Source organism: Loxodonta africana, chromosome 11, assembly GCF_030014295.1.
Source record: "Loxodonta africana isolate mLoxAfr1 chromosome 11, mLoxAfr1.hap2, whole genome shotgun sequence".
Classification (NCBI taxonomy): Eukaryota; Metazoa; Chordata; class Mammalia; order Proboscidea; family Elephantidae; genus Loxodonta; species Loxodonta africana.
This window is the reverse complement of record NC_087352.1, coordinates 23,564,959-23,681,687: the sequence shown is the minus strand read 5'-3', so window position 1 is coordinate 23,681,687 and position 116,729 is coordinate 23,564,959. Positions and strand designations below refer to the sequence as shown.

At 47.4% G+C, this 116,729-nt stretch overlaps 5 protein-coding genes and 2 pseudogenes across 7 annotated transcripts; 3 read left to right on the top strand and 4 right to left on the bottom strand.

The window, feature by feature from the left end:
• The first annotated feature begins 22,688 nt into the window (after window positions 1-22,688).
• Window positions 22,689-31,451, top strand: CDC42EP5 (CDC42 effector protein 5). Of its 2 annotated transcripts, none has more exons than XM_064293378.1 (3): window positions 22,689-22,897; window positions 23,378-23,514; window positions 30,929-31,451. In XM_064293378.1, the coding sequence occupies exon 3, from the start codon at window positions 30,929-30,931 to the stop codon at window positions 31,382-31,384; it is 456 nt and encodes a 151-aa protein (XP_064149448.1). In that variant the 5' UTR covers window positions 22,689-22,897; window positions 23,378-23,514; the 3' UTR covers window positions 31,385-31,451. The 2 variants fall into 2 exon arrangements, with proteins under 2 accessions (XP_064149448.1, XP_023399341.2); XM_023543573.2 differs by having other exon boundaries at window positions 23,374-23,514.
• Window positions 31,452-31,885: 434 nt separating this feature from the next.
• On the top strand, window positions 31,886-43,299 carry LENG9 (leukocyte receptor cluster member 9). Its single transcript, XM_064293316.1, has one exon. The coding sequence runs from the start codon at window positions 32,700-32,702 to the stop codon at window positions 34,272-34,274; it is 1,575 nt and encodes a 524-aa protein (XP_064149386.1). The 5' UTR covers window positions 31,886-32,699; the 3' UTR covers window positions 34,275-43,299.
• Window positions 35,521-48,589, bottom strand: LENG8 (leukocyte receptor cluster member 8). Of its 2 annotated transcripts, XM_064293287.1 has the most exons (16): window positions 48,454-48,589; window positions 45,437-45,530; window positions 44,392-44,566; window positions 43,944-44,042; window positions 42,962-43,072; window positions 41,734-41,983; window positions 41,305-41,446; window positions 40,817-41,020; window positions 40,091-40,369; window positions 39,868-40,008; window positions 39,319-39,604; window positions 38,734-38,835; window positions 38,562-38,630; window positions 38,315-38,444; window positions 38,019-38,226; window positions 35,521-35,683 (listed from the first exon to the last, which is right to left on the bottom strand). In XM_064293287.1, the coding sequence occupies exons 2-16, from the start codon at window positions 45,472-45,474 to the stop codon at window positions 35,521-35,523; spliced, it is 2,397 nt and encodes a 798-aa protein (XP_064149357.1). In that variant the 5' UTR covers window positions 45,475-45,530; window positions 48,454-48,589. The 2 variants fall into 2 exon arrangements, with proteins under 2 accessions (XP_064149357.1, XP_064149359.1); XM_064293289.1 differs by lacking the exon at window positions 45,437-45,530 and having other exon boundaries at window positions 48,454-48,566.
• Window positions 48,590-62,412: 13,823 nt separating this feature from the next.
• On the bottom strand, window positions 62,413-63,012 carry LOC135232708 (serum amyloid A-1 protein-like; annotated as a pseudogene).
• A 4,233-nt stretch (window positions 63,013-67,245) lies between these two features.
• On the bottom strand, window positions 67,246-86,139 carry TTYH1 (tweety family member 1). The gene is made up of 14 exons (XM_064293385.1): window positions 85,955-86,139; window positions 82,471-82,649; window positions 79,916-80,027; window positions 78,848-79,068; window positions 76,150-76,245; window positions 74,035-74,107; window positions 73,495-73,570; window positions 72,968-73,023; window positions 72,671-72,763; window positions 71,788-71,880; window positions 68,493-68,635; window positions 68,312-68,357; window positions 67,907-67,987; window positions 67,246-67,626 (listed from the first exon to the last, which is right to left on the bottom strand). Exons 1-13 carry the CDS (start codon window positions 86,078-86,080, stop codon window positions 67,949-67,951), a joined length of 1,353 nt encoding a protein of 450 aa, XP_064149455.1. The 5' UTR covers window positions 86,081-86,139; the 3' UTR covers window positions 67,246-67,626; window positions 67,907-67,948.
• Window positions 86,079-88,892, top strand: LOC135232685 (prostatic spermine-binding protein-like). The gene is made up of 3 exons (XM_064293183.1): window positions 86,079-86,160; window positions 86,334-86,391; window positions 88,616-88,892. Exons 1-3 carry the CDS (start codon window positions 86,079-86,081, stop codon window positions 88,890-88,892), a joined length of 417 nt encoding a protein of 138 aa, XP_064149253.1.
• Window positions 88,893-98,155: 9,263 nt separating this feature from the next.
• Window positions 98,156-113,016, bottom strand: LOC100665579 (large ribosomal subunit protein uL1-like; annotated as a pseudogene).
• Between the last annotated feature and the right edge of the window lie 3,713 nt (window positions 113,017-116,729).

Genomic DNA, 116,729 nt, shown 5'->3' with positions numbered 1-116,729 from the left:
GCTCTGGAGGAAGGTGCTTGTCATCAATCTTCCCCAGTCAAGGAACTTCTCAGCACAGGGACCCCAGGTCCAAAGGACACACTATTCTCCTGGGTCTTGTTTCTTGATGGTATGAGGTCCCCCTGTCTCTCTGCTCGCTTCTCTCTTTTAAAGAGATTGGCTTAAGACACAACCTAATCTTGTAGATTGAGTCCTGCCTCATTAACATAACTGCCTCTAATCCTGCCTCATTAGCGTCTTAGAGGTAGGATTTACAACATATAGAATACTCATATCAGATGACAAAATGGTGGACAAGCACACAACACTGGGAATCATGGAGTAGTCAATCGACAGATACTTGGGGGGAGCACAATTCAATCTATAATAGATAGATAGGTAGATAGATGATAGATTAGATAGACAGAGATGATAATAGATGATGATCATGGTGATAAAGATAAATGGATAGCCAGACAAGGACAGACAGGCAGGCAGGCAGATAGGCAAATAGGTAGATAGATTAAAAAAAGAAAAGAAATACAAGATGAGAAATGATAGATAGATAGGAGGATAGACGGGTACATGGATACAAAGACAGATGGACAAGTGGATAGAGGGATAGTGTCATGGATTGAACTGTGTCCCCCAAAGTATGTGTCAACTTGTTTAGGCCATGATTCCCAGTATTGTGTGGTTGTCTTCCATTTTGTGATTGATATAATTTTCCTATGTGTTGTAAATCATATCTGCCTGTGGTTAAAGAGGATTAGGGTGGGATGTAACACCCTTGCTCAGGTCACAGCCCTGATCCAATGTAAAGGGAGTTTCCCTGGGGTGTGGCCTGCACCATCTTTATCTTACAAGAGATAAAACGAATGGGAAGCAAGCAAAGAGTAGGAGACCTCAAACCACCACGAAAGGAGTACCAGGAGCAGAGTGCTTCCTTTGGACCCAAGGTTCCTGCAAGGAGAAGCTCCTAGTCTGGGGGAACGCTGATGACAAAGACCTTTCTCCAGAGTTGACAGAGAAAGCCTTCCCCTGGAGCTGACACCCTCAATTTGGACTTGTAGCCTGCTAAACTGTGAAAGAATAAATTTCTCTTTGTTAAAGCCATCTGCTTGTAGTATTTCTGTTATAACAGCACTAGATAACCAAGATGGATGGATAGATGGATGAAAAATAGATAGATGATAGATACAAAATGAGAGAGAAATGATAGACAGAGAGTTGGATAGGTGGGTGGATGGATGGATGGATGGACGGACGGACGGACAGATGGATGGATGGATGCATGGATGGATGATAAGTAGATAGGTGGGTAGGTAGATAAGAACATAGGCTGGGAGAAAACTTAACATCTTGATTCTGGTCCTAATAGGCTAACTGTCCTCAAGAAAATCTGACATGGAAGAAAGGATCTGAGACTTTTTAGGGTGATAGCCTGAGGGAATGGCTAGCTGAGGCCACAGACATCTTGCCTGGCTCAAAAACAGGAGTTAGACTCCTGCATTAGGAGTTCCCCATGTATTCTTGGGGTCAGCCGGGTCTGATCTAATAGAGACAGAAGAAGGGTCGGCAGTGTCTGCTGTTTGTCCTTTTGGGTCATGCTGGGGTTTAGTCTCTCTAAGGGCACAGACCTTGGCTTTCCCCAGACCTTGGCTTTCCCCAGACCTCACTCTCAAGCCTGGGGGAGACCTAGTCCAGTGGTCACTTATTCTTCAAAAAGAAAAGAATCAAGGTCTTGGGGTCTGCGAGCCCTCCATGACTCAAGGCTCATGTACTCCAGGATTCTTGGCCTCAATTCCCACATCTTCTCAGATCTCCATGCTCGCCCTGCCCAGCTTACCCAGGACCTCGAAGAAACGGAAGGTTCCGACCCATGACCTCTGCCCTGAGACAGAACAGGAGATAGCCCTGCTGATTCGAAGGGTGCTACGGCTGCAGCTGAGGGATCTCTCGCATGCTGCAAAGTATCTTTTATCTGTGGTCAAAATGTCTTTCCCCTCACCAAAAGCACTTCTCTTTTTATTTGAGAACAACCGCCCTCAATTCCCAAAGAAAGAGGAAGAAAAGGCCAGTGGTAGAATATTTGTCGAAACTCACCCATATGCAAAGAAAATCAAACACAGCAAATAAAATACTATTTATTAACTGCCTATCAAGTAGTCAAACATATTTCAATGATGTTAGTCCATGTAGGAAATGATGGTGGAGAGAGCGACTAGGGGCTGTGCTAAGTAGAATATGCTAAAAGAAAAAAAAACATTGTTGTCATCAAGCCAGTTCTGGCTCGTGGCAACTCCATGTGTGTCAGAGCACAGAAACGTGCTCCATAGAGTTTTCAATGGCTATGCTTTTTTGGAAGCAGATCACCAGGCCTTTCTTCCGAGGCACCTCTGGGTGAACTCAAGCTGCTAATTTTTTGATTAGTAGTCAAGTGCTTAACCATTTGTGCCAAACGGGAAGGGCAGAGCCAAGATAGACAGACTAGCCAAGACAGTTGGGGCACTAAACCATCCTGTCACAACAAAGACCCAAAAAACCAAGTAAAACAGATACCGACATCAATCCTGGAACCCCAAACCTTAAATGAAGGAATAAAGTATTAGATCGGAAGCCACTGAGAAGAATAAACTGATAGAAATTGAGGAAGGAATAGAGATATGGAGTGGAGGTTCCAGGCCAAACAACATGACTCAGTGTGGCCACCTTGGAATAAAACCAACAACCCTGCATGCAGAAAGGCACCTCCATGGAATTCCCAATAGGAGATAGAGGTATGGCATGAACACACACAGAACTATATAAGACCACATTTCCCAGATGCAACTCAAAGAGGAGCCCAGACTCTCTTACCCAGTACCCACTGGAGCACACTCCTATAACCCCCTCCCTTATGGTGATCAGTGGCTATAACCTCCCCATTCCAGCAGTCCTGACTGCCGGGAACCACAATACCAACACATTCTATTGCCCTTCTCCATCTGGCCCCTTCTGCCCCTGCCTTCGTCCCTGCCCCCAGCCTCTGTCCTCCACCCTGCTGGCCAAGGCCCCAAAGGGGGCCAGTTCAGACCCCAAGCTCTACCTACCAGCTCTGGGCCCCTCCTGCTGCTGGCCACAGCCCCAGGGAGATCCAGCCTCGACCTCAGGTCCCTCCCTGACAGCTCTGGATCCCCCACTGCCTTCCACGGCCTTGGGGGGACCTGGACCAAACCCAACTCCCCTCCCCACAGGCTGCAGACCTCTCTGCCACTTGACATGGACCCAGGGGACCCAGCCTGGCTCACAGTCCCCTCCCTGCTGGCTCAAGAACACCCCCCTACCAACCACCAGAGCCCCACTCCAGCCCCTGACCCAGTTCACACTGCAGACAAATGACCCATCTCTGACCCTTCCCCCACGCTGGACCTAACCTCCTGCACTGTAGCTGAGCAACTGACCCTGCATACCCAGACAAGGTGGTGAGAACTATCGTGCCCAGAGATAAGTAAGCAACAAAGCACAACTCGCCCACCCAGCCAGATGTAACCAAACCAAACAAAAAAGCAGGACAGAAGAAACAAACTTACAATCAATAAAGAAAATAATACGTGAGTGTCTCAGAGACAACAGACAATATCAAAACGTATTAAAAAAAAAAAAAAAAAGGACAAGAAGGTTCCAGTAAACAACCAGAATAAAGCACCAGTTGATCTTCCAGCAGAAGAAAAGTCACTGGAACTACCTGGTAGGGAATTCAAAAGTCTAATATTCAGTGCTCTCCAAGAGATTAGGAAAGAGATCAAGGAAAATGCAGACAAAATTATGGAAAACACAGATAAAACCAACTAAAGCACACCAGACTGAGTCCAGCACAACTAGATGGTGCCTGGCTACCATCACCAACTGATTGACAGGTATCACAATAGAGGGTCCCCAACAGAGCTGGAGAAAAATGTAGAACAAAATTCTACCTCACAGAAAGAGACCAAACTTACTGGTCTGACACAGACTGGAGAAATCCCAAGAATGTGGCTCCCGGGCACCCTTTTAACCCAGAACTGATGTCACTCCTGAGCTTCACCCTTCAGCCAAAGATCAGACAGGCCCATAAAACAAAAGGGGACTAAATGAGCACACCAGCCCAGGGGCAAGAGCTAGAAGGTAGGAGGGGACAGGAAAGCTGGTAATGGGGAATCTAAGGTTGAGAGGGGGAGCGTTGACTTGTCTTGGGTTTGGCAACCAATGTCACAAAATAATACGCATATTAATTATTTAATGAGAAATTAATTTGCTCTGTAAACCTTCATCTAAAGCACAATTAAAAAAAAAAAAAAAAGCCAAAACCAAAGAAATCCCAGACAAAGCAACAGAAGGATTCAGAAAAATACGAGGACAAAATGTAAAAACAAATAAACAATTAGAAGTCATACAAAAACAACAATTAGAAATCCAAAAGGTCCACAAAAAAGTTTCAGAAATGGACAAAGCTATAGAAGGTTTTAGCAGCAAATTTGAAACAATAGAAGACAGAATCAGTGAATTGAATACAAACCCATGGATGCCACTTTGAGGAAAAAATCAGAGAAAAGAGTGAAGAAAACCTAAGAACTATGTGAGATGCAATCAAGAGAAAAAATCTGCACATGATCTGAGTTCCAGAACAGGGGGAGAAAACGGAAAACACAGAGATGAACATTGAAGGTTTGCTGACAGAAATCTTCCCTAATATCATGAAAGATGAAAAGCTGGCCATCCAAGAAGCTCAATGAACCCCATATAGGCTAGACCCCCCCAAAAAAGTCACCAAAGAATATCATAATCACGCTCACCAAAACGAAAGACAAAGAAAGAATCCTGAGAGCAGCTCAAGAAAATCGGAAAGTCACATACAAACGGGAAACAATAAGACTGAGCTCTGATTAAAAAAAATTTTTTTTTACTCGGCAGAAACCATGCAGGCAAGAAGGAATTGGGATGATATATACAAAACCTTGAAAGAAAAAAATTGCCAACCAAGAATAATATATCCTGCAAAACACTTTCAAATATGATGGCAAAATTAGGACATTTCCAGATAAACAGAAATTAAGGGAATTTATAAAAACCAAACAAAACTTACAAGAATTATTAAAGGAAGTCCTTCAGTTAGAGAACTAATAACATCAGACAATAACCTGAATCTAGGACACAGATCAGTATCAGCCAAATACTGACCTAGATAATGAATTCTCAAGTCTTTGCCCCTCAACTGGTGTGCCCCTTTAGTCAGGGATAAAACAAAACTAAAAGATTCAAAACAGGGAACTAGAGATGTCAATCTATAAATGACAACCATGTCAGAACAATAAGAAGGGGAATATACGATGTAGATATAAAACTAAAAAAAATGGAGAGGAAGTCAAGGTGATATCAAATTATAAAAGACTGGTTCAAACTTAGGAAGACAAGGGTAAATTTCAAGGTACCACAAACAAAGTTAACAAACCTACTCCTCAAAATAAAGAAGAGAAACAAAGTCCCAGTAAACACAAAATCTAGAATAACAAAAGAAACTAAGAAATTTCACAAACAAAAAGAACTCAGCACAGGAAAGTAAGAGGGGAAAAAAAAGTCAGCTCCACAAAAAAAAAAAAAAAAAAGCACTACAAAATGACAAACTTACACCTATTGATAATCACACTGAATATAAATGGCTTAAATGCACCTGTAAAGAGACAGAGAGTGACAAAATGGATAATAAAAAACATGACCCACCAATATACTGTCTACAAGAGACACACCTTAGACACAAAGACATAAATATATTAAAAATCAAATGATGGAAAAAAATATATCAAGCAAACAGCAACCAAAAAAGAGTATTTATGTCAACAGTGACTCTAGGACATGCCAAAAACCTACAAATTCATGTTGCAGAAAGTATAGCTTGTCAAAAGGTGGAAACAAACCCAAAGAGGAATTGGTGGAGAGAAAACCAAAAACCAAACTCATTGCTGTTGAGTAATTCTGACTCATAGTGATCTTATACGGTTTCCAAGGCTGCAATTTTTTTTTTACAAATTTGCCTTAGTTTACCTTATTCTTTTTTTTTTTTTTTGTATTGAACTTTAGATGAAGGTTTACAGAACAAAATTGTTGTTGTTAGGTGCCGTCGAGTCGGTTCCGACTCATAGCGACCCTATGCACAACAGAACGAAACACTGCCCGGTCCTGAGCCATCCTTACAATCATTGTTATGCTTGAGGTCATTGTTGCAGCCACTGTGTCAAGCCACCTCGTTGAGGGTCTTCTTCTTTTCCACTGACCCTGTACTCTGCCAAGCATGACGTCCTTCTCCAGGGACTGATCCCTCCTGATAACATGTCCAAAGTATGTAAGACGTGGTCTTGCCATCCTTGCTTCTAAGGAGCATTCTGGTTGTACTTCTTCTAAGACAGGTTTGTTCGTTTTTTTGGCAGTCCATGGTATATTCAATATTCTTCGCCAACACCACAATTCAAAGGCTTCAACTCTTCTTCGGTCTTCCTTACTCATCGTCCGGCTTTCACATGCAACAGAACAAACTAGTTTCTCATTAAACAGTACACGTATTGTTTTATGACATTGGTTAACAACCCCACAACATATCAACACTCTCCCTTCTTGACCTTGAGTCCCCTATTACCAGTTTTCCTGTCCCCTCTTGCCTTCTAGTCTTTGCCCCTCAGCTGGTGTGCCCCTTTAGTCTTGTTTTGCTTTATGGGCCTGTTTAATCTCTGGCTGAAGGGTGAACCTCAGGAGTGATGTCATTACTGAGATAAAAAGGTGTCTGGGGGCCATACTCTCGGTGTTTCTCCAGCCTCTGTCAGGTCAGTAAGTCTGGTCTTTTCTTGTGAGTTAGAATTTTCTTCTACATTTTTCTGCAGCTCTGTCTGTTACCTTCTATTGTGATTCTTGTCAGAGCAGTCAATGGTGGTAGCCGGGTACCATCTAGTTGTACTGGGCTCAGTCTGGTGGAGGCTGTGGTAGTTGTGGTCCATTAATCCTTTGGACTAATCTTTCCCTTGTGTCTTTATCTTTCTTCATTCTCCCTTGCTCCTGAAGGGGTGAGGCCAGTGGAGTATCCTCGATGGCCACTCACTGGTTTTAAGACCCCAGACACTACTCAACAAAGTAGAATGTAGAACATTTTCTTTATAAACTATGTTATGCCAATTGAGCTAGATGTTTCCCAAGACCATGGTCCCTACAGCCCTCCACCCAGTAACTTGGTCCCTCAGGGAATTTGGATGTGTCCGTGGAGTTTCCATGACCTTGTCCAAGGCTGTAAATCTTTAAGGAAGCAGACTGCCACATCTTTCTCTCATGGAGTGCCTGGTGGGTTTGAACTGACAACACTTTGATTAGCAGCCGAGCATTTAACCGCTACACATACAAGGAGCATTTAAGGCTCCTTGGTGGGGAGACAGAGCCAGAATTTCAAGGTAGACTCTGCCTCTGCCTGGCCACCACACCACCATGTGTAATTAAGCTTGGTTGGCCCTCTAGGTGATGCTTGGCAGTCAAGGGGCACAAGAGGACATAATCTCCAGAGGGGAATGTTTCTAGACCCCATTCCCCTAGAATCTTGGCCCCTATTTTGGGCAAGTTGGAGCATCAAAAAGAACTAGTTCATAGTGTCTGTTTTCCAGTCCTTTTCTCTGTCTTCCTTTTTATTTCCATCAATCTCCCAAGACAGGGACAATTTTTTGTTAATGTTGTTACTATTTTTCATTTCCCCTAGTCCATGCCTGTCTTGTCTCCCTACTCCAACCTCGCTGCCTGGACTTTACTGGCAGAAGTAGAGTGTTCTCCAGGTTTACTGGCCTGAGAGAGACTGGAGAAACTCTGAGAGTATGGCCCCTGGGCACCCTTTTAGGTGCCCTCACTCAGCCAAAGATCAGACAGGCCCATAAAACAAAATGAGACTAAAGGGGCACACCAGCCCAGGAGCAAGGGCTAGAAGGCAGGAGCGGACAGGAAAACTGGTAATAGGGAACCCAAGGTTGAGAAGGGAAAGTGTTGACATGTCATGGAGTTGTTAACCAATGTCATAAAACAATTAGTGTACCAACTGTTTAATGAGAAACTAGTTTGTTCTGTAAATCTGCATCTAAAGAACAATAAAAAATAAAAAGAAGTAGAGACTTTTTTTCACTGGGGCAGACACTATGACCTGGCCAGCCAATGCTCTTGAGGATGGCAAAATAATTTACAAAAACTTCTCTACAAATGCTGGGCTTTCAACTCTAGTGTTTTGATAAAGAGTCCATGTACTCACTCCCTTCTTCTCTGGGTCAAACTCAAATCAGCAAGATTTAAGGGAAAACGCACACATCTAGTAGTTGAAAAATAATATTGTGTATGTGCCCAACACAGAGAGAGAGAGTATGTCCCACTTGAAACACAAAGGAATTGAGTGCAGGATGTAACAGAGGAAACAAAACTATGGGGTTGTGAAGCAGGTCTCTGGAGGAAATTAAACCTGAGTACAAATTAAAACGGTGGAGAGAGGCCCAGGCCTCACCCTCTTTACATCAGGACAGAAACGTCCCAGCCAAGTGGAAGGCAGCCTTTCTTGGGTTGAGATGGAAGTCTGGTGCCCCACAGCTCTATACAGTACTTACTGTTTCAGTCCCAGTTTCTCAAAGTACAAATGGGGGTAAGAATAAAACATACTGTGGGGGGTTTTTATGGGGATTGAATGTGTTAATATTTGCATAGAACCAAAATGGTAATTTTTTTTTTTTTAACAGCTATCTGAGTTTTTGTTTAATTGTTTTGATTTGCTTGTTATGTAAAACAACAGTTTAATACTGGACCTAGGACAGGCATGCAGGTTTCTTTTCAGTTTCGTTTGTTCATTCATTTATTTTTGTTGTCAGGTTGTGTTGTTGCTAGGTACTGTCGAGTCAGTTCTGACTCATAGTGACCCGATGTACACAGAATAAAACAGCCCGGTCCTGTGCCATCCTCACAATATGTTGCTATGTTTGAGCCCATTCTTGCAGCCATGGTGTCAATCCATTTCGTTGAGGGTCTTCCTCTTTTTCGCTGGTCCTCTACATTACCGAACATGATGTCCTTCTCCAAGGACTGGTCCCTCCTGATAACATGTCCAAAGTATGTGAGACGAAGTCTCACCATCCTCGCTTCTAAGGAGCACTCTGGCAGTACTTCTTCCAAGACAGATTCGTTTGTTCTTCTGGCAGTCCGTGGTATATTCAATATTCTTTGGCAACACCCTAATTCACAGGCATTGATTCTTCTTCGGTCTTGCTTATTCATTGTCCAGCTTTCACATGTGTATGAGGTGATTGAAAATACCATGGCTTGGGTCAGACACACCTTAGTCCTCAAAGTGCCATCTTTGATTTTTAACACTCTAAAGACGTCTTTTGCAGCAGACTTGCCCAATTTTTAGACAGGAAAAAATAATAATAATCAATAGAGATGATCTTGCCCCCTACTGGTTGGCCAAGTAATTTTCTGTTTTAATCTGAGTGAGGAGTTCTTGGTGGCACAATCCATTAAGCACTCAACTACTACCTGAAAGGCTGACCCTTTGAACCCACTCAGAGGCAGGTCGGAAGATAGGCCTGGTGATCTGCTTCCAAAAAGTCACAGTCTTGAAAATCCTGTGGAGCTCAGTTCTGTTCTATAACACATGGGTTCACCATGAGTAGGAATTGACTCTATAGGCAACTGTTTTTTTGTGTTTTGTTTTACTCTGAGTGAGGAATGCAGTCCTGACCCTATAAACAGAGCAGAGACAACTGACACACCCCATGCCAACGGCGCACTTGGGCACTCCTAGCATGAGTTTCCTATCACTCCCACATTCTCTGGTTCCATTCCTGGTAAGTGGTTGTTCAGAATCCCAATTGTTGTTGTGAAGACAACTTGTGCTGTAGTATTGTTTTCAAATGCTATTAGCAATCACAATCAATGTTAAGTAACTAAGTGGGAAATTATGGAAGGTTTTAAATCTGCTGTTAGCATACGTTAAGAAAGTAGGATTGAAGATGGGAAGAGGAAGAAGAGATTCATTCAAGAAACAGGTTTATGAAAGAGCTGTGGGGACCATACTTAACTGGGATAACACAGTTTATAAAGAAAATGTTCTACTTTCTACTTTGGTGAGTGGAGCCTGGGGTCTTAAAATCTGTGAGTGGCCATCTAAGATACTCCGTTGTTCTCACCCCTTTGGGAGCAAGGGAGAATGAAGAAAACTAAAGACACAAGGGAATGATTAGTCCAAAGGACTAATGGACCACAACTACCACAGCCTTCACCTGGCTACTACCAATGACTGCTCTGACAGGGTCCCGGACAGAGCTGCAGAAAAATGTAGAACAAAATTCTAGCTCACAAAAAAAGACCAGGCTTACTGGCCTGACAAAGACTGGAAAAACCCCAAGAGTGTGGCCCCCAGACACCCTTTTAGCTCAGTAATTGAGTCACTCCTGAGGTTCACCCTTCAGCCGAAGATTAGACAGGCCCATAAAACAAAACAAGACTAAAGGGGCATGCCAATCTAGGGGCAAGGACTAGAAGGCAGGAGAGGACAGGAAAGCTGGTAATAGGGAACCTGATGTTGCCATCAGCAAGTAATGTGCAAACAAGAGGCAGAGCAAGTTTAAAAGAATTTGGACACTAGGAGATAAGGAACTCTGGGGCAAGAGTCACCAAATCAGCCACACCCTTACCTGGCCAAGGTCCACCTCCATCTTGCTGTCAGAATGTGTATTGGTTAACTAGGCCACCAGTTGAGGTTGAGGTGATTTCGACTCCTGGCGACCCTATGTGTCTCAGAGTAGAACTGTACTCCATAGGGTTTTCAATGGGTGTGATCTTTCAGAGGTAGACTGCCAGCTCTTTCTCCCAAGGTGCCTCTGTGTGGGTTTGAACAGCCAACCTTTTGGCTAGTAGTTGAGAGCTTAACCGTTTGCACCACCCAGGGACTCCGTTTGTTAGTTACGGGGCTCTGACTATTACGGCCAATAGACTCCAAAGTGTGTAATTACTCACATGGATTAGAAGCTAATTTCTCATCCATGTAAACAGGTCAAGGTGATTCCAAGTAAGTAGGAGGAAGATGATCAAGTAGGAAGATGAACAGAGGACATGAGGTGTCCAGAATGCAAATACCCAAATCCTCTTGAATCTGCTGTTCAGCTTGTGTTACGTGCTACAAGTAACCTGGGGGCCACCTACCACTTTGGGCACCCAGAGTTCATCAGGAGGGCAGTTTCCAACCTCTCCATTTCCTGCTTGATCTCCTCTTATGAGGTTGTAGGGATGCAAAAATTAGACTTTCTTTCAAATATCAAGGATTTCACAGACTAGTGAGAGAAGAAAACATTCATGGAGCAAGATAGTAAGAATTCAGAATGAAGCGTTCAGTCTCTGAGGAAGCCCAGGAATGAAGGTGGCACTGAGAAGGCACACCCACTCTGGTAGACAGAACAATGGCCTCCCGAAGTTGACTACTTCCTACTCCTCAGAACCTGTGAATATGTTAGTTACAAAGCAAAAGGTGCTTTGCAGTGTGATTAAATTAGGAATCTTGAGATGGGGAGATTATCCTGGATTATCTGCGTAGACTCAAGGTCATTACAAGGGGCCTTATAAGAGAGAAGCAGGAGACTCAAAGGCAGAGGGCAAGAAATGTGATGACAGAAACAGAGTTCAGAGAGTCAGAGAGGGATTCGAAGATGATATACTGCTGCTTGAAGATGGAGGAAGGGGCCATGAGTCGAGGAATGTAGATGGCCTCTAGAAATTGGCAAGGCAAGAAGAGAACAGGCAAGAAACAGATAAAAAGGCAAAAAATTAAAAAAAAAAAAAAAAGATTCTCCCCTAGAACCTCTGGAAGGAACCAGTCTGCTGACAGCTTGACTTTAACCTAGTGAAACTGTCCTCCAGAACTGTAAGATAATAAATGTGTGTGGTTTTAAGCCACTAAATTTGTGGTAATTTGTTATAGTGGCAATAACAAACTAATATCCCACTTTCCACACCCATCTGTCAGTTTGTTGTACTGGGGTGGCTTTCATGTTGCTATGATGCTGGAAGCCATGCCATTGGTATTTGAAATACCAGTAAGGTTACTCATGGTGGACAGGTTCCAGCAGAGCTTCCAACCAAAGATGGACTAGGAAGAAAGGACTGACAATCTACTTCTGAAAATTAGCCAACGAAAGCCTTATGGACAGCAACAGAACACTGTTTGGCTCTCTTGCTTTGGATACATCAGCAGAAGGGATCAATTACTAGCGGAGGGAGATGAGGAATAGAACTTCATTATGTTTGATGAAGTTAAGGGCTAGCAACGGTGAGGGAGACCGCTGGTGAGATGGATTGGCATAGTAGCCACAAAGATGGACTCAAACATGCTGGTGATTATGAGGATGACACAGGACCAAGCAACATTTTGTTCTGTTGTAATTAGGGTTACCATGAGTTGGAGTCAATTCAATGGCAGCGATCTATCTATCTGTCTTTAAAAAGAGACTTTAATAATACATTAAAACATAGAAAAGGAAGAAAAGATAAAAATGGATGTCAGAAGAGATTCTGAAACTTGCTCTTGAACATCGAGTAGCTAAAGTGAATTGAAGAAATGATGAAGTAAAACAGCTTAACAGAAGATTTCAAAGGGCAGCTTGAGAAGACAAAGTGAAGTATTAAAATGACATGTGCAAAGACCTGGAGTTTGAAAAACAAAAGGGTAGAACATTCTCAGCATTTCTCTAGCTGAAAGAACTGAAGAAAAAATTCAAGCCTTGAGTTGCAATAGTGAAGGATTCTATGGACAAAATACTGAGTTTCACAGGAAGCGTCAAAAGAAGATGGAAGGAATACACTGTACCAACAAGAATTGGTCAAAGTTCAACGATTTCATGAAGTAGCATATGATCAAGAACCGATGGTACTGAAGGAAGAAGTTCAAGCTGCACTGAAGGCACTGGCAAAGAACAAGGCTCCAGGAACTGATGGAATACCATCTGAGATGTTTCAACAAATAGATACAGCACTCACTTGCCTATGCCAAGAAATTTGGAAGAGAGCTGCCCTGCCAACCAGCTGGAAGAGATCCATATTTATGCCTGTTCCAAAGAAAGGTAATCCAACCGAATGTGGAAATTATCAAACAATATCATTAATATCACAGACAAGTAAAATTTTGCTGAAGATCATTCAAAAGCTGTTGCAGCTGTACATTGGCAGGAAGCTACCAGAAATTCAAGCCCGGTTCAGAAGAAGACATGGAACCAGGGATATCATTGCTAATATCAGATGGATACTGGCTGAAAGCAGAGAATACCAGAAAGATGCTTACCTGTGCTTTATTGACTATGCAAAGGCATCTGACTGCATGGATCATAACAAATTATGGATAACATTGCAAAGAATGGGAATTCCAGGACACTTAATTGTGCTCATGAGGAGCATGTACATAGATCAAGAGGCAGTCATTCGAACACAGCAAGGGGATACTACATGGTTTAATGTTGGGAAAGGTGTGCATCAGGGTTGTATTCTTTCACCATATTTATTCAATCTGTATCCTGAGCAAATAATCCAAGAAGCTGGACTATATGAAGAAGAACGGGGCATTAGGATTGGAGGAAGACTCATTAACAACCCGCGATATGCAGATGACACAATTTTGCTCGAGAGTGCAAAGGACTTGAAGCACTTACAGATGGAAATCAAAGACCACAGCCTTTGGTATGGATTACACTGTAACATAAAGAAAACAAAAATCATCACAACTGGACCAACAAGTAACATCATGATAAATGGGGAACATATTGAAGGACTTCATTTTACTAGAATCCACAAGCAACACCTGTGGAAGCAGCAGTCGAGAAATCAAAGGATGAATTGCACTGGGCAAATCTGCTCCAAGAGACCTCTTTAAAGTGTTAAAAAGCAAAGATGTCACCCTGAAGACTAAGGTGGGCCTGATCCAAGCCATGGTGTTTTTAATCACCTCATATGGATACGAACTCTGGGTAATGAATAAGGAAGGCTGAAGAAGAATTGGTGCCTTTGAATTATGGTGTTGGCAAAGAATATTGAATATATCATGGACTGCCAAAAGAATGAACAAATCTGTCTTGGAAGAAGTACAGCCAGAATGCTCCTTAGAAGTGAGGATAGTTAGACGGTCTCACACACTTTGGACATGTTATTAGCAGGGATCAGCCCCTGGAGATGGACATCATGCTTGGTAAAGTAGAGGGTCAGCGAAAAAGAGGAAGACTCTTAATGAGATGGATTGACCTGGTGGCCGCAACAATGGACTCAAGCGTAACAATGATTGTGAGGATGGTACAGGACCAGGAAATGTTTCGTTCCGTCGTGCATAGGGTCACTATGAGTCAGAATGGACTGGCCAGCACCTAACAACAATTTATCTATCTACCTACCTACCTACTTACTATGTATGTGTCTGCTGCATTAGTAGTGCTAGTTAAGTATCTTCAGTGGCTTATCTCACAAAGAATCCTAGGCATTTGGTATTATTATACCCTCCCCCTCCCCCCATTTTACAGATGAGCTAAGCGAAGGTAAGAGATGAAAAGCAACTGTCTGGGGTCACACAGCCAAGAATTGGTGGAGCTGGGACTCAAAGCCAAGTTTATTTGACAGCAAAGTATGGATTCTTGTCATGGTCCCACCCTGCCCACATTTAAAGTCAAAGTAGATGGAAAACGGAGGCTCAGAGGGAAGATAGTACCCTGGCCAGGTCTTTGCAGTGATTATTTCTTAATCTTTCCTTTCTTCTCAGCTTTTCTAATCACTCTCAAGATACCACTTTTCTTCACAGAACCTGTAAAGGACTCAAGGAATCTTTCCCAGTGGGATTGGAGGTGGGGGTGGAGGTTGCACACGGTCCAAGCTGCAGCCAGAGGAAGCACCAGGAAACATCTCAGCTGGCAGGAGGAAGCAGCCAAAACTCAGAACAGGGAGCCAGAGCCCCGCCTGGCAGCTCCCGAAACAGAGCCAGGCCTGTCCTCAGAGTGGCACAGGCTGCAGCCTACCCTTGGGGCATGACTGCTTCTCCTGTGACTTCCTCTGTCCAAACTGCCCTTTCTCCCGCTCTTCTGCCTCCCTCCGCATCTCTGTCTCTATCTCTCTGTGTTTTGTTCTCTGTCTCTCTATGTTTCACTCTCTCTGTCTGTCTTTCTAGGTCTATCTTCTCTTTTCTCTGACTCCATCTCAGTCTCTTTCTCTCTCTCTTCCTCTCTCCCCTCTCTCTGACTCACTCTTTCTCTTCCTCCCTCCCTCTCTCCTTCCCTCCCGCTCTCTTTGACACATTCTCTCTCCCTCCTTCCCTCACTCATCTCCATGTTGCTGTGTCTCTGTCTTTTTCCCTGGGTCTCCCCTCCATGTTTCTCTTTCTTTGCATGTTTAGGGTTTCATCCCTCTGTCTGGCATTATGCTACTCTGTGTTTTTCCCTATCTCTGTCTCTGAGTTCTGTCCATCTCATCATTATGGGTCTGAGTCTCTATCTCTGTCCACCTCTGAGCCTCTTGTTCTCTCTCGGGTGTTATGTTTTGGGTACTGCGTGTGTGTTTCTGTGCCCCCACCCCAGCCTCTATGTTGCTCTTTTTTTCATCTGTCTGGGTCTCTGTACCATGCGTATGTCTTTGTATGTCTTTCAGTGTCTCTTCCTCTTTCTCTCTGTCTGTTTTTGTCTGTATTAGTTTCCTACAGCTGCTGTGACAAAGTACCACAGCTGAGTAGCATAAAACAACAGAAATTTATTGTCTCACAGTTCTGGAGACTGGAAGTCTGAAATCAAGGTGTCGACCATGTTGATTCCTTCTGAGGGCTCTGAGGGAGAATCTGTTCCATGCCTGTCTCCTCACTTCTGGTGACAGCGGTGATCCTTAGTGTGCCTTGGCTTGCAGTTGCATCACTCCAATTTCTGCCCCCATCTTCACATGGCTGTGTTCCCTCTATGTGTCTCTGTGTCTATTTTCTTCTTATAAGGACATCAGTCATATAAGATATGACCTCGTGTTAACTGATAACATCTTCAAAGAGCCTAGTTCCAAACAAGGTCACACTCACAGGCACCAGGGGTCAGGACTTCAATATATCTTTTGGGGGGAATAATTCATAATACTTTCTGACTCAGTCTGCTCATCTGTTCAGTGGAAATAATGATAGTACCTCTCTCCTAGGTTGTTGTGAAGATTAAATGAGATAATATGTGAGAAGTGCTTAGAACAGGACCTAGCATACAGCAAGTGCTCAACACATATTGTCCTCCGGGGCTAGGTTCCTAGACAGCTTCCCCTTCCTTCCAGCTCCTGCTAATCTAACGTATCACCCTTTCCCCACCCCATGTCTCAGCAGGGACTCCAGCCTCCTACTCACTGAGAAATGCTAGGCCAGTGAGTAAGAGCCTCTGCAAGCTCCTACCTCACCTACAAACTGGCCCAGGCTACAGGTACCCCCTCCTCCTTTCCTGCTGCTCAATCCAAGAGGCAGCCTCCCCTTGCCCTGGGCTGAACCCTCCTCAAGTAACCTATATCTGTGCCATCCAATATGGTGGCCACTGGCCACATGCGACTATCTAAGCTTAAATCAATTAAAATTAAGTAAAATTGAAGCTTCAATTCCTCGGTTGCACTAGCCATATTTCAAGTGCTTAATAGCCACTTGTGGCCAGTGGCTAATGTATTGGACAACACAGATAACAGGACATTTAAATCATCTCAGGAAGTTATGGGAAAATCCCCTTCTTCCTTGCTCCTGGGAGGGACCTCTCCACATAGATCTCAGCCTCTCTTGTATCTTCCATCTCTCCTGCTCTGACTGAGTTCAAATACCATCTGCACAACTTACTAGCTACTTTAGCTAAATTGCCTAACCACTCTGTGCCTCAGTTTGCCCATCTGTAAAATGGAAATAATAATATCTGCCCTCACAGAATTGCTGCAAGGATTAAATGAGGTCACGTAAGGAAAATGTTTAGAGCAGCTCCTCACAGATTTTAAGCACTCAGTAAATGTTAACTGCTATTATTAGTAGTATTAGTACTTACCGTCTTCATAGCACTGATACAAGGCAGTGGTGGTTCAGCGTTAGAGTTCACCTCCCATGTGGGGAACTCAGGTTTGATTCCCAGACAATGAAACTGAAGTCCAGCCAGCATTCACCCGCCAGTGGAGGCTTGTGTGTTACTACGATGCTGAACAGGTTTCAGCGGAGCTTCCAGACTAAAATAGGCCAGGAAGAAAGGCCTGGTGATCTCCTTCCAAAAATCAGCCAGTGAAAGTCCAATGGATTACACCAGTCTAATAGTCTTGTGCATGAGGTAGCCATGAGTTGGGGGTTGGCTCAACGGCAGCTAACAACAACAGCAAGATTTTAACGCCTGTCTATGCCAACAACGAACAATTCCCAAAATACATTGTTAAGTAGAAAATAAAAGTGATAGCCCAAAAACCAACCAGTAGAATTCCATTTGTGTATTTAAATTGTGCTGTTTTCTTTGGGCACCATCTATATCAGTGGTTTTCAATCAGGGGTTACTCCTCCTCCTGCCCGGGGGGATACTTGGCAATGTCTGGAGAGATTGTTGGTTGTCAAAATGGGGCTGGGGGTTGCTACTGGCATCTAATGGGTAGAAGCCAGAGATGCTGCTCAATATCCTACAATGTACAGGATGGTCCCCCACAAGAATGATCCAGTCCCACATAATACAGTTCATAAAGTTACGTTCTATATCCTTGTTTGGTGAGTAGTGTCTGTGGTCTTAAAAGCTTGCGAGTGGCCATCTAAGATACAATTATTGGTCTCCACTCATCCAGAGCAAAAGAGGAAGAAGGACAGCAAAGACTCAAAGAAGAAACTAGTCTACAGGACTAATAGTCTTCATGAGCCACAGCCTCATCTACCTTGAGACCAGAAGAACTAGATGGTGACTATTCTGATCAAGGCCACAGTAGAAGGACCCTGATAGAATGGGAGAATAACGTGGAACAGAGCTTCAAATTCTTAAAAACAAAAAACAGACTTACTGGACCAATTGAGACTGGAGGAAGCTAATCCCTGATGTCACCTTTTAGATAAATGACAGATGGCTTACAAAATAAAGAATATCACCTGTGAGTACTGTGCCCCTTTAAAAAATCATCTATATGGTCAACAATTACTTTAAAACAAAGATGATAATATTAAGAGGCAGTGAAACTAGATTAATGGAAACAGAACAACCAGAATGAAAATAATGAGAATGTTCACGCATTGTGAAGAAGTAACCAATGTGACCAAACAATTTGTGTAGAAATTGTTGAATGGGAACCTAAACTGCTGTGTAAACCTTCACTGAAAACACAATACTATTAAAAAAAAAAAGGAATGCTCAGCCCCAAATAGCAATTGTGTTGAGGCTGAGAAACTTAAATCAGTGTGTCTAAGCCCATACTGTCTAGCCCAGCTCAACAAGTATTCACCCCAAACTAATGACAGGGGTGAGCTGGAGATTGAATTGGTTGAGATCATCAGAACCTGATTAGTCATGTCTTAGTTTTCCCAGCAGAATGTGTTCATGTATCATTTGTATAATTACAAATTAGTTTGTAAAAAAGAAATAAAGTAGTAGCAAGATTATCAAAATAAAGGAACCAAACAAAAACTGTTGACCCCAGCTATCCTTCCAGATACTATATCTCTCTCTTCTTCCTCTCTCAGTGGACTCTCTGAGTTATCTGATGACTTCTCTGTCCAACCTCACTTCTTCACTCTCTCTCTTCTCCCCCCTCAGCAATCTGGCTTCTGCTGTCCTAGCTCCCTTGGGTCAGCTCTCACTCAGGTCACCAGGGGCCTCTGGGTTGTTACTAAATCCAGTGGACGTCTTTATCATACTTGACCTGCTTTTGAGATGGCAGAGGAGACTGTGCCTCTTCTCTTCCCCTGGCTTCTGGAACACACGTCTCTCCTCCTTCTTTCTCTCTGGCTATGGCCAGGACCTTATTCAACTTCCTTTCCTTCTTATCTCTCAAATGTTGCCTTTCTCCAATGCTTTGGCCTGGGCACTCTGCTCTTCCCGCATTTCAAACCAGGGCTGGCTAGACAATTTGTGAAAACTATGCAGAATGAAGATGGGGTACCCCTTGTTCAAAATGATTAAGAATTCAAGATAGCAGCAGCAGAGCCTTAAACCAAACATGAGGCCCTTTTGAGCCAGGAGCCCCGTGTGACTGCACAGGTTGTATACCTATAAGGCCAGGCCTGCTTCAGTATCTCCAGGCCACCACCTCCAGCTTCTCTCTCAGGCTCACTTTCCTTCCCAGGTTGTCCATTTTGGTGTGACACCACCATGCCCCAGGACTAGACCTTTGAAGGTCATTGTGGTAGGCAGGATGGTCCTCCCAAGATGTCCATACCTGTTTTAGTTACCTAGGGCTGCTATAACAGAAATACAAGTGGGTGGCTATAAAGAAGAGAAATTTATTTTCTCACAGTTCAGGAGGCTATAAGTCCAAATTCAGGGCACCGGCTCCTCAAGAAGGCTCTCTGCCAGCTCTGGGAGAAAATCCTTGTCTCTAGCTTTTGTAGCCCCAGCATTGATCTCCACGTGGCATCTATCTTTCCCCCATTTGTGCTTGCTTGTCTTTATCTCTATGCTGCCCTTTATACTGCTCAGAAGTGATTAGGTTTTGGACCCACCCTACACTGATATGACCTCATTAACATAACCAAGAAAACCCAATCCTGACTCACAGGGACCCTATACAACAAAGTAGAACTGCCCCATAGGGTTTCCAAGGAGCAGCTGGTGGATTCGAGCGACCAGACTGTTAACCACTATGCCACCAGAGTTTCCACCCACAGGTATAGGGGTGAGGATTCCAATACATATTTTGGGGGGACACAATTCAATCCATAACAAATCCCTAATCCCTGGAAACTGTAAATATGTTTCCAGGGATTAGGGATTAAAAAGGGACTTTGCAGATGTAATTAAGGTTATGGGTTTAAGATAGGAGTTATCCAGATGAGCCTAATCTAATCACCAAAAAACAAAAAACCAGTTGTCATCGAGTCATTTCCAACTCATGGGGACCCAAGTGCGTCAAAGTAGAACTGCCACCATAGGATTTTCAATGGCTGCGATCTTCCAGTATTATATCACCAGGCCGTTCTTCTGAGGCACTTCTGGGTGGATTTGAACTACCAACCTTTTGGTTAGTAGACAAGTGCTTAATTGCTTGCACCACCCAGGTACTCACATGAGCCCTTAAAAGCACAGAACCTTCTGGTTCTGGAGTCAGAGAGATGAGGCAGAAGGAGAAGTCAGAGAGATTTGAAGTGTGAGAGCAACTTGGCCCGGTTGTTGCTGGAGGGGTCACATGGAATGCCAGATATAGCCTCTACAAGCCCCTAGCTAACTGCCAGTGAGGAAATGGGGGCCTCAGTCCTACAGCCACAAGGAACTGAACTGAGCCAACAACCCAGATGAGCTTAGAAGTGGATTCTTCTCCAGAGCTTCCAGTAAGGAACGCAGTCTTGTTGACACCTTGATTTCAGCCTTGTGAGACCCTAAGAAGACCTCACTGAGCTCATTCAGCTTTCTGACCTACAGAAACTGAGATAATAGTTGTGTATTGTTTTAAACTGATAGGTAGGTAGATAAATAATCCATTGCTGTTGAGTCGATTCCGACTTATAGTCACCCTATAGGACAGAGTAGAACTGTCCCCATAGGGTTTCCAAGGCCGTAAATGTTTACAGAAGCAGACTGCTGCACCTTTCTCCCCTGAAGCAGCTGGTACGTTCAAACTGCTGATCTTTTGGTTAGCAGCCTACTGCTTAACCACTGGGTCACCAGAGCTCCTTGATAGATAGATTAGATAGATAGCTAGATAGACAGACAGATAGATGATAGATAGATAGATAGATGATAGATAGATAGATAGATAGATAGATAGATAGATAGATAGATAGATAGATAGATAGATAATCTGCCTTCAGTTTGACTCCAACTCATGGAGACCTTATGTACAACAGCATGAAACGTTGCCAGGTCCTGTGTCATCCTCACAATCACTGGCATGTTGTTAGTTGCTGTACAGTCTGTTCCAACTCATGGTGACCCCATGCGTGCAGAGCTGAACTGCTCAAAAGGGTTTTCCAGGCTGTGATCTTTTGGAAGCAGATCACCAGATCTATCTTCCAAGGTGCCTCTGGATGGGTTGGAACCACCAAACTTTCGGCTAGTAGCCAAGCGCTTAACTCTTTGTGCCATCCAGGGACTCTTTTGAAAACATTATGATAAGCGAAAGAAGCTAGTCACAGAAAGACCAGGTATTATGTGATTCCATTTAAATGAAACGTACAGAATAGACAAATCCACAGACAGAAAGCAGATTAGTGGTTGTCAGGGGCTGGGGGCGAAGGGGAGAACAGGGAGTGACTGCTTCATGGGTACGGGGTTTCCTTTGGGGGTGATGAAAACGTTCTAGAACTAGACAGGGGTGATGGTTGCACAAGATTGTGGATGTCCTAAATGCCACTGAATTATTCACTTCAAAATAGTTAATTTTATGTTATGTGTATTTCACCTCAATAAAAAATATTTGATAAACATCTATAATTAAAAAAAAGCCCTGGTGGCGCAATGATTAAACGCTCAGCTACTAACCAACAGATTGGGCGTTCAGCTGCTCTGCAAGAAAAAGATGTGGCAGTTGGCATCTGTGAAGATTACAGCCTTGGAAACCCTATGGAGCAGTTCTGTTCTGTCCTATAGGGTCGCTGTGAGTAGGAATTGACTTGATGGCAACCGGTACTAAGTTTTTGGTGATCCCCTTCCTCTTAAATTTTGCTCTGGGTGTTAGTCCCAGCCCTGCCAACGTCCACACGGATCCCAGAGGGAACTTTCTAGGCCCTAGGTCTGACCTGTCCTGCCTCTGTTCAGCACCCTGCCTTGATTCCCCAAGGACAAAGTCTAAGCTCCGTATGACATTCAAGCCTCTAGTGACCTGCATTTATCTGATCTCTGCAAGCAAACCAAACTCTGCCCCATGCCCCAGTGCCCTCTGCTGTACCTGGCCTTGGTGATTCCCATACAATTCCCACTCACTCTTCAAGATCCAGTGCAAGTAGCACTTCCTGGTTGTCTCTTAAATTGACTGTCAGGTTTCTATGTCCACAGCCCCAGCTCAAGGTGGAGCCACTGCGCCAGCCTCCTCCCTGGGCCTCTGCCTCCCTCTCCCACACTTCGGGCCATCCATGGCTGGAATTAGCCCAAGAGGGGCCTTCCTATCACCCACATCTGACTCTTTTTGCTCTGCTAAAGACAGGCATCCAGGGTGATGTAATGTCCTTTGTATAGAGGGGTGGCTTCAAGCAGGGACATTAATACAGGGGACTCCCCCAAAACAGGGCAGGGCTGTACCTCTCAGGTCCCTTCCATCCTCTCCCTGGACTCTGCCTCTCTATCTCTCTTTTTCATTTTTTCTCTCTCCCAATCTCCTCCTACCCACCACAACCACGAACAGCAGCAATCTGGAAGAAATTACTCTTCCAAACAGCCAGACTTCCCCAGTTTCAGGAAATTCCAGGCTGGGCAGGGGGAGGGGCCGGGATGGGGGGCGCGTCCTGTCCCTCCCCCACACCCGCGGTGTGTCCTCCCTGCACACCCCGCCCCAGGCTTCTCCCGCCCCCACAATCAGCCCTTAGGGGCCCCTGCTTGTCCACCAGTGCTCTCTTGTCCTTTAAATCCTAGAGGCAAACTTTTGGGGGATCAGGAAGGCTGGGAGGGGCCTGAGCCTTAACCCTCCCTGCCCCGGGCTGAGCCAGACTGGGAGGTGATTCCGCACCGGCTTGGGCTCCCACCATGGCCCCCGAGAGGGGCTGACACTTCAGCTCCTGGTGCAGGTAGAGAAGGGCCGGGACTCCTGGGCCTGAGGAACGAGGATCTGGGGACCTGGACTCCTGGGAGAAGAGGGGGCCTGGAGGCCTGGACTCTTGGGTCTTGGGAGAGAAGGCGGCTGGTTACAGGACTCCTGGGTCTGAGGGATGAAGGGGCTGGAGGCTGGGACTCTTGGTCTGAGAGAGGAGGGGGCTAGGGGTCCGGATCCCTGGGCTTGAGAGAGGAGGGGCTGAAGACCTGGACTCCTGGGTCTGAAGGGAGGGGGTGGTGGTGGAGACTGAGACTCCTGGGTCTGAAGGAGTTTAGAGGCTGGACGCCCAGATCTGAGGGAGAAGGGGGCTGGAAGCCAGGGCTCCTGGAAGCTAAGAGAGGGGAGGGATGAGAACCTGGATCCTTGGGGCCTGGGCACTCTGGCATTGTGGGCCCGGGTGCCTGGGTCCTGGATCTCCCTCCTGGTTCTGCATGGCACTTCCTTTGCCAGGTAGATCCCGCCCGGAGGAAGAAGGAAGAAGGCGCGAGCCCGGGACCAGGGGGCGGTGGCCGACTTGGAGGCTGGGAGAGGGGTTCCCAGCTTGAGCCGGAGCCTGCGAGAGCCCTTGCCCCGCTCAGCGAGGGCTACAAGGTGAGGGGCAGTGGTGGGCTAGGGACCCGGTCCAGTCCAGAGAAAAGAGGGACAGCCAGCCAAAGACAGAGCTGTCGCTGAAGTCCCAACCGCAGCCACGTGGCCTCAGGAAGCACGCGTACTGCAGTCCGAAGGGGGTCTGGGGTCTCCCAATCCGGTGTCACCGGGCCCTGCCTCAGCCCGACCGGCTCCCCCTGTCTCTCACGGGGCTGAGAACCAGTCCGACCGGATCTGGAGCGGGTTGTTATTTCCGTGCTGGTGGGGCTGGGACTGAGGAAGGACAGGGGCAAGCCAGAGCCAGCTGTGGCCCCCCCACCACTCCTGCAGCTGGATCCGCAGAGCTGCCTGGGCAGGAAAGACCGGAGATGGGTGGGTGGAGGCAGAGGACCACTGTGCTGAGCGCATGAAGTCAGGGTTCCCGGGGTCCAGCCCCTGCACTTTCTGCCTGTTTCACATTTGTGACAAACAACAGCCCCTCTGTACTCAGCCTCCACCGTGTGACGGGCTTTTTCCAAGCATGACCTCACTGTATCAAACACACCAACTCTGCTAGAGGAGACTGTTGTTGTTAGTCGCCCTCTATTTGATTCCAACTCATGGCAATCCCATGCGTGCAGAGTAGAACTGCTCCACAGGGCTTTCAAGGCTGTCACCTTTCAGAAACAGACCTCCAGGCCTTTTTTCCCAGGAGCCTCTGAACGGACTCCAACCGCCAACCTTTTAGCTAGTAGTCAGCACCACCCAGAGACTCCTACAGGGAGACTTGAGCTTTCCATCTAAGGGGAAACCAAGGCTTTGAGAAGGGTAGTGACTTGCCCAAGGTCTTTGAGCTATGGAAGAGAAGTGGCATTCAAAATCTATTTCTAAGTTGTTGTTCTCCTCTGGAATGGAAAAGAAAAACAAAGACAGTCAAGAGTGTAAGGAAATCCCTGGCCTTTGTATTCAAATCAAAACATCTTTCCCTCCATGGGTTGCACGCCTACCCTATCTATTGCTGTGCTCATTGTTGCTAGTTGCCGTCAAGTCGATTCAGATTCATGGCAACCTTGTGTATAATAGAACAAAACATTGTGGGTCCTATGCCATCTTCATGATCCCTGCTATGTTTGAGTCCATTGTTGTGAAATTGTGTAGCGCCTTCCAACCTAGGGGGTCATCTTCTAGCACTATATGACAGTAGTCTGTTGTGTTCCGTAGGGTTTTCATTGGCTAATTTTTGGGAGCAGATCACCAGGTCTTTCTTCCTAGTCTGCCTTAGTCTGGAAGCTCCACTGAAACCTGTCCACCGTGGGTGACCCTGCTGGTATTTGAAATACTGTTGGCATAGCTGCCAAGTATCACAATACCACCAACCCACCGTAGTACAACAAACTGACTGACAGGGGTAGATCCTATCATAGGGATGCTGTTAGCAAGACAACATTATCTTTAGATTCTGCAGTTCATCTGCCTGGCTTCAAAATCTTGCCTCCCGCATTGGCTACTGTCTGACTTAGGACCAGTTGCTTAATCTCTGTGTCTCAGTCTCCACACCTGTAAAACCAAACCAAAACCAACCCTTTGCTGTTGAGTTGATTCCAACTGGAGAGGCTGGTGGATTTGAGCTGTTGACCTCTTGATTAGCAGCCAAGTTCTTAACCACTGTGACACCAGGGCTCCATCTGTAAAACAGACAGTGTAATAGTAGTCTCCCTGTCATTGGGTTTTTATGAGGACTGAATGAGTTAGTTCACCCATGCCAAGCAGCTAGGCCAGTGCCTGGCCCAGATTAAGTACTTGAGAAATAGAATGTTAGCATCATGAGTATACTTCATAACCACCAGTAAACCAGTTGCTGTCAAGTCAATCCCAACTCATGGCAACCCCACGTATGTTAGCGTAGAACTGTGCTCCATAGGGTTTTCAATAGTTGTGATCTTTTGGAAGTAGACTGCCAAGTCTTTCTTCGAGGCACTTGAACCTCCAACCTTCTGATTAGCAACCAACTGTGTTCACCATTTGCACCACCCAGACTCCTATACTTTCCAGCAACTCTTGGTGTTAGGTGCCATCGAATTGATTCCGACGCATAGTGACCCCGTGTGATAAAGGAGAACTGACAAAGAGAGTTTTCTAGGCTGTAATCTTTATGGGAGCTGATTGCCAGGTCTTTCTCCCATGGAGCTGCTGGAGGGGGTGGTATTCCAACCATCAACCTTTCAGTTAGCAGCTGAGAGTTTAAGTGTTGTGCCACCAGGGCTTCTTACAACATCTTCTAGCAAACAGGAATTCTGATTCCCTTTTCGAAGGAGAAAACTGAAGCATAGATTGAGGAAGTCATTTCAGGGTCACACCAAAAGAAAATGATGACATTCAAGACCGTATGTATGTGATGTCCAAAACCAAGATCTTAACTTGTTGCTGGAAAGTTTTGGAGGCACCTACCTGCCTAGGAGGGCAATGGAAGGACCAAGTGAGGGGCATTTCCAGGGCCAAACTAGGGGCTGGGCAGGGAGAAGAGACATTAGCTGAGAGCTGTCATAGGGAGAGGAGTTCCTGGTAGTGCAAATGGTTAACCCCTTGGCTGCTAACTGAAAGGTTGGAGATTCGAGTCTGTGCAGTGGTGCCTCAGAAGGAAGGCCTGTCAATCCACTTACGAAAAATCAGTCATTGAGAACCCTATGGAATGGGAGAAAAAGGTGGAACAGAACCTCAAATACCTAAAAAATAATAATAATAGATAAAATAGACCTACCGGACTGGTTGAGACTAGAGGACTCCTGGAGATGATTGCCCTGAGGTACTTTTCAAACCTTGAACTGAAACTAACCTCTGAGGTCACCTTGTAGCAGTGCTTCAAACCAGTTCATTCCAGTTTGACCCCTAGCCAAGAATTTGCCTTTCCACTCCAGATGTACTGAATCAGAATCTACAGCTTAACAAGATTCCCAAGTGATTCTTATGTGCAATAATTTTTGAGCACTTCTACCACTGTCTTGTAGCTAAATAAATTGGCTCAAAAAAATAATATCACTTGTGAGTACTGTGCTCCTTTAAAAAAAATCACCTCTATAAGACCAAACAGTCAACAAGTACTTTAAAACAAAGATGAGAATATAAGGGTGCAGAGAAACTAGATTAATGGAAACAGAACAACCAGAATGGAAATAACGAGAATGTTCAAGCATTGTGAAGAATGTAACCAATGTCACTGAACAACCTGTGTAGAAATTGTTAAATGGGAACCTAAATTGCAGTGTAAACTTTCATTGAAAATGCAGTATTATCTTTTAAAGAAAGAAAGGAAAACTCTATGGAGAACATTTCTACTCTGACATACATAGGGTCACCATGAGTCAGAATAGATTTGATGGCATCTGGTTTACTGGTTGTGGGGCAGTCAGTTCAAGAGGCAGCTGTCAATGGAAGGCACTTGGGCTGAAGAGTCAGACAGAGCTGACCTTGACTCCTGGCTCTGGCTGTGTGACCTTGGGCAAATCACATACCCTCTCTGAGTATCTGTTTCCTTCTCCACAACGTGGAGAAAGTGAACCAAGCTGGGACTTCTCTGAGCACGTATTGAACATTTACTGTATGCTGCCTACTATGCTAAGGCTTTCATACGTAATCTCACCAATTCTTGCAAAAAAGACTATGAAGTAGGAAATGAGGTCAGAAAGGTTAAGTAACTTGCCCAAAGCCCCACAGCAATTGGCAGAGGCAGATTCAACACTGGGCAGGCAGCTCTGGGAGTTCTGCACTTTTTAGCACTAACTCGTGGCAGAGGAAGTAGTGGGCACGGCTAGCAATGAGAGATGATTTTTGTTTAAAGTTGCAGATGGAGAGTCATGCGTGAGTTGAGGTCAACATTTTTTAAAAACTAAAATAGATGAGAATTGAAAGTATCAAAGTGCCTAGCGTGATGCCAGAGTATGCCTTTGTTTCATAACTTTTTGTTTGTGTGTGTGTGTGTGTGTGAAGACTCCCTGGGTGGCACAAATGGTTTACGCTCAACTACTAACCCTGGTGGCGTAGTGGTTAAATGCTACGGCTGCTAACCAAAAGGTTAGCAGTTCGAATCCACCAGGTGCTCCTTGGAAACCCTGTGGGGCAGTTCCACTCTGCCCTGTTAGGGTCACTATGAGTCAGAATTGACTGGACGGCAATGGGTTTGTTTGTTTGTTTGTTTTTTAGTAACAAAGGTTGGCGGTTCAAATCCACCCAATAGCTCCACAAAGAGGGGCCTGGCGATCTGCTTCTGTAAGATTACGGCCATTGAAAACCCTGTGGAGCAGTTTTGCTCTGTAACACATGGGGTCGCTGTCTTAGTTATCCAGTGCTGCTATAACAAATACCAGAAGTGGATGGCTTTCTAACAAATAGATATTAATTTTTTCACAGTTTCGGAGGCTAGAAGTCTGAATTCAGGGCAATGGCTCACAGGGAAACCTTTCTCCTTCTGCCGGCTTTGGGGAAAGGCCCTTGTCTTTTCAGCTTCTGTTTCCTGGTTCCTTGGAGATCTCTATGTGGCTTGGCATCTATGTTCCCCCGTCTCTGCTTGCTCAATCTGCACCTTTTATATGTTATAAGAGATTGACTTAAAGCACACCTTATACTAATCCTGGAAACCCTGGTGGCGTAGCCAGACGCTTCTTGGAAACTCTATGGGGCAGTTATACTCTGTCCCATAGGGTCGCTATGAGTAGGAATCAACTCGAGGGCACTGGGTTTGGTTTTTGGTTTTTTTATACTAATCCTGCCTCATTAACATAACAGAGACAACCTATTCCCAAAAGAGATTTTAACCACAGGCATAGAAAGAGGTTAAGATTTACAACACATTATTTTGGGGGAACACATTTCAATCCATTCAGTTGCCATGAGTAGGAATTGGCACGATGGCAGCAGAGTTTTTGTTTTTTTTTTTAATGTGGGAGTGGGGATTGTGTGCTGAGTTACAATAAAAAAATATTCATTTGGGGGCATTCAGAGAAGTTCGAGGAACACTACAGAGATGGAGGAGAGAGAAGGGAGTCATCTGGGAGCTCAGGGCCTCTTCTTAACAACATCACACAAATTCCCCTCCTTGCCCCCAGCTTCATTATTCATCTGCAAAATGAAAAACTAGTTGCTGTCCAGTTGATTACAACTCATGGCGACCCCATGTATGCAGAGTGGAACTGTTTTCATGGCTGTGACCTTTCGGAAGCAGACCGCCAGGCCTTTCTTCTGAGGTGCCTCTGGGTTAATAATCGAGCACTTAACTGTTTGAGCCACCCAGGGACTCCTATCTGTAAAATGTTGTTAGGTACTATGGAGTTGATTCTGACACATGGCAACTCCATGTGTTATAGAGTACAACTGCTCCAGAGGGTTTTCTGGGTGGTAATCTTTACAGAGGAGCCCTGGTGGTGCAACAGTTAAGCACTCAGTTGCTAACCAAAAGACTGGTGGTCTGAACCCACAAGCAGCTTTGCAGGTGAAAAGACTTGGCAATCCGCTCCTATAAAGATTATAGGTAAGAAAACCCTGTGGGGCAGTTCTACTCTGTCACAAGGGGTCTCTGTGAGTCGGAAACAACTTGATGACACACAACTACCTCTATGGGAGCAGACCACCAGGACTTCCTCTCCAAGTGCCTCTGGTTGGGTTTGAACCACCAACATTTAGGTTAGCAAACCCATTGCTGTCGAGTTGAATTCTGACTCGTAGCGACCTTATATAGGGACACTATAGGACAGAATAGAAGTGCCCCTTAAGGTTTCCAAGACTGTAAATCTTTACGGAAGCAGATTGCCACATCTTTCTCCTGCAGAGTGGCTGGTGAGTTCAAACCACTGATCTTTAGGTTAGCAGCTGAGTGCTTAACCACTGTGCCACCAGGGCTCTTAGGTTAGTAGGGAGGGTAACTGTTTGCAACACCCAAGGAGACCCTGCAAGGCAGGTAGTGTTGTTTTATCCATTTTACAGAAAGGAAGAGAGATTAAGTAACTTATCTATGGTCATACAGCTGTCAAAAGGTGGAGCTGTCAAAAAGTTTTTGTTACCATAACGGAGACTGTTAAAACAAAAGCATGATGGTCATCAAATTCCCTCCCAGAAGTTCCATAAAAAGTGGCCAAGTTTCAGGGTCTGGGAAGAGGGTGGAGGGTATTTCTATTCATTCTTCGAATCCTGTACAGCCACTGGTATAAAGACAAATACAGTCCAGGCTGCATTATATTCATTTTTTCTTCTGATCTTAAAAGAAATAAAACATTTTCATAGGTCTCTCCAAGTATCATGGGCCCTGGGCTGTGCTTACTCACAATGGACAGGTCAGCCCTGCCTTCAGAGGAGGGAGGGGCCTAAGAATATCCATCTTTGAGAGGCTGGAGTTTTCTATCAGTCAAGTTTGGGAATCAGTCCCCAGGGGCTTGTGAAGCACATTTCTCATTACCTGGCCTATACGAGTAGCCAGCTAGTGAATTCTGACTCATGGTGTCCCAAAGTGTGCCAATGTAGAACTGTGCTCCATAGGGTTTTCAATGGCTGACTTTTTGGAAGTAGATCTCCAGGCCTTTCTTCTGAGGTGCCCCTGGGTGGGCTGGAACCTCCAACCTTTGGGTTAGCAACTGAGTGCAAAAACAGTTTTTGCCACCCAGGGACTCCTGCCTGACCTAAACCAAAACAAACAAAAAATAGAAATCAAACCCCTTGGTCTCAGAGTTGGTTTCGACACACAGTGACCCTGTAAGACAGAGGAGAACTGCCCCATAAGGTTTCCAAGGCTATAATCTTTTTTTTTTTTTCAAGGCTCTAATCTTTACAGAAGCAACTAACTACCACATCTTTTTCTGAGTTTCAACAAACGACTTCTATGTTAGCAGTTGATGTCTTTAACCACTTCACCACCAGGGGCCCTGGCCTAGCCTATAAAGCAAAAAAACCCAAACCCGTTGCAGTCAATTGATTCCAACTCATAAGCCAAATCAAACCCATTGCCATCGAGTGGATTCCGACTCATAGCGACCCTATAGGACAGAATAGAACTGCCCCATAGTTTCCAAGGAGCGCCTGGTGGATTTGAACTGCTGACCTTTTGGTTAGCAGCTGTAGTTCTTAACCACTATGCCACCAGGGTTTCCAATTCTGACCTTTGAGCCTTCCATCTAGGGTCACTATGAATCGGTGACCCTAGATGGAAGGCTCAAAAGTTCTTAACGAGAATCAGCCTAGCGTGGTGACCACGACCATTTTGAAGTCAGGCAGTCCTAGATTTGGGTCAGGGATTTGAGTAAGCAGTTCTGACCTTGAGCCCCTTGCAGCCTCAGTTTATCCATCTGTAAAATGGGATTAATCATATCACCATCGCCCTTTGAAATAGCACGGGCTGGGGACACTGAATTGGGAGTTGTGGGATGCAGGCAGCGCTGAACCGCTCGTGTTCCCCCAGATGCCGGTGCTGAAGCAGCTGGGCTCCGCGCAGCCGAAGAAGCGGCCAGAGCGCGGCGCCCTGTCCATCTCGGCGCCGCTTGGCGACTTCCGGCATACGCTGCATGTGGGGCGCGGCGGTGACGCCTTCGGGGACACCTCGTTCCTGAGCCGCCACGGCGGCGGACCGCCCCCCGAGCCCCGGGCGCCGCCTGTGGTGGCCCCGCGCTGCACGCCGCCGCCCACGGTCCCACAGCCCCCGGCGCCCGCGCTCCGCGCACCCGCCGACCCGCTGCTGTCCTTCCACCTGGATCTGGGCCCCTCCATGCTGGACGCGGTGCTGGGTGTCATGGACGCGGGGCGCCCGGGGGCGGCGGCCGCCAAGCCCGACCTGGACCCCGGCTCGGGCGCCCAGCACCCCCGGGCCCACTGCCGCCCCAGCGCGGACCTCGAGCTGGACGACGTTATCGGCCTGTAGCCCCCGCGCCCTGCTTTCTTCCGCGCTGCACCCCACATCTTTATACATAAACGGCAATGGTCTCGGTCCCAGGCTCTGTCTGCTCACTTTGCACTGAGGAAGGGGGGAGGCCCGGAGGGAGGAGCGATGGAGCCCCGGAGGAGGGATAATGGGTTCCTGGAGAAGGGGAGATAGGAGACGAGGTAGGGGTAATGGGGCCCAAGGAAGGGGTGATGGAAGATGGGATAGGGGTAACGGGTTCCCAGAGGAGGGGTGATGGGAGACGAGGAAGGGGTGATTGAAGATGGGGGGGTGATGGGGTCCTAACGCCTTTAAGAACTTTGGCAGAGACAGAGCCAGGTCTATCACCCGGAGTTCTGGTCGCCACGGGGGCTGGACCAGCCAGGTTCAGGTTGGAGACCTCCCTGGTGGGCTGAGGTGAGGTTCCTTTAAGAGAGGCCGGGGCAGTGTCATGACGTGGCCGCTCCAACAACCTCATTCATTCATCAAATATTTACGGAGCTCCGCTGCCCGCCAGACCGGCATTCCGGCCGGGAGACCCGCGGGGTACGTGGCGGGCCTCTGCCGGCCCTGCGTATCTCAGGTGGACGCTGACCAGGTGGACCAGGTGGAGCCGCCCTTTATTCCGGGAGCGGCTGCAACAGGAAAAGGCAGGAACACTTTTAGAGAGCTTCAAGGGCCAAGGTCCTGGGGGCAGGGCACCTTGCCCGTAAACTGTGTCGCGGAATGCCATGGTAGCAGCCCAAGTCTGAGTTTCACTCTGAGGCCGCAAGGTCGGGTTCGCCCGGGCGCCAGCGGAGAACGCTACCAGGTTCTCCCAGGGCCCGGAGAGGCGGAGCCACACATGTAAATAAAGCTGCCTGGGGGCGGGGCCAGGCTCCCTAGAACTTGCAGGGACCGCAACGGGCTCTAGAAGGCGGAGCTTGGCTTCCTAAACGCTGGGAGCCGTTCTCAGAGGGGCGGGGCCACACAAATTTTTGGCCAGGGGGCGGGGCCAGGTTCCCAAGAGCCTAAGTGGACCACGACTGTCTCTTCGGGGCGGGACTTGGTTTCCAGGCAACGGCTGATCGCGCAGCCGGAGTAGTCCTGGAGGGGCGAGGCCACACGTTGAATCCCATGGACCCTGAGTAGGCCTGATCAGGTTCCCCGACGACAACTGCGGTCTCAGGAGGGGTGGGGCAGAGTCTTCGCGCGCGCTGGGTGGTGTTTCACCGGGGGCGCGGCTCCCGGGGCGGGGCTGGCAGAGCCGCTCTTGACGCCACAGCAGGTCCCCCAGGCGCTGGTCAGACCCGACAGGATCGCTGCTCCGGGCGCTATGGCGGCGGCCGGGGAGCCGGAGCCGTCCGCAGGGGACCCCGCGGCCGCGCCGGCCTGCCGCTTCTTCCTGGAGGGCCGCTGCCGCTTCGGCGCGCGCTGCCGCCAGCAGCACCCGGGGGCGCCGGCGCCCGCGCGGCCCAGCGGCGCGGTCCCGGCTGAGGCCGGGACCAAGAAGCCGCCGCTGCGCACGGCCGCCGCGGTCATCCAGCGCATCCGCTGGGACCCGCGCCTAGACCCGGCCGACTTCTCGGTGGGTTACGCCGACCGCTTCCTGGGCGTGCGCGAAGAGCCCTTCGCTGCCTTCTGTTGGGACGCGCCATTAGCGGCGCTCGGGCCCGGCGTCCTGGCGATCCCACAGCACCGCGTGCGCTACTTCCGCTTCCGCGGCCGCATCGTCTGGGACCGCGCCTCGCGCACCGACCATGTCTTCGGCTCCGGCCAGGCCGGCCGCGGGCCCACTATCCTAGAGGCGCTCAATGGGGACGCGCTCGACGGGAACGAGGCCGGGGCCCTGGACGCTGAGAAGCAGGAGTCGGGGCCCAGAGGGCGTGGAGAGCAGGCCTTGGCAGAGCTCGGGGCAGCCGACGCCCAGGGCATCGGAGGCCCCGATGCCATGAGCCTGGTGCTGGCAGAGTCGGGCCTGGAGGAGGCATCTGCCACGAACCGAGAGCGAGGGAAGGCCAAGAAGACAGAGTTGGGCCGGGCCAGCAGCAAGGAATCACCGTGGAGAGCGACTGAGGCCGAGGACCAAGTCGCCCCCGAGTCAGACTCAGGGAAAGACACGACACGGCGCCTCACCTCCGGAGTGAAAGAAAGGGAACTAACAGAAGCAGCCAGGACCATGGCGCTCACGGGCGGCGACATACACGCCTTGGCAGCCCCAGAGTCGTTCCCGGAAGCGGATGTCCTCCATCTGAAGAAAGCAAGCCCAGCCGAGGAAACAGAGGTGGAGTGGGGTCCTGGGGCCCAGTATACTGAGGACAGGAGGGTCGTGGCCAGGGCTGTGGCCTCTCGCCAACCCCGCCCCACACATTTTGTGGCCCTCGCAGTGACAGAACCTGGGCTGCTGGCTGAGGTGACCCGGGCCCAGGCCCACCTGGCAGAAGTGGCTCCATCCTGTGCTGCTTTCATGGTGCCCTCACAGGCCCTGCACCTGACACTGGCCCTGCTGCGCCTGGCAGGCCCTGGAGAGGAGGCAGCAGCAGCCCGAGCTCTGAGCCAGGCCCTCTCCCACCCAGGGCTTCGAGCACCCCCAGAGGTGAGGTTCAGGGACCTAGTGCTCCTCGGACATCATGCACTTTGTGCCCCACCTTCCCCCTCACTGGAGAGTATGGCCCAGGTGCTGAGCCAGAGGCTAGAGGCTGAAGGGCTGCGAGTGCTACAGCCCCCAGAAGGGCTGTGTCCCCACCTCACCCTAGCCAAGGTGTCCCATGGCTCCACAGTCCACCTCCCAGAACCAGGGTTCAGCCTTAGGCAGGAGCTGGGGAGCCAGCCAGTGGAGAGACTCTGGCTGTGCCGCATGGGGAGGGCAGGGAATACCTACCAAACCCTGGCAGAGGTCCCCTTGAGGTGACATTCCCAGACCCACTGCGAGGGTGAGACAAATTGGATCTCAGTCCCCAAACCAACCAGGGACTAATACCTAAACAACTCAAGGATGGATACGATCCAAGCAGGAATAAAAACGGCTCTCTCTCTCTCTCCTTTTTAATTTTGGTTTCTCAAGAAGTTTCCAAATGGTGCTCAGTGCTCCAAAGAAAGAATGGAGGAAGGAAAGGGGAGGGGAGAGATGGGAAGGGAAAAGCAAAGAGGAAGAACATCTGGAAAAAAAGCAGCCTGACAGTCCAGCTGTTTGCAAACTCCTTGCACATCATCCAGTTACATGGCAGAAGACGGAAGGAGGGGCCGAAAGAAAAGGGGGAGAAAAAAAAAAACTTAAATAAACACACACAAAAAAAAAAAAAAAAAAGAAGAAGGGAAAATGACGTGAGCTGGTGATCCATGGAGGCAGGGAGGGGAGGGTAAGGGGTAACTGCTTTACCTGTGCTGAACCAAGGGAAGGAGGAGAGAAGGAAGAGGAGGGAAGGAAAGGAGTAAAAAAAAACCAGAAGAAACATTGGGTGCAGAGGGAGAAGGGGAACACGAAGACAACTTAATACAACTTGAGACGAGGCAAGCCCGGCTGGCGAGGTCCCGCGGTGGCCTCTGGAGTTCCTCAGTGCAGTGTGGTGGCGGTGGGGTCTGCTGGTGGCAGTGGCAGCGGCGTTTCTGGGGAGGGGGCCAAGGACACAGTCTCTACACGGCTCCCCTCACCCCAAACACTGAGGCCCCGAAGGGCTGGACAACAAGAGTCTGTGATGAGGCAGATGAAGTGGCAAGTGGGTTTGTGGAGCGCCCCACCGCCATTAGGCGGGCACAGCTGGACGGCTTGTCTTCCTTCTGCTGGCCCCCCTGGCATGGGAAAGGCCAGGTGGAATACCGGAGTACAAGCTCGAAAGAGAGAGAGAAAAAACACTGAGAGAGCATTAGTGGAGGTGAAAGGTGGACACGGGTGACCCCACAGACCACGCCCACAGCCACCCCACCACCCCACCCTATTCTCCCCCCAACCCATCCCTCTGAGACAAAAATAAAAATGTAAAAAAATCTCTGTACAGACTCCCCGGTGGGAAAACGGGGGCAGGGATGGTGGCTCTGCCTGGAGCCCACTCCCCAACAATTAATTTACAACCCAAGTCCATGGCTCAAAAACAAAATCCGCAGAGGTGGCACTGGAGGGGCCACAGCCCCTGCCCCCCACCCCCATCCTCGCTGTGTGCTCAGAAGGCTGACAGCTGCGCCAGGCTGAGGCGGCAGTCGATGCTGGCGTTGTCCGGGCCCGTGTAGGCCAGACCCAGGGACTCTAGGAAGGCCCGGCAGGCAGCCTCGCCCTCGAAGGCCAGCTCGGCCTGCAGGTAGGAGACAGGCAGCACAGGGCGGAAGCTACGGAGACAAGAGGAGAGAGTGATGAGGCGGGCAGCGGGTAGGGGAGGGCCCCACGGCAGGCAGTGGATGCCCCCTGTTCGGGCACCCCACGGGCCTCCTCAGCACATAACTTGCAAACTCCCCCAACCCCCTGCCAGCCTCCCACCTCAGGGGCTTGGGGGGGCCCGGGGTGGGGCTGATGGCCCCAATCCCCAGTTGTGCCCCCCCTCACCCCTACTTACCTGTGCAGGGGGACCAGGAAGGAGGGGACAGGAGGGGAGGACCCAGCTGGCTCTTCTGATGGCCTGAACAGCCTCTCAGAAGAGGGCCGCTTTGGCTGAGGGGCAGGGCCAGTCGGAGGGAGCCACAGCCACGCTTAGGAACATACAGTTGAGAGCAGTACCCCAGGGGACCCCAGCCCTCTCACTGCCTTCGGGAAAGCCCCAGGCACGTGAGTAAAGAGTACACCTTCTTCTAGCAATCGTGTTTGCTTGCTAATGGCCCTGTCAGAGACGCTGCTCTTTGAGCACTTGCCTCGTGCCAGCAAAGAGCCACTCTGAGTTCTCTCACAGGAAGTCACTGGATCCTCCCCTACAGGTAAGTCACCCTGCCTGTTTTAAAGGTAGAGCCAATTGGCCAGGGTCCCCTAGGAAGGCAGTGGCAGCCCCCATCCTGGCCTTGGATGTCGTAGGGACAGAAACCCCAGAGCAAGCTGTAGAAGGGCAGGAGGCCTGGCCTGCATGGCTGAGCAGTCTGAGGGATCTGGGAGGGCAGGTCTGCCTAGGGGAATGGCAGGCCACGCCCTGTACCGCAGGGACACTCCCAGCCGGGCTGTCCACAAAAGCCCATCACATAAACCCATGAGGAAACTACCATTAACCCAGCCACATGCCCTGAAAAAGGCTACCAGGGGGTGAACTCTGAAAAGGCCAGAGGACGCTGGGACAGCCCTAGGCATCCCCTAAGGCACAAGTCTCCAGGCCAGATGGCTAGGGAGCCTAGTGGCCTCTTCTTCTTCCTTACTCCTCAGGGCCAGGAGCCATCATGCCATGTCCACTGTGCCTCCTGTCTGTGAGCCACAGCCTCCTCTCTCCCATCCTCAGCCTCTCTTGCCTGGCATAACCTCTCTCTCGACTCCACACTACCAGAATGAGCTTCCCAGCCTTCAAGTATGACTGCCCCTCCCTAACTCAACACCATCCTATGGCCGGCTCCCTAGTACCTTCACTGCGAAGGCCAAGCTGACTGGCCCAGCATTCAAGGCCCCCTAGACCCACCAACCTCAAGGTCTCTTAACCTCGGCATGAATGACATTTGAGGCCAGACAACTCTCTGTGGTACAACTGCCTTGTGCATTGCAGGGGGCTGAGCAGCATCTCTGGCCTCTGCCCAGTAGATAAGAATAAACCGAAAACCAAACCCACTGCGACTGAGTCAATTCCAATTCGCAGTGACCCTATAGGACGGGAGAACTGCCCCATAAGGTTTCCAAGGCTGTAAATCTTTATGGAAGCAGACTACCACATCTTTCTCCCATGGAGCAGCTAGTGGTTTTGAACCACCAACCTTTCAGTTAGCAGCTGAGCACTTTAGCCACTGTGCCACCAAAATTCCTAGATGCCAGGAGCACCTTCCCAACTGAACAACCAAAACTGTTCCAGACACTGCCCAATGTTCCTGAGGGCATATCTTAATCCCATTGAGAACTGATGGTCTACCTGAATCTGGCACCTCTGCCCTGACACACCATGGGTGACACTCAACCTGTACGGTGGGCCTGGCCTTGCAGATGGCCTCGAAGCCCTCTCCCCATCCCCAGTCTGACCTGCCCCCACCATCACACTTTTCTCTAACCACATTTGGTAAGTCAAAGGGGTTGATGGGGGAAATGGGACCTTGTCTCATTAGATCAGAGCTGCCAAGAGCAGAAACCACCTTTCTGATGTTGTCTTGATGGCATGGGGACCAGTGACAGACAAAGGTGGATGGCACTCCGAGGGAGCCAAAAGCCCAAAGAAAGGAAAGAATGGATTGGGGGTCAAGGCTGACATAAGCAGGATGACGAAATGAGCACAGATGATGGTGGAAAAGGGAATCCAAAGTCAGTGAAGAGAGAAAATGGAGGGGAAAGCAGGTGGTCTGACACAGAGGAGGGACAGAACACAGAAAATGGACTGGATAGAGAGAGCACAAGGGCATGGAGAGGGAAGGGCCAAAATATTGAGAGCAGAAATGAAAAAGTGGAAGAGGGCAAGAGGATAAGAGGAGCCCAGAGGCTTAGAAACTTAGAGAAGAAAGGGCAGCATGGCCAGAAAAGTGAGGAGCAGCAGCAAGTGCGCTCGGCTTCACATACGTTTTGATCATTGCTTTGAGGGCCGCCTTGCGCTCCCGGTCTGCAAACTTGTCCACGAGATAGCCAGACATACATGGTGCACGGCAGTAGAGCCGGAAGAAGCGGTGGTAGTTGCCCAGAGCCCAAGCTGCCCTCAGTGCCAAGGCATGGGCCACACAAGGGTCTGCCTTCAACTCCCGTGTCAGGTACGCCAGCTCCGTGGTGATGTCTGGGGGCCCAGAAGGGAGGAGGTGGTGAGAAGAAGGGCTGCAGCCTGGGGGCGGTGGCACCTACCAACCCGGTAGCCGGCCCCTCACCTCCTGAGTTCTTGGTGAAGATATAGTAGAGAATCCGATATGCAGTAAACTCGCCCACATTGCCCGGCAGGTTCTCAGCATACAGCGACTTGAGCTGTGTCTGGCACTGGTTGAACTCTTCATGGTCCCCCTGGAGGGCAGAGACAGGGAGGAACAGAGCACGGTGAGGCCGTGGAGGGCACAGACTCTCAGGGGTATCAGGAGGGACCTGGGGAGGTGCCAGGAAGGTTCCCATCAGTCTGCTCACCTTCTCCAGGGCGATGCGGGCATGCGTCTCATACACCTCCACCGTGAACTCTGTGCGGATGCCCTGGACCTGGGGTAGGGACAGAAGAGTCAGGCCAGAGCAGGGGTGGGGCCACCTGGAAGGGCGGTGGGACTGCAGCTCAGGCCAGAGTGCCCTCCCAGCACCGCCTCACCGTCAGATCCTGCCGGATTGACTTCATCTGCTCACAGGCAAATGCGTAGTCCTGCTTCTCCTTCCAGTGTGACTTGACCATGGCCAGCGACTTCTTCAACACCTAGCCAGAGTCAGATTTCGGCTCAGTATGTGACTTAGACAGAGCCAGGACACGGGGGGCACCGGTCACACACCTGCTAAGCTGGGATTGTTAAAACGAGGGTGGCTACACCAGACACATACTGGTGACTTACTAATCACATTAAGAATAGACCAACTAATAGGAAAAGTAACCGCTCCATGTAACAGCCACGTGTACGTTCTGAAACAGAACACGTTATCTACATTTCCACCACTGGCGGCAGGCAAGGCCTCAGGCCTGCCTGGGAAGAGGCTTTGTTCTATGTCACGAGTGAGGAAATGAGACTCAGTGAGGCCAAGTCACTCCCCAAACAAGGCCACCCTTCCTGGTCTGCAGGGCCTCACTGTGACCCCACAGGATGGGTCTCCCTTCATGTGGTGTCCCTGCCACGCTCCCTGTCACCTCCCAATGGGTACCCAGCACAGGCCCAGTGAGGACCCACTGCCCTCTCAGGGCACTTACAGAGACGGGGCGCACAGTGGAGGGGTCAGGGGCACAGGTGAGGCGCAGGTAGTGCTTGGTGATGTCAGGGCAGGTGCCTACGATCTGCAGCTCCTGCCAGTCAGGGTCAGCCCCACCACTCTCCAGACTGCCCATCTGCAGCACCAGCGGCTCCAGGCGCAGGCGGCGTGCATGGCCGTGCTGGAAGCGGGCTGCTCGTTTCTGCTTCTTCAACTCGCGCTCGGGGTCCTCGCACTCCAGGACCGCCATCTTCTTGCGGCTACGCTTGGTGGGAGCAAGGTCGTGCCTAAGAGGGGGGCAAGGGAGCAGTGACTGGCCTAGGTTTCCATCTGCCTTCCAGCCTAGGTCCCTTGGGAAGCCATCTGTCCATCCCTCCAGTCCCTCCCTGAGGACACAGCCCTCCTCCCTGGAGCCAGGAGCCCCTCCTCTCATAGGACCCAGGACCCCGGACCCTGCACCCCTCTTCTCCCTGGAGTCTCAAGATTCCAGTCCTCTCCTCTCTCATAACCATAGCCTCTCCTCCTCAGGAGTCCACAGCCCAAATCTTACCTCTTCCCACGCTGTGCCCTGCCTCGGCCCCGATCCATGTGGGCCCCCCGGCCCCCCCGACCCTTGGCGGGTGGGTTCCTGCGGCCCACAGGGTGACACTCATTCCCTGAGTAGGAACTATCAGAGTCCGAGTGGGAGTCACTGTGCAAGAGAGAGGAAGGATTAGGCATTAACTGGTTCCCTTCTCTCTATCCCAGGCACTCCCACCAACCAGACCTTGTACCTCCGGCGGAAGTGACGGGTAGGTGACCGGGAAGAGGAGCGGGAGCGGGAGTCTGTGCTGGAGGAGGAGCTGTTGTCCTTCATGAAGACATTGCGATTGCCGAACTTAGCAAAGCTGCTGCCCCGAGCTCGGCCAGAACCCCCAGCCCCTGGTGTCCCACGCTGGGACTGGGCACTTCCACCTCTGGTTGCAGAGCCTGCCCCCCGGGGAGGGTGAAGGCCACTAGGGGCCTCCCACCGCTTCTTCTTTGGGCTCTCCACCGCAGGCTCTTGGGTCAGCCTGAAGAGCCAACAGGGAAGATCGTCACCAACCCCAATCCCACTCTAGTAGGATCCCACGCCCGCCTACCCATCCTGATCTGCCAGCCCACCCAGGAATAGGCTCAAGAAAGGAAGGCACTCACTCCAGGTGGCTCAGCTCATATACTGCAAAAATGAGTGCTGTTTCCAGAAGGTGTTCTCAATCACTGAGTGATACATACCTCCCTATACCACAGCATCACCTGTCCCAGGACTCCAACCCTAGCACCACCTGGCCTCTGTACCTCTCCTGGCCACCTTCCAACCTATGACATCATCCCCTGGGACCTGATTTTCTGGCCCATTCCTCTTCAGACCCCAGATGCCCAAGAGCCCAAATCTCCAACTTCAATGCCCAAAGAGTACCTACCCAGCCCCACCCACCGCTCGGATGAGCCCTCAGCCACCACCCCGAGCCCTGACGCACCCTGGCAGTGGCTCGCGGCTCCAGTCAATGGTGTAGGCTGAGCCGTCCTGGAGCCGGGCCTGCAGCACCTCCTTCAGCAGCTTCTCTGTGCGGTCCTTGTCCTCCTCTGACTCACAGGCAGTGAAGCAGCGCTCCACATACTCCTTCATGTCCTGAGGCCAGTCATCAGGCTTCCCGGACAAGTTGCCCCGGGATGAAGGCCCGCTGTGGAGAGGGCGCATAGAGAACTCAATGCGGAGCACTCGCACTAAGCCAGGGGTGCCATTGCTCCCAACCAGTGAACTGACACCACGTGCCAGGTGGAACTAGAGCATTTTTCTCTTTCCACCTCATGTACTGCTCACAACAGCCCTGAGAGGCTGCTCTCCCATTTCAGAGGAGCAAACTGCAGCTCAGGTGGGAGGGCTGCACGGTGCTAAGCTGGGGTTGGAACACAGACGTGGAGCACAGAGACAGTGGACTGGGGGACAAGGGCAGCGCAGTGTCACCTGTGGTTCTGAGCTTTCTCAGTGTTGGGCTGGGGGCCGAAGCTGCTATGCTGCCCCTCCGAGCTGGAGCTGAAGTTCTGGTTGGTGACAGCAAAGGGCCGTTTCTGAATGTTGAACTTGAGACCACCAGTCCCAGGGGCCGCTGTGAGGGCAGCGCAAGCTGGGGTTAGGCCCTTCCCTAGCACACCTGGGGTACCCTTTCCCCCAAGGAATGCCAGACGGAAAGCTTCAGGGGCAGGGATGAGCAGGAGTTCTGGGACAGGAGAGGCCAAGCTCCAGAAAGGGGCCCCAGCTCCGAGTGCACCTAGTCTCAGAGTGGCCTTCCCCAAATCCCTGGGATGATCACAGGATGAAGAATCTATCCCAGAGCACCCTCAGGGTTTGAAGTGTGCCTGTGAGTTCTGAGGGCCCCGCCCCGCTCCAACTTACGCTTCATGCGGCTCCACAGCTGCTGGCCCTTCTTGGGCTTGGCTGGCTCGGAATAGCTGTGCTGCCCATAGGCCTGGCCTGAAGGTGCTCCCGCCTGGCCGTGCTGTGTGGCTGGCACTGTCCCTGGCTGGGGGCCGCTGCTCAGAGGATGGGCCCCATGCTGGGCATTTGAGGGCTGAGGGGGCTGGGCCGGCAGCTGCTGAGGGGGTGCCTGGTAGGACATGCTCTCGTCCATGCCGGGTACTGGGGGCTGCGAGAGGAAGCCAGCGCTGAGGGTGGGAGCCAGCACACTGTGCCCGCTTGCACAGCCCTGTCCACACCACCACACTCTTCACTCTGTTCTCTAGACCTGCACCCTGACCTTTTGTGTCAACGCACTCTCAAGTAGCTCTGAGATACGTCCTTTTACTAACAACCCCTTCTTCACAGCTGAAAAGACAGGTTCAGAAAGACTGAGCAACTTTCCCACGGCCTCAGCTGCTGGGTGGCAGCTGCCAGCATTGATAGAGACACTGCAGTTTCAGTCTGACCTTCCCGATAACAACACACTGACAGGACAGTGTACTCCCTAGGGCAGTAACAGTGTGAACACAGAGGACATGCAAGTAAGGTACCCACACAATTACAAATGCAGTAAAGTGAATACCCTGCAACAAAGTTATTTACTGCTTCTCAGAGCGAGATCACCTGACTTGCATGTAACAACACCACTGGGAAGAGAGGGAACTGGGATTCCAACCCCGCTCTATCCACAGCAGCACTTTAAAAACAAGACCAGACTGTGTGAGTGTGTGGGGGTGCACATATAAGTACATGTGTGTACGTGTGGGGGCGGGGGGTGGTGGTGGAGAAAACAGGCTGCAACAGGACAAACTACTCCCAGCAAGTCCACCCTACCTTAGTTCCGTATATGTGTACAAGAGCACGTGAGTGTGTGTGCACACACGAGTGAATATGTGCACACTGCATGTACGTTCTGGGGGAAAGGAGAGAAAACGGGACAAACCACTCTCAGCATTTCCATGCCACTTCAGCCCCTGGTCTTGCTCACGCCCTGAACTCACACTGTTTTAAAACTATGTTTGGCCATCCTCATCATCAGATCAGAGGTTTGGCAGGAGGGGAAAAAAGTTTCTTAAACAGTGCAAGCAAGCTCCTGATTGCGGGTCTACTCAGAAAATGACACTGCCCAGCCTGAGCACAAAACAGCACTGGGCAGCAGTGTTACCTGGTTCAGAGTCCCTTGGTGCTGGGGTGCCGACGGCTGCTGGGGTGTGGCTGAGCCGTAGGAGTTGGCCATCCCATACTGGGAAGGAGAGCTATAGCCCTGGTACATGCTCTGACAAAGACACAGAGGAGAGTTAGTCCACAAGCCCAGTTCCTGCCCTGTGTCTAGACCTTCCCCCCTTTTCCCGCCTGCAGGAATTGCACACAACCCCTGGTCCTCACTTCTCTCTCCTCTCTCTGCCATATAAACATACCAGGTCCTCTCATGTATTAAAAAAAAAAAACAAAACCCTGAACTTCATCAATCTCCTATCTCATTCCAGCTAATTCTCAGAAAAATTTCTCTATTCAACAAATGTTTACCAAAGGCCAACTCTTCTAAATGTGAAAACAGAACAAAAAATAAAAACGATAATTCTAAACCCTAAAGGAGTTTGCATTCAAAACATACATGCTGCTATAAATACACACACGTAACATGCCCAACAATACTAAGTGCTATAAAAGGAAATGAGGCAAGGTTTAGGAATGGAGGGACCAGGTCGGGGGGTAAGAGAGTTCCTCTAAGTCAGTTTGTCCGGGCAGTTCGCCCTGAAGAGATGTGCTGAGTGGAGGCCTCTACAAGGCAAAGAGGTGAGGAGGCAGCAAGCCATGGGGGTACATGGAAGGAGAACAATTGCAGTGAGTGAGGTGTGGACAGGCCCGGTGCATGCTGAGATCAAGGTCTCTGCAGCGATGGCAGAATGAGCCCAAGGAGGGAAGAGGAGAGGTGGCTAGGAGCCAGATTGTGTAGGACTCTGTGGGCCATGGGAAGGACCTTGGAATGTATCTTGAGGGTGATAAGCTAGTGGAGGGTTTGTGAGCAGTGGAGTTACAGAAGAGTTTGGTGTGGCTGTCTCCATCTCATCAACTACTCAGCTCGTTAAGGCCAATCTGACTTCTGTCACCCACCCTGTCAGCCAACCTCTGGACTCGGCACTCACCATGGGGTAGTAATAGGTGTAGGGAAAGCTGTAATTGTACTGCTGGTACCACTGGTAGTACTGCTGCTGCAAAGCAGAGGCTTCTGCCTGTGACACATACTGTGGAAAAAGGGAGGCCCGCATGCCATTAGGGTCAGCAACAGGGCCCATGAACCGCCCCCAGCCCATGAAAAGGCAGGCCTGTTGACCGGTAGCTGAATCGCCAGAGTGGAAGATTCCCCAGAATCTGGGTCCACGACGCTGCAAAGAGCCAGGGTCTCCCCCATCAGGCTGGATACTCAGGGATAAGTATCACATTATGTCCTGGAGTCCTCAGGGGACACGGACCTTGTTTCCCCGTCAGTCTCCTAATACATCTTTCTATGTTCCCCGCCCTGTGACACACGAGAACATCTAGTTGTGTCCCCCCCGCCCCACTCAGGGTATCCCGGCCCAAGGACCTTCTTACCTGTGCACTGGCCACAGGCCCGTTGCCGCTGGCCTTGGCCGAGCTGCCAGCAGCACCCGCTTTGCTGATGCTGGCCAGGGCCTGGCGTGCCTTCTCCCACTCGGGGTTCTCATGCATGGGGGCCTCCATGCCATTTTCTCTGCCTGCCCCAGCCACCATGCTATACTGAGAGGACCTGCAGAGAGAAGGGACACTGAGTCACCCTGCTCTCCCCACTGCACACAAGTGGGCAAGACAGCACAAGGGAGAGCGCAGCGCTTATCCCAGATCTCTCACTGTCTGCCTTGGAGCAAGCCACCTCCCCTTGCTGAACCCAAGTGTTGTGATCTATAATATACCAATACCCAGTTTCCGCTTCACAGAATATTCTCTGACAGAGAATGAGATCACCTATGTTAAGGGACCTAACCAGGTGCCTGGCACAAAGCAGTTGTTAAAATCAAACAACAAAAAAAAGAAAAAATTACTTGTTGCCACAGAACTTAACACAGGAACTGGCATCTAATTAAAAAAAAAGTCGCTGTCTAGTTGACTCCGACTCATGGTAACTCCATGTGTGTCAGTGTGGAACTGTGCTCCATAGGGTTTTCAATGGCTGATTTTTCAGAAGTGGATCACCAGGCCTTTCTTCCAAGGCACCTCTGGCACCTAATAGGTCTTTCTAAGTGTTTTATAAATCGACAAATTCTGTCTGACACCACTCCAATTTCTAGAATATCACACTATTTTGGAGAAAGTAAGAAACGAGCAGAAAGACAAGTCGCTGAACACAGTGTTGGAGGCTGCCTCCTAATTGTGGTACCCTCAAGTTAATCATCCTAGTTGTTTTTATTTATTTATTATTACAGTGACCAACACTGTGAGAAAGGGAAGCTCGGAGAAGTCAATACTCGCCTCTCTCCACACTTCAAGCAAGTGCTTCCCACTGTGTTCTGGCCAGATGAGGGACTCACCTAACCCCGCTCCCCTACTGTGTGAGCCCCCCTCCACCAGAGGACATCACTGGGTCCTACTGCTTCTTTCCCTCCCCGTCAGCCCCACTAACCAATCTGTGCTACGTTGATCACCCACGTTGGCCGCCATCTGGACCTTGGGGTATGAGGGATGGACCTCGGGAGCCAGACTGCTTTTTTCACTGTCTGTCAGAGAAAGAATTAGTTAGGAAGACTCAAGAAAAAGCAAGGAATATATGTTGGAGTGGGGGAAAAGAATCAGACAAGCTCATGAGAAGCCAGGCAGAACGCAGGAGTTTAAGAAAAGAGCCACTGAGGTAAATAAAGACTTGAAAAAAATTCTGGATGTGGAATAAAATGCTGGAGTATGAGGGGAAACCCTTGAGCAACATATAGTGCTCCAGGGAGAAAACGAAGGATTTGAAAAGGGGACTGCCCAAAGGGGGTGAGAAGGCTCTGAAGCCCGTATAAGAGTCTGAGGGAAGCCCTGAATGAGAAGATAGGGGGAGGTTCTGGAGGAAGGAGTGGGAAGACCTCAGTCAAACCATAAAAAATTGAAAAACCCCATGTCCGTTGCCATCCAACCAATTCCGACTCATAGTGACCCTATAGGATAGAGAATTGCCCCACGACGTTTCCAAAGAAGCGGGGCCTTGGTGGCAGAGCAGTTAAGAGCTACCATTGCTGACCACAAGGTCAGCAGTTCAAATCTACTCGCCACTCCTTGGAAACCCTATGGAGGCAGTTCTGTTCTGTCCTGAAGGGTCGCTATGAGTCGGAATCGGCTTGACAGCAGTGTTTTTTTTCTTTCTAATCTTAGAAATAAGGATGGTGACACTTCATCTCACGTACTTTGGACACGTTATCAGGAGGGATCAGTCCGTGGAGGACATCATGTTTGGTAAAGCAGAGGGTCAGCAAAAGAGAGGCAGACCCTCAACAAGATGGACTGACACACTGGCTGCAATAATGGGTTCAAGCACAGCAACAATTGTGAGGATGGCGCAGGACCAGGCCGTGTTTCATTCTGTTGTACACAGGGTTGCCAAATTGGAACTGACTCGATAGCACCTAACAACAACAACAATCTTTACAGAAGCAGACTGCCACGTCTTTTTCCGATGGAGTAGCTAGTGGGTTCAAACCTCCGACCTTTTAATTAGCACTTAACCACTGTACCACCAGGGCTCCTTAACCAAGTGATAAGGAATCTAAAACAAATTCTAGAAAAAAAGATATACTCTGAGAGAAAGCAGAAGAAATAAGACTCTCTAACAAATCTGAGTAAATCCTTAAAGCTGGGAAGCTTGGAAAGATTTCTGGGAGAGAACTTTGTAAACAGGGAAGCCTTTGAGGGATGCTTGAGAGAAGAAAGCAGGTGCTGGAATGGGGAGAACACTGGAGAATGGAGGAAAAATTTGAGAGGAAAGGAGGATTTCTGAAGTTACCTCTAGAAGCAGTGAAAAGTGAGAGCACCTGAGGGGAACTGCCACATGAAGAAGTTCTTAGAAGCCGATTTCAAAAAGGCTCCCCAAGGGCAGAGAAAAAACCTATAGGGAAGGCTCCTAGAGGCAGGAGTGGGCCTAAGAAGATCTCCTTAGTACGGGAGTTCTGGGCATAAAGCTTTGGGGACGCCTAAGGGTCGCTACCAGTCAGAATCGACTTCACTGCAATGGTTTTTTTTTTCAGAGGCCCAAACAGGAGTCCTTGGGTGGTTTAAAAAAGGAGCCCTGGTGGCACGGTGATTAAGTACTCAGCTGCTAACTGGTAGCTGTTCAAACCCACCAGTGCACTCCTGCAAAAAAGCTGTAGCTGTCTGCTTCCATAAAGATGGAGAACCTAGGAAACCCTATGGGGCAGTCCTATTCTGATACAGTCGCTAGGAGTCGAAATCGACTTGATGGCAATAGATTTTTGGTTTGGGTGGCACAAGGGTTAAGCGCTCAGCTATCACCCTAAAGGTTGGCTGTTCAAACCCATCCAGAAGTGCCTGGGGCGTGGAGGGGGGGGCCTGGTGATCTATTTCTGATAAGTCACATCCTTGAAAACAATATAAAGCAACTCTACTCAGCACACATAGGCTTGCCGAGACTCAGCATCAACTACATAGCAACTAAAAACACCAACAGGCTCAAAAGAGTTTTAGGAAATTACAGAGCTGGGGTCGAAATAACTAAAACAAATCGAAGGGGTGTTTGGAAGGCAAGAGTTGAGGGCTGTAATGTACCTAAGGGTGGGCTCACAGAAGAGCCCTTCTGAGAACCCAAACCCAAACCAAACCCACTGCCATAGAGAGTCGATTCCGACTCACAGCGATCCTATAGAACAGACTAGAACTACCCCACAGAGTTTCCATGGAGCGTCTGGTGGATTCGAACTGCCGACCTTTTGGTTAGGAGCGTTAGCTCTTAACTACTACGCCACAGGGTTTCCTGAGAACCCGAAAGCCCTACAAAAGGGAAAAGAACAGGAGTCTGGGGAAAGCCCTGAAGAAAAGTCTAAACGGGAAACATATCCTGGGTGGAGAATGCGGGCTGTGAGTGGCAATCGTTGGCGGGTGCGGGAACCCCGGGACAGAAGAGACCGGGGGAAAAACTCCGGCCTAGAGTGAAGCTCCCGGAGAATCGAGGACCACCTGGCTGTCCTGCAGGCCCGGGGAAGGTGAAGGAGGACGCCGGTTGGAGGATGAGACCGCCCGGGGCCCCGTGACTGGCCCCGGAGCCACCGCCCCAACCGCGCCGCGCCTGCGCACCACGTCCCGGGGCGGGGGGAAGAAGCCAGCGTGCAGGCCGCCCGTCGCCCGGAGCAACACCGCCCTCCCGGCGGAATCGCCAGGTCAATAGAGGGTGGGGTGCGTTCCGGGCTCAGGGAATTCCAAGGGCGGGGTTGGGCGCGGAGCCGACGCGCACGCGCGCTACAGCACGACCGCGCCCCCACCCCCGCTATGGCGCACATGCGTAGAGGTTAACCCAGCGCCGCCACACCCCGGCGACGCTCATGCGCGGCGTCCGTTGGTACGACGGCCGAGAAGGCCTCGGGGCCCGCGGGGCGTAAAACCGAAAGGAGATTCCCCCCCGCCGCCCGCCCGCTCGCTTGTCGTTCCTCGTACCAGCCTCAGGCGTTTGTTCTCCGGACTCGCCAGCAGTGGCCCAAAGGAACGTGAACACGGCTGCGAGACTGCTGGGCGACCCAGCTGGTTCTCCTCTTCCTTTGGCTTCGACGTCCCGATCGCGGCGTCTTGACGTCATTAGGCGGTCTTAGCCGCCTTCCTTGCCCCCACACCGCGCAGCCAATAGGCGCCGCTAGTGTGAATTGAGCCCGCCCCCCACCTCCGCTTACGCACATCTTGCGTTGAGTGTTTTAAGGCAAACAGGAAGAAAGGGTGGAGGTGGCCTCCTGAAGGAAATGCGGCTTCCGCAGTTAGAAGCTGGTGGGGTTTTTGGGGTTCGTCGCAGCCTAGGTTGAGCTCAGCCAGGGCTAGCATTTATTATTCCTATTTGTCAACTGGTATCATGAGAGGTGTAAGACTATGCATAGTACAGTGATGTGGAAGCCCGGGGAGGGAATGATTGACTCAAGCGGGGTTAGGAACCGGCTCCATCCGGATGAGGGGAGCGTTCCTAGTAAATAGACCTGGGATGGCTCACCTGGCGGAGGACCCGTGTATTCAAACATAAAAAGGCGGGTAACCAGCGTGGCTTTGGGGTGGGAGGAGGTAGTTGAATGTGGCTGCAGAATAGAATGGTGTGGGGTCCCGGAATGAGAAGAGAGGCCTGTAAGTGGGCAGGTGCAAGATGCGGAAAAAACCTGAAGAACTCGGGCTGAAGAACTTGGACCTGAGCCTGTGGGTAGTGGGGAGCTACATGCCTGAAGCCCGTCAAAGCCTGTCCTAAGTCCTCGTGCCTCAACCGTCCACTTCCTCTCATTTGCTATTGTTGAACCATTTATCGGCATTTTAAATATCCTGTTATTAATTGGGAAACCCTGCTGGCGTAGTGGCTAAGTGCTACGGCTGCTGACCAAGAGGTCGGCAGTTCGAATCTGCCGGAAGGCGCTTCTTGGAAACTATGGGGCAGTTCTACTCTGTTCTATAGGGTCACTATGAGTCAGAATTGACTTGACGGCAGTGGGTTTTTTTTTTTGGTTATTATTGATTGTGGAGCCTTGGTAGCGAAGTGGTTAAGAATTGGGCTGCTAACCAGAACGTGGGCAGTTTGAATCCACCAGCTGCTCCTTGGAAATCCTGTGGGGCAGTTCTGCTCTGTCCTATACGGTCGCTATGAATTGGAATCGACTTGACGGCACACAACGACAAGAATGTTATTGATTGTGGAATCCTTGAGTGGTGGAAACTGTTAACTTGCCCTGCTGCTAACCAAAGGTTGCCGGTTTGAGTCCACTCAGAGGTACCTAAGAAGAAAGGCCTGGTGATCTGCTTCTGGAAAAACCAACCATGGAAAACCTTATAGGGCACAGTTTTACTTTGACACACATGGGGTCGCCATGAATCAGCATTGACTCCATGGCAACTGGGGGTTATTTTTTGTTATAATTTTTAATTACCTTTTTGAGCCAGGATTCTTAAACTCCTATGGCTAGCCTCCTTATCCATAAAAATGGGCGTGAGAATAATATCTCGTAGGGTTTTGTGGAGGTAAAATGAGTATAATCACGGAACAAGTAATAGCTGTCATTTGTATGAATATCATGACTGACTTGCTTTTTATTTTTTTAGCAGCTCATGAACATCCTTTCAGGTTAGTTCATTCTTTCCGATGGCCAGATAATACTGCAGTATATGAATTCATTCATGTATTCATTTAATATGTATTGAGTGTCCACTATGGTTGTTTCTGAGGCCAAACCTCCAGAGCCTCACGCTTCTGAGTTGTGAGAGGAGGAAACAGTAAAATGCCAAATAACGGGACAGGATGAGTAAACACCACCCATCCCATCTCAACACCTTCTGCCTCATTTTTTTTTTTTTATTAACTTTTATTAAGCTTCAAGTGAACGTTTACAAATCCAATCAGTCTGTCACATATAAGTTTACATACATCTTACTCCCTACTCCCACCTGCTCTTCCCCTATTGAGTCAGCCCTTTCAGTCTCTCCTTTCGTGACAACTTTGCCAGCTTCCTTCTCTCTCTATCCTCCCATCCCCCCTTCAGACAAGAGCTGCCAACACAATCTCAAGTGTCCACCTGATATAATTAGCTCACTCTTCATCAGCATCTCTCTCCCACCAGCTGACCAGTCCGTTTCACGTCTGATGAGTTGTCTTCGGGGATGGTCCCTGTCCTCTGCCAACAGAAGGTCTGGGGACCATGGCTGCCGGGATTCCTCTAGTCTCAGTCAGACCTTTAAGTATGGTCTTTTTATGAGAATTTGGGGTCTGCATCCCACTGATCTCCTGCTCCCTCAGGAGTCCTCTGTTGTGCTCCCTGTCAGGGCAGTCATTGATTGGATTGTGGCCGGGCACCAACTAATTCTTCTGGTCTCAGGATGATGTAGGCCTCTGGTTCATGTGGCCCTTTCTGTTTCTTGGGCTCTTAGTTGTCCTGTGACCTTGGTGTTCTTCATTTTCCTTTGCTCCAGGTGGGTTGAGACCAATTGATGCATCTTAGATGGCCGCTTGTTAGCATTTAAGACCCCAGACACCACATTTCAAAGTGGGATGCAGAATGTTTTCATAATAGAATTATTTTGCCAATTGACTTAGAAGTCCCCTCAAACCATGGTCCCCAAACCCCCGCCCTTGCTCCGCTGACCTTTGAAGCATTCATTTTATCCCAGAAACTTCTCTGCTTTTGGTCCAGTCCAATTGAGCTGACCTTCCATGTATTGAGTGTTGTCCTTCCCTTCACCTAAAGCAGTTCTTATCTACTGATTAATCAATAAAAAATCCTCTCCCTCCCTCCCTCCCTCCCCCCCTTGTAACCACAAAAGTATGTGTTCTTCTCAGTTTTTACTATTTCTCAAGATCTTATAATAGTGGTCTTATACAATATTTGTCCTTTTGCCTCTGACTAGTTTTGCTCAGCATAATGCCTTCCAGGTTCCTCCATGTTATGAAATGTTTCAGAGATTCGTCACTGTTCTTTATCGATGCGTAGTATTCCATTGTGTGAATATACCACAATTTATTTACCCATTCGTCCGTTGATGGACACCTTGGTTGCTTCCAGCTTTTTGCTATTGTAAACAGAGCTGCAATAAACATGGGTGTGCATATATCTGTTTGTGTGAAGGCTCTTGTTTCTCTAGGGTATATTCCGAGGAGTGGGATTTCTGGGTTGTATGGTAGTTCTATTTCTAACTGCTTAAGATAACGCCAGATAGATTTCCAAAGTGGTTGTAGCATTTTACATTCCCCCCAGCAGTGTATAAGAGTTCCAATCTCTCCGCAGCCTCTCCAACGTTTATTATTTTGTGTTTTTTGGATTAATGCCAGCCTTGTTGGTGTGAGATGGAATCTCATCGTAGTTTTAATTTGCATTTCTCTAATGGCTAATGATCGAGAGCATTTTCTCATGTATCTGTTGGCTGCCTGAATGTCTTCTTTAGTGAAATGTGTGTTCATATCCTTTGCCCACTTCTTGATTGGGTTGTTTGTCTTTTTGTGGTTGAGTTTTGACAGAATCATGTAGATTTTAGAGATCAGGCGCTGGTCTGAGATGTCATAGCTGAAAATTCTTTCCCAGTCTGTAGGTGGTCTTTTTACTCTTTTGGTGAAGTCTTTAGATGAGCATAGGTGTTTGATTTTTAGGAGCTCCCAGTTATCGGGTTTCTCTTCATCATTTTTGGTAATGTTTTGTATTCTGTTTATGCCTTGTATTAGGGCTCCTAGGGTTGTGCCTATTTTTTCTTCCATGATCTTTATCGTTTTAGTCTTTATGTTTAGGTCTTTGATCCACTTGGAGTTAGTTTTTGTGCATGGTGTGAGGTATGGGTTCTATTTCATTTTTTTGCAAATAGATATCCAGTTATGCCAGCACCATTTGTTAAAAAGACTATCTTTTCCCCAATTAACTGACACTGGTCCTTTGTCAAATATCAGCTGCTCATACGTGGATGGATTTATATCTGGGTTCTCAATTCTGTTCCATTGGTCTATGTGCCTGTTGTTGTACCAGTACCAGGCTGTTTTGACTACTGTGGCTGTATAATAGCTTCTGAAATCAGGTAGAGTGAGGCCTCCCACTTTCTTCTTCTTTTTCAGTAATGCTTTGCTTATCTGGGGCTTCTTTCCCTTCCATATGAAATTGGTGATTTGTTTCTCTGTTCCCTTAAAATATGACATTGGAATTTGGATCGGAAGTGCGTTATATGTATAGATGGCTTTGGGTAGAATAGACATTTTTACTATGTTAAGTCTTCCTATCCATGAGCAAGGTATGTTTTTCCACTTAAGTATGTCTTTTTGAATTTCTTGTAGTAGAGCTTTGTAGTTTTCTTTGTATAGGTCTTTTACATCCTTGGTAAGATTTATTCCTAAGTATTTTATCTTCTTGGGGGCTACTGTGAATGGTATTGATTTGGTTATTTCCTCTTCGGTGTTCTTTTTGTTGATGTAGAGGAATCCAAGTGATTTTTGTATGTTTATTTTATAACCTGAGACTCTGCCAAACTGTTCTATTAGTTTCAGTAGTTTTCTGGAGGATTCCTTAGGGTTTTCTGTGTATAAGATCATGTCATCTGCAAATAGTGATAACTTTACTTCCTCCTTGCCAATCCGGATACCTTTTATTTCTTTGTCTAGCCTAATTGCCCTGGCTAGGACTTCAAGCACGATGTTGAATAAGAGCGGTGATAAAGGGCATCCTTGTCTGGTTCCCGTTCTCAAGGGAAATGCTTTCAGGTTCTCTCCATTTAGAGTGATATCGGCTGTTGGCTTTGCATAGATGCCCTTTATTATGTTGAGGAATTTTCCTTCAATTCCCATTTTGGTAAGAGTTTTCATCATAAATGGATGTTGGACTTTGTCAAATGCCTTTTGTGCGTCAATTGATAAGATCATGTGGTTTTTGTCTTTTGTTTTATTTATGTGATGGATTACATTAATGGTTTTTCTGATATTAAACCAGCCTTGCATACCTGGTATAAATCCCACTTGATCATGGTGAATTATTTTTTTTGATGTGTTGTTGGATTCTCTTGGCTAGAATTTTGTTGAGGATTTTTGCATCTATGTTCATGAGGGATATAGGTCTATAATTTTCTTTTTTTGTAATGTCTTTACCTGGTTTTGGTATCAGGGAGATGGTGGCTTCATAGAATGAGTTGGGTAGTATTCTGTCATTTTCTATGCTTTGAAATACCTTCAGTAGTAGTGGTGTTAACTCTTCTCTGAAAGTTTGGTAGAACTCTGCAGTGAAGCCGTCCGGGCCAGGGCTTTTTTTTGTTGGAAGTTTTTTGATTACCGTTTCAATCTCTTTTTTTGTTATGGGTCTATTTAATTGTTCTACTTCTGAATGTGTTAGTTTAGGTAGGTAGTGTTTTTCCAAGAATTCATCCATTTCTTCTAGGTTTTCAAATTTGTTAGAGTACAATTTTTTGTAGTAATCTGAAATGATTCTTTTAATTTCATTTGGTTCTGTTGTGATGTGGTCCTTCTCGTTTCTTATTCAGGTTATCTGTTTCCTTTCCTGTATTTCTTTAGTGAGTCTAGCCAATGGTTTATCAAGTTTGTTAACTTTTTCAAAGAACCAGCTTTTGGCTTTGTTAATTCTTTCAATTGTTTTTCTGTAATTCGTTTAGTTCAGCTCTAATTTTTATTATTTCTTTTCTTCTGGTGCCTGATGGATTCTTTTGTTGCCCACTTTCTATTTGTTCAAGTTGTAGGGACAATTCTCTGCTTTTGGCTCTTTCTTCTTTTTGTATGTGTGCATTTATCGATATAAATTGGCCTCTGAGCACTGCTTTTGCTGTGTCCCAGAGGTTTTGATAGGAAGTATTTTCATTCTCGTTGCATTCTGTGAATTTCCTTATTCCCTACTTGATGTCTTCTATAACCCAGTCTTTTTTCAGGAGGGTATTGTTCATTTTCCAAGTATTTGATTTCTTTTCCCTAGTTTTTCTGTTATTGATTTCTAGTTTTATTGCCTTGTGGTCTGAGAAGATGCTTTGTAATATTTCGATGTTGTGGACTCTGCAAAGGTTTGTTTTATGACCTAATATGTGGTCTATTCTAGAGAATGTTCCATGTGTGCTAGAAAAAAAAGTATACTTTGCAGCAGTTGGGTGGAGAGTTCTGTATAAGTCAATGAGGTCAAGTTGGTTGATTGTTGTAAGTAGGTCTTCCGTGTCTCTGTTGAGCTTCTTACTGGATATCCTGTCCTTCTCCGAAAGTGGTGTGTTGAAGTCTCCTGCTATAATTGTGGAGGTGTCTATCTCACTTTTCAATTCTGTTAAAATTTGATTTATGTATCTTGCAGCCCTGTCATTGGGTGCATAAATATTTAATATGGTTATGTCTTCCTGATCAATTGTCCCTTTTATCATTATATAGTGTCCTTCTTTATCCTTTGTGGTGGATTTAAGTCTAAAGTCTATTTTGTCAGAAATTAATATTGCTACTCCTTTTTTGCTTATTGTTTGCTTGATATATTTTTTTTCCATCCTTTGAGTTTTAGTTTGTTTGTGTCTCCAAGTCTAAGGTGTGTCTCTTGTAGGCAGCATATAGATGGATCGTGTTTCTTTATCCATTCCGTGACTCTCTGTCTCTTTATTGGTGCATTTAGTCCATTTACATTCAGCGTAATTATAGATAAATAGGTTTTTAGTGCTGTCATTTTGCTGCCTTTTTATGCGTGTTGTGGACAATTTCATTTTTCCACATACTTTTTTGTGCTGAGACGTTTTTCTTAGTAAATTGTGAGATCCTCATTTTCATAGTGTTTGACTTTATGTTAGTTGAGTCGTTACGTTTTTCTTGGCTTTTATCTTGAGTTATAGAGTTGTTATACCTTTTTGTGGTTACCTTATTATTTACCCCTATTTTTCTAAGTAAAAACCTAACTTGTGTTGTTCTATATCGCCTTGTATCACTCTCCATATGGCAGTTCAATGCCTCCTGTATTTAGTCCCTCTTTTTGATTATTGTGATCTTTTACCTATTGACTTCCATGATTCCCTGTCATGTGTATTTTTTTTTTTTAATTAATCTTAATTTATTTGTTTTTGTGATTTCCCTATTTGAGTTGATATTAGGACGTTCTGTTTTGTGACCTTGTGTTGTGCTGGTATGGGATATTATTGGTTTTCTGACCAAACAATATTCTTTAGTATTTCTTGTAGCTTTGGTTTGGTTTTTGCAAATTCTCTAAACTTGTGTTTATCTGTGACTATCTTAATTTCGCCTTCATATTTCAGAGAGAGTTTTGCTGGATATATGATCCTTGGCTGGCAGTTTTTCTCCTTCAGTGTTCTGTATATGTCGTCCCATTCTCTTCTTGCCTGCATGGTTTCTGCTGAGTAGTCTGAACTTATTCTTATTGATTCTCCCTTGAAGGAAACCTTTCTTTTCTCCCTGGCTGCTTTTAAAATTTTCTCTTTATCTTTGGTTTTGGCGAGTTTGATGATATATGTCTTGGTGTTTTTCTTTTTGGATCAATCTTAAATGGGGTTCGATGAGCATCTTGGATAGATATCCTTTCGTCTTTCATGATGTCAGGGAAGTTTTCTGTCAGGAGTTCTTCAACTATTTTCTCTGTGTTTTCTGTCCCCCCTCCCTGTTCTGGGACTCCAATCACCCGCAAGTTATCCTTCTTGATAGAGGCCCACATGATTCTTAGGGTTTCTTCATTTTTTTTAATTCTTTTATCTGTTTTTTTTTTTTTTCAGCTATGTTGGTGTTGATTCCCTGGTCCTCCAGATGTCCCAGTCTGCATTCTAATTGCTCGAGTCTGCTCCTCTGACTTCCTATTGCATTGTCTAATTCTGTAATTTTATTGTTAATCTTTTGGATTTCTACATGCTGTCTCTCTATGGATTCTTGCAACTTATTAATTTTTCCACTATGTTCTTGAATAATCTTTTTGAATTCTTCAACAGTTTTATCAGTGTGTTCCTTGGCTTTTTCTGCAGTTTGCCTTATTTCGTTTGTGATGTCTTGAAGCATTCTGTAAATTAGTTTTTTATATTCTGTATCTGATAATTCCAGGATTGTATCTTCGTTTGGGAAAGATTTTGATTCTTTGGGGGATTGGAGAAGCTGTCATGGTCTGCTTCTTTATGTGGTTTGATATGGACTGCTGTCTCCGAGCCATCACTGGGAAACTAGTTTTTCCAGAAAATCTGCTAAAAAAAAAAAAATGCAGTCAGATCCCTATCAGAGTTCTCTCTCTGGCTCAGGCAATTCGGATGTTAATGAAGCCGCCTGGGGAGGGTGGGGGAGGGATCAGAGAGATAGGAGAGTAGCACCTCAGAATATAGCCAGAGTTGCTTGTCTTGCTTGGAATGACTATTATATCTGAGATTCCCACGGGGCACGTCGCCTATGTGGGCTGGCTGTGTGGAGATTGCCCCCGGGGCGTCTGGCCTGCTGAAGTCACGGTCAGATCCTCCGCTGCCAGCCCCACGCCCAGCGTCAAGGTTCCCCTGCTGGGACAGTGCACTCTCGACTCCAAAATCAGTCGCTGCCTCCTGGGGACTTCTCGTCCTGCCAGCCGCGTTGCCGTGCCGCCTCCGCAAACTGGCTGGGCCCCCTCCTGGGGTCAGTTCAGGTGAGTGGAGCAGCTCCCTGTGCTTGTGCCGTGGCCGCATGTCCCAGCTGGGATGCTGCTCTCCCCGCTCCAAGACCAGTTGCTGACTCCCGGGGACTTTTCCCACGGGCTGCGTCGCCACGCCGCCCGTGAAAACCGGCTGGGCCCCGTCCCGGGATGATTTCAGGGGAGTGGAGCAGCTCTCTGTGCTTATGCCGTGCCTGTGCCCAGTCAAAATCCCGGCGGGACTGTTCCCCGGCTGGGACGCTGCTCTCCCCGCTCCAAGACCTGTCACTGCCTCCCGGGGACTTCTCCCACTGGCTGCGTCGCCACGCCGCCCGCGCGAACTGGCTGGGCCCCCTCCCTGGGTGAGTTCAGGGGGTGTAGGGCTGGGCCCCTTGTTTGCGCAGTCACCTCCCCTGGGCTCTGCCCTAAGTCGGGCGCCAAAGGTTACCTGACTGGTACGCTGGTTCCAGGTTCTGAAAACAATCGCTGCTTCCCTGTATTTGTTCGTTTTCCGTTTCTAAATCTGTGTGTTGTTCAGGGTTCGTAGATTGTTATGTATGTGATTGATTCACTTGTTTTTCCGAGTCTTTGTTGCAAGAGGGATCCGAGGTAGCGTCTACCTAGTCCACCATCTTGGCCCCGCCTCCTCTTCTGCCTCATTTTTGTCAGAACTTAAAGATACCTCATCCAAGGACACCCAGCACAGACCTGAGATCAGAACATTCAACCAGGAATGAGGAGACTAGGAGAATTCCCTCATCCTACCCACTCCACCTTTCAAAACCTGTTGCCGTTTAGCCAATTCCGACTCATAGCGATCCTATAGGACACAGTAGACCTGCCCCATAGTTTCCTACTTGTGCAGTGGTAAAGAGCTCAGCTGCTAAGCAAAAGGTCAGAAGTTTGAATCCACCAGCCACTCCTTGGAAATCCTATAGGGCAGTTCTACTCTGTCCTGTAGGGTCGCTGTGAGTTGGAATCCACTCAATGGCAACGGGTTTAATCTTTACGGGAGCAGGTCACCAGGTCTTTTCTCCCACAAAGCCATTAGTGGGTTCGAACTGCTGACTTTTCAGTTAGCAGCAGAACCACTGCGCCACCAAGGGCCCCTTTTCACTCCACTTTAGGGCATTTTATTTCATCTGTTGTGCTGGGATGCTTTGTTGTTTTTATTTTTTTATTTCCTTCTCCTGATGTGCTTTTTGTCGTTCTCTGCCCTGCTCTATGTCCCAGAAGCTGACCTATGAACTAACTACATGATCACCCTGGCTCCCTTGCCCTTTGGCTTCCAGCTGGGCTTGACCAGTCAAGGGATGGGAAAAGAGACATCGTAATATGCATTCCACTGGCTCCCTCCTTGTTGGGCTGCGATTTTGGAAGGAGCTGCATCACTCTCCCTGGGACCCCAGCTCCTATCTGGCAGCCCACTTGGAAGACTTTGGCTTTCTCTGGCAGCATGGCTCCCTTCCCCTGCTCTGTGAGCCTCAGTGTGAAAATGGCTTCCTGCAGGGGCCAGCACTTGGTGTTTCAGCTTCATTGGTTGGTTCCCTTAAGCCTGCCCTTATCTCTGTAAATAGTCCTTTCTTTAAACTCCTTGCAGGTAATCTTTTGAGTATGCCATCTGTTTCCACCCAGGACTCTGATTAATAAAATTATCCAGTCCAGTTCAGGGATAGGTCACTGTAGGGAGAGTAGGTGGTTGTTTAAGTTTCCTAGGGGTGCTGTAACAAAGTATCACAAACTGGGTGGCTTATAAGAGCAGGAACTATGGTCTTGCAGTTGCAGAGGCTAGGAGTCCAAAATCAGGGTATTGGCTTTGTGGCTTCCTTCTGAGGGAGACTGTGCCATGCCTCTTTCCTAGCTTCAGGTGTCAGTTCTGGGTTAGTTTTGACTGATTTTTAGCCTCATTATGTGTCCTATTTTCAACTTTTTTGCATGTCTAGTAATCTTTTATTGGATGTCAGCCATTGTGAATTTTACCTTGTTGGATGCTGGTTATTTTTGTATGCCTATAAATATTCTTAAGCTTTGTTCTGGGGTACAGTTAAGTTACTTGGGTATAGGTTGGTCCTTTGAGATCTTACTTTTAAGATTTGTTAGGCAGGGCTTGAGCAGTGTTAATCTAGGACCTATTATTGCCTGACTCATAGGGTCACTGTGAGTGAGAATCTACTTGATGGCAATGTTTTTTTTTTTTTTTTTTAATTATTACCCACAGCTGACATAAGACCCTTCGGAGTATCCTACCCACTACCCCTTGAATTATGAGGTTTTCCAGTCTGGTGGGAACAGCCTCTTTACCCAGCTCTGTATGAGTACCAGGATTCCCACTAATCATTCTCAGGCAGTTCTTTCCCTGGCCTTGTTTGCTCACACACATGTGCCAGTCAGTTCTCTCGACTGTTTGAGGAGCGTCCTATCCATATCTCCAGAATCCTGTCTTTCTGCTGCTGTCTCCTGTCGGGTGCTCTGTCCTATGAATGCTAGCTGCTTTGGCCTCCCAAAACTCTAAGTTGTCTTTTCCTCAACTCAAGGACTCTACCAGCCTCTGCCTCAGTTCCCTGTTCTGTGACATGGAAACTCTGCAGGCGGTAATCTGGGCAATCATAAGGCCAACTGCCTTTGTTTCCCACTTTTCAGGGATGACTTTGCCTGATGTGTAGATTCTTAAAAACCATGTCGTTATAGTTGTTATAGTAGTTAGTTGCCACTGAGTCAATACCAACTCCTAGAAATCCCATGTGACATAGTAGAACTGCTTCATAGGGTTTTCTAGGCTGTGATCTTATAGAAGCAGATCACCAGCTCTTTCTTCTATGGAGCTGATGGGTGGGTTTGAATCACCAACCTTGTAGTTAACATTCATGGGCTTAACTAACGCGTCACTAGGGATCCTTTTAAAAACTGTAGTTTCATATATTCCATCCAGTTTTTTTTTTTTTTTTTTTTTGGTTGTTTCAGATAGAAAAATCCAGTGTCTGTTACCGCATCTTGGCTGGAAGCAGAAGTCTTCATAGGTGTCACTTAAAAATAAAAAGTAGATTTTCCTCTTTTAAAGGTCAGGCAAACTGTCCTTCTTTCTTGGTGAAAGCTTCCGGATTACAAATCAGGTATTTGCCAGGCTCAGTGACTTTTTTAGTGACAGGAGAAATCTGGTGTCCTGAATCACAGGGGACTTCAGATAATCCCAAGGTCAGTGAATGCCTCAGCTCTTGGAAGTGAACTCAGAACCACTAGAGGGCAGTGTTTGAGAGCAAAGAAGCCAGAATAATAGCTGTGCATGGGTTCAGGGTTGGTCTCAGGCTCACAAGGTCCTGAGAAGAAAGTGAGATGATTTCTGTGGCTTCTGTAGTTCCTCACCTAAATTGTAGCCAATTTCCATGTTTCCCACCCGCTGGCTCACAGATGGAAACCTGCCTTTAACATTTCTTGTAGTATTGTTCCTAGTTGCCATTTAGTCAATTTGGACTCATGGCAACCCCGTATTTTACGGAGTAGAACTGATCTATAGGGTTTTCTTGGCTGTTATCTTTATGGAAGCAGTTTGCCAGGTCTTCTTTTCCACCAAGTATGTAGGTGGGTTTGAACCACCAACCTTTGGGTTAGCAACCAAGCACACACCACTTGTACCACTTAGGCTCCTTCCTTGTGTACATGATAGAAATGACTAACAAGCATAGGGCACTTCCTACCTGGTAGTCACCATTCTGGACACCTGATATCTGGCACTAGGGGCCAAAGACTCCTGACCTGAAACCCTTGGGTGATACGAGTTTTAGGATCAGGGTTTTTTAGAGTTTAGAAGGGTACTATGGTGCACATTCCACGTAGTACTCAGTATCCTCTCTGGGGTCTAGCACAGCACTTTGAAGTAAATATATTAATATTTCTGCAGAGAAATACATGAATATTCTCACTGAGTAGGGTAAATAAAGTCTGTAAATAATCTCCTGTCGCCCTTTTGAGCATTTGTTGTACTGTGGTAGTTTGCATGTTGCTATGATGCTGGAAGCTACGCCACCTGCATTTCAAATACTAGGAGGATCACCCAACAGTGTACAGGTTTCGCGAGAGCTTCCAGACTAAGACAGACTAGGAAGAAAAGCCAGGTGATCTACTTCTGAAAATTAGCCAATGCAGACACTATAGATCACAGGATACCGTCTGAGACTTTGACTTGCTGACTTTGGAGGGACTGATCTCAGAAGGAGGACATCATGACTGGTAAAGTGGAGGGCCAGCCAAGGGGAGGGAGGCCCTCAGCGAGATGGATTGATACAATGACCACAACAATGGGCTGAAACAGACCAACGATGGTTAAAATGGCGCAGAACCAGGCAACGTTTTGTTTTGCTGTGCATAAGGTCATCGTGAATTGGAGCTGACTCGACTAACAGATAATCTCATGTCAAGTTGGGTCAGGTTTTGCCACCCAGTAAGATAGAGAAACACTTGGTTTTGCAGAGCTTTTTGGATTTTGGAATTGCAGGTGAGGGGCTGGGAACTGTTTTATGATACCCATTGGATAGATGGGTCAATCAAGGTCAAGTGACTTGCCCATGTCAATCAGGGTGGTATGTAGCAGAATCAGGGTGGAAGCTCCGGGGTGTCTGAAAAGTTTGAACCACAAATGTAGCCTCTTCTTTTGTCTGCTCTCCTGCCACTTGTCTGTCAAACTCAGCTCAAATGCCACCTCTACCAGGTTTTCCCTAAAATCGCAAGCTCAGCTAAGAACTCTTGTCTTCCAGAGAACCCTGCTGTACACTGGTTGACTGAACTTGTCCTCTTTGGATGAACTTTAAAGTCATTTCCAGGGTTTAGGCAATAGAAGTACTGTTGTAGCAAAGAGTCCTTAGATACCTATGTTTTTATTTTTGTACATGGATTTCCAAAAGTAAGGTTGCCAGGTCAAAGGCATGTATAGTTTTAATTTTGCCAGATATCACCAGATTATTTTTAAAAAGGATTTTAGTAACGTACAGCCTTACCAGCAATGAATTCAAATTCCTATTTCCCCACGTCCTGGCCAGCACAGTATGTTAGCACTCTTTAATTTTTGATACCTAGGTGGTTAAAAAAATGGTTTCTGGTTGTCTCAAATGGCCCTAAGTATTAGAGGGTGTGAACATTTTTTCATCTGTTTATTGACATCGAGACTTCTGCGTCATCAAATGTTCGAATCAGTTGCCTATGATTTTAATTGGGTTGTCCTTTCCTTCTCAGTTTTTAGATTATATTTGTTGTTGTTGTGTTCCATCAAGTCGATTCTTTTTTTTTTAATATATATATATAGGAAAATAATGAATTTATTTTCCATTTATTTTTTGTAAAAATGCTTGTGTGATCTGTGAACATGGTATCCAATTTGAATGGGAAATCTTTTTTGGTTTTGTTTTGCTTGTTTTAAATGATTTGAGAATTTCTATGGAATCATTTAATTATTTATTTCTTAGATATTTATTGAGAATCTACTGTGTGCCCTTTACTAGCTAGCTTTTGGGGACATAGAACTCAATAACTCTGACCCTGCCCTCAGGGACTCACAGCCTAGTATCTGAGAGCAAGTGAAGAGGAAGCTTAGTACTTGTCAGGCAGCCCAGCAGGTCTGTGGTCTTTGCTCTCTGGCCCCATTTATTGGCTTCCTGGTCAGCCCTCAAGTCCTTGTCTCCATGGCCTGTGAATGCCTGAAAATTCTCTCTGGCATTGCTGATCACTTCAGCCATCCAGGCACCCCAGAGTCCCCTTTGTGCAGCATCATAGTTCCCTTGAGCATGGAAGTATTTGTCTGCATCTATATAATTGGCTTCTCTCATGTCCCTGTAGGCTCACCACATATCCCAAGCCCCTTGAGTAGCTTCAGGGATGAAGGTAAACCAGTCTTGGCTGCTGACTTCCAGGGCCAAGGAACAGAATATGGGGCCTGTGAAAAGCTTCATGGTGTGGACACCTGTGTTTTTTTTTTTCATCCACAGGTCATTTTCCCATATTGTGCAACCCTGTGGACCCATGACAGCCTTGCTGTGTTCTGGCAGCCACCAGGTCAGAAGGATGACTTGTCAGTGCTGGAGGAGCTGAGACAGGAGCAACCCTGGGCTGTGGAAGAAGGGGGTGCAGAGCCCATGAAGGCAGTACCAGAGCTGCAGGACAGTGTGGAGTCAGAGGACAGCTTTCCAGACAGGACCTGGCCTTATGGTCACCTCATTTTGGTGGGCCCCACTGGGCCAGACTGCTGAGGCATCAAGAATTAAGTCTCTCTGAGCTCACATCTGATGCTCCCGAGCCTCAGAACTAACAGGCGTACCCCTATCAAATTGCATGTGTGCTCTGTGAGACTCCTTTCTAATGGAAGGAAGGAAACCCAGACAGTCTCTCTTCTACCATTCCCCCATTTATGGGATATAAGAAGAGGGGTAACAGTACACAGCCTGAGAATCATACCCAGAAGCTTTCTGCTATGTCTGTCTTCTGCTTGGAGAGGCCAGGCCAAGAGTTCATTAGGGCAAATGAGTGCAAACAGGGGGTATAACAAGACACTTTGAGTTGAGGTTGCAGGGCTACAAGCCCAAGCCCAACCCCAATGCTGTCTAGTCAGTTCTGACTCATGGCGACCCCATGTGTTAGAGTAGAACTGCTCCAGAGGGTTTTCTTGGCTGTAGTCTTTTTTTTAAATCTTATTATTTTTTTAAATTGTGTTTTAGGTGAAGTTTACAGCTCAAGTTAATTTCTCATATGAAAATTTATACACATATTATTTTGTGATACTAGTTGCAATCCCCACAATGTGACAGCATACCCCTCCTCCCACCCTGAGTTCCTGTGTCCATTTGATTGGTTCCTGTCCCTTCCTGCCTTCTCATCCTGCTTTTGGACAGGAGCTGCCCATTTGGTCTTATATATCTGATTGAACTAAGAAGTACACTCCTCACGTGTATTATTTTTCATTTTATAGTCCTGTCCAGTCTTTGTCTTAAGAGTGGGCTTCGGGAATGATTTCAGTTCTGGGTTAACAGTGTGCCCAGGGGCCATAGTTTCGGATGTCCTTCCAGTCTCTGTCAGACCACTAAGTCTGATATTTTTACGTGAATTTGAGTTCTCTTCTACATTTTTCTCCTGCTTTGTCCACAACTCTGTTGTGTTCCCTGTCAGGGTGGTTGTTGGTGGTAGCCAGGCACCATCTAGTTCTTCTGATCTCAGGCTGGTGGAGTCTCTAGTTCATGTGGTCCTTTAGTCCTTTCGGAAACCCTGGTGTCATAGTGGTTAAGTGCTGTGGCTGTTAACTAAAAGGTTGGCAGTTTGAATCCACCAGGCACTCCTTGGAAACCCCATGGGGCAGTTCTACTCTGTCCTATAGAGTCACTATGAGTTAGAATCGACTTGATGGCAACAGGTTTTTGGGCTTTTTTTTTTTTTTCGGTTTAGTCCTTGGGGCCAATATTTTTTTCTTGTGTCTTTAGTTTTCTTCATTCTCCTTTACTCCAAGTAGGATAGGAATAATTGATGCATCTTAGATGGCTGCTCTCAAGCTTTTAAGACCCCGGATGCCCCTCACCAAAATGGGATGTAGAACATTTTCTTAATAAACTTTGTTATGCCAATTGATCTGAATGTCCCCTGAAACTACGTCCCCAGGCCCCAGCCCCAGCTGTTCTGTACCTCAAAGTGTTTGGCTGTGTCCAGAAAACTTGTTAGCTTTTGCTTTGATCCACTTGTGCTGACTTCCCCTGTACTGTTTGTTGTCCTACCCTTTCAAGTTGATTCTGACCATAGTGATCCATGTGACAGAGTAGAACTGTCTGATAGGGTTTTCTAGGCTGTAATCTTTACAGGGGCAGATCACCAGGTCGTTTCTCCCATGGAGCGGCTGGTGGATTCAAACCACCAACCTTTTGGTTAGCAGCCAAGCACTTAACCATTTCACCACCAGGGCCCCTGCATATTATATTTATGTATTAATAACATATTTCTTTGTCGTATGTGTTAAAAATATTTTTCCCCAACCTATCAGTTTGCCTCTTGACTTTATTTACAGTATTTTTTTCACTCCACAAATTGACACTAAGTTTTCTTTTCCTTTCTGGCTTTAGAATATCTTGCTTAAATTCCCCCCTGCCCACCCCAGGATATACAATATGCAATATACAAATATTCTCCTAATTTCTCTTGAAATATTTCTGGCCCTTTACTTTCATGCATTTAAAATCTTAACTTCTGTTGTATAGTAGTTTGCACTCAACTATTAAACATGAAGAACAATGTCACCTTGAGGACTAAGGTGCTCCTGGCCCAAGCCGTGGTGTTTTCAATCACCTCATACACGTGCAAAAGCTGAACAATGAATCATGAAGACCAAAAAAGAATTGATACCTTTGAATTATGGTGTTGGTGAAGAATATTGAATATACTCGGACTACCAGAAGAATGAACAGATCTGTCTTGGAAGAAGTACAGCCAGAATGCTCCTTAAAAATGAGGATGGCGAGAGTTCGTCTCACGTACTTTGGACATGTTATCAGGAGGGACCAATTCCTGGGGAAGGACAGCATGCTTGGTAAGGTCAGTGAAAAAGAGGATGCCCCCTGTGGTGCGATGGAGTACTTTTATATGACCTTTCTCACCATGGTCTTGTAACTTCCAATAAAAGATTGGGTGGGACTATGCAAATAAGGTGCTTATGGCTCACCAAGGGGATTGAACAGCTTGCTAATAATACAAATAAGGTGCATGGCACTTTTGAGGTGTGTGGAACCCGTGCATCCGCTAGACTTAAAATGAGCCATCCCAGAGGCAGACAGGAGGGCCCTCACTACACCAAGAAAGAAGAGCTAGGAGGGTAGTATGTCCTTTGGACCCAGGATCCCTGTACCGAGAATCTCCTAGACTTAGGAGACAGACAGCTGTAATGCTGGAGGTGGCGGGAAGTGGCAGCAGAGAAATGGCAGCAGCAGGGGCAGGAGACTGGCAAGAAACTATGGTGGGCTTCCCAGCCCATGGAGCAAGGTGGTTATAGTGTGTGTGCCAACCCACAGAGCAAGAGAGCTGAGCATTTTGAAGCAGAAGGCTTTCTGGTGGAGTGGGGTGCCCCTGGGCACTTATTAGTAGAGCTAAACAAGAGCTCAGGACAGCTGAGAAGAGGAGTCCTGATCGAAGAACTGTATCCTGAGTTGTTCCTGATCCTGAATTGTAACCTATTATTTCCCTAATAAACCCCGTAACTGTGAGTATGGTCTGTAAATTCTGTGTGGCCATGGCAGTGAATTATCGAACCCAGCAGAGGGGAAGCCAGTCCATAGCAGGGATGGTTGGTATCAGAATTGGTAAAAAGGTCGGAGAGAGGAGGTATATCTGACCTCCACCTCATAGGAATCAGCTTTGGGCCGATACTAATGGTAATTTTTTCTCTCCCTCATGAAGTTAGAGGAGGTCAGATGCCCCAACTGTGTCATCTTTACAACCCTCAATGAGATGGATTGACGCAGTGGCTACAACAATGGGCTCAAACACGGCAACGATAGTGAGGATGACACAGGACCAGGCAATGTTTGGTTCTGTTATACATGAGGTTGCTATGAGTTGAAACTGACTCGATGACATCTAACAACAACTAACCAAAAAGTTGGCAATTCGAACCCACCCAGCAGCACCATGGAAGAAAGGCCTGGCAACCTGCTTTCATAAAGATCACAGCCAAGAAAGGAGCAGTTCTGTTCTGTAACACATGAGGTTGCCATGAGTCAGAATCAACTCGACAGCAACAAATTTGGTTTTTGGTTTGATTTAGAAAGTTTTCTTCCAGATGGAGGGCCAGTGATGCCAGCACTGCTTCTAAACCAAACAGCAAATGGTCCTTTTCACACTGACTTGAAATATGTCTTCTGACATCTATGTCTATACAGAGTGAGATACACACACATAGATACATATATACATACGCTTAGATCTATTTTTAGACTGTCTATTCTATCCCAAGGACATCTGTCATTTCCTGTGTCAGGCCACGTGTATTATTATTAGAAGCAGGCAAAAGCAGTTACTATTTTTTTCTTAAAAAAAGAACAAGCCCTTTGGAACCACTGTAGGGGTTAGACAGGAGCAGAAACACCTGGAGGCCCAGAGGCCTGTTGAGAGAGGCCGCAGGGGATACCCCCCATCCACAGAACCCCTATCAGCTCCAGCCAAGAGAAGTAAGAAGGACATGGCTGCTTGTAAAATAAAGTCTTTTCTTTTATTTCAAATCAGCCCATTCCAAGTTAGTGCCATGAGTTCAGACAGGAGGCCTGAGCCCACCGGGATGTGGGGGAAGGGTTTGTGGCCCCTTCCCCAGCTCAGTCCTTTAGAGGAGGGGGCTGCCTGCCAGGGATGGGGGTTACGGGGCTGGCTGTCCCCCTCCTTGGCCAGCCCTGGTCCCTGGCCTGCGCCCTTCAGCTTACTCCCAGGGCTAAGGAGAAATGGAGGGAGGGGTGGGGGCAGGGCAGGGAGGTGTCCTGTTGGGGTATCCATGGCCAGGGGTGTTAGTGGTCAGAGCCCAGTCAGGCAGGGTTAGTGGGGTCTTCTCCGGCCTCCAGGGAAGGAACTGTGGAGAGAGACAGGGTGAACCCAGGCCAGGGGCAATCTGCACACAGCATGCCCCCTGCCCTCGGATCCCCAGATTACTTCCTGTGAAATGGGGGGCCGCGGCCCCTCCTGTAAAGAGAGGTTAAGAAAATAAAACTGAAGAGTGGTTTGTGGGTGAGGGTGCCTAAGGAGGTTTCTTTGGGCCTCCTTCCCTCATCGTCTGGAATCTGAATTCTCAGTTTGGGAGAGGAGGGCAGAGGCCAGGCTTTGGATGCTTGGGTGCCACTCAGGAAGCTCACCGGAGATGGGGGGCTGGCTCCAGTCTGGCAGGGAGAAGAGGCTCAGATAGATGACTGCCACTGCACGAAGCGCTTGGATTCCTGTGCATGGAAGGTGTGGGCTGAGGGGGATGCAGGGAGACCTGGCGGTGTGGTGGGGGTCCCAGCCCCTCCCTTCTCCCTCAGATCCAGGACTCTGGGCCCCCAGCCCCCTCCTCCCTCAGACCCAGGAGTCCTGACCTGCACCCCCTCCTCCCTCACACCCAGGAGTCCTGACCACCAGCCCCTCCTGCCTCAGACCAGGTGTCTGAGCCCCAGCTCTCTACTCCCTCATACCCAGGAGTCCAGCCCTTGGTCCCCTCCTCTCTCAGAGCCAGGAGTCTGGGACCCCAGCCCCCTCCTTCCTCAGACCCAGGAGTCCAATACCTGAGGGTTGAAAGGGTCGTCATCGTCTGTGTCATCATAGTCGTCACTGGGGTGCAAGGGGGCAGTGGCAGAGAAACAGGATGGGAGCCATCAGGGGGCTGCACCCCCCACCAGTATCCCACGGATCCTGCCCCCTCCCTCTTTCCCCCCTCAGGACCCTGCCCTCTCCCCCCGTCCTGACCTGGGCGGGAAGAGTGCCCAGGCTCGGGGCAGACTGCAGAGGGCAGTGGCCAGGGCCCCTGCAGACAGCAAGGAGAAGAGCAGCAGGAAGAGTTGGCCCTCCAGGGCATCCTCACACAAGCCTCGAAGGGCTGCACCATAGTCCTGGGGGGCAGGTGGGGGAGGGCATCAGCAGGCAATACCCCTCACCCCCAACACACACTGTATGCACGAGTCAGATGCCTGCTGTGTGATACCGGACAAGTTACCCAACCTCTCTGAGCCTAAGTGTCCTCCTCTGTCCAATGGCGTGAATGCTGTTGTTAGTTGCCATCAAGTCAATTCTGACTCATGGCGACACCATGTGTTAGATCAGAACTGCTCCGTGGGGTTTTCTTGGCTGTAATCTTTATGGAAGGAGCATACATGGCACAGTGGTTGAGCACTTGGCTGCTAACTGAAAGGTCAGCTGTTTGAACCCACCAGCCAATTCTTGGAGAAAGGTGTGGCAGTCTGCTTCCCTAAAGGTTACCAAAAACAAACAAAACCGAACCCATTGCCATGGAGTTGATTCTGACTCATAGTGACCCTACAGGACAGAGTAGAAGGGCCCAATAGGATTTCCAAGGAGTGGCTGATGGATTCAAACTGCCGACCTTTTGGTTAGCAGCCGAGCTCTTAACCACTGCACCTCCAGGACTCCTCCCTAAAGATAGTTGTTCGGTGCTGTTGAGTTGGTTCTGACTCCTAGCGACCCTGTGCACAAGAGAACGAAACACTGCCCAGTCCTGTGCCACCCTCACAATTTTTGCTATGCTTGAGCCCATTGTTGCAGCCGCTGTGTCAGTTCATCATATTGAGGGCCTTCCTCTTTTTCGCTGACCCTCTATTTTACCAAACATGATGTCCTTTCCCCCCAGGGACTGATCGCTCCTGACAACATGTCCAAAGTATATGAGATGCAGTCTCGCCATCTTTGCTTCCAAGGAGCATTCTGGTTGCACGTCCCTAAAGATTATGGCCTTGGAAACACTATGGAGCAGTTCTGCTCTGTCCTTTAGACTTGACAGCAGCGAGTACTTCCAGCAGTCACACTTGGTAAAGTAGTTGTTAGGTGCCATCGAGTTGGTTCCAATCCATAGTGACTCTATGTACAACAGAACAAAACATTGGCCAGTCCTGTGCCATCCTCACAATCATTGCTATGTTTCAGCCCATCATTGAGGCCACTGTGTCAATCCATCTTGTTGGGAGTCTTCCTCTTTTTCATTGACCTCCTACTTTACCAAGCATGCTGTCCTTCTCCGGGGACTGGTCCTTCCCGATAACATGTCCAAAGTACGTGAGACAAAGCTTCGCCATCTTGCTTCTAAGGAGCAGTCTGGCTGTACTTCTTCCGAGACAGATTTGTTTGTTCTTCTGGCAGTCCATGGTATATTCAATATTCTTCACGAACACCATAATTCAAAGGCATCAATTCTTCTTTGGTCTTCCTTATTCACTGTCCAGCTTTCACACACATATGAGGTGGTTGAAAATATGGCTTGGGTCAGGTGAACATTAGCCCTCAAAGGTCCTGCACCATTCCCATGATCGGTTGTGATCACAGGATTTTATTGGCTGATTTTCAGAAGTAGATCTCCAGGCCGTTCTTCCTAGTCCATCTTAGTCTGGAAGCTCTGCTGAAACCAGTTCAACATCATAGTATGTGGAAGCCTCCACTGACAGATAGGCGGTGGCTGCGCATGAGGTGCACTGGCCAGGAATCACACCCAGGTCTCCTGCGTGGAAGGCAAGAATTCTACCACTGAATCACCATTGCCCCAGACAGTCAATACATGTTAAATTTTATTACCATTATCCCTGGTGGCGTAGTGGTTAAGAGTTCAGCTGCTAACCAAAAGGTTGGCAGTTTGAATCCAGCAGGCAGTCCTTGGAAATCCTATAGGATAGTTCTACTCCGTCCCATAGGGTCGCTATGAGTTGGAGTCGACTGGACTGCAAAGTGTTTGATGAAGAGGGAATCCCTGGGTGCTGCAAATGATTAATGCTCTTTAGCTGATAGCTGAAAGGTTGAAGGTTCGAGTCCGCCCAGAAGCACTTCAGAAGAAAGGCCTGAGGACCTATTTCTGAAAAAATCAGCCATTAAAAACCTTATGGTGTACAGTTCTACTCTAACACACATGGAGTTTACTCAAGAGCAACTGGGTAACTGGTTTGAGGAAGAGGGTGGAAGGTGCTGAGGCTGGAGATGTAGCCAGGGCAAGGAGTTGGGACTTTAATCTGTGCACAGTGGGAATCACTGGAGGGTTTTAAGCAGAGGAAGAGTTGCGTGGATTGTGTCTTAAAAGGATAGATGGCTGTGGCATGGAGGACAGGTGGGGTGTGTAGGCAGGGCCACAGGGAAGAAGCTTTTGCAGACATCCAGGCGAGAGCTGAGGATGGCACTGTCCAGGGCAGCATCGGTGGGGTGGTGAGGTGTGGCTGGATTCCAGGTAGGTTTTAGAGGAAGAGCCAACAGAGCTTGCTGGTGGAATGGTTATGGGAGGTAAGAGCAGAGAGCAAAAAGCAGACAAAAGGGATATTCTATAATGATAATGGTGTCACAACATAAAAATGTAATCAATGTCGCTGAGTTGTAAATGTGGAAGTTGTGTTGGCAGATGTTTTGGTATGTATGTTTTCCCTACAATTTTTTTTAAAGAAGGATAGTTCTAGGTTTCTGACTTGAGCAATTGGGTGGGGGTGGGTGGGCGGTGCCTGTAACTGAGCCAATGAAGGCTGAGGGAGGAGCCCCTGGGCGGTGCGAACAAATGGTTAATGCGCTGGGCTGCTAACTGAAAGGCTGGAGGGTAGAGTCCGCCCAGAGTCACCTCAGAAGAAAGGCGGGAAGATCTACTTTGGAAAAATCAGCCATGGAAAACCCTTTGGAGCACAGTTCTACTCTAACACACATGGGGGCCTACATGAGTTGCAACTGACTAGAAGGCAACTAGTTCGTTTTTACGGTTTGAAGGCTGAAGGAGGGGGATGTCAGGGAAATAGGGAGTTCTGTTTTGACTGTATCTGCATATGCATAAACGTTCTTTCATCCTCACGACAGCTTTGCAATGCAATGCAGGCAGGGATCAATTCCCTCACCCTGCCTTTTGTAGTGCCAGGAAGAAATTGAAGCCCAGAGAGGGCAAGCCACTTGCCCAGAGTTACAGAGCCTGACAAGGGCAGTGCTGGGATTGGAGCCCAGGTCTGTTAGGCCGTTTTGTAGGTCCAGGCAGAGGCTCTGTGGAAGGGGGAATTGGGAAGGAGTGCAGGTTCACCTTGTGCAGGCTGTGGCAGTGCAGCAGTGCCACCAACTGGTGGAAGTTTCCCTCTGTTACGTTCAGTGTCTCCTCCAAGGACAACAGAGGCTTCTGAGGTGGGAAAAGGGAGATTGTTATTCCAACTACAGCTCAGGACCGCCTATCGCCTGGGCTCCGCCCAACTCTGTAGACCCCGCCCACACCTGCCGGTACCGACCCTTCTTCCAGCCCCGCCCATACTTGGAAGTGCCGCCCCGTTTTACAGGTCCCGCCCACACTCCAAAAGTCCTGCCCACACCCCCGTCTTCCTTCTCTTGAGGTCGATGTGTGGAGGTCCTGACCCGTCATTCACTGGCCTTTTCTACACCCCCAAGGCCCCGCCCACACCTGGCCAACCCACCCCATTCTGCCAGCCATGCCCACAGTCTAAGATCTTGCCCAAACACAGAGGAGCCGCTCCATTCCGCTGGCCTCACCCACACTCAGAAGTCTCCACCCACACCTGCTAGATCAGCCCTATTCTGCCGGCCCGGCCCATACCTGGCTGACAGGCTACATTCCGCAGGCCCAACCCACACTCAAAGGCCCTGCCCATATCGGCCTACCCCAGATTCCGCCCACGCACCCACACCGGGAAGGCCACGCCCACACCCGTCCTACCAGCCCCATTTCGCAGCCCCCACTCACATCCGTAGGCGCTGCCCAGACCAAGCCCACCCAGACCCCACCCCATTCTGCAGGCTCTGCCCACATCTGGCAAACCTACCCTACTCTGCCTAGCACACTCAGAAGGCCTCGCTCACACCAGAGGCTCTCCCGACACCCAGCCGAACCGCCCCATTCCACTGGCCCCGCCCACCGACAGGCTCCACCCATACCTCCTCCCTTCCTGCAGGCCTACCTGTGCAGAGGGGAACTGAGGAACTGCTTCTCTCTCCAGGCCCTGCAGCTGGGAGTGAATGTTGGCCAGAGCTCGCTGCGACACAGTCAGCCTCTGGGGAAAGACAGAAGGAGAGAGAATCCAGTAGTCCACGCCCCAGCACCGCTTCCTCTCTCAGGACACAGGGCTCTGCGCCCCTGACACCTTCCTCCTCCCCCAGGACCCAGAAATCCAAGCCCCCAGCCCCTCTCTCCTCCCTTTCCGGAGTCCGAATTCCAGGTCCCCTCAAAACCCACTCCCCTTGCCCCCAGCCCTAACCTGTTGAAAGGGGTTGGAGACCGCCTGGTTGCAGAGGAAATAATAGTTCAGGATGTCTGAAGCAGGAGGAGGAGAGGGGAGGAGTCATGAGGATCTGGGACCTCCGAGACCCTCTGGGGGAAGCGTCTTGTATGTCCACCTGGGTGCTCCGGCCACTCCTCACCTCAAGAACCCTTCTGTGATCCCGATGACCTGGCATTCGAAGACCGGCCAACGCTCCCAGCTCCAAATCCCTCCTGCCCCCAGGCACATCCTGGTCTCCACACCCTCCCCAGAAAGCAGAGGTCCAAATTCCCCTTCTGCCATCTTTCCCCTGACTAGAACGTGCTCTTTGCATTTCCTCCAGGTGGCCAAATCCTCCTAAACTTGAAGATCCAGCTCCACCACCTCCCCTGACTCCTGTGTCTGGAAAAGGTGGCATCTGGGGGGCCAGGCAGGGCATGGTTTATGCGTGGCACTCCCACCCCACCCCAAACAAGGCTGGGCACGGGGGACACCTGAGGAAACCAGGTGGATCGGCAGATCACCTGAGTCGAGCCCTGTCTCCTCTTGGGTCAGGTTCAGGATGTAGGTGTCTGGATTGGAGCAGAAGTCACTGAGGCCCTGAGGGAGGCACGGAGAAAGGAGGGCTTCAGACCTGAGAATGACTCCATTCCAGACTCCCACAATCAGAGAACTAGAGAACTCTGTCCCCAGCTCCTCTCTCTAGTCCTTGGGGACCCAGGAGTCTGGGCACCCAGCTCTTCCTCCCTCAGACCCAAGAGTCCCATCCCCCAGTCCCCTCCTCACTCAGACCCAGAAGTCCTGGTGCCCAGCCCTTCCTCCTTCAGGGCCCAGAAGTCCCAGCCCCCAGTCTCCTCCTCCCTCAGACCCAAGAGTCTGGGACCCCAGTTCCTTCCTCCCTCAGACCTGAGAGTCTAGGACCCCAGCCCCTTCCTGCCTCAGACCCAGGAGTCCTGGCCCCCAGTCCCCTCATCCCTCAGACCTAGGAGTCCAGGCCTTCCTCAGACTCAGGAGTCTGGGCCTTCCAGCCCCAGAGACCAGGAGCCTGGCCCCCCAGCACTCACCACTGAGGCAGCTGCCTCTAGGCCCATGGAGCCCCAGCTCAGGACAAGAACCACGAAACTCATCACTGTCATCCTACAGTGGGGACAGAAGGATGGGGTGGGCTCTGGGTTCTTAATCTCTCTACCTCTTCCCTTCCCCCACCCCAAATCCCCTCACAGTCCCCCCAACCTCTGGAGCCTAGAGGATCAGAATTAGGACCAGAGAAATTAGTGGGGAGGGTGGTTGTTGACGTCAAACTGAACATCTGGACCCTGCCCAGAGAGGCCAGCGGGGTGGAGGTGAGAAGTAAGCTGCCAGAAGGGCCCCAGGCTGGCAGGCAGGCAGCCTGGATCACAGCCCAGCTCTGCCCCTGCCTCACTCTGGGGCTCTGGGAAGGCAACTGCCCATCTCTGGGCCTCAATTTCTTCATCTTTAAATTCTGCAGAAGTCCAGTGCTTCTCAAGCACTCTTCCAGCTTCCGGAATCAAGATGGCATCTGAAGTCTGGTCAGCCCCTAACTCAGCCCAGTCTCCTTCAAGGAGTGGACAGCTCCAGGACTGACGTTCACCTCATGGTTTTTCTCTGGGTGGTGCAAATGGTTAAATGCTCTGGGCTGCTAGCTGAAAGTTTGGGGGTTTGAGTCCACTTAGGCACCTCAGAAGAAAGGCCTGGCAATCTACTTCCAAAAAACCAGCCACTGAAAATGCTACGGAGGACAGTTCTACTCTGACACACATGGGGTCACCATGAGTCAGCGTCAACTGAAACGGCAACTGGTTTGGTTTTGGTCTTTAGGGTGGTGAGAGAGGAAGAGGGGGACTCAGGGAACCCCAAACTGAAGGTCTGGGTTTAAATCCCACTGTGGTCCTGCTTTACCGGTCTCCAATGACTCCAATGGATTCAGAAATACCAACGATCAAGAAGATGGCCAAGGAACGCCTGAAGCTACCAGAAGCCAGGAGAAACAAGAAAGGATCTTCTCCTAGAGCCTTCAGAGAGAGCATGGGTCTGCTAACATCCTGAACTCAGACTTCTAGCCTCAGAGCTGTGAGAGAATAAATTTATGTTCTCGTAAGCCACCCAGTTTGTCAGCGTGTTGTACTGTGGTGCCTTGCATGTGGTGTTATGATGCTGGAAGCTATGCCACCTGTATCTAAAATACCAGCAGGGTCACCCATGGTGGACAGGTTTCAGTGGGGTTTCCAGACTAAGACTGACTAGGAGGAGAGTCTTGGTTACCTATTTCCAAAAATTAGGCAATGAAAATCCTATGGATCACAACAGAATATTATCTGATCTAGTGCTGGAAGTCGAGCCTCAAGGTTGGAAGGCACTCAAAATACACAGCGGCTGCAACAACGGACCTGAGTGTACCGGTGGTCCTGGGATGGTGCTGGACGGGGAAACGTTTCATTCTGTTGTACGTGGGGTCAGAGCTGATTCAACAGCAGCTAACAACGACCTCCTTTGTGGGTGCTTGGAAGGAGTTAAGATGCACAGCACTCGACAGAGGCCAGCGATCATCGTCCTCATCATCATTGCAAACATTACTTTTATTAACGTTATTATTTTTTGACTATAATAGCGTCTTTACTCTGTTGCCTGTTTCCAGGTCTGCTCCCAGCTGCCCACAGGCTGGGTGCAGTCTGACTGCTCTCTCTGAGCCCAGCCCCAGTACACACAGTGCCTGGTCCAGACGGGGAACTCCACTGACATTTGTGGAACCACTACCACCACCAGTTGCCATGGAGCCGACCCGGACTCATGGTGGCCCCATGTGTGTCAGAGTAGAACTCTACTCCATAGGGTTTTCAATGGCTCCTTTTTCAGAAGTAGATCACCAGGCCTTTCTTCCAAGGGTGAACTTCAACCTCCAACCTTTCAGGTAGCAGCCAGCTTTGTTAGCCGTTTGTTCCACCTAGGGATTCCTATTTGTGGAACAAATGAATGAATTCAATGTGGTCCCTCTTAGAAGAGAGTTGTGAGATTGCATGAGAACCTGCCTGCCAGGGATGATGCTAGGCACACTGCTGAGCAGAAGACTAGCAGGGATCCATCTGAGACCGGAATCACACTGTGAGGTGTGCTGACAGGGATGGCAGACTGGCCATGAGGTAAAGGCTGCCCAGACTTACACGATCACCAGCCACTTGCTCTGCTTCGCCAGGCCCAGGAGGGTGAAGAGGCAGACCAGGAGTTCTAAGAGCAGGAGGAGGACGTAGGCCAGCCACCTGGGGAGGGAGCGAGCATAGGACTGAAGCAGCAAGCCTGGACCTCCAGGGCTTTGAACTGGTTCAAACCAGTCATGGCGCACAAAGGAAAACTCGAACAGACTCGAATTTTTAAAACTTGAGTGAACTGGAATGATAACCAGATTGGGACAAATTACAGGTCGAAGCCCTAGAATGGGAGACTTGGAAGATGTGTAGGGAGCCCTTTTAGGACCCTGAATCAGGAGACTGGATTATTGGCAGGTCTGTGGACAAGGTTGGCTGCCATCTTTGAGCGGGGCACCACTGTTTCTGGCTCTGCTCAAAATCCCACTGGCAAGAGATTTGGTTGCTACGCAACACACATCTGCCCTTGTTTTCTAAGAGGAAGATTGAGTTTCCAGCAGGTCTTTGACCCTTAGTTTTTCCGTTCTGTTTATCGTTCAGGTTCACCCAAATTTTAAAAATTTGGGTCTGTTCCGGTGTCGCTTCTTTGGCCATGACTGAACAGGGCAGAACCAGTTAAAAGCCCTGACGCTCCCAGACCAGTGGGCCGGTAGCGCCTCCAAGTTCATTGCCCAGATCTGCCTAGCTCAGGACCCAAGTTCTTGCCCCAGCTCCACCCAGCTCAGAACCCAAGTTCGAGTCCTAGCTCCTCCCAGTTCAGAGCCAAGTTCGTGCTCAACCTCCATCCAGGTCAGAACCTGAGCCCAAGCTCTGGTTCTGCCAGACTTAGAGTGGGTAGGTAATGCCTCCAGGTTTATGCCACAGGCCCTCCCAGCCTCAGGGCCCAAGTTCATGCCCCATCTCCACCCAGCCTCAGGGCCCAAGTTCATGCCCCATCTCCACCCAGCCGCAGAGGAGGTAGACAGTGGCCCCAGTTCACACCCCAGCTCCACCTAGCCTCAGAACCCAAGTTCATGCCCCACCAAGCCTCAGAAGTGGCAAAGTCCCCAGGTTCACACCCCAGCTCTGCCCAGACTTAGAACCCAAGTTCTAAGTTCTTTGAAGGGGTGAGTGCCCCCAAGTTCATGCCCTAGCTCTTCCTGGCCATGCGACACCCCCCTCACGCATTGGTGTAATGGGTGCATTGGGAGGGAGGACACTGTAGAGGTTTAGACCTCAGGTTTGGGGTGGGAGTCCTGAGATCTATCCTGACTGGATCACACACTCCAGCTTTGTGAGTGTGAACAAGTGATCTGGCCTCTCTGAGCTCCAGGTCCCCACCCCCACTCTGCAAAATGGAGCTATGCTATTCATTTCCAGGGATGCAGTGAGGATCCTAACCACAACTCAAGAGCATGGTATATGGATGCAGAGACTGCCTGGGTTCCAATCCCAGCCCCTCCAGTCACTCGCTGTATAACTTTGGGCCAGTAATTTTACTTCCTGTGCCTCAGTTTCCTCATGACGTGAGGCTAATGAGTGAATACACATTAAGCTGTCAGAAGTGTCAAGCATATGGGCTCACTTAAATATTAGCTTTAATATTAATAAGGAAAAACTAAGTATTATTTAATAATGAATAATGAATACAGTGAAATCTGCGAGAGCCAGAACTTGGTGGGACTGCTTGTTTTTCTGGGTGTCATAAGTTTTCCACCTTTGACAGGGTGCAATGCAGTCTTACCACTTTTCTATTGCTCATTTCAGTGGAAAATACAGTAACACCTCTGAGAGCCAGAACTTGGCGGGACTGCCTTGTGTTTCTGGGTCTGGCAAGTTTTCCACCTTTGACAGCGTGCATTCACTACTTTTCTGTTACTCTCTCTTTAGTGGAAAATATTTGAATTTTCCTTCTCTGACAGGTTTCCACCTTATACAGGTTCCAGCTTTCACAGATTTTACTCTGTTAGTTAATACTTAACCTAAATCTAACTAGTTGCCATCCGGTTGAGAACTACTGCTGTACAGGGTGGCAAGAGTGATCACTCACCTGCTGTCATTGTGTGCCATTCCGACTCATAGGGACCCCATGCGACAGAGTAGAACTGCCCCATAGGGTTTCCTAGGCTGTAATATTCATGGGAGCAGATCACCAGGTCTTCCTCCACCCCCGCCAGGAGCCACTGGGTGGGTTCGAGCCACCAACCTTTTGGTTAGTAGCCGAAGGCTTAACCGTTTCGCCACCAGGGCTCCTTACAACCTGAATAGGCACTCTTAATGCAACCAAGAAAGAAATAAGCAAAGCAAGGCAATGATTCTTATCCTCATGAATCTCACAACTCTATAAAGTGCAATGTTAACAACCTGAACTGCACCTGTGACAATACACCCATCTCAGTCAAGTCGATTCAGACTCAGAGCAACCCTGTGAGACAGAGTAGAACCGCCCCCTGGGGTTTCTTAGGCTGTAATCTTTACTGGGGGAAACCCTGGTGGCATAGTGGTTAAGTGCTACAGCTGCTAACCAAAAGGTGGGCAGTTCAAATCCACCAGGTGCTCCTTGGAAACTCTATGGGACAGTTCTACTCTGTCCTATAGGGTCTCTATGAGTCAGAATCAACTCGACGGCAATGGGTAATCTTTACGGGAGGAGAAGCTGAGGGTGCGTTCAAATGGCCAACCTTTTGGTTAGCAGACTAGAGCTTAACCATTGTGCCATCGGGGCTCCTTCACTCACCTGTACTCCTCCACAAAGGATAAGTCTTCAGCCACTTGCAGGGGGCTCAGGGGCACTCCATGCCAGAATGCCAGCCCCTGGAGCTGCTGGGCCACAGCCTCTGCTTGCCGCCGGGCCCCCCGGGCTGCAGCCACCAGCTCCGTGCGCTGAGTGAGCACTTCCTCCAGGTTGGTCAGCTCTGTCCTCACCGCCTCACCCAGCCTCTCCACTGTCTCAAACACCTGGAGGGAGGGTGGGTCTAAGGTCTGGGAAGGCCATTCTATGGGGACCCTGGGGTTTAGGGATGAGGTTGTGAGGGTGACATAAGAGTGAACTGTACTGGATGCCTGAGATCTGAGGTATGGGGTATCTGAGAACTGAGGAAGGGAGGGGTCTGGGGGGGGTCTGAGGTCAAGTTCATGGAGTTCTGTGGCTTTTATCAGGAGCTCTGGGCTGTCAGTGACTTGAGCCTCTAGGCCTGAATTCTGCATCTGCCTTCCTGAGTCTGGGGTCTCAAGTCTGGGGCCCATGGTCCAGGATCTGAAACTAGATATGAAATCTACGATTTGAGGTTGGGCTGGGTTTCACCATCAGAGTCTGGAATTCTGGGTCTGGGGATTAGAGCTGAAGCCTATTGTCTAGGTCCTGAGTCTCAGCATTGAGGTCCCTTTAGGGCAAGCATTAGGTCTGTGGCCCTAGATCTGATCTTAGGTCAGGGTCTGGGATCTTCAGAGTTTGCTCTTCGTCTAGTTTGGGATATAAGTCTCAGGTTGACATCCAGAGCTGGAATTGGATATGAGTTTGGGGTCTGGGTTTGAGTCTCTACTTCCAGAGCTAGGTTAAGGCTCTGTGGGTCCCACATCAGAGGTCCTTTATTTGTGATTAGGGTCAGAAGTTGAACACACAGTTCCAAATATAAGTCTGAACCTGAAGTTCTGGGTCCTAAGTTTCACATCTGGGGTCTTTGACTTAACTCCCATTTCTCTGGGAGGGGTCCCTCTGTGCCTGGGTCTGCATAGGTCTTGGGTCATGGTGTGGGGATCCAGTCTGGGTGTGGGTCTGGGGTCTGGCCAGCACTTGGCCCCTCACCAGGTGGTCAACGGTGTTGAGTGTGTGGTTGGCATGCAGCAGTGCAGAGCTGAGCTGAGCAACCCCGTCACTGGTCTCGCTGTTGCCATAGAAACCGATGCCAATACCGGCGCTGAGAGGAGGAGAAGGGAGGGGAAATCTCAGCCGGTCCTGGGACCCTGGGGGCCACAGCCCATCTCCTCATACACCCATCCCGCCCCCCCACCCCCACGCCATTGGTCCAGTCCATCGTGGGAAAGGAACTTCTCCAGCCCCGGATCCCACCAGTTGTCAAGGTAACGGGAAGGCCTCACTCCCCCGGCTGCAGGGACGTCATTGTGATGCTAATGGTGGGTGGAGTGGCAGAGGGGAGGGAGCCTCCGAATTTAACCCACATCTCCCCAGAGCGAAACCCAAATCACACCCAGTCTCAGGATAAGAGGTCCTCCTCTCCAGTGATGCCAGCCTCACACACATCCCCTTCATCCTTATCCAAGAATCCAGTCCTCAGTACCTGTCCCCTCAAGAATCGAAAGTCCCCACCCCTGCCACTCGGGGGTTTCTAGAGGTGCAGACCCCCATTCACCATCTCCTGGGGGACAAGGAGCCTATCGCTCCCAGCCTTCCTCCCACCCTTGGGACCCAAGCGTCTGGCCAGCTGGGAGGGAGGGAAGGGAATGTGGGAGGGAGAATGGGCAAGAAGCCGGCGCCCCCGCCCCACTCCAGCCAGCACACAGGGCTCTATTGTGGGGTCTGAATGCGGGGCCCATGCCCCTCCCCCGTTATGTGTTCCAGGGTGGAGGGGGCGAGAGCCCGACTGGGCGGAGGGAGATGGTCGCCTTCACAGTTCCGAGCCTGGGGCTACGCATGGGGGCCCCCACCCTGGGCACTGGATCTGACGCCAAGCCCCAGTGCCCTTGCCTCATTGTTCAGAGTCCCACAAAGCTCCTCTTGTTCCCAGGCGGTGGAGGCTGGGGCCGTGTCTCTCCCCCACTGGGCCTTTGTCCACCACCCCCGTCCACCCCCACTCATGAGCTCCTGAAGAAGAAGCATCTTGGATATAGGGCACCCAGCCCCCACCCCACCTCCAGAATCACACACTGTTTCTTCTAGCAGTACCGGAGAGTGGCACAGTCTAGCTTGGAGGGAATCGACTTTCAGGTTAACCTATGGGCTGTAGGAGCAACCACCTCTGGTTCCTCTACTTGCTAGCTGTGGGGATTGGGACCCTAATCTGTGGGCTAGGACAGCTGTCTGTGACCTGGGGGTGCTGCTTGGGGGTGACCTGTGCTCAGCACGGGCACTTGCTAAATTCTGTGTCCTCAAGTCCCCTTTCTCTCTTCCCTGGGCAGGTCAAAGGAGGTCCTTGGGTTCAGATGGGTTTGGGAGTCAGGCTAACTTGGGTCCCAATCTCCACTCTTCCACTCTAGCCAAGAGGTCTTGAAAAGTTCACTTCTCTCTCTGACCCATCCTCTTTCAAAAATGGATGTGACAACCCTGAATCCATCAAGGCGATTGTAAGAAGGAATAAGACTAGCTCAGGTCTGGGCACACAGTAGGTGCTCTTGGATTGTAATATCCAGTTATTGCCTGTCTCCTGGGCTAGAATGTCAGTTCCATGAAAACCCATTGCTGTGGAGTCAATTCCAACTCATGGCGATCCTATAGGACAAAGTAGACCTGCCCCATAGGGTTCCCAAGGCTGCAATCTTTATGGAAGCAGACTGCCTCATCTTTCTCCCATGGTGCAGCTGGTAGGTTTGAACCACTGACCTTTTGGTTAGCAGCCTAGAGCTTAACCACTGTACCACCAGGGCTAGGAAACCTTAGCTCCGTGAAGGCAGGGACCTCCTCTGGCTTGTTCAGTATCTTCCAGCAAATAGTAGGTGCTTATGAAAGACTCGTTGAATGAGTGAATGAATGAATGAGTGACATCATTAGTTAACACAGTTGGTGAGCACAACTGTGAGCCAGGCATTGTGAATTATCTCATTTAATCTTACTGTAACTGTGGGGTGGAAACCCTGGTGGCATAGTGGTTGAGAGCTATGGCTGCTAACCAAAAGGCTGGCAGTTCGAGTCCACCAGGGGCTCCTTGGAAACTCTATGGGACAGTTCTACTCTGTCCTACACGGTCTCTATGAGTCGGAATTGACTCAACAGGAGCTTTTTTTTTAAAACCAGTAGCTATGGGGTGGGTTTTACTGTAATGCTCATTTTATAGATGCACAAACTGAGGCCCAGAAAAATTACATCACCACCCCCTCTTCCCCGGATTGTAGAGCTATTCGATGAGATAGCCATCAAACACAGGTAGTCTGATCACCCAGTTTCGGCTCTTAACCCCTACTCCTTCCTGCCAGGCTGGCTGTCATTGGGATAGTCACTTTGCTTCTCTGAACCTCAGTTTCTCCATACATCAAATGTTCCCTGCTGCATGGCTGAAGTGGGATTCTGTTTTCAGGGGAGTCTCCTCCTTCCTGTTTACTCCCATGCCCCAAGACACCATCAGGAAGGCTGGCGGAGAGCTTGGGGAGCCTTGTCCCCATTCCCCACCCACCCTGGGGCCCCTTTACCAGCCGACGAGAAGGGCCGCCACACAGCTCCAGGTAACACAGCCTCCTCCGGGCTGGGGGCTCTTGGCCCCAGGTGGCTCTGGGGGCCGGCAGCAGCAGAAGCGGATGAGGTAGACAGCAATGAAGATGAGGCTCAGGCCCAGGCCCAGGCCTGCCAAGGCCACCACCAGGAGCAAGGCCTGGGAAAGGGGGTGAAATTAGGCCTCCATGGGCACCTGTGTGTTCCAGACTCAGAGCTCCCTCCCTGCATGGCTGGGGGTTCTGGCCTTAGATCTCTGAGTTGAGATGGGAGGAGTCCTTCGCCAGATCAGGGACTATACACCAATCCCAACCTTCTGATGTTCAGGTTGGTGGGGGAAAAATGGGGTCTCCAGCCCTGTCCAAGCTAACAGCTGGGGCTCTGGGAGAAGGGGCCGGGTCAGTGGAGGGAAGTTCCAAAGAGAAGGCTCAAGTCTTGGGTTCTAGTTCTGCTCTCCCTCCAATGGCTGTGTGACCTTTGGCCTCCCTCTCTGAGCCTTGGTTTCCTCCTCAGTGCAACCAGGCAGGTGGAGTGGAGCATCTCTGAGAACCTGAGGAGTTTCCTTGGAACTGTGTGGGATCAGGGAGTGGGCAGGGGTGTCTGCTCCAGGCAGGCTTACTCTCCCTCCTCCCTGTTTGCTCTCCCCACTCACTGCTCTTTCTCTCCCCTCCTGCTGAGCTCCTTACACCCACCACAGCTATAAGCCAGGGACTCACAGAGGGTGTGTGGTGGCTTCTGCTTCTGTGACAGTGTGTGTGTAGGACTCAGAGATAGAGACTGGAGGAGTGAAGACAGAAGAAAGAGGGGGGGGGGAAGAGAGAGAGAGAAAAAAGGAGGAGGAGGAGGAAGAGAAGGAGGAGAGACTGCAGTGGGGTGTGTGAGTGCATGAATGAGTGTGCATGAGTGAATGTATATGTGAGTAAAGAGAAAGAAGAAAGAAGGTGAAGGAGGAGAGAAGAGAGAGATGGGGGAGTTGGAGGAGGAGAGAAGAAGAGGAGATGAAGAAGGAGGAGGAAAGAAGAGAGAGAGAGAAGGAAGAGGAGGAAAGAAGAGAGAGAGAGAAGGAGGAGAAGGAGAGAACAGAGACAGAGAAGGAGGACCGAAGAGAGAGAAGGAGGAGGAGAGAAGAGACAGAAGGAGGAGGAGATGAAGGAGGAAGAGGAGAGAAGAGAGATGGAGGAAGACACAAAGGCAGAAAGACACAGCAAAGGAAAAAGACAGGTGCAGGGCTGAGATGGAAAAAGACAGAGACCAACAGAGATGGAATCCGAGATGGAGAGAACAGAGTCAGATAGAGAAGCAGACAGATACTCAAACACAGAAAGATACAGAAAAGTAGAGAGTCAGAAATAGGAGAGAGAGAGAGGGAATCAAGAGCTGGGAGGACAGACACACAGAAGAGCTGTCCGGAGCTGGGTACGCCCTGCAGAGTGACAGGGTTTCTCGTGTGGCAGGGAGTTTACAGTGGATGCTCTGCAAGCTGTGTGTTTTACAGACGCTGAACTGGAGGCCCAGAGCTGGACAGGAACTTGCCTTCAGCCCCACAACTAGGTGGAGGCAACCTTAGGACCAGACGCAGACCTCTGAGCTCGCCAGCACTGTTTTCCCTTACAGGGGTGTGTGTGAATGCATGAGTGAGTATGCGGATGAATGTGTGAGTGCATGAATGTGTGTGTGTGTATATGAGTGTGTATGTAAATGTCTGTGAGAGTATGTGAGTGAGTGTGAATGAGAGTGTGAGTGAATGAGAGTGTGTGAGTGCATGTGGGTGTTTAAGAGTGTGCACGTGTGAGTGACTGTGCATGTGTGAGTGAGTGTGTGCCTTTGTGGGCTCACCTCCACCTGCCCATGTGAGAGAGTGAATCTACGGACATTTCTGTGTTTCTGGGCACAGTTATTTGAGTGCATGAGTAGCGTCTGGAGGTGTGAGTGTGTGTCCGTGCAGGTTGGTGTTGGCAGGTCACTGCGTGTATGAGTGTGTGAGTGTGACAGCACATGAACGTGCATGTAAGAGTGTGTATGAAAGTGTGCATGTGTGTCTCCCTGTGGAGGAATACCCACCCTGAGTGTGTGTGACTGTGTGTGTCCCCCTGCTGCAACTCTGACCGTGTTGGGGGTGGTGTGAGCCTCTGTGTCTCCATTGAGTGCCCTGGCTGTGACTCGTCATGGGACCCTGAGTGTGCCTGGAGCCTTGAGGCTGGTTGTGTGGTTGTCAGTGTAGGAAGGTCTCCATGGCTGTGAGGGAGTGTGACTCTCGCAGCCATAGCTGTGAGTCTAAAGTGCCACTGGAGGTTGTGGTTGTGTAACCGTGAGGGAACCTGGGCATACTGGGCATGAGACTGTGGGTGAGGGTATGATGGTCCCAGGTCTCCGTTTAGTGGAGGAGGTGGGATGGGTAGGGAGAGGGGGCGCCAGGGAGGAGGCGGGGAGGAGCTGCTCACAGCTGTGCCAGCCGTGACCCAAATAGCTCAGAACACAGCACACATTCCTTTCCTGCTTTTCCAGGACCCTCTCCTCCTTCTAAGCTCTTGCATCCCTAGCTCCCTTTCCTGAGGGGCTCCCTAGGAAAGATCCAAGGAGTTCAGACACTACAGGCAGGACCCAACGCTCATTCCAGGGCTTCTAATTCCCCCACCCCGATTCCCAGCTCAACCAAGCCTTTCTCCTCATTAATCTCAAAGTCAAAGACTTGAATTAAACCGGGTCAGGGGACAGTCCTTTTGCGGCGATTGGAGCTGACCGAGGCTGGGCCCCCTTCCCAGGGGACCCCAGCTTCTGTAATGTTTCCACACCAGCCTCTCCTGCCACGACCCATTTCTGTCATCCCCAATCCCCAAACCTAACCTCATCTTTGCACTCCCCTCCACTCTGGCGCCCGGATCGACTACCCCTTCTGTCCTGGGACGGACTGGATGCTTTCTCTTCCAACCCCTCCACCCCATTTTCCCACCTCTCATCCCTCCCGTTTTCCATTTCAGGTTCTCAACCCCACCCCAGAACCGGGGCACCCCCTAGCCCTTTTCCTCTTCACCATTACCAGGTCTTCTGTCTCCTGGGTCCCATCTTAACTGGGACATATTTACCTGCCCTGATCCCACGGGGGGAGGGGTCATCTTTTAGGACACAGGAGGGTGGACCTACTCCACCCCCCCAAAAAAGATCCTGGAGGCTAGCAACCCTGGCAGCTCCTCTCTCAGAGACCCAGGAATCCAAGACCCCCAGTCTCTGTTCAGAGACTCAGGGGCCCAGGCCCCCAGAACCCCCTTATTTAAGGAGCTAGGGGCCCCGTCCCAGGAGAGTCTCCAGGCATTCCCCAGGCTCCTCCTCCCTCAGACACCCCAAAGTCCAGCCCCGGCCCCCGCCCCCGGGAAACACAGGAATCTGTCACCCAGCGTTCTCCTCCCGCGGGACCCAGCAGCTCTGGTTCCCTAGCCTTGACCCCCAGGACCCCGTTCCCGGCCCCACCTGCTGGTATTCCTGTTCTTGGGGCGCGAAGCCGCTGGACACCGGGCGGAGCTGGAAGTCGACGCGGGGCAGCTGGTGGAGGAGATGAACCCAAGCCGAGGGCCGGTATCCCGGGGGCTCCCCCATGGCCCCCGGGAAGGGGGCAGTGGGGCGGACGCCGGGGCTGCGGGCGCCTCCGGAGTCGAGCTGGGCGCGGGCGGAGCAAGGTCTGGTGGGGCTCAAGGGAGCCGCTGCGGGGGGAGGGAGGGGGTAGGGGGCGGAGATGTGGGGGGAGGCGGGGGGCGGTGCGGGCTGGACGGAGACTGTGCTGCCCCTGGCGGTTGCAGGAGGGACTGCGAGCACCTAGAATGGGCCCCAGTCCTCCTTCCTCATCCTGCAGACGCCTCCTCTCCGTCATCGCTCCCACCTGCAGCCCGCGCAGTTACAGCGCGGCTACGGTGGGCATCCAGGCCGCAGGCCTGTCAAGCACCTTGAAAATATCAGCCTTCCCTATCTATAGAAGGCCCCTCGTACTACGCTGTCACCCTAAAAAATAATGTTCCTTTTTGAAGACCCTTCATATCATGTAAAAACTGTTGCCATAAAGTGGATTTCGTCTCATAGTGACCCTATCCGACAAAGTAGAACTGCCCCGTAGGGTTTCCTTGACTGCTTTGCTGCTAACCTAAAAGTTGGAGGTTCCAACGCACCAGTCATGAGGCAGTCTGCTTTCGTAAAGATTACAGCCTTGGAAACTGGGGGGCAGTTCTCTGTCCTACAGGGTCGCTATGAGTCGGAATCAACTTGACTTCAAGGGGCTCGGCTTTTTAATTTTGTTTTGTTAATTTTGCAGAAGCAGATCACCAGGTCTTTCCTCCATGGAGCTGCTGGATGGGTTCCAACGGACAACCTTTTGGTTAGCAGCCAGGGCTTAACCGTTGTGCCCCCCAGGCTCTTTAAGCAGATATATAGAAGCCAATAATTGTTAGTGGTTATCAGGGGTGGGAGGGAAAGGAAAGGGAGAGTTTTTACTTAGGGGACATTGAGTTTATGTAAATGATGGTGGAATATTTTGGAAAAGGATAGTGAGAACGGCGGCACAACTTGAATATAATCAATATCAATGATTTGTAGATGTGGATGTAGTTTGTTTTAGAGAATGTTTTGGGGTGCATATTTTCACCCCCCCAAAAAAATCCCTGTTGTCTGCGAGTGCTCTCACCTGTGAAGCACGCCTGCATTTGGGTAAAAGCCTCCCCCTCCCTTTAAAAGCCTGCATAAGACCACAACTTCTATATACAAAACTTTCTGTCTATACAGATCACTCCAAACCCATTGCCGTTGAGTTGATTCTGACTCACGGTGACTCCATAGAACTGCCCCATATGGTTTCTAAGGAGTGGCTGGTGGATTTGAACTGTCAACCTTTTGGTTAGCAGCTGAGCTCTTAACCACTGAGCTACCAGAGATCCAGAACGTATAAAAACCCCTCATACCCGTGTAAGGAGGGGGAGGAGTGAATAGCTGTAGCACAAGACCTTTTTGGTGGACACATAAGTTATGCATTTTTCAAAGCCCATAGGACTGTACAACACAAAGAAAGAACCCTGATGTAATTCATAAACTTTAGCTAATAATATGTATCATATATACCACAGGAATGCAAGCTGTTAATAATAGAAACAGTGTGCAGTAGAGAGAGGAGATATATGGGAACTCCCTGTATTTTCTGCACAATTTTTTTTTGAACCTAAAACTTCTCTAAACATAGTCTATTAAAAAAAAAACCTATGTAAAGACCCCTCACTTCTGCATAAAGACCCCTCCTATGTATATAAAGACCCTCCCTCCCACTTGTATAAAGAGCCTACTCATCTACATAGGGGCCCCTTCTATCTTTATAAGCGTGCCTCCCATGTTTAAGAACCTCTCCAAACTGAGTAAGGAATACTTCAATGTATATAAAGATCCCCTACCCCTTGCCATTCACCTTACAGTTTATAAATCATTTTTTCAAGCTACTACTTATGTTCAGTCTCACAGGAACCCACTGATACCATAATGATAGATGGGGAAGGAGAGGCCTTAGGAGGGAACCTAGCCACAATGATGCCACCACCCAGGTAGTCAGTGTTGGAGCTAAAACTAAGATTCCCAGGAATCCCACACCAGCAGTCCCACCTTGCTGTGAAGCAGGACTAGAGTTTACCACTTGGAGTTTTCATACCTGGCCTCCCCTGGGGGATTGAGATGAGTGGGAAGAAGATAGGCAGATTAAGGCTCCACCTACCCCAGCCCCATATTTTGCCCCAGATTGGTGAGAAAGGGCTGGGGAGCAGGTGCCCATCACATTCACGAGGAAGAAAAATAATAGTGGTGGTGGTTGTGATGATGGTGAGGATAATGATGATGGGGGCGATACTGATGATGGTGGTGATGGTTATAATGGTAGTGATTATGGTGATGATGGTGGTACTGATGATGGTGGTAATGATGATGATGGTGGTGGTGATGATAGTGAAGATGATGGTGATGGTGAAGATGATGATGACAATGATGGTGAGGATGATGATAATATTGATGGTGGTGGTGATGATTATAATAGTAAAAATTATGGTGATGATGATGGTAATGATGATGACAGTGATATGATAGTGATTATGTTAATGATGGTGATAATAGTGATGCTGGTGGTGGTGGTGATAATAGTGAAGATGATGATGATGATGAGGACAATGACCATGATAGTGAGGATGGTGATGGTATTGATGATGGTGGTGGTGATAATAGTGAAGATGATGGTGATCGTGAGAATGATGATCACAGCGATGATCACAATAACAAAGACAGTGACGATAGTGAGGATGATGATGGTGTTGGTGGTAATGATTATAATGATAACGATTATGGTAATGACAATGGTACTGATGATGATGGTGATGATGACGACAGTGGCTGACACTTAATGAGCACTTCTATGAGTGTGTCATTCTTCTAAGAGCTTTATATGGATTACCTCATTTAATCCTCACAACAATCCATGAGGTAGGTACTATGATTATCCCCAGGTTACAGATAAGGAACCTGTGACCCTGAAAAGGGTAGCATTACTTGGCCAAGATCACAGAACCAGGAAGTGGCCAGGCAGCCCAGCTGTAGATCCTTGAACCCTGGCAGTCTAGCTGTAGAGCCGCCATTTTTGTTGTTGTTATTTGCTGTTGAGTCAGCTCTGACTTATGGCGACCTTATGCGTAACAGAACGAAACATTGTCCGGTCTGTGCCATCTTCCTGATCATTGGGTATGTCTGAGTCTGTTGTTGTGGCTATTGTGTCAATCCATTTAAACGAGGGTTTCCCTCCATTTCACGGACCCTGTACTAACCACGATGACTTTTTCTAGTGGTTGATCTTTCCTGATGATGTATCCAAAAGAAGTGAGTTGAGTCTCACCATCCTTACTCCTAAGGAACATTCTGGGTATATTTCTTCTAAGACTGAATTGTTCATTGTTTTGGCAGTCCATGGTATATTCAATTTTTTGCCAACACCACAGTTTGAATGCATCAGTTCTTATCTTCCTTTTTCATTGTCGAGCTTTCTCATGCATATGAGGCAATTGGATGGCTTTGGACAGGTACACCTGAGTCACCAAAATGATATCTTTGCTCTTTCAAAGAGGTCTTTTGCAGCAAATTTGCCGATCTCCTACTTCACATCCATAGTCAGTGAACCATCAGGGCTTGTCAAGGAAGGGGGAGAAGAGTTCCTAATGCAGTGGTGTGCCCAGTTGGGAGCATGTGTGTGAGGGTGGGGGGCAGTCTGAGGTGCTTATCATGACTCTGCAACTTAAGAGCACACAGTGGCTCCCCACTGCCCACATGATTAAGTCAAACCCTCTCAGCTCTAGGTTTAATCTCTCTACCATCTGGGCCTGCTTCAGCCCTCCCCATATGGATAATATCTGAGAGTGGCAGGTTTCCATCTTGTAGGACCATGACCCACAATGAGAAATACACTTTACGTCGTGATCTGATACATGCACACACACACACAGCTGAAGTAAAGTTTCATGAAACACAACTGACGTCTGATATGTGCAATGTTCTCAGATATTTTTCATTTGCCTCATATGCGTGTGAAAGCTGGACAATGAATAAAGAAGACTGAAGAAGAATTGATGCCTTTGAATTACGGTGTTGGTGAAGAATATTGAATATACCGTGGACTGCCAGAAGAACAAACAAGCCTGTCTTGGAAGAAATACAGACAGAATGCTCCTGAGAAGCGAGAATGGTGAGACTATTTCACATACTTTGGACATGTCATCAGGAAGGACCAGTTCCTGGAGAAGGACTTTATGCTTGGTAAAGTAGAGTGTCAGTGAAAGAGAGGAGGCCTTCAATGAGAAGGATTAACACAGTAGCTGCAACGATGGGCTCAAGCATAGCAATGATTGTGAGGATGGCACAGGACCAGGCAGTGTTTAGCCCTGTTGTGTATAGGGTCATTATGAGTTGGAACTGTCTCAATGGCACCTAACAACAACAAAGTGTTTATTTTATAAATGAAAAGCTGGCCACAATTTCCTAAATTGTCTCATGACCGCTGTCTCAGTTTCCTAGGGCTGCCATTACAAAACCAAAAAATGGTGGCTTTAAAGAACCAAAATTTATTGTCTGATGGCTCTGGAGGCTAGAAGTCCAAATCAGGGTATCGGCTGTGTCGATTCTTTCTGAAAGATGATTCGTTCCATGCCTCTATCCTAGCTTCTCGAGGCTGCCAATAATTCTTGGTGTTACTTTGCTGCTTGTAGATGTTTCTTCACATGGCGTCTTCCCTCTGTGTGCGTCTCTCTTTCTGTGTATGTTCTCCCTTTTATAAGACACCACTCAGAAGGGATTAGGACCTGCCCTACTCTGGTATGACCTCCTTTAGTTTAACCAATAACAAATGAAAATTCCTATTTTCAAACAAGGTCACGTTCACAGATACAGGAGTTAGGACTTCAACATATCTTTTGAGGGGACACAATTCAATCTGTAACAATCAACTAATGAGTCTTGAGCTGCAGTCTGAAAAACACTGAACTAGAATTCCAGAGAGCAGTCTGAGTTGGTTAGAAAAGAAGTAACTATTACTAAGTAGAAGTAGACTATGTTGGCTTCCAGGAGAACCCTAAGGCTTTGTTCATGTGTTTCCTCAGCTTGTGTGCACGAGTGCATCGGTGCTTGTGTGGGTGTGTGCACATGTGCACACATACACACAGGCACACAAGTGCATGCATGCACAAACATGTGCGCACAAGCAAGCACATGCATGCACGCACACACACATACACACCACTCCCACTTCTTTCACACACCTCAGAAAAAAGTTTGAATTAATTGGATCTCCCTCTTTCTCTCTGTCTCACTCTGTCTCTTTATCTTGTCTCCATCTTTCTGTCTCTCTCATCTAGGGTTTGCGTCCCAAAAAGCCTGCGTTCTAGCCTCTTTGGAGAATTGTTTCAGTCTATGTTGATTCTGGTATCCCTAGGTGGTGTAACCGGTTCAGGTTCCTGGCAGCTAACTGTTGGAGGTTCAAGTGTGCCCAGACGCACCTTGGAAGAGAGGCCTTTTGATCTACTTTTGAAAAATCAGCCACTGAAGACTCTAAGGAGCATAGTTTTATTCTGACACACATGAGGTCACCAGGAGTTGGAGTTGACTCAAAGGCACTGCTTACTGGTATATTGATCTAAGTACATTGGACATTTGCATTGTCGTTTGACAGAAATTTGTTGGCTTGATCTTCTGCCATTGCTTCCAGGATCTATTTCTCCTGGGGAAGACAAATGGTTACTCTAGGGTGGTGGCGGTGGTGTGCGCCATTAAGTTGATTCCGACTCACGGTGACCATATGTGACAGAATAGAACTGCCACATAGGGTTTCCTAGGCTGTCATCTTTATGGGAGCAGATCACCAGGTCTTTTCTCCTGCATAGCCACTGGGTGGGTTCAAACCAATAATCAAAAGATAAGCAGCCAGGAGCTTAACCATTGAGCCACCAGGGCTCCTTATTCCAGATTGGACCTTCGTATTTCTAGGGTTCTTGACTGAATACCATTCCAGTGTCATCTTAAGCTCCAAGAAAACCAGAAAACCAAACCCATTGCCACTGAGTAGATTCTGACTCATAGCCCCCCTATAGGACTGAATAGGACTGCCCCATAGGGTTTCCAAGGAGTGGCTGGTGAATTTGAACTGCCAGCCTTTAATTAGCAGCTGAGCTCTTAACCACTGCGCCATCTTAAGCTCCATATGTGTTAATTCAGGACTTGGGGTGGATGAGAACCTTCTGATGGACCAGAAGAGAAGTGTGGTTGGCTGAGAACACATGGTAGTTGCTACTGAGCTGTAGCCAATGCTCGCCATATGCGATGAGGTACCCAGCATGGCCAGATGTTCCAATTTTCCAAGAGAAGGCAGAAATCTGAATATTTTAAAAAGCAAAATCCCTCAGCTTTTAAATGTTAAAGCTAATTCAAATAAAAGAAAATGCCGTGTGGGCCAAATAAAATCTGTCCGTGGGTTGGATCTGGCTGGTTTGCAAGCTCTAGTCTAGCCAGACGTTGAGCAACACTGGCATGAAAGGGGCAGGTGGAAGGAGAGGGACTCACAAAGAGGCTGAGAAGGAGCAGCCCGAGATGTGGGAGGGAAGCCAGAGAGAGAGAGAGAGAGAGAGAGAGAGGGAGCAATGTCTCCTCCTCCAGGAAGCCCTCCTGACTAGCTTCTCCTGACAGAAGGCAATGGCAGGTTCTGGCTAAGGGCTTAACGTGTGCTTCTCGTGACTTAAACTCTTGGAGACTCACTGGTTTAGCAGGATGCTTGTGAGGGTTCGAGGAGAGACTGCCGACTGCTTAGCCCCGTGCCTAGCACATTACCAATAAATGACAACTGTTGCCATGATTAAGCAGCTCTGGTGGCGCAGAAGTTCAATGCTTAGCCGCTAACTGAAAGGTCGGTAGTTCAAACCCAGCAGTCTCTCCGTGAGAAAAAGATGTGGCAGTTCGCTTCTGTAAAGATTACAGCCTTGGGAACCCTATGGAGCAGTTCTACTCTGTCCTATAGGTAGCTATGAGTCGGAATCGACTTGATGGTGATGGGTGTTTCTTTGTTTTTTTTCAGAGGGGGAGAAGAATTTATATTAATGATGGTGGGATGATTTAGAAAAGGATTATGGTAGCGGTGCCACATGAAAATGGAATCAATATAACTGAAGTGTAAATGAGGGCGCTGTGCTGGCGAATGTTTCGGTGTGTGTATTTTCATCAAAATACAAAGAAAAGAAAAGAAAGAGAGGTAAGCATTTCACTCCCTGGCCAGTTGATTACAGACCGACGTGTCTTGGTGTCTACATGGGATTGCAATGCAGCATGGCGTGAGAAGAGGACATGGGTGAATGGGGAGAAATCTAAAGACAAACAGCTGGCTGAAGCCACCCTTGCTGGCAAGAGAGCACATTAGAAGCAGCAGCCCAAGCTTGACACCCAGGAAGCTGTCTTAGGACAAGCACACCCTATAAAGCTGCCTGTGGGGGGAGCAGGTCCCCAGGGTTGTATACCGGGAGAGCAGGAGCTAGAGGGGTCACGGGAGGACTACATGAGGACACGTCACCCATGTCAGTGAGAAGTGCAATGCAGAGAGAAGGAGTTCAGGTAGCAGTGTGTTATGGATTAATTGTGTTCCCCCAAAATGACATGTCAAAGTGTGTTTTGAACTGAATTGTATCCCTCCAAAATATATGTTGTAAATCCTAACCCCTGTACCTATGGTTATAATCCCACTTGGGAATAGGTTTTTCTTTGTGATGTTAATGTGGTAGTACACTCTCTCCTTGCTTACCAACATGATTAGGTTGCAAAGATAGAGTCACTATGCAAAATTGGCACTATGTGAAAATGGAGGATGACTACATCAGATCACAAAATGGGGGATGACGACATCATTACATAACTGCCAAATTACATCATCACGTAACTACCATATATTACATCATTACATAACTACCAAACCACTGAGAATCACAACCCAGCCAAGCTGACACGTAACCTTAACCGTCACAGCCAGTGTTACCCTTGCCTTGCGCCCCGGCTTTTGTTACTGTCAGGTGTGTGTCATTACTGTGCAAAATAGTTGAATAGTAGATTTTTTACTATTGTCATAAATGCGAAATTTTGAATAATGAGATAGTTGATAAGTGAGGAGAAGGTATTAGTGTAGGGTGCATCTTAAGTCAATCTCTTTTGAGATGTAAAAGAGCAGATTAAGCCAGTGAACAAGCAAGCAGAGACGAGGAAGACAGATGCTGTGCCACATGAGATCTCCAAGGAACCAAGAAACAGAAGCTGAAAAGACACGAGGACCTTCACCAGTGCCAACAGAGACAGACCCTTCCTCTAGAGCTGGTGCACTGAATTTAGACTTGTAGCCTCCGAAACCGTGAGAAAATAAATTTCTATTTGCTAAAGCCACCCACTTGTGATATTTCTATTATAGCACCACTTGATATAACTAAGACAAAGTCTTAACCCCTTTTCCTGTGAATGTGACCTTGTTTGGAGAAGCAGGGTTTTTCTTTCCAGATGTTAACAGTTAATAAGGTCATATCCTGGGAGGCTGCCATGTAGGAGCCCCATCAAAGCGCTCCCTTGCCTTCTGGATTTGAATGGTACTCAGCCAATGGGACCCCCAGCAGGAAAGTGGAGTGGGGAGGAGGTGAAGTCAAGAATGTATTTACACAACTCGTTCCCCGTGGGTTTCCTTGGGTTGACTCTGCCTTTTTGTTGATTTGTGACTTGGGAGACCCCATGTGTTACAGAGGAGAACTGCTCCATAGGGTTTTCTTGGCTGTAATACTTAACAAAGCAGACCACCAGGCCTTTCTTCCATGGTGCTTCTGGGGGGGGTTTGAACCACCAACCTTTTGGTTACCATCTAAGCACAAACTGTTTGCACCACCCAGGGACCTTGGCTCTGCCTTTTGAAGACAGCTCTCATCATTACAGTCTCCATCCAGCCAGTAAACACTCTCTTCTCTTGTCCTGTCAGTCCCAGGGGTGCCAATGACAGCAACCACTAGCAGCCCAAGATACCAGCTCTTGTGATTTCCCTGTACCCTGCCCACATTTTTGTAAATGATCCTGTTATGGACTGGAAGCTGCCCCCGCCCCCCCCCACCCCCAACAATAGGTGTTGAATTTTTGGCCCTTGTCCCTATGGATGTAATCCTGTTTGGAAAAAGGGGTTTTCTTTTGTTATGCTAATGATGCCATACCAGTGCAGGGTGGGTTCTAAACCTTATCATTTCTGAGATATAAAAAGAGCAGAATAGACACACATGGCACACATATAGAGGGAAAAAAGATACCCTGTGAAAACTGTCTACAAGCCAAGGAGAACAAAGGAATCAGGGAATGCCTGAGGCTATGAGGAAGAAATCAACACGGCAGAAACCTTGATTTGGACTTCTAGCCTGCAGAACTGTGAGAAAATAAATCTCTGTTCTTTAAAGCCACCCACTTGTGGTGTTTTTCTTACAGCAGCACTAACATCTCCTTACTAAAATCTCCACAAATTACCCAATTGGAGTGTGCTGGTTTGCTGGCTGCTCTCCGGATCCTCTTTATTCACAATTCCATGTCCACGAATGGTGTCTATTCACTAAATATTCACAGTGCTTTCCTGGGTGTTATCAATTAAGTTAACACGAAGTCATACTGGAGTAGTTTTTGTTGTTAGTTGCCTTTGAGTCCATTCTGAGTCATGGCCACCCAATGTGTACAGATAGAACTGTGTTGCATAGGGTTTTCAAGGCTGGGACCTTTTGGAAGCAGATTGCCAGGCCTTTCCTCCTGGGCAGCTCTGGGTGGGTTCAAACCACCAACCTTTCAGCTAGTAGTAGCGCACTTAGTAGTTTGTGCCTCCCAGAGACTCTTTACCGGGGTGGAGTGGGTCCTAATTAAATATGAGTGGTGTCCTTATAAAAAGAAGAGAAAGGACACGGAGTGACAGAGGAAGGATGACCATGTGTGACAACAAAGCAGCTGCCTGCTCCCTGAATAATCATTACTTCCAGATTCCATTTTCCCAAATCTGCATAGCCTCTAAAAATACTTGTGCGCTTTCCTGGGTATGCGTGTGAGTAGAGTGGTTAAAAAAAATCCAGGTTCTGGGATGTATTCAAAGCCTTTCCTTAGAACAGCTATCACCCATTTATCACCCATTGACTTCATCTTTGGGGCCTGTTATGAATTGAATATGTCTTCATCCCCCCCAAAAAAAAGTTCTTCAAAGGACCTCCCTCAAAAAAATGTTCTTCAAAGGACCTACATACACCCTCTCCTCACTTATGGACATGGTTAGGTTCCAAAGACCAGGTTATTATGTGAAATCGGCATTATGTGAAAATGGAGGGTCGTTTCTTCCATTTCAAACAGTTATACAGGTCTGTACTGTCAGTGGGACAGGAGCTTCCCAATAACCCTGAAAGGCAGAAAATGTAGGTGGGCACTATATGTCCCACTGGTCATGTTAGTGGGCAAAATATCAGATAGTAGATTTTTTACTATTGTTGCAAATGGGAAATGTTGGAAAATGAGATAGTCAATAAGTAAGGAGAAGGTGTATTTCCAAATGAGGTCACATTCATAGGTTCCAGGTGCTAGGATGTCAGTGCATCTTTTTGAAAGATATAATTCAACCCATAACAGCCACAAAATAAGAAAAGGGAAGAATAACATTATTAAAACAAAAACAAACTTATTGCCATTGAGTCAATTCCAACTTATAGTGACCCTATTGGATAGAGTGGAACTATCCCATAGGGTTTCCAAGGGGCTGATGATGGATTCGAACTACTGACTTTTTGGTTAGCAGCCGAGCTTTTAACCACTGTACCACCAGGGCTATAGACTCCTAGACTCTCCTCTGAGCAACATCCAACAGGTACGTCTTACTTGGGATGGCAGTTGAAAGAGTTTTCAGGAATTTAAACTTTTATTTTCTATCATTCTTTCCTTTTTTTTTTTTTTTTTTTATCTCTTTGCCTCTCAATTTCGTACTGACTCTCTTTTGTGTAAGGAGGTCTGGTGGCACAGTGGCTAAGTGCTTGGCTGCTAATCAAAAGGTCAGTGGTTGGAACTTACCAGCTGCTCCGAGGGAGAAAAATGTGGCAGTCTGCTTCCGCAAAGATTACAGCCTAGGAAAATCTGTGGGGGCAGTTCTATTCTATTCTATTCTACAGGGTCACTGGGAGTAGGAATCGGCTCAACAGCAACAGGTTTGGCTTTTTCCTTTTGTGTGGGTGTGTGGGGGGGAGTCAGTGGGTGTCACAGAATCCATGCTTCACGGGAAACTTTGCTTAGAAGCTTAAATACATAGAAGTGGCAAAAACAGAGATGATGTGGCTGAGGAGGGATTGAGCCTAATGAACTAGCAATTCTGCTCCTAGGTGTTTACCCAAGAATTAATGAAAACGTATGTCTGCACACCCTGCTGTAGCCTCCCACAATTTCACAGATCTTCAGTCTCTCTCCAGCGCTCTGTTGTTCAAGCATTGAAAGAAAGAACACGTTACATTGTTGCTGACGTGTACTATGTTGTTAGGCCTATGATGGTTGTGTCTGTATTGAACAGGTACCTGAAAAAAACCTGTTGCCCTCGAGACAGACTCTTTTTTTGTTATTGTTATTCCTTAAACAATATGGTATAACAACTATTTCCATAGCTTTTACATTGTATTAGGTATTATAAGTAATCTACAGATGATTTAAAGTATATGGGAGGATGTGTAGAGGTTATATGCAAATATTACACCATTTTATATAAGGGACTTAGGCATTTTTGGGTTTTGGTATCTGTGAGTGGTTCTGGAACCAATGCCCCACAGATATAGACAGACAACTGTCCCACAAACTGGATGGCTCTAAAGACCAGAAATTTATTGTCTCACAGTTCTGAAGACTGGGAGTCCACGATCAGGGTGTCAGTCATGTTGATGTCTTCTGAGGGCTCTGAGAGAAAAACTGTTCCATGCCTGAGTACTTTTATTCCTTCACCTGTTGGAGGGCACATGTTTTGTTTTTCTTCTTCTTTATTTTAGTTTGTTTTCTCTTTTCCTATATGTAACAAAACATTTTTTGCACATGTTTCTTGGTGCATTTCATACCTCTGGCCTCCAGAGCTGTAACAGGATAAATATGTGTTGCTTTCAGCCACTAAGTTTGTGGTAATTTGTGATTGCAGCAACAGGAAACTAATACAGCAGCCTCTGGAACTGTGAGATAATAAATTTCTATTCTTATAAAACACTCATTTTGTGGTACTTTGTTATGGCGGTTCTAGACACCTAAGACACCAACTATATAACATTCTGGAAAAGGCAAAATAACAGGCAGTGAAAAGATCAGTGGTAGCTAGGGGGCCGTGGTAGTGGAGGGGGAAGGGATGATCAGGTGGACCACAAGGCATTTTTAGGGTAGTGATACTATCCTGCATGATACTGTACAGGTGGATACAGGACGTTGTGCATTTATGAAAATCCATAGGACTGTACAACACAAAGAGGGAGCCTGATGTCAACTATGGACGTTAATAATAACGTTATCAGTATTGGTTCATCCATTGTAACAAATGTACCATAGGAATAAAATACCAAACCAAACCCACTGCCATCGAGTCGATTCTGAGTCATAGCGATCCTATAGGACAGAGTAGAACTGCTCCATAGGGTTTCTAAGGAGGCTGGTGGATTCCAACTGCCGACCTTTTGGTTAGCAGCGGAGCTCTTAACCGAGGGAGTGCAAGATATAAATAATAGGAGAAACTGCAATGGGGAAAGGCGGTATATGGGAGCTCTGCAATTTCTGCACAATTTTTATGTAAACCTATTGTTGTTGAAGGAGCCCTGGTGATACAGTGGTTAAGAGCTTGGCTGCGAACACGAGAAGTGAACGGTTCAAACCCACCAGCCACTCTGTCTGCCTCCATAGAGATTTACAACTTTGGAAACGCTATGGGCAGTTCTTATTCCGTCTTATAGAGCTGCTATGGGTCAGAATTGACTCGACAGCAGTGGTTTTTGGGTATTGTTGTGGGGTCCCGTTGAGTCGATTCCGACTCATTGCCACCCGATGTGACAGAGTAGAACTGCCTCACAGGGTTTTCTAGGCTGTAATTTTTATCGAAGCAGATTGCCAGGTCTTTCTCCCGAAGAGCCGCTGGGTAGGTTCAACCACAAAACTTTTGGTTAGTAGCCGAACCCTAAGCTCTTGAGACACCAGGGCTTCTAAAATAGCTGTAAAAAATAAAGTGTATTAAAAAAAAAAAATTCCTTCAATTTAGAAGGTAATTTCTCACCAGTGACCACAAGAGGGAGCACAAGACACATGTAAGATCCTTCCAGTCTCAAACCTTCCCGGTCCTGGGGTCTCTGCTTCGGATCCTCAGACAATTAAGACAGGGTAAGTCGAAAGAGCTGGGGGCAGCTGTGGTTCAGTGTAAAATTTGCCTCTTTCATTTTGGAGTCCTGGGTTCGATTTTCGGCCAATGTACCTCATTCACAGCCACTACTGTGTCAGTGGAGGCTTGGGTGTTGGTATAATACTGAAGAGGCTTCAGCGGAGCTTCTAGACTAAGGTGAACTAGGAAGAAAGGCCTGGCAATCTACTTCTGAAAATCAGCCAGTGGGAACCCTATGGATCACAGTGGTCCAATTTATAACCGATTCTGCAGGTGGTGCAGGACTGCACTATCTTTCCTTCTGTTGTGTCTGAGGTCCTATAAGTCCATAGCAACTAACAACACGAAGTAGAAAGAGTGTGTGGCTGGATGACCCTTGGTGGTTCACCTCTTTGAGCCTCTATCTTGGAGGCTCATCTGAACCGCGGAGATGAAAAGAAGACAACGCAAGTGCTTGTAGCAAGGAGGTTGTTAATTTCTACAATGCATTGCAGTTCAAGTATGGATTCTGGAGTTTGGATTCAGCACTTCCTAGCTGGGTGTCTTTGTGAAAGCTGTTTACGTCCACTCTAGCAGTTTCCTCATTTGTAGAAGAGGAATGGCAATTGTACCCACTTCAGAAGGGTTTTGTTGACAATGAGATGAGTTAATACATAGCCAGTGCTTGGCACGGTGTTTGGATAAACTCCATAGCTGCTGGAGGCTTTCAGTGTTGCTTTAGGTGAATATAAGTATGAATATGTATTCTTATTCCCCCACTTTTTTGCATGAAAATATATCATACTAGAGACACTGTTATGACCTTTTATTCTGTTTTTTTTTTTTTTTGATAGTACCACTTGGGCTTATTGGGCTGCACCTTAGTACAGAGGCTGGGTCTTGCTCACAGTACTCTTGATTGTATAGAGCCTGGACATTCTGCCAATTCCTTTTTAGCAGTGCCTCTAGGAAGATGACAGCCAGTGGATGCTGTACACTAGTTCAGCGTCTGTCATCTTCACATGGCCAATGGTTACAGCCAGACATAGCAACTTCTTCATTGAGAACTTGGTCATGGACTTCACCTCATTGACTAAGGCCACCATGTTCTCATTGTAGGTAAGCAGGGAAAGGAATTGGCCAGACTTATTCAGGCCTGGACCCAGGATTCACGGGATCTGCTTGATCAAGTACTCAGAGGTCAAAAAGAACTCAGAGGCCATCACACTCCTTGGCCACCTTTTTGACCAGCTTCTTATTCTTGTTGAGTTTCTTCAGCACTTTGATGTTCCATGTGTGGGATATCCACAGCCTCAGCTTCATTGTAGTGTTGCTGGTCCCCAAGGACACACACAGAGAACTTGGGACAGGGTGGGCGGGTGAACTTAAGCCTGATGGTGCCCGAGAAGCATTTGTCCTTCTGAGGGTCATAGTTCTTCAAGTTGATCTGCAGTTCCACCATTTCAAAAAACTTCCAGTGCTTGTGCTAGTCCCCATGCAGGACTTACATTGTCACCTCCTGGAGGGTATCTCAAGAGACTTTGCTGCTTGTGGTTCCTAGTGGTGCAGTAACCGGAAAAGATGTGACCTTGTTTTTATACTTAATAATATATGCTGGGATCTCTCCATAGTACTGTTGTTGTTAGGTGCTCTCCAGTCAGTTTTGACTCATAGTGACCCTATGCACAATAGAATGAAACACTGTCTGGTCCTGCACCATCCTCACAATCATTGCTGTGTTTGAGCCCATTGTTGCAGCCACTGTGTCAGTCCATCCTGTTGACCCTCTGTTTTACTAAGCATGATGTCCTTCTCCAGGGACTGGTCCCTCCTGATAACATGTCCAGAATATATGAGATGCAGTCTCTCCATCCTCACTTCTAAGGAGCACTCTGGCTGTACTTCGTCCAAGACAGGCCTGCTTGTTCATCTAGCAGTTCATGGTATATTCGATAGTCTTTGCGAACACCATAATTCATGGGTGTCAATTTTTCTTCCATTTTCCTTATTAATTTGTACATCTTTCACATGCATATGAGGCAATTGAAAATACCATGGCTTGGGTCAGGCGCACCTTAGTCCTCAAAATGACACCTTTACTTTTTAGCACTTTGAAGAGACTTTTTGCCACAGATTTGCCCGATGCAATGTGTCTTTTGACTTCTTGACTGCTGTTTCCATGGGTGTTGACTGTGGATCCAAGTAAAATGAATTCTTTGACATCTTCAATCTTTTCTCCATTTATTTTAATCCATATTACTACACGGGTCAAAAAAATGTCTTCATTGTCTTTCAACTTTCAGAGTGGTTGATGAGAAGTCTGATGTTACTATGACAACTGACACTTAGTATATAATCTTCTTTTTCCTCTCACCTGAGAACTTTTTAAGATGTTTTCCTTTTTCCTAGAAATGTCATGATAATGTGCATTGGTGATCGTCTTGGGCACTTAGTAAAGCATTTTCTTCTGTTTCACTTGTATTCACTGCTTCTTTCTTTCCTTCCTTTTCTTTTTAATTTCTGGTTCCATGAGTGTAAAAATGGCATGGTGGAGGTGTCTGACCACCTCTCACTTCACCAGAGGGAGAGAGAATCATCATCAGCTTCAGCCCAAGGCTGATTCCTATGAAGTGGAGGCCAGACATACCTCCTCTCTCCAACCTTTTTATCAGTTCTAACACCAGCTGTCTCTCCCATGGTGCTCTCTACTTCTCTGCTGGGTTCAATAATTTGTTGCAGTGGCCACACAGAACTCACGGACAGAACTCATGATTATGAGGTTTATTAGGGAAGTAACAGGTTACAATTCAGGATCAGGAACAACTCAGGATACAGTTCCTTGGTCAGGACAGATTCTTGGCCATGCCCACAGGCAGACTTCTTATTGGCCCTCTGCCTCCCTGCTCTTGGCCCCTCAAGTATGTTGGCCCTCTTTGGCTGGCCTGGCCTCTGCCTTGCTTGGGCAAGTGTTACAAAGCTCATTAGCTCCACCGATAAGTGGTTAGAGGCACCCTACTCTGCCAGTTAGCCTTGGCCTGAAGGCATTTAGCTCTCTAGCTTCCTGGGTCGGCAAGCCTAGCTCCACCAACAAGGGCTTGGAGGCACCTCCTCCACTAGCAAGCCTTCTGCCCAAAGGCACTCAACTCTCTTGCTTCACGGGCCAGGAAATCCCCTGCACTGTCTCCTGACAGTCTCCTTGTTCTCCTGCCTCTGCTGCTGCTGTTTCTCTGCAGCTTCTTCTTGTTGTCTCTCACTGTTTCTGGTGTTACAGCTTTCTCTCTGTCTTCTGCTCTAGGAAACTCTCAGTGCACGGATTCTGAATCCAGAGGACGCGCTCCACTCCCAGCTCTTCTTTCTTGGTGGTAGTGAGGTCCCTTCTTCCTGCTTCTAGGATGGCTCGTTTTAAGCCTAGTGGGATGGCAAAACTGGCCAATTCCCTTGTTAGGGTTCCATATACCTTATTTACATGGTCCCACCCCCACAAGGGTGCCATGAACCTTATTTGCATTATTTGCAAGCTGTCCAGTTCCATTGGTGGACCGCAAGAACCTTATTTGCATAGCCACACCCAATCATTGCATGGGAATCACAAAGATTATGGCTAGAAGGGCCCTATTAAGTAATTCACTACATCGAAATGAGTTTCACTCTTAGTGATTAATTTCCCAACCTTCATATTTCCTAAAAAAATGCATTTAAGGCCTTAAAAATGCACCCGAGAAGTTTCGATATGACCCACTCTCTCCGTTCATTTCTAAATGTTTCATAACTTTTTTTTTTTACTCTGATTTATAAGTTGTGCAAGAGTGTTCTTTTTAGTGTTAAAATGTATGGTTTTCAATTTTTTTTGTGTGATCAACAGGCATTTATTACTTACAGAATAAACAGGACAGGGATGAGTAGAACGGTACACATCATCTGCCTTGGTTCCCAAAGTTAGTCTCTTGTCCACAAGGTTAGATCACATCCAAACATTCTCCAGTTCACATCGTGGGAAGGGAATGCCTAAATTCCTCTCTCCTGGGCTAAAATACTAATCAGACAGACATGTCTATATGCCAACTAGCATGTAAAGAGAACAGGTAGGGGAAGAGGTAATGGAAGGGCCAGTAAAGGGGGTTAATAAAAGTGGAAGGCCCCCTGTAGGCAATGGACATCATTTATTATCCTTGTTGAGGTTATTCTAGATTTACTGGCTCCAGAGAACAGCCCTTCCTCCTTTACCGCATGAAGATAGAGTTCTGGGCTTCTTCAGAGGGCAGTCATCTCCCCCCAGGGCACATACTTTGCTTTATGTCCATTAGCAGCTAGGGAGATAGTAATGGGACAATTATAATATGGCACACCTGTAGTTCTAGAACTTCAGTTTTCAAAATAGACGCCAAAGGTTATTTTTTTATGAGAGATTTCCAGGTTTTTTTTTTTGGTGTTGGCTTTGATTTGATTTTAACTTTTTTCATTTCAGAAAATTGCAGTCAGAAGTAGACAGATTACTTTCATGGACTCTTAAGTACCCATCGACCAACTTATTTCTTCGATAGCCTCACCTACCATCCTCCCTCAATTATTTTGAAGTCCAGACATCATCTTATTTCACCTGTAAATATTTTAGAAAGTTTCTCTAAAGATAAGGACTCCCCCTTGTTTTTTAATCATAGTCACGATAGCATCATCACACACCCACCCTGCAAAAATAATTCTTAATATCTTTAAAATCCAGAGACAGTTCCCATTTCCTCATTGTACCAAAGATGGACGTTTTGTTTTTCAATTAGTTTGTTGTAATTCAGGTTCAAACATGGCCTGAATATTCTGATTGGTTGGTATCTCTTAAGTTTCTTTCAATTTATAGGTTTCCCCTCCATCTTTTTTTCCCCCTTGCAACTTACTTGTTGGATTTTTTTTTTTTTTTTTTTTGTCCTATAGTGTTTCCCACAGCCTGAATTTGGCTGATTGCATCCCTGTGGTGTTGGTGTTGCTTAATAAGTTCCCCTGGCTTTTGTTTCCTGTAAAGTGGTGAAGAGGCTGAATCAGATACAAGTTTAATTTATCTGCAAGACTATTTCATAGGTGGTAGTGTGGTCTTTCGTTAGGAGTACACAATGTTTGAGTGTACCTGTTTGTGATGATCTTTGTCTGAATTCTTTTATTCATTAGGGAACATCAGTATTTATAAAAAACATTATATTTGTTACACACACATATATCCTTGGGTCAAATTCAACCAATGAGCCACCAGTTGACAAATTCTCCTTTGTCAGAGTTCAGGCTGGAGCCCTGCCCATGTCTGGAATGTTCTTTAATGATTCATATTAAGTAACTTACTCCCAGTGAGCCCCTCTTGACACATGGACATGATCTTGCCAGATCTACCATTGGAGCTTATGTTATCATGTGCCTGTTTGTGTTGTTGCTTTTAGTTGCTCCGAGTCATGGCAACCTTATGGATAACAGAAGGAGACGTTGCCTGGCCTTGCACCATCTTCATGGTCTTTGGTGCCGTTGTGGCTATTTTGTCACTCCATCTCCTTGAGGATTTCCCTTGTTTTCGCTGACCCTCTGCTTTAACAAATATGATGTCCCACTTACAGTGAGTGCAAAAGGAAGGATATACTTCAACAGAGACTGAGATGGAGACCATTGTAACCAAAAGCATCATTCTTTTGGATTAAATGTCAGAGCGTCCTTCCCTGAGGCTAATGAGACAAATACAACAAATATGTGTTTTACTTTTTAGAACGGAGAGTTGACATTTCTGTTAGCCTCTGTAAATTTTTTTGTGATGGACAGTTCATCTTTCTTGAGGAGAAAGAGCTTGTAAATTGGACACGTAAGAAGAAACTGTCTTCTGTAATGTCATCTTTAGCTGTTGTTTTGTTTTCGTTGAGTGGAGTGAGAGGAGTTGTGGGCGTTTAGAGAACATAATCGCAGGATGAGCAAGGGAGTAGGCAGTAGAGTACAGTGGTTACAGTTTGAGAGCTGAATACAGTTTATCTGACTTTCTAACTGTGTCGCTTTGGGCAATTTACATCACCTCTCCGATTCTCCATTTCCTTCTGCCTGAAATGGGGTAATAAGAGTTTCCTGCCACATAGAAAGGGTTGTTGTAACAGTTAAGGGCTTGATATGTGTTTTACCAGCTCTGTGAATACCTTAATCCTTGGACTTCTTTTAAACAGCAAAGATTCCGGTGTTGTATTTTTAAGAGTATTTTCTCAAATATATATATTTTTTAAGATCCATGTAAAAAAATGGCAAAGTAGAAAGGAAAATGATAAAATCAACGTAATCTTATTTTATGGTTTTTGAAAAGAGTGTGGTACTATGATAGGGCATTATATGCTTTTTCTTCATAGCTTCTCTGGAGAAATTGGGCGTATATATTTAACATTGATCCAAGCATTTTATTGTGCAGAAAGAGCGTCTTTAATCTTGGTGCCCTGTACAAGAGTTAAACATTCATGTAGATAAACTGTACTGGAACATTGCTTTTGTTAAATTAGTGAGAGATGCACTTGGCAGTAGCAAACGTGTTTCTGTGTGTGAATCATCCATTTTTTAATGTAAATTTGTGCACTGCTATAAGCAGTTTAGTGATGACATCTACCCTGTTGTTTGTATTTGTGTAGTGTCTGTCCAGACTGTGGACTGTCATCACTGCTTCTTGTCTCTTTTCATCCATCTCTTTTCTTTTTTTATATAATTTTTATTGTGCTTTAAGTGAAAGTTTATAAATCAAGTCAGTATCTCACACAAAAACCCATAAACACCTTGCTACACACTCCCAATTACTCTCCCCCTAATGAGACAGCCCGCTCTCTCCCTCCATTCTCTCTTTTCGTGTCCATTTCGCCAGCTTCTAACCCCCTCCACCCTCTCATCTCCCCTCCAGGCAGGAGATGCCAACATAGTCTCAAGTGTCCACCTGATCCAAGAAGCTCACTCCTCACCAGCATCCCTCTCCAACCCATTGTCTAGTCCAATCCATGTCTGAAGAGTTGGCTTCGGGAATGGTTTTCAATTTTTAATATTTGATTTCAAGTATAATTTTTGTAGTCAGAGAATCCTTATACTGTATTAAATGTTTGCTGATATTATGTGCTGTCGAGTTGATTCTGACTCATGACAATCCTAGAGGACAGATTATAACTGCTTCATAGGGTTTCCAAGGCTCTAAATCTTTATGGAAGCAAACTGTCACATCTTTCTCCCTCGAAGTGGCTGGTAGGTTCAAACCACCAACCTTTTGGTTAGCAGCTGAGCTCTTAACCACTGTGTCACCAGCGCTCCTCTGTAAAGATTACAACCTTGGAAAACCTATGGGGCATTTCTGCTCTGTTCTATAGGATAGCCTTGGGTTGGAACCAACAGCAACAGGGTTTTTTTTTTTTAAATGAATTAAATCCCATCCCTTTTTTTTTTTACAGAGGAAGAAGACTCACAAAGAAGTTGATTAATTTTGCCAAAGTTTACAGAGCTTTTAACTGGCAAAGCCAGGATTCAAATCTAGAAATCTGGCCTCTGGAATTGTATTATTACACTGCAATATAGACAGTTGCCATTGAGTTGATTCTGACTTAGGGCACCCTCGTGTGTATCAGAGTACAACTGCACTCCATAGAGTTTTCAATGGCTGATTTTTCAGAAGTAGATCACCAGGCTTTTCTTTCGAGGTGTCTCTGGATGAACTTAAACCTCCAACCTTTCAGTTAGCAGCTGAGCTTTTAGCCATTTGTACCAGCCAAGGACTCCCCTGTATTTCCTTATTTATAGCCCGTATACTGTATGTCGTCAGCTCATGACATTTTTTTTTGGTTATACTGTATGTATCTATTCATTCATCATTCACTCAAAAATATTTATTGAATACTTACTAAGTGTCAGACACTGTCTCAGGTGCAAGGACACAATAGAAAATACCGTAGGGAAAAAAAAAAAACAACTATGCCTTCATAGGGATTATATTCTAGTGGAGGGAGACAGTAAAGAATATTAAATAGTGAGAGCAGCCATCTAAGTTACAACTCTACTTCTGTGGAGCTAAAAAGAAAGATGGAAACCAAAGACCCAAAGAAGAAACTAGTCTACAGGACAATAGCCTACACAAACCATGGCTTCATCTGTCCTGAGACCAGAACTAAATGGTGCTTGGGTACCACTACCAACCCTTATGGTAAGAGCCACAATAGATGGACTGTGATAGAACGGGAGAAAAATTTAAACCAGAACCTCAAGTTCCTTAAAAAACAAAAACAAATGACAACAACAAAAAACCAGACTTACTGGACCAGTTGAGGCTGGAGGACTCCCTGAGACTATCGCCCTGGGATACTCTTAAAAACTTGAACCAAAACTAGTCCCTAAGGTCACCATTTAGCTAAATAGCAGATTGATACACAAAATAAAGAATGTCACCTGTGAGTACTGTGCTCCTTTAAAAAATCAGCTATATGACACCAAACAGTCAATAATTGCTTTAAAACTAAGATGAGAATGTAAGGGGGAAGAAAAGCTAGATTAATAGAAGCAACAACCAGAACAGAAATATTTAGAATGTTCATCCATTACGAAGGATTTGTTTAGAAATTGTTGAATGGGAATCTAAACTGCTGTGTAAACCTTCACACACACACACACACACAAACAAAAAGACTATTAATTAAAAAAATATATATATAAGGATAGTAATACATGCTAAAGAGAAAAAAACAAGCAGTGAAAGGTAATATAAAATCTGGAGAGAGTGTAGTAATTTTAGATAAGATGGTCCAGCAGGGTCTAAATGACAAGGGGTCATAGGAGTCAAGACTGAAGGAGGGGAGGGGGTGAGCCATGTGCCTCTCTGAGGTAAGAACATTTATGGCAGAGGCAACAGCTAGTGCAAAGATCCTGAGGTAGGTGCATGTCTGGTGTGGATGAGGAGCAGCAGAGATGCAAGTGTGATTTCAATTTAAGCTGCCCACTGACATCCAGTCTGTGGCCTGATGACTTTCTTTAGTTTTTGAAAATATTGGCCATTAACTAGTCAAATATTGCTTCTCCTTCTCTTTCTCTGTCTCTCCTTTCTCCTTATGGAACTACTATTGTACGTACGTTAGACCTTTTCACCTTGTCCCATACATCTGCTATGCCCTTTTCTGAACTTTTGTTCTTTGCAGTTTCTCTTCCTCTGTCTAAACAACATTGTCTTCTAATCTATGTTTCAGTTTGCTTTTTGTTTCTTGCTAAGTCCAGTTTGCCATTAACCTCATCTGTTAGGTTCCTAATTTCAGTAACTATATTTTTTAATTTCTGAATTTTTGTTTGATTTTATATTTTCTAGTTCTTTGTTGAAATTCTCCGTCTTGTCTTTTATTTGCTTGTATGTAGTAATTATAGCTTTTTAAAGTTCAATATTTAGTTCCCAGTAAGTCTGTTCACATTATATTTTTCTCTCTCTAGGTTTTTTGGTCTAATCTTGACATCACATATCCCTTATTGTTTTTGATTATGTGCCAAAAATTATGTGTGAAATTTTTTGAGAGAATGCTTTACCACTCTAGATATTGTTATTTTATTCCAGGGTAAGGATTTATTTCTCTTTCTCACAAGTAGCTAGGGTAGGAACAGGTCACCTTAATTAAAAATTGGGTTTCTGCCCCAATGAAGTCTTATGTATACACAGTTTAGCTTTATCCCAGTAGGTGGCCCTTTTAGGATTCCAACCAAAGTTCTGGAGAGCTTATGGAGTCCTTCATCTATGGTGGACCCTTCCACCTTGATGCCCACAATTTCAAATTTTTGTTCCCCAGGCTAGGTAGACTGCCAAAAGTTCCATTTAGCTTTTCTTCCTCTCATAGGCTGCTTTCACTTTCAGAACCAGCAAACTTCAACCAAAAACTATCCCCAAATGATAGATTTCCATCTCTTGGCTTCCTTCCAATTTTGCATCTTGGATCCATAAATTCTCTCTGCCTTGCAAGCTCTCCAAAGTCTATGAATAAATTAAAAAAATTTTTTTTTGTTCAGCTTTTCTAGTTTTCTACTGTGGAGAGGGAAACCCTGGTGGCGTAGTGGTTAAGTGCTACAGCTGCTAACCAAGAGGTCAGCAGTTCAAATCTGCCAGGTGCTCCTTGGAAACTCTATGGGGCAGTTCTACTTTGTCCTATAGGGTCGCTATGAGTCGGAATCGACTCTACGGTAGCGGATTTGGTTGTTTTGGTTACAGTGGGAAGTTTAGTCTAAAACAACCTAGTAGGACATTTCTAAAACAAACTTTATGAGCATTTCTTTTGAGGCTACCTTCCAGGCATAATTAAATCCCTACTGTCGCCTTAGTCCAAACAACTATAATCTCTCCTAGAGGACAAGAACGTCCTAACTGGTCTATTCACTTCTACTTTTTAATTTATTAATGAAGAACATAGAAACATAGAAACAACAACATAGAAAGAATAGTTAAGAACATACGGTATGCCTAGGCTGAAATACAGCTCCACATCCAACTTGATGAACTACCTTGATCAAATTAGTTAGCCTTCTGAACCTCAGTGTTCTCATTTCTAGAATGGGTCTAATAATGGCAACTCCTTCACAGGATTGTTTTGAGAATTAAACAAACTATCCATATGGAGAAGAGCCCTGGTGGCACAGTAGTTAAGCACTCAGCTGCTAACCAAAAGGTCAGCGGTTTGAACCCACAAGCCGCTCCACAGAAGAAAGATGTGGCAGTCTGCTTCTGTAAAGATTACAGCTTAGGAAATGCAATGGGGAAGTTCTACCCTGTCCTATAGAGTCACTATGGGTCAGAATCGACTCAATGGTAAAGGATTATCCATATGGAGGACTTAGAACAGTTTCTGACATGCTATAAGTTATCAATAAATGTTAGATGTTCTTTTTATTGCCTCTGCAACAGTATACTCAAAGGTCCTAGGGGATGTTAGAGCCAAAAATTGGAAAAATCCTAGGTGAATGACTCACCCCATGGAAGAACTTCAACTGCCAACCTGCGATAACTATATCAAAATGCTGCATCAGTGAGAAATAAACATTCTGTTGTGATAAACTACTGATATTTTGAAGGTTGTTTAAAATCTGATATTACTACAGGTTACATATTGCCTGGCGGATTTGAACTGCTGACCCTTTGGTTAGCAGCCGTAGCACTTAACCACTACACCACCAGGGTTTCCTACATAGCACTACTGTAATTATATCATTTCTTGAATAGTTTGATATGTGCCTTTCTTATTAGATGGTGAGCTTCATTGACTACTGTAATGGATTGAATTGTGTCCTGCAAAAGATGTGTTGAAGTCCTAACCCATGTACTTGTGAATGTGATCCAGTTTGAAAATAGGGTCTTTCTTTGGTTATGTTAATGAGGCCATATGGGAGTAGGATGGATGCTAAACCTCTCGCCTTTTGAGCGGTGTTTATAAAAGGGAGTATAAACAAAGAGATACAGACACACACAGGGGAAGTCACCATGTAAGAAACTTATGTACAATATAAGCCAAGGAAGGTCAAGAAATGCCTGAGGCTGCCAGAAGCTGAAAGAGACAAGGAATGATCTCCTAGAGTGGACGGAGCATAGCCCTGCTGACACCCCCATTCAGACTCAGCCTCCAAAACTGTGAGAAAATAAACTCATGTTCTTCAAAGTTACCCACTTGTGGTATTTTTGTTACAGCAGTGCTAGGTAACTAAGACAACTGGCTTATCTTAAATATTAGACACAGAACCAAGTCCTTAGCATTCAGCCAATAAAAATGTGTTGATTGACAAAAAAAAAAAAAAAAAGAAATTCTCCGAGTTACATTTATTAAGGTTCACTGGGGAGGTGACTTGTTTAAGGCGCCATATTCTACATGAGGCACAGCCAACGTTGCAATATCATTTGTGTTTGGCTATCAAATCAGTGCTTAAAATCCCTTTCCATATATGAATAGACACTTCACTAAAGAAGACATTCAGGTAGCTAACAGATATATGAGGAGATGTTCACGATCATTAGCCATTAGAGAAATGCAGATCAAAACTACAATGAGATTTCATCTCACCCCAACAAGGCTGGCATTAATCCAGAAAACACAAAATAATAAATGTTGGAGAGGCTGTGGAGAGATTGGAATACTTCTACACTGCTGGGGGGAATGTCAAATGGTACAACCACTTTGGAAATCAATTTGGTGCTTCCTTAAAAAGCTAGAAATAGAACTACCATACGATCCAGCAATCCCACTCCTTGGAATATATCCTAGAGAAATAAGAGCCTTTACACTAACAGCTATATGCACACCCATGTTTATTGCAGCACTGTTTACAATAGCAAAAACATGGAAGCAACCAAGGTGCCCTTCAACGGATGAATGGATAAATAAATTATGGTATATTCACACAATGGAAAACTACGCATCGATAAAAGAACAGTGAGGAATCTGTGAAACATAACATGGAGGAACCTGGAAGGCATTATGCTGAGTGAAATTAGTCAGTTGCAAAAGGACAGATATTGTATGAGACCACTATTATAAGAACTTGAGAAATAGTTTAAACTGAGGAGAAAACATTATTTTGTGGTTACGAGAGGGGGGAGGGAGGGATGGTGGGAGAGGGGTATTCACTAATTAGATTGTAGATAGGAACTACTTTAGGTGAAGGGAAAGACAGCACACAATACAGGCAAGGTCAGCACAACTGGACTAAACCAAAAGCAAAGAAGTTTCCTGAATAAACTGAATGCTTCGAAGGCCAGCGTAGCAGGGGCAGGGGTCTGGGGACCATGGTTTCAGGGGACATGTGAGTCAATTGGCATAATAAAATCTATTAAGAAAACATTCTGCATCCCACTTTGAAGAGTGGTGTCTGGGGTCTTAAACTCTAGCAAGCAGCCATCTAAGGTGCATCAATTGGTCTCAACCCACTTGGATCAAAGGAGAATGAAGAACACCAAGGACACAAGGTGATTACGAGCCCAAGAGACAAAAAGGGCCACATGAACCAGCGACTACATCATCCTGAGACCAGAAGAACTAGATGGTGCCTGGCTACAACTGATGACTGCCCTGACAGGGAACACAACAGAGAACCCCTGAGGGAGCAGGAGAGCAGTGGGATGCAGATCCCAAATTCTCATAAGACCAGACTTAATGGTCTGACTGAGACTAGAAGGACCTCAGTGGTCATGGCCCCCAGACCTTCTGTCGGCCCAGGACAGGAACCATTCCTGAAGCCAACTCTTCAGACATGGATTGGACTGGACAATGGGTTGGAGAGGGATGCTGGTGAGGAGTGAGCTTCTTGGATCAGGTGGACACTTGAGACTATGTTGGCATCTCCTGCCTGGAGAGGAGATGAGAGGGTGGAGGGGGTTAGAAACTGGTGAAAAGGACACGATAAAAGAGAGTGGAGGGAGAGAGCAGGCTGTCTCATTAGGGGGAGAGTAACTGGTAGTGTGTAGCAAGGTGTGTATGGGTTTTTGTGTAAGAGAGTGACTTGATTTGTAAACTTTCACTTAAAGCACAATAAAAATTATTAAAAAAAAATCCCTTTCCATACCCAAAGCCAACATGGAGTTGGTGTTTGGATCAGAGACGACCTTCAGGTAGAGTATAGCCATGGGCTAGAATGTCTAAGGTGGAGGTATTAGTTTCTTCTTATTGTTAGTTACTGTTGAATCAATTCCAACTCATGGCAACCCCATGTGTGTAGAGTAAAACTGTGCTCCATGGGTTTTCAAGGCTGTGACGTTTTTGAAGCAGATCATCAGGCATGTCTTCCAAGGTGCCTCTGGGTGGGTTTGAAATGGGAACCTTTTGGTAGTAGTCAAATGCTTCACTGTTTGTGCCACCCAAGGACTCCTGTTAGTTTCCTAGCACTGACGTAACAAAGTGCACAAACTGGGTGGCCTAAAACAACAGAAATTTGTTATCTCACAGTTCTGCCAGTTAAAAGTCCAAAATCAAGGTGCCTACAGGGCCATGCTCTTTTTAAAGGCTCTAGAGGAGGAAAGTCCTTGTCTGTTCTAGCTTCTGTTGGTTCCAAGTGTTCCTTGACTTGTGGAAGCATCACTCCAGTCTCTGCCCCTGTGTTTAAATGGTTGCCTTCCTCTGTGTGTCTCTGTGCCTCTTCTCCTCCCTTTATAAGTACACCAGTCATATTAGATTACGGCCCATCCTACCCCACTGTGGAGTCCCTGGGTGGTGCAAATGGTTAAAGCACTCAACTATTAACTGAAAAGTTTGGTGGTTTGAACCCACCCAGAGGTGCCTCAGCAGACAAGCTTAGCAATCTGCTTCCAAAAGGTCACAGCAATTGAAAATCCTATGGAGCACAGCTCTACTCTGCAACACATGGGGTCACCGTGGTTTGGAAGTGACTTGACAGCAACTAACAACAAAAATTACTGCAGTATGGACTCATGTTAACTAATTACATCTGAAAAGACGTTATTACCAAATAAGATTGTATTCATAGCTACCAGGGGCTAGGACTGGAACATATCTTTTTGGAAGGCACAATTCAACCCATAATAGGGGACACTCCTCTCCATTATCTCCAGTCAAGGCAAGGAGGAACTAGGCCTCTTGGATGAATTTTCTGTGAAATATTTGGTCAGCAAGCCTCTGACCACTACTTCCTGTACATCTGTTTATTTGGATGGCTGGGGCTGGGGTTGGGGGAGTGGGAAGGAAGCATAATTTCTGCCAAGTTTGCTGCACAGCTTTCCCTTGGCGAGTCCTGACATGGTGGGAGGGGACTCCTGGACTAGAAGGCTGCAAAGCCAGGTCTCTTCCCAGGCCCAAGCCCTGGTTGGATCAATATACTCCGGAATTTTAGTGATTCCAGGTGGAACGGAGCCAATGAAAAGAAGAAAATGATTTATCTTAGCTGGTAAAAAATTTTTTAAATTTTAAAATTTTTTAGTAAAAAATGTCTGCTTTGAGCATTTTACTCTATTAAGAACTATCTATATGGGATCAAAATGACAACAGCAACTCAAAAGATTAGATAGGAAGCTTAGGGGGTGGTGAGTTTACATTATTGGGGGAGGAACAACTCAGAGAAGGGGGTAAGAATGGTTGCACAACTTGAAGCATGTAATCAACGTCACTGAATTGTACATGTAGAAACTGTTGAATTGCTGTATATTTTTCTGTGTATATTCTCAACAACAACAACAACAAAATAAATAAAACTGAAAAAAAAAAAAGACAATAGAATGTATACCCAAGCATCAGGCTTCCCAGCCCCAGGCTTAAACATAGAGGTTACAGGCTTAATCAGGTATGGATTCTGAGTGAAGTAAGGAGTATTTCAAACCAGGATTTTCCTTCTAGGGCTGAGTCTGAGCCCTAGATCTGGGAAAAGGTGGGTAAACCCTTTGCTTAAGTTCTTGGATCAACATAAGTTTCTTCTACTAGGAGAACTGAAGTTAGAAAACAAGGAGGACTAGGTTGGCAGGGTTTCTGTGGGAGTGATTCTTGAGACTAGATTCCTAAGTGTTTGGACCCCATGAGACTCTAGATTCTGATTCCTTTCTATAGAACCTCCACAAAGCTATCATCCTGCCTGTTCTAGACTCTGTTCTGCCAGAAGAGGATTAGGGTCATCTGGGCTTGGGGACTTTCTGGATCTGATGAGTACTGTCTGAATAGAGAAGGAAGCCCTGAACTCTGGGGTAGAAAGCTCTCGTTAAAGTCCAGGAAGATGTCTAAGTTATCTATCATATCTGTGACAGCAGACAATAGAGGTCTTTGTCGTTCTCACTATGGCAGCAAAACCACAAAATCACGTGCTGGCAGCTTTGGAAGGGAAACATAGCCAGAGGTATGGAAGCATACCCAGCCTCAGTTCTGCCCCTCATGTTCGGAGAAAGGGGAAAATGAATGGACCGGTTGGGAGTCCTTCCTTCCTCAAAGTTCAGAACCAAGGATATGAAGAAAGGAGGGTGAAGCCACCATTGCACACAGCTACCTCTTTTTTTCTAGTCTTTTGTGACAACTATCCTCAAGTCAGCTAAGTCTTGTGTTGGTTTCCAGAGGGAATGTGGGAATGTGTTCCTTTGATGTTATTTGTTGTTGCTGTGTGCTGTCAAGTCAGTTTTGACCCTATAGGACAGAGAAGAATGGCCCCATAGAGTTTCCTAGGCTGTAATTTTTATGAGAGCAGATCGCCAGGTCTTTTTTCCCACGGGCTAGACAATAACTCCTGAGGCAGAAACCATGGCCTGCAAGATGGTATTCACTGGGGCCAGTAGTGTCAGGTTGTTAGTACACCAAGAGATTCCCCAGTCCCATGTGCTTCCCTCATGTACAAAGAAAGGGGAAAGTGAATGGACCGTTGTAGTCCTTTATTCCTCAGAGTCTAAAACTGAGTATTGGTGAGAGGGGAGTGCAGCCATATTCTTACCACAGTCATCCTTCACTCCCAACAGTGGGTGAGAACCCTCCTCAGATCAGCCAAGACTTGGTTTGGCTTCAGGAGACAGTATGCATCTCTAGTGGTCTTAGCAGCTCAAGTTGGAAAGTGTCTTCTGTTTAAGATAGAGGAACCAATCACTCTCCACGCCAGTGGTGACGAATAGACAAGAACAGGTCTTCTGGTTATTTATTCCCATGAATATTTCTTCCATAAAATACATGCTTCATGAGTCCAAGATCATTAACTGTTTAGCAAAAATTTGTGCTTTCCCTTCTGTGGTGCAGTCACTTTGGAGGTAGTTATATTTTTCTGCCTTTCTTGCAGTCAAGTGTGGTCACATGACCAGTTTTTGTTAATAAAATGTGAGTAGAAATTATGTATGTCAATTGTAACAAATTAACACCAATTTTGTTGTTTAAAACAACACACTTTTATTATCTTACAGTTTTAGGGGTGATCAAAAGTCTATAAATGGATTTCAATCGGCTAAAATCAGTGTCAGTCTGTGTTTTTTTTTTCTTTGGAGGCTCTGGGGGAGAATTCAGAGTAGCTGGGTAGTGCAAACTGTTAAACATTCAGCTGTTAACTGAAAGGTTGGCAGTTCAAATCCACCCAGAGTCACCTTGGAAGAAAGACCTGGAAATTTTCTTCTGAAAAATCAGCCATTAAAAACCCTTTGGAGCATAGTTCTATTCTGAGCCACATGGGGCTGTCAAGCTGACTGCTTGATGGTAACTCGTTTTTTTGTTTGTTTGTTTTAGAGGTGAATCCATTTCCTTGCCTTTTCCAACTTCTAGAGGCTGCCCACATTCCTTGGTTCACGGTCTCCTTCAGTATTCAAAGCCATCAACGGCTAACTGAGTCCTTCTCTCATCATATCACTCTAACTACCCTGCTTCTCTTTTTCAC

What these genes read in the sequence shown, in the direction of transcription:
- CDC42EP5 (XM_064293378.1), top strand. Translation starts at nt 30,929, where the DNA reads ATGCCGGTGCTGAAGCAGCTGGGCTCCGCGCAGCCGAAGAAGCGGCCA.
- LENG9 (XM_064293316.1), top strand. Translation starts at nt 32,700, where the DNA reads ATGGCGGCGGCCGGGGAGCCGGAGCCGTCCGCAGGGGACCCCGCGGCC.
- LENG8 (XM_064293287.1), bottom strand. Translation starts at nt 45,474, where the DNA reads ATGGCGGCCAACGTGGGTGATCAACGTAGCACAGATTG. An exon ending in GAGAAAGCTCAGAACCACAG is followed by an intron (nt 41,021 to 41,304) that starts GTGACACTGCGC and finishes CCCTCTCCACAG; the next exon opens with CGGGCCTTCATCCCGGGGCA. An exon ending in AGCCGCGAGCCACTGCCAGG is followed by an intron (nt 40,370 to 40,816) that starts GTGCGTCAGGGC and finishes TTGGCTCTTCAG; the next exon opens with GCTGACCCAAGAGCCTGCGG.
- LOC135232685 (XM_064293183.1), top strand. Translation starts at nt 86,079, where the DNA reads ATGGCCCCCGGGAAGGGGGCAGTGGGGCGGACGCCGGGGCTGCGGGCG. An exon ending in CTGGGCGCGGGCGGAGCAAG is followed by an intron (nt 86,161 to 86,333) that starts GTCTGGTGGGGC and finishes CTCATCCTGCAG; the next exon opens with ACGCCTCCTCTCCGTCATCG. An exon ending in GCAGTTACAGCGCGGCTACG is followed by an intron (nt 86,392 to 88,615) that starts GTGGGCATCCAG and finishes TGGTGATAATAG; the next exon opens with TGATGCTGGTGGTGGTGGTG.
- TTYH1 (XM_064293385.1), bottom strand. Translation starts at nt 86,080, where the DNA reads ATGGGGGAGCCCCCGGGATACCGGCCCTCGGCTTGGGTTCATCTCCTC. An exon ending in TCTCCAACCCCTTTCAACAG is followed by an intron (nt 72,764 to 72,967) that starts GTTAGGGCTGGG and finishes GTCTTTCCCCAG; the next exon opens with AGGCTGACTGTGTCGCAGCG. An exon ending in CTCAGTTCCCCTCTGCACAG is followed by an intron (nt 71,881 to 72,670) that starts GTAGGCCTGCAG and finishes TTCCCACCTCAG; the next exon opens with AAGCCTCTGTTGTCCTTGGA.